Source organism: Salvia hispanica, chromosome 2 (genome assembly GCF_029641045.1).
Source record: "Salvia hispanica isolate PSC_SH4W2 chromosome 2, Shi_PSC_v1, whole genome shotgun sequence".
Taxonomy (NCBI): domain Eukaryota; kingdom Viridiplantae; phylum Streptophyta; class Magnoliopsida; order Lamiales; family Lamiaceae; genus Salvia; species Salvia hispanica.
The window spans coordinates 12,606,855-12,751,033 of record NC_142693.1 but is presented as its reverse complement, the minus strand read 5'-3'; the positions used below and the strand labels follow the sequence as shown (position 1 = coordinate 12,751,033).

The window sequence follows — 144,179 nt, the reverse complement described above, 5'->3', positions numbered from 1 at the left end:
TAGTTGTTGATATTTTAATACGAGTTGTTGACATTTGATATTGTGGCTATTGATATGTGAATTATAAGTGTTATTTTTTAGTTGTTGACATTTTAATACGAGTTGTTGACATTCGATATTCCGCCATTTTAGAAATGAAATGACGATAATACCCTTAGTTGGCATAATCATGTCAACTATACACATATAATGTCAACTATAAGTTGTTGACATTTGATGCAGCCACTCATTCATAATTTTCGTGCGATGTCAACAGCGTGTAGTTTATGTCAACTAGGGGTATTATCGTCAATAGCTTGCACATCAAATGTCAATAGCATGCATCAAACGTTAACAACTTATAGTGACATTATATGTGTATAGTTGACACGAATTGTATATATAGTTGACATTATATGTGTGTAGTTGATATGAATTGTATATGTAGTTGTCATGGATTGTACACATAGTTGACATTATATGTGTGTAGTTGACATGAATTGTAAATGTAGTTGACATTATATGTGTGTAGTTGACATTAATTGTATATGTAGTTAACATAGATTATATAGGTAGTTGACATGCACAGTTGATATTAAAAAAGGGAGATAACTAAATCTTAGCAACTAATTTTCAAATGAGAAATATTACCAAACAACCAGAGTGCAAAATATTTCATGCTTTAATTTGGAGAAATAAAAGAGAGAGACACGTAACATTTGCCTCAAAAGCAGAATTCTTTACGTATTTTCCGTTCCTTTCATACTTGATAAATCATCCAACAACAATAAAAAAGAAACAGAAATTTGTGGAAGAAAAAAAAAGTTAGGAAATTAGAGACGGCACAAAAACGACAAATATGAATTAATTTAATTTAAGAATCATAATACAACAGATTTCGCACACTCAAACCCGAACACAAACAACAATGATTAAGTATTAACCTACAAATTAATCACAATTAACAAACAACACTCAGATCAAAACAGAATCCCCAAAACAGCAACAGATCTGCTACATTGCCCTCAAAGCTGAATCGAAGCCAACACGAATTGGTAGAATTGCAAATCAACGACTGCAGTGGGTGATGGCGGAGCAGCAGCGAGAGTAGGGGTGAATCAGAGCGCGGCGGGAAAGGGATCATGTTAGCAGTTATACGCCTCCTCCTCCCCCTCTCCTCCTTCGCCGCATCGCCTCCACGTAGCTCCTGTGCGCGTAGTACGCCTCCGCCTCCACGATCCCCATCTCTGCATCGTCATGGGTCTGGATCTGAATCTAGATCGGGCGGCGCTCATAGTGGCCGCGCGAGATCCCCTTGAGGTCGTCCATCCCGGCGAGCGCGGCGGCGTAGAGCTCGCCGGAGACGCGGTGGCCATTTATGTGCTTCTTTTCTTATCTGTGGAAACCTCATCGATACTACTACACTTGCTCAGGATCATGTTAGCAGTTATACGCCTCCTCCTCCCCCTCTCCTCCTCCGCCGCATCGCCTCCACGTAGCTCCTGTGCGCGTAGTACGCCTCCGCCTCCACGATCCCCATCTCTGCATCGTCATGGGTCTGGATCTGAATCTAGATCGGGCGGCGCTCATAGTGGCCGCGCGAGATCCCCTTGAGGTCGTCCATCCCGGCGAGCGCGGCGGCGTAGAGCTCGCCGGAGACGCGGTGGCCATTTATGTGCTTCTTTTCTTATATGTGGAAACCTCATCGATACTACTACACTTGCTCAGGATTGAAGACGGTGGTGAAGATGAATCCCCAATCCCCAAACACAAGTTGAAAACCCTAATTAAAACCTATAATTACCATTCTACCCTTTCATAATAAATTAATCTAAAAATATTTTTTGTGTGGTAAAATCTTGACCACTCATTTAATAAAAATGAGTGGCTGATATTGCATCTCATTTCTCAATTAGCCTAAATAGTCTCAATTAGCCTAAATAATCTCATTTCTCAATTGAGATTGCATCTCATCTCATTTCTCAAAAATAATTAATATTGATAAGAATATCGAAAGTCACCAACTCGTATTAAAATGTCAACAACTCGTATTAAAATGTCAACAATTAACAAATAACACTTATAATTCACATATCAATATCGAGAATATCAAATGTCAACAACTCGTATTAAAATGTCAACAACTAACAAATAACACTTATAATTGACATATCAATACCGAAAATATCGAATGTCAACAACTCGTATTAAAATGTCAACAACTAAAAAAATAACACTTACAATTGACATATCAATACCGAGAATATCGAATGTCAACAACTAAAAAATAACACTTATAATTCACATATCAATAGCCAAAATATCAAATGAACTAAAACAAAGTTGAGATATCACAGTTAACAGGCAAGAAAAAGCAACAAAACTACCAGACATCCAATTCAATCATCAAATAAAAGTTCAATCACCAAATTGGTCAATCATTTGCGTCGGACTCACTACCAGAGGAACTCCCTGAATCAGAATCTGTAAAAAACAAACTCAAACGAATGAAAATCTGTTTCTGTTTCCGTTTTCCATACTTTCAACCCCAACACAATGTAGAAACGCAAGAAGAATCATATCAATACCACTCGAGGATGACGAATCGCTACTTGAGCTGCCAGAACTGCTTGAGCTACTGCTGGCATTGCCTCTACCATCATTCTCCTGTCCAACAACACCATCATTCTCCTGCCCAACAACACCTTCTCTCTCAATCTCAATCTCCACAGCAAGGAAGCTCGCTGCTGGCCTATCGTCATCAATATCTACATCTTCTTCATAATTTTCTTTCATCATCTTGCCACAATCATCATTCTTGTCGCTCAATGCGCCCTACACAACATTACCAACAACATGAATAAACAGTGAAAACACCACAAAAAAGACAAAAATCTTGATGCAAATTATACTTACCACATCAGCATCAGTAACAGGACTGGAGGGAATAGAAACTCCAGCAGCTGGATTGTTGTTCATCACCAACGCTTGCCGCTTTGTCTTGCTCACCATCTTCTTCCAATTGGTCACAAACCGATCAAGTTCCCACAACGTCTCCGTATCAAGAGCCTCAATATCAAGCTCAATTTCATCGCTATCCTGTGCCGAATGCTCATCCCTCTTCCTGATTATCTGTACAAGTTGAGGCATCTTCTCTTGGGGTAAATTCTGCAACCCAAATCCAAGTTTTGTTGACATCCAATTCCTGATAATACTTCCAATTCCATAAACAAATCAACAATTAAGCTTGCAAAAAGTTCAAATCCTATAACAAAAGCAAATATTGGAAAATCAATCTCTCAAATGAGTTCACATCCAATACAATTGAATCATCTACTGCAAAAATATGGTAATATGGTTGCAACAGAAGCAAAAATCTCATAAAAATGTTGATAGCAAAAACACAAGTTAATAGCAACTCATCAAATCGTGATCAAGGAAAAACAACTACTTAGTCTACAGTCATCACAGCAAGCTCTACAGGGCAAAAAAAAAAAAAAAAAAAAAAAACAGAGACGTATCAAAATGCCTCAATTTTACATAAATCAGTAAAATTTTACCTTAATTAAAATTCATAAAATCGGCAACAACAAGTTTTACAGAGGAAGAATTGCAAGCGAATTAGACTAGGAAGTAATTAAACCTAGTAATCGAGGCTTCTAGCAAATTCTGGACCAGCAATCGAATCACGTCATTCGCAAAGCATCAAATAGCTCTCTCTGTCGAATAGCATCAAATTCTGGATACATGCTCCTTCACACTGACGCCGGAGATGCGCTCCGACACATCCGCCGTGGAAGACGACCAGAGCTCGCGCACAGGATCTGAAGTTAGCGGCGGTGGAAGACAATTCATGATGTTCAGAGTGAGAGTTTTGACGGAAGGATCATGAATGAGCCCATGCAATTACCATTCTGCCCTTTCAAAATAAATTAATCTAAAAATATTTTTTGTGTGGTGAAATATGGACCACTCATTTAATAAAAATGAGTGGCTGATGTTGCATCTCATTTCTCAATTACCCTAAAAATCTCAATTGATCACAATCTTCTATATATATATATATATTCAAGTAAGATCATGGTATCATTGGACAGTAGAAATAAGGAAAAGTGTCAGGAGAGAGATTATTAAGATATCATGGTAAAAAGGGCATTTGCCAATAAATTCCTAATCTTTTGCCAGATGCTAGTTTTGTACTCCCTCCGTTCACCATTAGGAGTCTCATTCCTTCGTGACACGAGTTTTAAGAAATAGTATTAAGAAAAGTGAGAAAAAAAATTAATGGAATATGGGTCTCACTTATATATTAAGTTTAAATAAAATGTGAGTGGAATGAGTTAGAGCATCTCCAGTGGCAGACATCCGGTCGGACTTCTGCGACGGGTGACCGGGACGTCCGCCATTGGAACAAAATAAGTCGGACACGGACGTCCTGTGAGGACACCCGACGTCCTCGGATATCCAGGCGTGACCGCATTGCTGCACATATTCGGTTGTATCAGGACTACTTCGCTCCGCAGCCGCGTTTTGGGGATGCCTTATTCCGGCGACGTTTTAGGATGCATCGTCCGCTGTTTATGCATATCGTGGGTGCTTTAGAGAGAAGATACATGTATTTCAGGATCAGGGAGGATGCGGTTGGCAAACCCGGTCTCACGCCCTTACAGAAGTGCACTGTCGCAATCAGGCAATTGGCGTACGGAGGCGCGGCCGACATGTTTGATGAGTACCTTCACATTTGCAAGTCGACAGTCGTCGAGTGTCTGCAGAATTTTTGCGCGGGCGTTAGAGCGATATTCGGGGAGCGGTATCTTCGGCGTCCGAGCCCCGAAGACTGCCAGAGGCTGATAGATATGCATGGGTTGGTGCACGGGTTCCCTGGGATGTTGGGCAGCATAGATTGTATGCATTGGGAGTGGAAGAACTGCCCCGCCGCCTTGAAGGGGATGTACACTACCGGCTTCAAAGCCAAGCATCCCACGATGATCCTTGAAGCTGTAGCTGACTACCGGCTGTGGATATGACATGCTTATTTTGGAGTCGCCAGGTCGAACAACGACATCAACGTTTTCCAGTCGTCGCCCATGTTCAACGATCAGTGCAATGACGTTGGTCCCGCCATCGAATTCGTCGCCAAGGGCAACCGGCACAATATGGGATACTATTTGGTGGATGGGATATTCCCAAACTGGCCCATCTTTGTGAAGACGATCAAGCATCCGCTCGGATAAAAGAAGACATACTTTGCGAGCCATCAGGAGGCAGCGCGCAAGGATGTGGAGCGGACATTTGGTGTGCTCCAAAGTCGATGGGCGGTAGTGAAGGGTCCTTCACGGCAGTGGTATATTCCCAACATCGGCGATGTCATGTACGCATGTATCATAATGCACAAAATGATTGTTGAAAATGAAGCTGCGGAACTGACTCAGTGGACCAATGAAGATGATATGGGTGCCGGTCCAAGCCACAGCGTGGCCACCGCGAATGTGAATATGGGGGTACCTCATGGAGAGGTCGAGCGGATGCGCGCATTTAACCGACATGCGGCGAACAGATGCCCATGTTCGACTTTAGCAAGACTTACTTTCCGAATCATGTATGTTTTTTTTTAATGAAGTTGTTAATTTTTTCCGTTTGTATTCGTGTCGAAATTTTATTTCCATAAACGTAAATTGCTTTATTTGTGAATTTGTGAATTTTTTTATTGCGGGAAGTCCGCATGGGAAGGACGGATTGTGCAGGGGAAGTCCTAGTGACGTGGCAGGAGATGTTTTTGGGAAGTCCTAGTGGATGTCCGAATGGGACATCCGTGCACTGGAAATGCTCTTAGTGGAATGTGAGACCTATTACCATTTATGGTAAAAGTGAACCGGGACTCCTATTCAAAGACGGACTAAAATAAAAAAAAACGGAACTCATATTCACGGACATAGGGTGTATATCAGCTTTAAAATTTGTTTATAAATTACTATCAAACTATTAATTTCTTATGATATCGTAGCCAATCCAATTTTTATAACCAATCAAAAGTTTGACTCTAAGGTTAATATAAATACTAATTTTATTTAATTTAGTGTAATACTATGTTGTCTCACTGTCTAAAATATGATGGTATTTTGGTTTTCATCTAATAAAGGTATACAAGTAAGTTATCTAGATATGTTAATATTGAAATGTAGAAATTAGTTTTTCCAAATCAGAACAAATTAAATTTTGGTATATAAATAGATTTTAAAACTGATATGCAAAATCAGAAATTTAGAGAAAATTTAATAATTTAGAGACAAATAACCCTATGATAAAAATACTCCTACTTATTATAGAAATTTGTTATGTAGTCGGTTTATGTTGGTTGAGGATTTACTTATGAAACAAGAGTAAAATTCGTTGTTATTGAGATGAAAATGTGAGAGAGAGGTAACACAGAGTTAGACATATCCTATCGTACAAATTTTGGCTATTGATTATTGCATAACAAAGTGATTAAATTATTATGAGATCGTAATGTTACCCAATTCGATTGTTTTCAATAATCCACAAAAATCACGTAAGTTACAGACAACAATTTGTTCTGGAAATGTGTATAGATAGTTTTGTAGTACTACTATAACACAATCCAACCGCCGAAGGCCTGACCCAATATATTAAAATAAATTGGCAAATTCGCAAATCTATAGTCGTGAAATAGCAGCCCATATATATAAATGGGCTACCAAATGTAGCACAAGCGTAAAAATAAAAAACGAAAGAAACAAAAACTACACGTGTACACCATCAATCAAAGACTCTTTTTTTTAGTCAAAATATAATACGTTTATGCAACGAAAAGAGTAATAATCTTATTGCATAATCTGAGTCTTAAATAATAACTCGTCATATTATGGTCCTATTATAGTGCTTTTAGCACCTTAATCCAAAATCAAGACTAAATCTCCACCCTTAAATTTTAAAATGAGTGGATGAGATTAAAGCTCACAAAATCTTAAAAATAGTAGACAAAATATCAACAAAAGGGTAATATCGTCATTATGTTATCATATGATAATTTTCGTGAGTGTTTTTTTATATCAACATTGTGTATTACAAATATCAACAATATGACATTAGAATATCAACACAAGGACAAGAAAATATCAACACATTTTTATTGAGATTGGACATGCATAATATTGAGATTTTGCCTACAATATATTGAGATTTTTGGTTGCATTTGTTGAAAATAGCTGCTTATCAACATGTACGAAAATTGAAATATGATTTATCAAATTTCATCACCCGAACATCGTCGGAACATATGCAATTGAGATCTCGTTGGAATCCTTATTAAATTATCTTTAATGATATATTTTTTGCGAAAAAATAATTTAAATTGAGAGAGTTACGTAAATTTAAAAATTTGAGATGATTTTGAGGAGAGAGAAAGTAGTTAGTTATAATTACTACATCTAGGATTTGACATTAATACCCTTTTAATTTAATTAATAATTATTTAAATTTAAAATATATTACACGTGGTATTATATTAACCACAAGATCTTCTAATCTAATGATTGAAAATTGGTCTCAATTTGGGATTGATAATTAGTTAGCAATTGATTACATCCCCGTCGTATTATTCCACTACAATTTCTAAAATACTTGTAAGTTACATTTATCCCTTAAAAATATAAACTTTTGAAATGATACTAATTTTAGTTTTGCAATTGGTGAAGTAAAAAAAATATAGTAAAAAAAAGTTATTAATACATTATTAATAGAGAATGAGTCTCTAGAGAATTCTTGTTCTAAAACTACAAAGTTCATAATTCCGTACGAGGATAGAAATAGTTATCTATTCAAAATTTCCGAAAACAAAAGCAAAAGTCAAAAGGCTGTCTTCCTTAGATTTATGGAGTATAATATGTGAAAAGCTTTTAATTTCCCCCTAAAGAAGAAACTTTTAATTTTCTCATTATTTTACATAGCAATGCACTAATCATTCATTTAAATGTAAAGTAAAGTGGAATGTACTATTTCATTATTTCCAGACGTAACGCAATTTTAACCGGATATAATAACGGTGTAGTTATATAGTACTCTCTCCAATTGGCCCACTTTAATCCAGCTCAGATTTTAAAAAATGTAATGAAAAGTGAGTTGAAAAAAATACTCTTAATAGAATGTGAGTCACACTCCTACTTTTATATATTAGTTTTATAATAAAATGTGAGTATAAATGAGTTAGTGGAATATATGGTTCATTATCCAAAATGGTAAAAAGTGAAATGAGACAAACTTTATGGGATAGACAGAAATAGAAAAATGAGACACTTTCAGGTACGGAGGGAGTATATTTTTATTAAAAAATCTTCGTTTTACAAATGATATTTTTTTGAGATATTGGTCTCCAAAACTTTATACATTTGGTCAATTTTATTTTTTTATGAACTTTAAAATTATTTAAAAATATTACAAACTTTATACTATTAAGTATATGTGTTATAATTATAGTCTCTCTTGAAACTCATAGAGCTACGAGCCATAGAATTTATGGCCGAAAACGAGGAGGATATTCGCGATATGTTTATCACAGCCCTCAATATGATGGAATAAAATAATTAATATACATGCATGGTCAGAATTCATCGAACCACTTATTCTAAAATAAATTATTTTATTTGTAATTACGTTAGTCATAACTTACATAAGTAAATAATACTTAATACAAATTCAATCAGGAAGCCCAACAAATCAATATATCTCTATATAAATCTTTGGTCATTTTCATAGACCTAATCATCTTTTGTCATTTACATAAGATCTAATAATCTTTTCTCAATTTTCAGTACAATAAGTCGAACTCCAACATCATTAACCTACAATTTCTCGAAACATATTTATCATTCTTTGGGAAAGAAGAAAATGCCTTGTAACTTAATTATAGGAGTTAACATCACTACGAATTAATTGCACCTACCTAAATTTATTATGATATATTATATTAATCTATTGGATTTTACTATATTAGCCTGACTATGTACATTACTGATCGAATTTCGCAATCAAGTGTTGCTAAATAAATAATTAAAATTGTGCATGGCCAAATAAAATAAGCTTGGAAAATGATGAGAAGCTTCATGCATAAAGTTCATTTCAACGGACCTAGTAAATTCATTAAATCGAGTTAGGTGTTGGTCGCACGTGCATATATAATAACAATATCCATCTATGCATTAAGTTACGGAATACAAACTCCATACTGCCCTTGGTATTCTTTCATTTTCATTACTTACAATTTATAAATCACAAACCACTCACACATAACTTTTTTAAAATTTTCTTTTTTTTATCTCATTTCTTATTCAAAAATAACACCTACTATCCACATCCTTTTTTTCTTTTAACTATTGAAATATATCTCACTAATTTATTTCTTTATTTTAAAAATACAATTAAATTACTTTTTTAATAAACTGAAGATTACGTAACTAAAATTCTTACTCCCTCTATCCATAATAGAAACTCTTTTCATTTTCGTCCACCCCATAAAAAATAGCACACTTCTATTTTCGATAAATCATTTCTCTCAAATGAGGTTGCCCCGTTCTGCACTAACATTACTAGTTCAATTATTTTTCTTTTTATTACTCTTTTACTTTACTAATAGTGCATTTCAAAAAATTTATATATATATTTTTTGGAATAGATGAAGTATATAGTGAAAAATTCTAAAAAAATAATATATTAATTATATTAATTTATTACTAATAATTATATTCCACTAAATTGAAGTATATTAATTAAATATTAGAATATATATATTCTGAAGAATATTGAAGGGATAGATTTTGGTTAGATTCTATTAGAAAATACGGTCACGATCTCCCACTGACTCATGTGCTATAATATTGTCTTACATAAGAAAAATACAATTTTCTACTAGTATTTTGACTTTGAATACTCTCAACATTCCAATATTTTCTTGTGGCGGATTCAACAAAAATCTTTAAAATAATAATGCAAATATATGATGCCAGAATCAAGAATCGTGCTCACCTGTTAAATTCAATTAAAATGGTACTAATAAACATAACTTTACAATTAATTATTTTAAAAGGGGGGAATGAACTTAATTTATACTAACTTATAAGTGGAGTAATATTTATATTGTAATGTTTGTACAACAAGCGTCGTCAACCCCCGTCGGTCCCTCCCACCCCTCCACCCCCAACCCTGTCCCCCCACACACGCACACCGCGTATTTCAGTCCGTGTTTGGAATTATATTATATTGTATGGAATAAAATATAAGTCCACATTAAATTAACATAATTATTTTACTAACTAATTAAGATCGTAACACAGAATTAAAGATTTCAATGTTTAACCAATAAATGCTGAAATAAAAGCTCACGATACACCAAACCGGCCACCACAACCCTATGAACACGCTCAATTTAAATAATTTTTTATTTATTTATTGAATCACCAAAACAATACCATGAAATTTGGTCAAATCCCGGTCAAATTGCATCTTTAATGACCATTTATTTCATAATTTTAATACTTTTCTCAATTTTGTCTCATAGTTTATGATTCTCGAGAAATTATGTATGCTTTGGCAAACGAAAATTTACGCAAAAAAAATGTTCAGCTACTCAAGTAAGGTCGTTTAATACACTTAATCAATCATGTCTTTAGTTTTTACATATGTTATGTTACATTGATAAATTAAAAAAAAAAACATAGCATGATAAAATATTTTGCATGATATATTTGGCCAATTTTAAATTTATTAGATTAATTAAAATTTAATCAAACTTTAAGCGTCAAAATTTACCATTTTTAACCGGTGTCCAAATTAATGAAATAGAAAATAATATTAAATATTTTAGAATTGGGTATTAAATTGTACATCTGCATTTATTGTGAAAATGAATGACGCTTTAAAACATAGAAAGTCGGTCGCGTCGACCCTCTACGTTTGTCCGAAAACAAATTCCTCGAAATTAACTCGTTTCACATTATTCAACCTCAAAATTCAAAGCACACGACCAAAAACCCGCACGTGCGCTGTCTCCACCTATTGATTGAAATATATATATATACACACACACAATTCCCCAATATTTCCACAACCACACACAATTTCAATTTTCAATCAATCAAGATGGGTTGGTCCGAAGCCGAAATCATCTGCGCAAATCATCCAGACGAAATTCCACAGCCAGGAATCTGCCCCTCTTGTCTGAGAGAGAGGCTTTCTAGAATCATCGGTCAAATTTCCACCAATTACGACGGCTTTATTCCGTCTTCGGCTTCTCCGGCTTATTGCTACGCCTCTTCCTCCGCCGGATCTTCGCCGGGGAGGGGGCGCAGCCAGCGGCGGCACATGAGGGTGGCGTCGGATGTGATGGATTCGATTTACGTGGCGTTTGGAGGCGGCGGGGCCGGATTGAAGAAGAGTAGGTCGATGGTGAGTTATGCGGCGGCGAGAGACGGCGGCGTGAGCGTTAATGTTAATGTTAATGTTAATAAGAAGAAAAAGAAGAAAGGAGGGTTTTGGAATAAGCTGATGATGCGTTCAAGTGGAAAGAAATCTCTATTGTGGTGATTGATTTATTTTTATTTTCTTTTTTTTTTAATTGATGAATGGATTGGATGGAGCCGTTGAGCTCAATTTGTAGCATATATATAGTTTCCGTTCAATAATATTTTGCTAGGGTTTTTTGAGCTTTCTGTGGAAATGAAATCAAGAGTATAATGGAGTATATTGGTCTGTTTATTAGATGGAAAATAGTAACGATAAAAGTTGGGTAAAATTCTGTTTCTGTTGCGATTTTGTTTAATAAATAAATGAGATATGAATACGAAAAATAGAACAAATTAAAATATATTTTTATATCAAAATTAAGGTTAGGGTAGAGGATTAGATTATTTTATGCGACGGATTTATTAGATCTATCTTGTATACATATAGGTAAATTATGGAATCAACTTTTTCTAAGTATGGAATAGTCGACGCTGATGTGAATTTATTTTATTAATATTGTAGTGGAATATTATGAATTTGATACGTTAAGTTACCATGTTGTTAATTTTTTGGATCTTTAATATCAATGATAGATGTCAATCTTACAAAATCTCAAAAATTTTAAAAATATTTAAATTGTATACTTACTTTGGTCACTATATGTGATCGATTTCTTTTCGGCGATCGTTTTGGAAAAATAATAATGTATAGTTAAAATAGAGGTAAAGTAAGATAAAGTAAAGTTGATAGAAAGTAAAGTAAAAGAGAGAATAATGTAGAAAATAAGTAGTATATTTATTACTTCCTTCGTCTTATAAAAATAGGTCATTTAGAATTAACACGAGTTTTAATGCGTAATTGAAAAAGTATAAGAAAGAGAAAAAAATATTTGAAATTGTGTAGTGGATAGTGAGATCATAAATGATTAAGTAAAAGTGAAGAAGAAAAAGTTATTATAAATGGATATGGACTATTTCTATGGGATGGACGAAAAAAAAATGATCTATTTCTATGGGACAGAGGGAGTATCATTTCTCGATAACAAATTATATATCATATGGAGTACTCTATATTACTCTCTCCGTCGCATAATAGATGACATACTTGGAAAATGATAAGTAAAAGATTTCAGAAGATGTTATTTTGTGTATTAGGAAGGTGATCAATTGCTAACTACTACCTCCGTCTCCCAAAATTTGCTACACTTTGACCCGACACGGGTTTTAAGAAATGTAATGGAAAGTGAGTTGAAAAAGTTGGTGGGATGTGGGTCCTACTTTTAAAGTATTAGTTTTATAATAAAATGTGAGTAGGAATGAGTTAGTGGAATATGGGGCCCACTACCAAAAATGGTAAAAGTGAAGTGTATCAAATTTTCAGGGACGGACCGAAATGGTAATATGTATCAAATTTTCAGGGACGGACCGAAATGGTAATATGTATCAAATTTTCAGGGACAGAGGTAGTAATTAGCAATCCAAAATTGAGACCAATTTTTAACCATTAGATTAGAAGATCTTGTGGTTGATATAATGTCAAGTGTTATATATTTTAAATTTAAATATTATTAATTAAATTAAAAGGGTATTAATGTCAAATCCCATATGTAGTAATTATAACTAACTACTTTCTCTCTCCTTAAAATCATCTAAAATCTTTAAATTTACTTAACTCTCTCAATTTAAATTATTTTTTAGCAAAAAATATATCAAATTAAAGATAATTTAATAAGGATTCCAACGAGATCTCAATTGCACATGTTCCGACGATGTTCGGGTGATGAAATTTGATAAATTATATTTCAATTTTCGTACATGTTGATAATCAGCTTTTATCAACAAATGCAACAAAAAATCTCAATATATTGTAGACAAAATCTTAATATTATGCATGTTCAATCTCAATAAAAATGTGTTAGATATTTTCTTGTCCTTGTGTTGATATTCTAATGTCATATTGTTGATATTTGTAATACACAATGTTGATATAAAAAAACACCCACGAAAATTATCATATGATAACATAATGACGATATTACCCTTTTATTGATATTTTGTCTACTATTTATTGAGATTTGTGAGCTTTAATCTCACCCACTCATTTTAAAATCCAAGGGTGGAGATTTAGTCTTGATTTTGGATTAGGGTGCTATAAGCATTAGAATAGGACCCTTGTGTGTTAAGTTGAAAGAGAAAATAATATATTTATATTAATGTGAGAGATAATTTTTCTAAAAATGAAAATATGACATCTTTTGTCGGATAATTTTGTGAGAGCATCCACAATGGTAGGATGATAGTCGTCACATTAGCATTTCTTAGTCCAGCCTTTCCTTCTATAGTGGTTCAGCCCTAGTGTTCCACCCTATCAATTAAAATCTATTTTTCATTTAATTTTTAATGTTATTGTTTTTTATTTTTGTTTTCAGTTATTAAAATACCAAAGTATATTATATAAACACCACAAATTTAAAAAAAACACCTACGTAACTTAAATAAAAAATTACATTATACTTAATTTTTTTTTTAAAAAAAAACTACTTACATTGCTAAATTTTAAAAAACCTAAACTAGTTTCTAAATCTAACTCTCGCTCAAATTCTTGATCATCTTCTCAAGCATCCGCCGGGCGGTCAGATCGGTGGTATTCAGAAGGCTTGGTCGCGTCAAGTATAAACCTATACTCGTAACTCTCGCGAAATCCACCAAACTCCAGGATCGTTGAGGCCATAAGCTGAGTAGACGGAGCAGTTCCCCCGCGACCGATCCAGACGCGGCTGCCTTCTCTTTGGCCTGGGCTCTGGCAGTCTTGTTGCCAACGGAAGCCTAAAAGTAGATGTAGGCGTGCCGGAACTCCCTTCCGGCTCAGCATGGAGGTCCATAGGCGACGGGCCGCCGCTGCTCGTGTAACCGCCACTGGCGGTGTTCTTTGTTCGCTTCGGCGCTGAGGACGTGGCCGGTATCCTCCGTCAAACTTCGGCTTTTCCTTCAAGATCAGCCAAATATTTTAGAACTTGAACTGCCCGTACTTCGATAGGTACTCGGCCATTGCTTTCTAGATGACATCCTCCATGCCCTCACTGCTGCCCCTTCCGTCCCTCAACTTCGTGTAGTTATCCCTGAAGTTGTTGGCATGTAGCTTGATCCGATCCAAACAATTGTGGAGCTGCTCCTTATTCCGCTTGCACGCCCAACTCGGCTTCACCGAGTTGTATCTGGCCTCAATGCGATCCCACGTCCTGGCCGAAGTCTGCTGGTTGGCGTATATCGAATCCTCCGATATATCGACCCAATACTCAACCACCTTCATGTACTCCTCCATGGTGTAGTCTGTACGCCCCACGGCGTACTCGTTGTTTGGATCGTTGGATGGGAGTGGGACGGCTAGTGCCTTTTCCTTATGCGTCATCCTCTTTTTCCTCCTCGTCGCCTCAGGAGCGGAATATGCATCTAGTGACCTTAGGATACCGGGTGTAATTCCCATTGCTTGCGTTTTGCAATCTTAATATTTGAGTGGATTTTCACATTTCTAGTAGTAATTAATTCATTATTTAGTAGTTAATTGATTTTTGGATTTTCTCATAACTTATTTATTTTGTTAGTAATTAATTTATTGCATGATGTGTTCTCAATATTAATTCAATAGCTAGTAACTAATTCAATTATTTTTTTTTTCTTACAGTACAATTTCGTAATATTCGTTTATATTCTTATTTATATAAATATCATTATTTCAAAATCATAAATAATGCTTTTTATAATTTAAGAATAAAAATTAATTCTTTAGCCTTTTAAATATGTATATATATATATTACTAGAGTTGTGATCAATGTCGAACCAATTTTAAAGACCGAACTAGAGACCAAATTAGGGCTATTAGATCTAGTTTTTTTTTTATGAAATTCGCTGATGTGTAAATTATTCTGGTCTTCATTACAAAGCCAATTTACTGTATTCAAGCAGGTTTATTATTACATAATACCTTGAAACTACCTATGTTTTTACTATCTTTCAGTAGGTTTTGAAATAATTCAACACATGCTTCATTCGAATTCATTGAACTGGATTTTTATTTTATTCACTTGAATAAGTACAATTCATTCAACTAGGTTTATTATACTTCTTTCAAAAATGTTATTACTTCATTGGGACTTCAAATGTTTCTACGTATACTCCATTCAAATAGTTTATACATCATTCACTGTGCTTATTACACCATTCAATTAGGCTATCACTTCATTTTGTTGTCATAGCTGGAACTTTGGGACTATCATAGCATCGACGGGATGGTCTTGGCGTCTCCGTCCACGAAACAACATGTATGTACTGGAATAAAGAAATAATCCTATTTGAATGAAGTAAAAACCTACTGGAATGAAGTAATATATTATGGAATGAAGTTAAATCCTCGTAATATTTTATGACTTATTTGCCCTAAGCTGAAGTCAAATAGGTTCGTGATGAAAGCGAAAATAATTTTTACATTTGCGCATCTTATCCATAAAAAACTAAATAAAAACCCTAATTTAGTCTAATTCTACGGTTCGACAACAAAGAGTGGATTTGCATATAATGGGACTCTTACATAATACTAGTAACTTTAACAATAAAGTTATGCTCTTTATTTTAAAAACTATATTCTCTAATTACTTAGACATTACTTGGATGTTAGCACGGTCAAAGTATATACTTTTAATTTATATTGATACTTCTCAAATTATTATCTTTTTATTTCATCTCTCTTGCAGTGCCGGAATTGTTTCTACCATCGTTAATACTAAAAATATGAAACAATTGTTAACATTAATTTGGACCCTCGGTATCAAAATCCTGCGTCCGCAAAAAAGTATTCATTTGATTGAATAAGGTGCAAATTCTGATGATGAAATTCATTAAAGACAGTGAGAAATTTATGAGTGTTGTAACATTCTGAAATGCGAAAGTAACAGTTTCTATGGAGCTTCACGTATTGAATAATCTCTACTCACTAGACTAAGAATCTTGCGAAGAACTGTAAAAGTTAGACTAATTTCTCAATATTGACAACTAAGAATAATTTAACTTCAAAAGTATCTTTAAGTTCACTTATGAAATTATCTCTAATTAAACATGATAATATATGCAAGTTCCTCATCTATACATTTATCCAATTTTCATGTTAAAGTGGTAGTATTAAAAAGAGGCAAATATGTACTATACTGCATAATGAAATAGTGTACATACAAGCAATCCAATTTACGTATGAACACTAAAGCAATAGATTAAATACAGAATTCCAATAAATTATTCTATCAATTCAACATACTAATTAATGCTGATAAATTACACCAAACTGTAAGATTCATGTTGTTGGTTGTTGTTTTTCTCTAAAATGATGGAGCTTGGATGCTTGATCTTCTTCTCCTTTTTATTCTTGGGCGTTTTCTCTGGATTTCGTGGAGTATGGAATGCCAAAAACCACCTCTTTTCATTATTTAAATCTGAATTTCATGAAGATGTTTTGGACAGAGCACGACGTCCGACGCGTGCGTGTGGAGTCAACGTGGAATGTCTCTTGACGTTGCTTTCCGTTTCCGAATACATTCGGACTCCATTTTCAGCTCTGCCATCTACCTAGGAAGGAAAAATAGCACATTTTTAAGTTCAAAAACATCTAAAACATGTACAAAACCAGAGGGTTATAGATGGAAAACTTTTTTCTTAAGATATAGAGTTGCAACTTGGCAAATAGAGAGCCATCCCATTGCTTCAATAAATTATACAGCATGGGAAATTACATCATGGAAATGGAGAGGCCATCATCATCATCATCGATCATCGTAACCACTGATTTCCAGATTGGGTAGGCTGTGCCACTCCGAATCAATCTGTAGTTTCCAGGCAACCAATAGTTTCTATCGATTCTAATTTAGTGAGGCGCGCAGCCACAGAGGGCAGACACCTCAACCTGTAACAACAATGAAGTCTTAAGATCCTTAGAGATGAGAGGTTCCCCAACCACTGGGGCAATTCTTCTATCCCTATATTTTACAGTCTTTCAGAGTCAACTCCTCCAAAAAATTGAGGGTGTCCAAACTATCTGGTAATTCACTCAATGCAGGGCACATCTCAATCCTTAATGTTAATGTTGAGAGATTCTGATTGTTATAGAATAGTTATTTTGGCAGACACTTCATGTCAAATCCATCTAATATCAGAGACCTAAATTATTGAAGGAAGAGTTTATAAACCTCACCTTCTTTAATCCCACCAAATACAGAGATTTTAGATTAGGCAAGTGCTCCAGCGTTGGGATTTCCCCACATTCTGAGCACATGAGAAGTTTTATTGTCAAGTGGTACCCAAGAGCCTTGAAGCACATCCCATACGGTCATCTTCTCACACCATCTTGGAAACCTTTGCCTTCATATCCAGAAATCTCCAACATTTTCAAATTTGTATGAGGTTTGAGGCCTTCCAATACACTCTCATGATCATTTATTTCAGCACTTCTCTTGTAATCCCAATTAAACACCAATCCAGACAAGTTTGACTTCTCCAACATATTTGCTTTCATAGCTGATAAGGCTAATTTCATGCATTGGTTATAGAGATAAATTCTGTGATTTCCCGGGTCTAACAAATCTTTTTGAGCCAGGTGCGTAGAGAAAATTGCCAACCCCAGGAAGAAGACAGAGATCACCTGGTGGAGGAAGCCGGCAAGGGAAATAAGCTGAATAAGGAAGAGCGCTAGACAAAAAAACATTGAATCGAAGGGCAAAATGGGCACTACAAGAAAAACCTAGAAGCTCTATCCATTATAAAAAGGAACACGCAATCAACATGAACGAGGGGATCACTTTCAGCTCCTAGCTTAGTTTTCCATTTTTCTCTACACACTCACACACTTGGGGGAAATCGGAGGGGGTTCTCATTTCAGCAGAAGTTTATGGTGCAACACTGTCACGACCGCATTTTGCTAAGGATAGCGAAAGCGGGTAAATCGCGACTAATGGGGGATTAAAGAAGCGGGGAAAGAAGGGGGAAAGAACTTGTGAATATACTCGAAGGCCAAGTCGAACACTTCATAGAATAGAAGCCAAATGTACCATTTCATGGTCTTAGATCTAGAATGAATATTACATCAATAAATCAGAGTTCGAAGGTGAGATTCTAAGATGTCTCACTTCACAAAAGAGCAGCGGAATAAGTCCATACTAGACGACTTCGTGTATGAAGACACGAATCGTGAAAGATCCACTTGATTATTTAGTAGTATCGACTCCGATCATTTCTCCAACCTCTTGACGTTCAACCTGCACATTTATAAATACATGCAGGGCTGAGTACAGGAGTACTCAGTGGACACATGCCGAAAACAAAACATACAATATATAGTTGTCATCCATCCACAGTATCGCACGGGGGTTTTTGCTTAAAAGGCCCGAGCATACTAAATTCTCTGTGATCTTAAAAGTCTGACTGCAGTCTAAGTTCTTTTGGATCCTCGCCTTATCTGATAATCGTGTACCGTGAAGGTGGCCACCTTCAGCGGACACATCGCCGGCCAACAGCTGATGGCTCACGGCTCTCGTGCACATTATTCCGAACAGGATTTGCGGTCCTATTGGGAACAGAATTCTTTAAACTCGGGTTGGCATCGCCAAAACCCACGGGCTACAACCCCAACAGATAGGCCTCAAAACAAACAATTTATGGCATGACAACACTTTAAAACAATCACTGCTTCATTTTGAGAAAAGATGATTTTCATAACTTCAAAAGTATTTGCTTTATATCCACACTATAGTGCTGGATATTAAAAGAAAGCCCACCTGATATGCTTATGTCTCAACTCAATTACTCGCTTTGGCTTCACTCGCCCTTGAGCAATTTATCCCTTGAAAATAAATAGCGTAGCACGCTAATTAATACTTGAATTATTTCTCTCTAGAAAGAATGCATGCATCCTATTGGATAGCACCTACATCTCAGTCTCGGTCTATAGGATTCTTCTCAATCCTACCTCGGCTTTACTACTCTGCAGAGTGTATTTATTCTCTTTATTAACTTGGAGAAATTCTGTCTTCTCTAACTTAAATATTCGGGCACTTATTAACAAGAATAGAAATTCTTGGAAAGTCTCTTCTTAAATCCTTTTCTTCGGATTTTTCTTAAGGCCGCCCATGGCGTCGCGGGGCGACGCCGGTCGGCTTTCGCGTCTCCCACTTTACTACTTTATTTTTCCGGACTCTAAATAAATTATTTGAGAATTTATTCCTCGGCCTTCGAGCTCCAACTCTATTTTTTTCCATCTTTGGAATTAGTAAATTATCCGGGAATTGATTAATTGAGCTCCAACTCACTTCTTAAATTAAATTCCAACTTCTCATAATTAAATCCTTGGCCCAATCTACCAATTAAATGCTAGGGCCCAACACTCCCTACTAGCTTAGAATGGCCCACTTGCTTGATTTAATTATTTGAGCCCAACAAGATGGCCTCCTCATCTTCCATCGTCTCTTCTCTCTTCCCACATTTCAGAATTTTTCCCAATTGAACTCTCTCTAAAGGAGAAGAAGCAGCGGCGACAGCCACTCTTCCATCTCCGGCGAATCGCCATCTCCGGCGTCGCCGGAGCCCTCTCCTTCTTCCCTTAATTTCCAAAGCAATCCCCAAATCAAATTCAAAATCCCTAACTTCAAAATCCAAATCCCTAAATTCAGAATCGGAGGCGGCGCCTTCTCCGGCGAAATTGGCACTGCTCCGTGTCGCCGGAGTTTGTCCACTCCTCCGCTGACTCTCCTTCCTTCCTTTCTATCAGAACCAACTTAAATTCCCCAAATTGAAGAACACGGCGGCGTCTTCTTCTCGTGCTCGCCGCTGCTCCGGTCGGCGCCTCCTCTGCGTCGCCGGCAGCGCATAGCACGCACCGCCTCTGCTCCTTTCCTCTCGGCGGGAACGCGCCTCACCTGCGTCGCCGGCGAATTCGCCTCGGCTTTCTCCGACGAGCGCTCTCCGTCCAGCGCCGGCGTCCTCGGCGAACCTAGCGGCAGAGAGGAGGCATCGCCTCCTTCTCCCTCTCTCAGCCGCGACCTGCAGCTGCTCCGCGGAGGTTTTCGGAGTCCCGCCGTCGCCGGCTGCCTCGCCCCTGCTGCCGCCGTGATCCGCAGCTTCTCCGCGGAGGTTCTTCGGCTCCGTCGACGCTCGCCGTCGCCCGGTCACCCCTCCGCCTAAGCTAAGTCTTCTCCCCCATACCCCTTACTCTTTTTCTTTCGAGCTATGGCAGCAGCTTATTCTTGGAAAGGAAATTCTCTATTGGGGTCTTGTGTGGCTTATGGTGATATATTGCTCAAATTGAAACCTTGTTAAGCTCTTGCTTATGATATTATGCTACTGAATTCATATGGAGGGGGGGTTATCACGCGGCTATCTCTAATTTGCATAGCTCTAAGCTCTTGAGCTTCAACTTGGTGTTACATGGTTGTTATTGTTTTATCCTTGCTGCGAAGATCCTATGGAAATTCTAAGTTCTTGTTTCTAGCTATTCGTTGTTCTACATGATGCGATGGAGATGGGTGTTGAGGTTGTTTACCTCACTTGTTGAACTTGTATCGGTGGTGGCTGTCCTTGCCGTCACCACTCGCTGCCCTCTCCCTCCTCCCTCGCTGCTCTTCGCGTTTGGTGTTGCAGAATTTGTGGTGATGGAATGTGGTGGTGGAGGAGGTGAGGAGAGGTTGCTTATATGGTGCTAAGCTATTGAAAGCTAGGCTTGAGACTTGGAGTCAAAGACTCCTATTTTGGGCTTGTTAGCTCTCTTACTTTCGAGCTTGATGATTGTGAGATTCTTGCCATTTTGGTGATTGTGGCTGATTCCCTTGGCTGATTTCTCGGCCTCGATCGACGGGGAGATGAGAGTTTGTCTCATCCTCTATTTTTGGGCTTGTGTAGGAGCTCGCTCTCCAATGCCCCTTTGTCTCGACTCCCTTTTGATGTTAGAGGAGATGGTGATCAAGATTTTCTCACCTCATGCTATACTTTGTAGCTTACTTAGCTACATTGTCACTAAATGCTCCATCTCTTTATTTAGCTTGTGCTTCCCTCTCTCTTTACTTGTGAGTCATCTTCTAACCCCAATCTTGTGCTAATTTGCAGGTATCATAGCTGGAAATTTGGAGCCTTATGGGCTGAAAATCGAGAAGGAGATTGAGGGGAAAAGAAAGAAGATGCTCCTCTAGAGCTCCTTTGGCTCCATCACCAAAATAGCTAGCTTCCAACTTGCTTACTAGTGTAGGATAATGGTGTAGAAAAGATGTGTGTGTGTCACCCTCACATATGTAACATGTGCTAGATGTATCTCCAACATTCTTGTGTAATTTGTTCCTCAATTATTTATCTAATAAAAGCATAGCTTTACTTTTATCCTTGACACATAATTTCCTTGCACTTTATTCCTTCCCCGAAACATACTTAAATTACTCCAAAGTCGAATACAACGAGGAAGGTACGATTACACAACTTCTAAGAGAAATTAATTAAGCTAATAAATCCGATTTATCTCGAAAGAAAGGATCGAAATTTCCGGGGCGTCACATTCCACCCTCCTTATCAGAAATTTTGTCCCGAAATTTGTGCAGCTCTACTCGAAAAGTTCGGGGTAACGTTCCTTCATCTTATCCTCCAACTCCCACGTGGCTTCTTCTTGCCCGTGGTGCTCCCACAGTACTTTCACCGAAGTGATAGACTTATTCCTCAATTGTTGCACTTTTCTATCCAAAATTTTCTTTGGCTTTTCCTCATAGCTCAGATCCGGTTTTATTATCATCTCTTCTTGGTGAATCACGTGCTTTGGATAAAAAACATAATTTCTAAGCTGAGATACATGGAACACGTTGTGAACGTTTCCAAAGCTTGGCGGTAGCGCCAATCGATAAGCTACTGGTCCGACCGCTTCCAAAATCTCATACGGTCCTATATAGCGGGGTCGAAGTTTTCCCTTGACTCCAAATCTGGTGATCCCTTTCGAGGGCAATACTTTCAAGAAAACCTTATCTCCCACATTAAACTGCAAATCCGTCCGCCGAATATCTACATAGGACTTCTGTCTGTCCTGAACCTCTTTGATCCTCTCTCGGATTTTTCTGACAACTTCTATCATCTCTTCGACCGCATCTGGGCCCAGAATTTTCCTCTCACCAACCTCATCCCAATAGAGGGGCGACCTACACTTTCTTCCGTACAGAGCTTCGTACGGAGCCATATCAATCGTTGCCTGGTAGCTATTGTTATAGGCAAACTCTATTAGCGGCAGTACTTGTTCCCAATTGCTCCCTCTATCGAGCACTACTGCCCTTAGCATGTCCTCTAGTGTTTGAATCGTTCTCTCCGACTGCCCGTCGGTCTGCGGATGAAAAGCAGTGCTAAAATTCAGCTGCGTCCCTATCTCTTTCTGTAGGCTCTTCCAAAATCTGGACGTGAATTTAGCATCTCTGTCTGACGTAATCGTCGCTGGTATGCCGTGCAGGCGAACGATCTCCTTCACATACAACTGGGCTAGCTTCTCCGACCCGTATGTGATAGGTATCGGTACAAAATGGGCGCTCTTAGTGAGACGATCCACTATCACCCAGATTGCAGTATTTCCTTTTTGAGATTTTGGCAATCCCGTAACGAAATCCATAGCTATGTGTTCCCACTTCCACTCGGGAATTTCCAACGGCTGCAACTTTCCATAAGGTCGCTGGTGTAGTGCCTTCACTTGTTGACAGGCAAGACACCTCTCAACGAAAGATGCTATATCTCTCTTCATACCGTCCCACCAGAACTTCTTCTTCAAGTCCTGATACATCTTTGTACTCCCTGGGTGGGCGGTGTATGGAGTATCGTGCGCCTCGCTCATTATCTCGTTCCTGAGCTCTTCCTGGTTCGGCACACACAATCTCCCTTCGAATGTGAGGGCATTATCTGCCTCCTCCTGGTAGTCCTTTTGTTCGCCCGTTCTCACTTTTAGGCGCAACTTCTCTAGAGTTTCGTCCCGTCTCTGGGCCTCGATGATTCTGCCTCTCAAATCGGGAATAACTACTAGAGTAGAAACTATGCCTTCTACAGTTTCGGGTGCTCGCACCATCTCTAAATTCATTCTATTGAATTCTCGCAGCAATTCCTCTTCCTGAGTGAACAGGACTGCCACTTGGTGCTGAGTCTTCCGGCTCAACGCGTCTGCCACAACGTTGGCCTTGCCTGGGTGGTAATTTATGCCGTAGTCATAGTCTTTCACTAATTCGAGCCATCTCCTCTGTCGCATATTCAAATCCTTTTGCTCGAAGAAGTACTTGAGACTCTTGTGGTCCGTGAAAATTTCACACCTAACTCCATATAGGTGGTGTCTCCAAATTTTCAAGGCGTGGACCACTGCCGCCAGTTCTAGGTCGTGTGTTGGGTAGTTGAGCTCGTGTGGCCTGAGTTGCCGTGATGCATAAGCAATCACCTTCCCGTTCTGCATCAACACACATCCAAGTCCGCTCTTGGAGGCATCCGTATAGACAACGTAGTCCGTCCCTGGCTCTGGGACTGCTAGTACGGGTGCGCTGGTCAATTTCTCCTTTAACAGCTGAAAACTCGCCTCGCACTCAGGAGACCATGAGACCTTGGTTCCCTCTTGAGTTGCTGAGTCATCGGCCGTGCAATCTTCGAGAATCCTTCAATGAATCTTCTATAGTAGCCAGCCAGTCCTAAGAAACTTCGGATCTCGTTTGGCGTAGTTGGTACCTTCCAATTTCGTACCGCCTCTACTTTTGTAGGGTCCACTCGGATCCCTTCCGCTGTCACAATATGTCCAAGGAAATTCACCTCATTGAGCCAAAATTCACACTTGCTGAATTTGGCGTACAACTTCTCCGCCCGAAGCGTCCCTAGAGCAGTCCTTAAATGCTCATCATGTTCCTTCCTATTCTTAGAGTATATCAGCACATCGTCGATAAAGACTAGGACAAACTTGTCGAGGTAAGGATGAAAAACGCGGTTCATCAGGTCTATGAACACCGCCGGTGCATTCGTTAGTCCAAACGGCACCACCGTAAACTCATAGTGACCATATCTGGTTCGGAAGGCCGTCTTGGGCACATCCGCTGGTTTAATCTTCAGCTGATGGTATCCCGACTTCAGATCCATCTTAGAAAATACGCTAGCTCCTTTGAGCTGGTCAAACAAATCGTCGATTCTGGGTAAGGGATACTTGTTCTTGAGAGTCAGCTTGTTAAGCTCTCGGTAGTCCACACACATCCTCATGGTCCCGTCTTTCTTCTTGACGAACAATACAGGTGCTCCCCATGGCGAGACGCTGGGTCTGATGAATCCCAGGTCCAGGAGTTCTTGCAGCTGTACCTTCAGTTCATCTAGTTCCTTTGGGGCCATTCGGTATGGTGCCTTTGATACTGGAGCAGATCCTGGTTCTAGATCTATAGTGAACTCCACTTGCCTGTTTGGCGGCAAACCCGGTAGTGTGTCAGGAAACACATCCGGAAATTCGCGAGCGATGTCGACCTCTTCCAATTTCCTTTCGTCTTTCTCCTCTTTGTTCAAGTAGACAAGGTATGCGGGGCATCCTTTCCCCATCAGCTTGTTGGCTTGCAACATCGAGATTACAGATTTTCGCGTTCCTAAAGAAATTCCGTGAAAGCGGGTAGCTTCACCTTCGGGGTTTCCAAAAGAAATTTGCCTCTCTTTGCAAAGGATCGTGGCATGGTTTTCAGCCAGCCAGTCCATTCCTAGTATTATGTCCACATCCCACATGATCATAACACTCAAGTTGTTTGCTACAATCTTAAGTTCGCCCAGAGTGATCTCTAAGTTCGAGCAAGTACAAGAAATCTCTATACATCCTCCTACTGGGGAAACTACTTCCATTCTATGTTCTGACTCCTTAGTAGCGAGTTTCAAAGTAGTCACGCAATTTGCAGAAATAAACGAATGCGAAGCACCAGTATCAAACAGAAGCATAACAGGGGTATTGAAGAGCTTACCCATGCCTGCCAAGTTTCCCTGGTTCACCTCTGGCTGCTTCTGCCTCATTGCATAAGCTCGAGCCTGTGATGGGAGTTTTGGCCTCTGCTGCTGATTCCTCGGTGCCTGTCGTGGATTTGCCCCAGGTTGAACATTCATTGCCCGCAGTTGTGGGCGCTGAGCTGACGGGTGAGATTTTACTCCCGTCCCTGAAGTCCTGTTTGGGCAGTATTTAGCAAAGTGCCCAGTTCTCCCGCAGTTGAAACAACCATCAGTCCCTGACTTGCAGATGCCGCTGTGCAGTCTTATTGCATTTGGGGCACAAGTTGGACTTTGGGGTATTCCCCTTGAATGACCCAGGGGTAGTTTGATATCCGCCACCTTGTGGCTTGCTTGGTCCATATCCTCCCCGCTTAGGCTCAGATTGGGCCTGTGGTCCTTCCCATTTCCTCTTGTCCCTGGACGCTTGGGACTGAGCTGGGGGTGGAGCATGATTCACAGCTGACCCGGTTTTCTCTCCCGGCATAGCTGCCTCAATGTCCAGTGCTCGTCCTAGAGCTTCAGTGTAGGACAGTCCTTCATGACTGGCCAGAGTCATCATTATCTCGTACCTCAGACCGGTACAGAATTTCTCGGCCATCTTTTGGTCGGTGTCCACCTGATCTGGTGCGTACCGAGCCATCTCACAGAACATACGATCATAATCAGTCACTGACATCCGTCCTTGTTTCAGATGGTAGAATTCTACCTCCTTCTTCTTCCGGTAGCTCTTAGGGATGTACTTTCCATAGACCTCAGCTTTAAATTCCTCCCAAGTCATCTCCCTGAGTTGCTCCGGAGTCATAGTCTTCTTCCTTGCTTCCCACCAGAAGTCAGCAGGTCCAATCAGTTGAAAGGTCACGCAAGATAGACGCTCTCGGTCTGTGCAGTGCAAAAAGTTGAATATGCGCTCTAGTGCGCGTATCCAAGTTTCAGCAACAGTTGGGTCTCCTAACCCATTGAACACTGGTGGATTCTGTCTCAGAAACATCTCTTCGACCCTACGGTCCTGTGGCTGGGGTGGTGGTGGGGGTGGTGAAGGCGGTGGAACAGGTGATGGGGGTGGTGTTACTTCATACCAATCTCCTTGGACTTCCTCCTCCAAGATAGGGAGTTCCCTTCGGCCTCGACCTCGGCCTCTCCCACGTCCTCGGCCTCGTGGCCCATCAGCTCTTCTTGGAGGCATCCTAATAGTTCGTCCAATTACTCGTTAAGTACTATCCAAATTTGAGGGCAAAACATAACAACTGCATCATAGAAGCGATCACAACTTTTCCAAGATAACTAATTTTCCATAAAAACCATCAGATCAGTACATCGTCAAAGGGATAAAAGAGTCTGCCTCAAAAGGACTTTTTACAAAAGATGAATCCTAGAACGTACACCCAAGTACGTATTGTGAAGTCCCGATACTGCGGAACATCACTAAAGTACTTAGCCACTGCCCTCCTAACATCCCGGGCCTTATGTGCTAACAAAACGTGATCTACTGAAAGTCCTAAAAGAAAAGAACAACTACATCAGAACGCCATCATACTAGGACGTTTCTGATGGTACAACCTCTCTACTGCTCATCGTCTGATCCCTCCGAGCTCACTCCCGAGCTCCCCTCAAAGTCATCATTACTGTCCTCGACCAGAATGGGATCATCTGCCCCTGCTCCCGGTAGATCCTCGTGTGCAGGCTGGGGCACCTCTGGGAACAGAGCCTCATCTAGGTCCATCTCAACTCGGAGGGCTTGCAGCCAAGCCTCCCCCTCCTCTGACTGTCGCCGCAGCTCGGCGTGAAAGTCCTCATCCCAGACGTGGGCCCGTAGTGGCACGTGCACCTCTAGCCTCTGCCCCTCCCTCTCGGGGGCTCTCTCCTGTGCTACCACCGCACGGTCCATCCATGGCTCCCCTAGGTCCTCCTCCTCATCCATAGCAACCATCGGGGCCTTGCCCCGCCCCTCGGGGTCATACCCTGCGCCATCTAGCCGACGCATCACTGGCTCTCGGCTGGTACCTGGGGGTAGATCCGTAACAAGCTGCCGGGACGACCCTGCCTCGTGGTCATGAACTCCCCGTGTGCCGTCCTCGGGACGGATCGACGAGCGCCACTGAAGTGGGGGTGGCGGTAAGTCACCTTCCGCAATAGGCGGAACCTCTGGGTAGTGTACGGAATGTAGGAAAACGAAAGACACGAAGCCACGAAAATCCCCCACCTCCTCCCGGGTGTCGATCCTCCTATAGATATAGCTGCTGGACAGCCACTCGGCCCATGCTCCCCACTCCTCGGGGAGTACGGAGATCAGCTGGTGGATGCCATCGAGCTCAGTAGCGCCGCCGTACTGGTGGGTCCTCTCCCACAGCTGGTAAAACCTGCTCACGATCGGTACTATGCTCTCTCCTACGTACGGTCGATAAGCTCTGAACTCGCGGAGTGCATACTCTGCGCAACTCTCAAAAATACTCAACGGGGGTCTAGTGGGGTCACGTCCCTCAATCTACACAAAGGGTACGGCTCGAGTCAGAAGGAGGTACTCAAAGAAAAACGTAGCGTAAGAGCGATGCATAAGAGTCTAAGGCAAAGGAATCCTCAACTAGAGCCACTATACTGTGTGATCTAACGTCAACAACTAAGTTCACACCTCAAATCTAACGTTTCTAAAGGTTCTCGCGAAACGTGATGGAATCGATACTCTCTTTCAGGTCAAATCGAGTGGCATAGCCACCGCGAGGATCTATCTTGTGCTATTCCCTTATAGCATCGTTCCTCATTTTCCTTTTTAACATTTGCCCCTCTTGTGCTCTCGTGCACTGGGCGTCGGCTCTTCTCGCGCAAAAGTCGTGTCACCGCGGATCACGCTTTCGTGCCTAACTCTTTCTAGCATCATCTCAAAATTGTTGCTTAGGAAAGCAATTATAGGATTTATAGTTCATCCTTTGTAGTCTCATCTCGAGCTACATTCTTCAAGGAAACTCTTTTTCACACTATGTTCTTTCATTCTGGACTGGGATTATCTCTTGTGTCACACTTGCCTCGGTTATCTCAAAATTTCACCTCTTTACTTCCAACTTGGTTGAACGTCATGGAGATGATCGAGTCGATTTCTTGGAATGATCTAGTGAACAAGTCTAGATCTTGACTGAAGAAAGTTTGGATCTCAGAGCAAGAAAGAAACTGTGTGCTCTGATACCACTCTGTCACGACCGCATTTTGCTAAGGATAGCGAAAGCGGGTAAATCGCGACTAATGGGGGATTAAAGAAGCGGGGAAAGAAGGGGGAAAGAACTTGTGAATATACTCGAAGGCCAAGTCGAACACTTCATAGAATAGAAGCCAAATGTACCATTTCATGGTCTTAGATCTAGAATGAATATTACATCAATAAATCAGAGTTCGAAGGTGAGATTCTAAGATGTCTCACTTCACAAAAGAGCAGCGGAATAAGTCCATACTAGACGACTTCGTGTATGAAGACACGAATCGTGAAAGATCCACTTGATTATTTAGTAGCATCGACTCCGATCATTTCTCCAACCTCTTAACGTTCAACCTGCACATTTATAAATACATGCAGGGCTGAGTACAGGAGTACTCAGTGGACACATGCCGAAAACAAAACATACAATATATAGTTGTCATCCATCCACAGTATCGCACGGGGGTTTTTGCTTAAAAGGCCCGAGCATACTAAATTCTCTGTGATCTTAAAAGTCTGACTGCAGTCTAAGTTCTTTTGGATCCTCGCCTTATCTGATAATCGTGTACCGTGAAGGTGGCCACCTTCAGCGGACACATCGCCGGCCAACAGCTGATGGCTCACGGCTCTCGTGCACATTATTCCGAACAGGATTTGCGGTCCTATTGGGAACAGAATTCTTTAAACTCGGGCTGGCATCGCCAAAACCCACGGGCTACAACCCCAACAGATAGGCCTCAAAACAAACAATTTATGGCATGACAACACTTTAAAACAATCACTGCTTCATTTTGAGAAAAGATGATTTTCATAACTTCAAAAGTATTTGCTTTATATCCACACTATAGTGCTGGATATTAAAAGAAAGCCCACCTGATATGCTTATGTCTCAACTCAATTACTCGCTTTGGCTTCACTCGCCCTTGAGCAATTTATCCCTTGAAAATAAATAGCGTAGCACGCTAATTAATACTTGAATTATTTCTCTCTAGAAAGAATGCATGCATCCTATTGGATAGCACCTACATCTCAGTCTCGGTCTATAGGATTCTTCTCAATCCTACCTCGGCTTTACTACTCTGCAGAGTGTATTTATTCTCTTTATTAACTTGGAGAAATTCTGTCTTCTCTAACTTAAATATTCGGGCACTTATTAACAAGAATAGAAATTCTTGGAAAGTCTCTTCTTAAATCCTTTTCTTCGGATTTTTCTTAAGGCCGCCCATGGCGTCGCGGGGCGACGCCGGTCGGCTTTCGCGTCTCCCACTTTACTACTTTATTTTTCCGGACTCTAAATAAATTATTTGAGAATTTATTCCTCGGCCTTCGAGCTCCAACTCTATTTTTTTCCATCTTTGGAATTAGTAAATTATCCGGGAATTGATTAATTGAGCTCCAACTCACTTCTTAAATTAAATTCCAACTTCTCATAATTAAATCCTTGGCCCAATCTACCAATTAAATGCTAGGGCCCAACACTCCCTACTAGCTTAGAATGGCCCACTTGCTTGATTTAATTATTTGAGCCCAACAAGATGGCCTCCTCATCTTCCATCGTCTCTTCTCTCTTCCCACATTTCAGAATTTTTCCCAATTGAACTCTCTCTAAAGGAGAAGAAGCAGCGGCGACAGCCACTCTTCCATCTCCGGCGAATCGCCATCTCCGGCGTCGCCGGAGCCCTCTCCTTCTTCCCTTAATTTCCAAAGCAATCCCCAAATCAAATTCAAAATCCCTAACTTCAAAATCCAAATCCCTAAATTCAGAATCGGAGGCGGCGCCTTCTCCGGCGAAATTGGCACTGCTCCGTGTCGCCGGAGTTTGTCCACTCCTCCGCTGACTCTCCTTCCTTCCTTTCTATCAGAACCAACTTAAATTCCCCAAATTGAAGAACACGGCGGCGTCTTCTTCTCGTGCTCGCCGCTGCTCCGGTCGGCGCCTCCTCTGCGTCGCCGGCAGCGCATAGCACGCACCGCCTCTGCTCCTTTCCTCTCGGCGGGAACGCGCCTCACCTGCGTCGCCGGCGAATTCGCCTCGGCTTTCTCCGACGAGCGCTCTCCGTCCAGCGCCGGCGTCCTCGGCGAACCTAGCGGCAGAGAGGAGGCATCGCCTCCTTCTCCCTCTCTCAGCCGCGACCTGCAGCTGCTCCGCGGAGGTTTTCGGAGTCCCGCCGTCGCCGGCTGCCTCGCCCCTGCTGCCGCCGTGATCCGCAGCTTCTCCGCGGAGGTTCTTCGGCTCCGTCGACGCTCGCCGTCGCCCGGTCACCCCTCCGCCTAAGCTAAGTCTTCTCCCCCATACCCCTTACTCTTTTTCTTTCGAGCTATGGCAGCAGCTTATTCTTGGAAAGGAAATTCTCTATTGGGGTCTTGTGTGGCTTATGGTGATATATTGCTCAAATTGAAACCTTGTTAAGCTCTTGCTTATGATATTATGCTACTGAATTCATATGGAGGGGGGGTTATCACGCGGCTATCTCTAATTTGCATAGCTCTAAGCTCTTGAGCTTCAACTTGGTGTTACATGGTTGTTATTGTTTTATCCTTGCTGCGAAGATCCTATGGAAATTCTAAGTTCTTGTTTCTAGCTATTCGTTGTTCTACATGATGCGATGGAGATGGGTGTTGAGGTTGTTTACCTCACTTGTTGAACTTGTATCGGTGGTGGCTGTCCTTGCCGTCACCACTCGCTGCCCTCTCCCTCCTCCCTCGCTGCTCTTCGCGTTTGGTGTTGCAGAATTTGTGGTGATGGAATGTGGTGGTGGAGGAGGTGAGGAGAGGTTGCTTATATGGTGCTAAGCTATTGAAAGCTAGGCTTGAGACTTGGAGTCAAAGACTCCTATTTTGGGCTTGTTAGCTCTCTTACTTTCGAGCTTGATGATTGTGAGATTCTTGCCATTTTGGTGATTGTGGCTGATTCCCTTGGCTGATTTCTCGGCCTCGATCGACGGGGAGATGAGAGTTTGTCTCATCCTCTATTTTTGGGCTTGTGTAGGAGCTCGCTCTCCAATGCCCCTTTGTCTCGACTCCCTTTTGATGTTAGAGGAGATGGTGATCAAGATTTTCTCACCTCATGCTATACTTTGTAGCTTACTTAGCTACATTGTCACTAAATGCTCCATCTCTTTATTTAGCTTGTGCTTCCCTCTCTCTTTACTTGTGAGTCATCTTCTAACCCCAATCTTGTGCTAATTTGCAGGTATCATAGCTGGAAATTTGGAGCCTTATGGGCTGAAAATCGAGAAGGAGATTGAGGGGAAAAGAAAGAAGATGCTCCTCTAGAGCTCCTTTGGCTCCATCACCAAAATAGCTAGCTTCCAACTTGCTTACTAGTGTAGGATAATGGTGTAGAAAAGATGTGTGTGTGTCACCCTCACATATGTAACATGTGCTAGATGTATCTCCAACATTCTTGTGTAATTTGTTCCTCAATTATTTATCTAATAAAAGCATAGCTTTACTTTTATCCTTGACACATAATTTCCTTGCACTTTATTCCTTCCCCGAAACATACTTAAATTACTCCAAAGTCGAATACAACGAGGAAGGTACGATTACACAACTTCTAAGAGAAATTAATTAAGCTAATAAATCCGATTTATCTCGAAAGAAAGGATCGAAATTTCCGGGGCGTCACAAACACCGTCTCTAAGGAGGCGAAGAAACAATTGTCTTTTAATTTTCTGTCTACTTTTGGTACTCGCCGAGTCCTCGCTGTTCGAGGCTCGGCTTTGGTGTTGTTTCTATCGTTGGATATTTCGTATTTTGCAATGGATATGTTTGTTTATGTTTCGTTTATCTTATCGTGTTGTTTTGGGTTTGATTTGCTGATTATTGTTGAATGATCTGAGTTTGGAGTTGTTTTGTAAGGAATTATTTGTGATTGGTTGAATCTACGTAGACTTGTGAGGATCGGAGGTGGAAATGATGTTTGGTTGTTATGGATGGCTTGGATCCGGAGTGGATTAAGCGTCCCATGGTTGGATCTGCTTGTTTTCGTTTCATTTAGTTGTTTAAATTCTGCATTCTCGATTTGTCTCGTCAAGTAGTTGTAAATCTGCTTTAGTTTTAATTGTTCTTAATTTCTGTCGGTTTAATTTCGTTTACTTTGCTTCGATCTGCGTTCTTGCTCTGTTTTAACTTGTTGTTTCGTGATAAATGTTGGAGAAGATGATGTTGCTGTTAGTTAAGTCCTTTAGTTAGTTATTTTGCAGCTTTTCAATCGTACTCTACCTTTGCCAGAAAATGGTCCCCACGTTTAGCTTCTTTCCCAAGTCTAGGTTAATTTAGGAAACTGTTCGTTCGATCTAGCAATTGTCTCGCTCTATTTTCGATTAATATGCATGTTTTTATGTTTCTGTCTAGATCTAGCTGTTAGAGTAGAATATTTCAATTACCAAGTCTAGGAATTAAAGCTCAACCCCAAAATTGCGTGGCAGCAGCCAACAAAAAAATAGTTCCCGAGTCTTTGAACATGTTTACTTGCGCATTCATCTCTGTGGATTCGATCCCTACTTCCATGTACTAGTTTTCTTAGCTAAAGCGGGTTGAGGGTTTTTGAAGAGGGAGTTAAGGTAGCGATTGTGTGCCCAACGACAGGTAGCTTAAGGTTCACTGAGTTCCTAGACCCAGTGTCTAGCGGATTCCCTAGACCGAGGGTTTTCTTCATTAATTTTAGAACACTCTTTCGCTGACCATTATTAGCTCTTAATCACCACACACAACAGACAAGCTCTTCAATAGCCTCTTCCTTGTCACGCACCCTTTCGAGATGACAAATATATAGTGCTCCTTTGAGATTTTTCAAACTTTCTAGCTCTTCAATTTGATAGCCCTTCTCTTCCCCCACTTTTAAAAACTGAAGTGTTTGAAGACTAGTTAATCTCCCAATCTCTGCAGGTAACTCTGTTTCTGACAATTAATAAAGATGCCTTAAATTAGTCAAGTACTTCAACGTATTTGGTAGTTTGTTCGGCTCTCATATTTCTGATCTTAATATTTGCAAGTGATGGAGTTCACCAATCCACTCCGGAATGTTTGCAATTAATGTGTCAGAAATATTGAGATTTCTCAAATGTATCAACTCCAACGGGCAACTCTTTATAACCACGACCATAAAGAGTTAGATTATGCAGATATTTGAAGTCGGAGAATATGGTGCCAGAAGTTCCACCTCTCAAGAGTAATGCACGCAAATTCCTCGACACTTCTTCTGAGATACGACTTGATTCGTTTTCGTGAAACTTGTATCGAACTACAGTGTTGCCATCTGTATTAGTATATTAAGCAGAAGATGCAAGATCATGCACAAGATCGTGCATCACAAAGCATTCCCTTCCATAATATGTTTGTGTAGCTTGCAACAAAGAGTTCTGTATAAGCACATTGAAAAACTGTTGGAATATAGTATAAGATATATGTTGGAGGAGTAATTTAGTTTGGTAATAATATTTGAGAGGAGAATGGCTGGAATATATGGAAAATGGTTTATGAGAGGTTGGTGATGTGGGAAACTGAGAAGCTCTTTTATTTCTCAAACTTTCTCAACTTCTCAACTTAGGCAAAATGGTACAACTCTCGCATATTTATAGGCATTCCTAAGTCATTCTAGAATTCTTCACTTAATTCTTTTACTCCCTCCGTCCCATTCAAGATGACCAACTTTTATTTTTTGTTTGTCCCAATCAAGATGGTCACTTCCAATTTTGAAAATAACCTCATCTTTCGTCTCTCATCATTAAAGTATTCAACTATTTGTTTCCTTTATACTTTATTCCACCTAACAACACTTTCTAAAATCTCGTGTCACTCAAGAATGTGACCATCTTGAGTAGGATGGAGGGAGTATATTCTGAATATCTAGATTTTTCTCTATATAAATCTAGATATTTTCTTAAATAATAACTATAATCTAGAGAATTCTACAAAATATCTAGATATTTTAATACCTACTAAATCTAGAGAATTCTTCATAATATCTATAAATTATAAATGTTAATTCTACTACAAAAATCAAGTTTAATGAATTTTTATTCCAGCAAAAAACATGTTTCCGACAGACTCCATATCATCTCTTCCGATAGGTTGAAGAAACCCTTCTGCCGTCCAAAGTTCAATCAGCTCATCCTTCACAATTCTCTGACCTTTGGGGAAAATCGAACAATAAGCAAAGCACTTCTTGAGTAACAGCGACGACATGTGATCAAAGCTCAATTCTCAATATTATTGAGATATTTTTACCCCCTTTACCATCCGGAAGCCAATTTTGTTTTATGAAGCACCAATCTTGTTCGGATTTGCGGTAACGAAGCACACCCCCAGCCACATTCGCAGCCAATGGCAAATCCTGACATCTTTTGCAATCTCTTTCTCAATCTTCTCAAATACGGATGGAACTTGTGCATTCCCATCAAAAGTTTTTGTTTTGATTATGGACCAGCACTGTTCATCTGATAAGCCATTCACTCGATGTGTATGAAATGGATTAACAATTGAAACAACCTTTTTACTCCGGGTAGTGATTATAATGTCATTTCCCTCTGCAGAAGAAACTTCATTCATGTTATTCATAAATTCATCCCAACTCCGAACACCTTCATTCCAAACATTGTCAAGAACAAGATAAGTTTTATCCTGAGAGCTTGTCGAAGCTTGTTTAGGATAACTTCCTCGTTCAGTATAACTTCCTCATGCTCAACTCGCACTCTATAATTAGTAGTTGAAGCCAGTGTTGAACGGATTTTGTTGTAGAGACCAATTGGATCAAAAGTTTGAGAAACATGAACCGAAATATGTGATCCAAATGTCTTTAGCCTTTCGTGATTGAAGACATTCCGAGTCAACGTGGTCTTACCCATACCCCCATTCCGACAAGAGCAACGATGAAGATGGTCTTATTTTGACGGATACGGGTCAGCATGTCAACTACATTAGACACATCAACATCTCTTTCGACAAAGATTGGATCACTCTTGATAGAATTAGTCCCGATGGAAGTAGGAACAAAACAGCAAGTGCATATTGAACTATGCTTTGAAGACCAAGATCTGTTGCCATTTTGTTCATAGACTCAAAATCCGCATTGATTTTTGTATTGCATGAGCCATATTACGTCGACGCGAAATGTCGATTAGAAGCATGATAGAAGTTTAGCCACAAAACTGAGAACAACTCAAAAAGAAAAGAAAAATAAAGCAAGTAAAATCTAGATTAGTAATCTTAATTTTTATCACGATATTAGGCTATAGTAACACAAAATGTCCCCGACAACAGCGCCAAAAACTTGACTAAACTTATTTTAATCACAAATATACCTGCAAGTAGGGATGTCAAAATGGATATTGGATATTGGATACCCGATATTCAAACCCGAAACATCGGGTAATTGGATATCTAATATCCAATTTTTCGGGTTTCGGGATCGGGTTCGGATATAGGATTTTTGGAATATTGGGTATCGGGTAACCCGATATCCGATCGGGTATACCCAAATTACCCGAATTACACGATTTTCTAATTTTATTTTAAAATTTAATAAATTACTATTATTAATTCTATTATTTTAAAAATTAAATAATTAAATTTTAGTAGTTTTTTTCCTCTTAACTTTGAACTTCTTCATGTTTGTAACAAAATTTGAACTACTAGTTGTATTTCTAAAAGTTTGTAGTTAGTTTTCTTTAAAAAAAATTATTAAAAAAATAAAATAAAAACCCAAAATTGGGACTGGATACCCGACTCGGGTATCCGGGTACCCAAAATAATTTTCGGATCGGGTATCGGGTATTAGATTTGAGAAATTCGGGATCGGGTACCCGAAATTTTCGGATCGGGTATCCGCGGGTACCCGATTCGACAGGCCTACCTGCAAGTGTACAGAGCTACTGTAGCAAATAATAAGCAAAAGTATAATATCCACAAAGACACAATGTATCAACCTAATTACCACGAATCAATCTCAACTACTATCTAGATGAATGAAATGGTTTCGGAATTCTAATTCTACTGAAATCAAAAGCATAAACAATAATTGAAATAATTAAAGCAAATGGAAACAACTTGGACAAAATAAAAGCAAATAACAGATAAAGGATGAAGATCAAGAATTGGGAAGATAGAATCCTACGGGATCGATAACAACTATCCTATGTTCAACTAAACTCCAAACTATGCCAACAAAGAGTCCCAAGGGTTATTAATCTATCACTAAGGTAAAACTATATCTTCTCTTGAAGCATACAATTTGTAGATTGCTACCTAGAACCGAAGTCTCCTTTCTATAACTAAGGCAACAACTCTTAAAAGCTTCTATAAGATCAATTGTTTCACTCAAAGGCTCAAATCTCTCAATTATATTGGCAAAGACGTCAATTTCTCCTCTTTCAAATTAGACTACTCATCTCACGATTATTGTAGTAAAACCCACATGCATTTATAACGTGATCAGTCAAATAAATGAATAAGCACAAAAGAAATCAAAATAAACATATAGGCCAGGGCATAGAAAAAGAAAATCAATTAAATATAAAAATCATTGTATCTCCCCCATAAAACTCTACAGAGGATTTAGCTACGCATGTTCATCACAAAGGTAAAAATATTATTCAAGAAAATATTCAAAGACATTGTTCAAACAATGCAAAACTAAAGGTAGAAACTCCTAGAATTGGATTGAGCGGATTGGAGGTCTCGTCTTCAATCTTGCAATGAATACTCATCCTCTTCTCATTCTTCTCTTCTTCTTAGGTGGAAAACTGATATCTTGAGAGTGGGGGTGTCAAAAGATAGCTTGGGAGGCTTTTCCTAGGCATATAAATACCTAGGGTTCAATTCCAACGCGTAAAACAAGAAGACAGCATTCCCGGCGTGCACGTGAACCCAGTGGCTGACTCTGTTCGGCGTTTTTGCGTGCGTTACTGGCGGGTCGCTAGGTTCGTCTGCAGGCGAACTCGGCGGGTCGCCAACTTCGTCACTACTCCGCAGTCTTTGTAAAATGGTTGTAACTTTCTCTACCAAACTCCGATTGAGATGTTTAAGATACCCACGCGAAGATATTTTGAAGAAGATGAGAAAGGTATAAATTATGGACTAATTGGACTTCAAAATCTCCAGCAAAATTGTCTCAAACAAAGGTTGTTGCACATCCATGTATTTTGTACCTTTTTCTACACATTCTTTACAAAATGGTCAAAATACCAACATAATAGAGAAGTAGATATAAACACACCTAATAATAGATTAAATATGATTAGATTCATACAAAACTACCCTCTAAAACCATGCAAAATTCAAGTATATCAGTTATTCATTGGAAATCGAATTTGAGAAAATGAATATATCACGGTTATCTACTTTGAACGTAGATCGACGCTAAATTATTTAATTTCACAAAATTAGATGTTTCATCACATTTGCTCTTGGTTAAAAACATTTGATCGGACACACGATTCCAACAAAACATACATGGTACGTATAACAAAAAATATAATTATTATCACTAATAAATATAGATTTTTACGTTTACAATATTGTTTAAAATATATTTTAACCTAACAAAAATCATGTAAATGAAAATTGCCCACAGTTTTAAAATATATTTTAACCTAACAAAAATCATGTAAATGAAAATTGCCCACAGTTTTATCCTAATTCGGTGTGTTCTCTACTTCACTTCCAATAGATAAAAGTTATAATTGTACTACACAAATAACCATAAAAATAATAATATCATGTTGCTCGACTAAGGAAAGAAAATTAGAAAACCCCACCACCCGCTGGAAGACTTTCGACCTTAATCCGCAAGCCTGGTCGAGCAGGATTAATCCAATTCTGCCGAAGGTGGAGTCGAAACACCTGCTGTCAAACCAAAAAAAAAAAATAGAAAGAAGACAATATAAGATATGAATATACCTCGCAAACAAAAATATTGCCAAAGGTAGGAATGAGAGAGAGCTAAACTTTATTTCATGATTAAGACAGTCAAACCATAGGACCAGTATTACACTGTGAATTCTTCAAGTGAATTCTTACTCCAACAGAAGCATAAAATTGTGTTTTGCAATAAAATAAAGAGATCAAACATGAGATTCTATTAGTTGTTCTATTATTACACGAGGATTACACAATTTATAAAGAGCTGTCAACTATCCACTACTATGAAATGAAACTTGCTATCCTATCCACTACTACAAAATGGGAAAATGCAATGCGAATAACCAACTAAGAAATGGAAACGTGCTAATCAACTGAAAGATCATGCATGGAAGACTATGTCAAACACTAAACCAAATCAAATATGTGGGTCTTCGTGGGCTGCCTCAACTTGGGCTTGGTACTTGTAACAACCTGACACGTGTACAGTTTTGTTACACGAAACCTATCAATATAAATAATGGACCATACGGATTAATTGAGTAACACTCCCTATTAATTACATTTTATGTATATTAATCATGTTGTTGAAATGCAAAGATTAATGGATTGAAGCTATGCGAAGTTCCTGGAATTGTGATGTTGCAAAACTGCCTATCAAATACTTAGGCATCCCTCTTGGGGCGAATGTACAAAAATTGAAAAGGTTGAGTAGATACTTCCATTATGGAAGGTGAGGAGCCTCTTGAGAGCTGGGAGATTGGTTCTTATTTAAGCAGTTCTCCGTAACCTTCCATTGTACTCCCTTCTGTCTCATGAAAAATGAAATATTTTTCATTTATGGGTTCCTAAAATGGAACAAAATCATCTCTCCTTTTTATCACTCTTACTTTATTCTCTTCTCTTTAACTTACAAAACAATACTACATAAAATCTTGTACTGAAAAATAAATGTTTCATTTCTAATGGGGCGGAGGAAGTACTATCTAAGCATATTTTGTAGCCTAAGAAAGTGGGACAATGCATTTTACAACTACAACAAAGTTTTTCTAGGAGAAAAATGACGGCGACAAAGGAGGCAACCTGATTTCTTGGGAAGTTATTCAATAACCCTTGGACCAAGGAGGCCTATTTTCATAAAATATGCATCTCTACTCTTCAAGTAGTGGTGGAAGTTCGCGGATTTGCAAAAACCGTTATGGAAGGAAATCATCAACTCAAATCTTGATCATAACTACAGTGGGAGGCTCCAAACTACAAGCCACACGAGGATGAGCAGTCTTTTGGTGTCAAATCGCTAACTTTGAGAATTTTACCAAAGAGACACAAGAAGTCGCGAGCAAGGAAAGGGATCCGAGTAAAGGTGGGATCGGGGTACAAGCAAGGTTCTGGAAGGACCTTTTCTTGGGTTACAAGCAAGGTTCTGGACGGACCTTTTCTTGGGTTACATTGTTTTTTTGTTTTTTAACTAGTTTTTTCTCTAGCCATTTGTTTGTTTGCTTTGTCTTTTTTTTAAATGGTCACTCTATCAATTTCTGGCTTAGCATTATTTTATTCTTGAGCATTTTTATTTATAAGAAAATATAAGTAAATTTTAAATAGAGCTAACAACACAGCCCCACACGTGCCCGGTGGCCTGAATCATAAACTCTCTCAGTACAAAATTAATATGTGAATTTCTGTATGTGGATGTGACTGTTTTGTTATTAATTTGTTACCACCGTTCTATTCAGTTTATATTCATCACAGTTTGATAGTGGCATATCACATGCAGAGTGGGCTATAACAATTTGGATATCTGTCATTTTGAGCTACATAAATAGACCTTCACTGCTGAGTTCTCATACATACAATGATACAAATATGTAGCATCACCACATATGAGAGTTTTTTTTTTAATATTTTTTTCATTTCAGGACCAAAATGGCCCCAAACCTCTTATGAGTATTTCAGACTTTATTATTTCATGAACTAAACTAATACTAGAATAAAAAATTACTATATATATAAAACAAAATAAGCCCTCTGATTGGGTACAATCAAATGTAGGGTTGATCCTTGTTTTCGAAATTATATAATCTAGTCAAAGTTCACCAATTTTCAATTAGTAACGTATTAATACTGCAATTAGTACGTATTAATTTTTAATTATATGTAATTAAGTATCTCTAACTGAGATGATAAAATGTTCCGTGTGAAAACATTGCAACATATCACATTTTACAACGTTGATCTTTTGAATTAATAAAATAAGAGAACTTGATTATGACTTTGTCAAATTCCGAAACTTCGTTTTTTCATGATAATGATTTTGCTTGAAAATTCAATTGTATATCTTCCCTCTTTTGACTCTTGAAATAAATTAACCAACTTTAGTAGATTCCCGAATGCAAATAGGCTGCTAAAAGCTCTTCCACTTAATCCGTCGACCCCATCCACTTTTTATTTGACAATAAATGTGCAAGCCACACTTTTCCCTAAACACCATTTTGCCTCCCAAAAATAAATATTTTCTCTCATAATTTTTTCCTAGAAGTTGCTTCTTTTATTTTGTCTTAATAGAGTGCTTTTTTAAAGTCATGAATGATCCCCTTAACATGGAAATGGAATCTCATCATTTGGTTAGCTTTTGTTAAAAAAAAGTCTATTACTACTATTTACTTCGGGGAAATCTATCGTATAGAGTATAATCTCATCATAATTTTTTCGTATGAATATTAAGTGACTTTTTATATATTATTCCTCACTCTTTGTTGATATTATTAAATTATATATTTAATTCGTTCTTTATATAAGTATATAACTATATTTAGAATTTCGCGAGTGATATTACATATTTTGATCAATAGTTAATCTTTTTTTCTCGATGCTGCAAGTAAATCACGCTGAAGGAAGTGATTTTCATTAATTCACATTCCATAAAAGAAATAAGTAAATAATTGTCAACTCATTGACATACAAGTTAACCTTACACTTTATTGGAGCAAATGCTTTTTTCTAGTAGTTTTTTCTTTTTGTTTTGGGGATGGTGGAGCACTTTAACATTAGTTATTTGCGCGTATTTTTATTTATTTATAATAATTTCATTACTCACTAATTTGCGGGTCTCCTGTAGAATATAACGTGCAAATTTTAGAAGAAAAAAAAAATTGTCGAAGTTCAAGTTAAAGGAAAGAGATAAGTGGACACAATTTTCACCTAATAAAGCAAAAGAAATTAAGAAAATGACTTCCACTGAAATTTGGGAAAGCAAAGAAAGACACAAATCTCACGTTAAAGTCAAGATTTACATTCCTTACCCTTGCCACGATATGCCAGAATTTCATTTAAGTTTCAAGTAAAATTACGAGAAAAATCGACTATTTCGTCGCAATAAAGTTGTAACGCACATTAAAAAAAATTATTTAACATAATATCTTTATAGCATATGCATATCAATAAGTCATATATTTTTTAAGTTGATGTTATTGTATCCGACTTTAGTTTTTCTCATTGTTTTTATTTTATGTCTGGACTAATATGTCTTTATGTTTTTTTAGACATAGATAATCAATTAACAACCAATCCTAGAATTATGAAAAATCAATCATATCTATATAAATGTCGATATAAACCAAACCTACATAGTTGATTTTTTTTTTTTTTTTGGTATTATATCATGGAGTATCGGGATTTAATGAGTCCATCACCTCAAGGTGGCAGGGTTTGAACCTTAAGGTCACCACAAGTTTTAACGAAAGTTTTGGACTAAAATATATTGTTTGAGATCCTAATAAAGAAAAAAGAAAATAATATTATATGTCTATTAATTTTCTTTAATTATTTAAAGAAATAATTTTGAACATAATATTTTGTCTATAACTGAGCTTAATTAGTAATTTTGTACTATTTCTATTTTTAGTTAATTTCAAAACTGATAGCAAGTTGTGTGTGGACTTTTTTGGCCTCTATCTACTTTAAGTTAAAGATTATAAATTAAATTTGAATTTTAAATTAGAAAAAAAAAACAAATCTAAGTGATCTATTTTACAATTAATTTAGCTAATCATCCAATAATTCTTAAAAAGTACTATTTAAATTTTTATAATTATTTAATATTTTAATAATATGCGTTCTAATTAATTTTAATCTTATATTACTTTGAAGCTATTTAATACTATAATATAATTCAATATATATTCACTGATTCAGGATTAATTCATTTATATAAAATTCAATTCGACGTATATTCAATTAATTATTGATATAAGTAAAAATAATCGACATTTCAAGCTACATTTCAATTTATTTGACATTGATTCATTCATATAAAGAAAATGGGGGCATTTGATATGTAAAATTTAAATTTCAATAAACAAATGTATAATCCGTTAAATTTTTTCTTTTTCTTTATTTGTATTCGAAGGATCATGTAATAACGTCCTCAGTGTGATGTATTTTGGACATATCTTAACTTATTTTGGGAGGGATGAAATATTATTTTTATTTTATTCTTTGACTCGTATCTGTGTATAGAAACATTTGTAGGACGTACGTAAATATAACTCCAAACTGAATAGGAAATTGCACAAAAATGCCATACCAAAATTACAAATAAAATAAATAAAATTGTAATACAAGCTGAATCGAGGAATACCTATTGATCTGAATCTCCATGCTTAGATCCATAGTTATGTTTGTCTAAGACTTTTCCTATGTCCAACTATCAACCAATGAATATATTTTAACTTACAAAAAGTTATATTTTAGAAAAAAGAAGAGAAGAAAAGGAATTAAGAAGTGAATAAAGTAAGAGACATATATGACCTATATGGACTCTCAAAGATGAAGATAGTTCAAGACAACATTCACCAATAAAATCACTTTACATTGGTTCCACAAGATAGCATTTCTAAATCAAGTTGCATATATGTACCTAAGTAATTGGAAATTGAGTTAAACAATCATAAAAATGTAAATGATTAGAGACTTTCTTCCTTGACCGTGGATAGAAAACAGGGCTTAGTATTAATCAAGTGTTAGCTAAAGTAATCATCATATGTCTAATTAAACTTAAAAGGGAAATAAAGAATAAAAGAGACAAAAGTTGGGCTTAAAACACTAAAACTCGTGATTCTACATGACACGACCTGATCGAGTGGCTAGTGGACACCGAGTCACTCGGCTAGCCGGCTAGGTATAACTCTGTGCCGTTCCCTTGCATGTACACGCCACTCGATCGGGTGGCTAAATGCATGTTTGCCACCCGGTCGGGTAAAACCTTCTTTTCCCGGACATCTTTCCCCTGATCGGGTGGTCAAGTCCTAGACTCCCACCTCTAGCTTGGATTTCATGGTTGATTCCTTCTCCCGTGATCTCACTCAGCCCCCATGTTGTAGTTGCATCCGTTCCATCCTTGGCCTCCAATTGATTTGTGGGAACTGGAGTCGGTGTGGCACTCGATGTCAAACGGGCTGGGATCCTCTGCTGTGGAGGGATGCACAGCACGGGTCCCGTGCTGTTCCTCACAATCATTATTTTATTAAAAATAAATAAATTTTATTAAATGAATAAAATATTCAATATGAGGGACAACACCCCAAGCACACGAGTTCGCATTATCATTTTTTTAAGGATTTGAGCTCAAATCACGCAAGCAAAAGACGATAAAATTTTATGTCCAATAACATACACCTTATGGATTAGTACACTAATTCCGCTTCTAGATTCCTTTTAACCATCTGCAGTCTAGATCTAGCGACCCAGATGCGGTCTTAGATAGCATATAAGGGGTTTTTTTCAGTAAAACACAACACTATAAATATAAGTAAAATTTTTACATTTATTTACTACCTAAGTTTATTAAAAAGAGTTTTGATACTGGGTCTCATAAATTTTAATGCAAAATTGATAAATTTAATAGAGATAGAAAGAAAAAGTTATTAAAAATTTTTCGTAAGTATATATAGAATCTAATTTTTGTGGACGAACCAAAATAAATAAATAAATAAACTATTTTTTTATAGATGGAAATGATTTACTATCAAATTTTGATGGGTGATCCAGTAAAAAATAGATGGAAGTGATTTATCATATTTTAAAAGTGAACCCTATTTAAAATTCTAAATACTAAATAAAGAAACCAGAGATATAGTCACGATACATGTTTGAAATTCATTTAAGATTATATGAAAAGGAACAGAAATATCTAATTACGGCCATGCATGATGCATATATTCCAAATAAAAAATTACAAAAAATAAAATCGTGGAACCATCGAAAAGTTGAGAATTATTGTGCCAAGTGACACGGGTGTAATTCTGAATAATCAAATGGATGGAGACTTGACATCTATATCCCACTAATATACCAATCTTCATTATTTTACTCTAAAAGTCAACCATCGAAAATATTGTGTCTTGGCATCTTATAATAGTAGTGAGAAGGTATTCTATGTTAAATTATTTGGTTTTGATTCCTCAATTACTATTCATTTTATATTCTCCTATGGTTTCAACATAATTCTGAAAATGACCTTAATTAGTAATTTTTTTCTTTCAATATATTAAAATATAAAGTAAAAGAATCAGTTAACCAAATTATAGAAAAATTGACATGTCAAACTTGAAATTCAGAAATCTCGATTTCTACCAATAATTTATTCTGACTTAACCATCGATATAGGCCATGTTTGGTAGGGATGATAACTCATCTAAGGATGGAAATCCATGAACAAAAATGACATTTTTAGTATATATCTAATATGGGTGTGTATTAACAATAAAAGAGTATGGTATGGTGAAGGTGACTCGGTCATGTGTGGTCATTATGTAATTATCCTGTAATTTTAGTGCATTGATTCTCTTTACTATAACAAATACTTTCTGGTCTTTGAAATTTTATCACATTTAAATGGATATAAATTTTAAAAAATTGTAATGAATTGAAAAAGTTAGTGCAATGTGTGTCATGTTTTTAAATAGAGTATTAGTTTTATAAAAAATGTAAATGAGAGTAAGTTAGTGGAATATGAGTTCCACTATAAAAAATGGTAACAAGTGAAATGTGATAAATTTTATGGGACGAACTAAAACGAAAAAACGTGACAAACTTTTGGGATGGAAGGAGTAAGTAAATAATACTCCAGAGTGTTGTACTTACTACTTATAATTAAAATTTAATCTCAAATAATTAAAATGTAATATCTAAATATAAATGTTAGATTATTAGTAAAACTTGTTCCTTAAGAAATGGTTTGTTCGGAGTTGGACACCCAAGGTTATTTAAGCAAGCCACTACGAAAAACAAACTTTGCTTAATTATATTATATCCAATATTTGCCCAAGAAAGGGGGCAATCTTGTTCTGATGACAAACAGTGATAGCTGTAATCCTCATGCATATATGCGACGTAATACCTAAATGCCAAAAACAATGAATTAAACATATATTCGCATTTGGTTTTAATTTGTTTCCCCATAAATCTAAATTTAATACTATAATTAAATGACCATCAGAACCCGGAAATCACTGGAAAATGGAAATGAGAGTAAATTGCACCATAATGTTATTCACTATTCCAACTAATTATATACTACTGCTACTAGTCTAAAAAGTACTAATTGAGATGTTAATGTCATAGTTGAATGAATGCGTGACAATATATTGATCAATATATTATACTAGTAATATTTTATGGTTTATATTTGATGTTGGTTGTGTAAACGGACAAACGCAGTGGTAATGTAGGAGGCAGGTAACCATTTTAATTATTTAATGTCATAATAATTGTATCTTAATCAAGAGGTCTGTTACATTCCCTTTACAGATATACTATAGTGTTATAGGTAGCCACCTATATGTCCCATAATTGAACAAAATAGTTGGCAATCAATCTGAAATTTTAAATGAAATGATTCAAATTATTTTGAGTAATGACATATTTATACAAGTATTATTACTATATATTTATATAACGGAAATATTGTAAGATATTGATATAAAAAATTTGGTATATAAGCATTGACATATTATTCAAATATTATTACTATATATTTATAATATAATAGAAATATTGTAAGATATTTATATTGAAATTGGTCATACTGTGACATACCCCAAGTTTTGGTAAGTAGAGGTATGGATTTACTGATATCAGAATTTTAGTACGGTATACGCTATGACATTTCAGGTACGATATACTGTACTGACCTATCCCTATCCATAAGGAACAAATTAAAACTTCAGATGATGACATTGATATAGGTGAGGCCATTGATATTGTTATTCGATTCGCACGTGCCAAAGAATGTAAAGACTCTCTATAATGTTTGGCACCAACTTCAGAGATGATGGTCAGATATTGAACCTTGTAGCCGCCAGTGTAAGCGACTCTCTATGCAGTTGGACAAATCTTTATTGCTTAGTGGATACAATCAACACCACTTACATACAATGACAGTCATGAATCTTCTTATTCAAATTCACGAAGGACCAATTGTGTATGGATGTGGTACGTGAGGGAGCATATAAGGTAAAATTATTCTAAAAAACTGAAAAAACTAATTAGAAACATGGACTAATTGGAAAAAAATTAATTATTAAATTAAATTAAATTATTATGAAAAGAAAATAGAAATGCGACAACCGGTAACATGGAAATAAGGCCAAATTTCAGTAACGAAATTGTTGTGCCACCCCGCCTTATGTTGTGCTAGTGGCCAACAGTGAAAGGGGTGGCCCTATTGCGAACGATCAAAAGTTGGAACCCGAGTTCAATCTCGAAGCCTCTAATAGCATTGAACTAGTTGCACCAATGCTTCTTACACACTCTATTCAAATATAAATATCACATGTAATGACTCGACTCCCAAACTGAGAGGAGTCTTTGCATATCAACATATGTCTTCCCACCATGCTTTGTCCACACTCACACGCCTCATATACATCAGTTTCCCATAGGTTCACCCATCTCACAATTTCCCAAACTAAGCACGCTTAACTTTGGAATTCTTATGCGATGGGCGTCATAAAAGAAGATGCATCTTGTTGATATGAGTAGCACTTATCAAATATGTTAAATACTCCTTGAATGTGTAGTCTCATACTACATATCCTTGAAATCCCTCTCTTTCGGGTGTGCTTAGGTTCACTCATGGCCCCCTCCGCTTCAGATGTAGGAGCCGCACCTTGTCCATGTCTCGACATTGACATCACTCTCTACTCTTGCCCCATGTGTTACATATCATATCTATTAAAATCATCCGGTATCAAGTATTCGATTCCCACAAAATTGGATATCGAGTTCAAGATAGTTTACTCTTTTTTAACTAAGAGCATTAGCAATGGGGGGCGATCTCCCGAGGCCATGATCGGCCTCGAGATCAGCCCCCATTTGGAAAAGGGGCCTATCATTGGCCCATCTCAACTCACCCCAATGGGCCGTCCAACGGCATGGCTGATCTCCATAGGGCCATGATCGGTCCATCATTGCAGCGATAGGGCCGATCTAAACTCTAATAATCAGTCCTATCAAAATAATTTTTAAGTTATTTTAAACCTCCTATATATACTTCCATATCCCTCCCTTCATTCTAACTCTATACTTCTCTTTTATCTTTCTATTGTCAATGCTATAATGGGTATCGAGTATAACTCAACTAACGGATTGAACTTACATACCCAATTTGAATAATTTAGTTAGATTTTCATTCCATTTTCCAATTTCATTTATAAGAAAGCCTAAAATGAAAAGATAACAAAATCAATGTAGCAATGGGGCGTGGATGCTCTTAAATTTTAAATATAATAAAATCAACTAACGCCTTAAATTTGCATCTCTCTCTCTCTCACACACACACACACATAACATTCATACACAAAAGACAGTCCTGACTCCTCTCACCGTCACACCAGTAAACAACTGTCCACCTAGATTCCTCCACCACCACTCACCACCATCCCCTTGCGGCATAATCCTATCTAATCTCATTATTCCGCCACCGCACCGGAGCTAATCTTAACAAAATTCAGATCAAAAACGAGAGACACAGCAACAATTAGAAAAGGGGGAAAAAAGGAGGAAAAACAGAAACCGAATATTTTGACCCGACCTGACTGCCTGACTCCTCCATTTACCAGCTCACTCTCTTCTCTCTCTCTCTCTACAATTTCTATATTTCCACGTAGGCATATGTTTCTCCAATTTTCCTCCAGTTGACTCGAACGCAACCAGCTCAGTAGAGAGAGAAAAATGGTGAAGCTCGTCGCACAAAATCAAGCGAATTGAGGAATTTCTTTCTAACTCGGATGTCGAGAGAGGAAGACGCACCGAAGACATTCCGCGTTCTCGTCGAGAACGCGGAGCGGAAGTTCGCGCGCGTGCGCGACGCGCCGCTGCATCCCTACGGCGGGAGCGGACCGCAGTACGGCCACTTCTTCCACAAGGTTTTCAAGGCGTATATGCGGCTGTGGAAGTACCAGCAGGAAAATAGGGCTAAATTGACGGAATCGGGCCTCCAGCGGTGGGAGATTGGGGAGATCGCTTCGCGAATCGGCCAACTCTATTTCAACCAATATTTGAGGACTAGCGAGGCTCGGTTTCTTCTCGAAGCCTACATATTCTACGAGGCGATTTTCAATCGGAGGTATTTCGAGGGTTCGACCAAGGATCGAGGGGTTAGGTTTAAGGAATTGAGGTTCTACGCCAGGTTCCTGATGGTCTCCTTGATTATGAATCATGTCGAGATGGTGAAGCTCCTTGTTCAGAGGTTTAAGGATCTCGTCGATGACAGTAGAGTTAATTTTCGGGTAATTATTTGGTACTCTTTCCTTTTGAGATTCGAGTTTCTCTGAATTTGTGATACAATTGGTCTCTGAGTATCTCTTTCAGACGTGTTGCGCTTTCTACCATCAATTGTTTTCCATAGGATAATCTTTTCCTTGCTTGATTGGAAATTGTGATTTTCTTCTGTGTGTGGGGCTAGTTCATCATTAATTCTTCCATAGTACTGTAATTAGCTAATATTTTATTTTTCACCTGGCTATTACCGGGATATTTTTGTGCAAATCGTGATGCTATGTTTTTCTGGTGAAGTCAATGGATTAGTTTGTCTTGAGTTGTGGACATATATGGTTAACTGTTGAAAGCCTAGAAAATTTGGGGTATATCTGCTTACAAGTTACATCTATATATAGTGGCAAGGATGAAAATAACCTTATCTATTTGTTAAGAGCATGTACAGATATATCTACAATGCCTTAATAAGTACTCCTACATAATTGTGGTTAAAATCTTTTGTATAATTCGTATAACTAGTCCACTTTGTTCTCCTTCGACGCTCTAAATACATAATTTGTAAGTAAACAATATTCCTTTCGCAGAATAAAGTCTAACTGTATAAAGGCAATGGTGGTGCATAAATGTTCTAGTTACAGTGGGAAAGAAATTATTAAATAGGCATGCACTCTCGAAGGTCTTTGGCTCTCCAGTAACAATTGGCCTTAGTAAATTCAAAGTTTATGTTCATATTATTAAATTCGTTTCCTCAAGGTCTCAGTCTTATGTCGGTCTCAGGTAATTTATTTGCCATGATAACAAGTTTGGTTTTACTCATGCCATTTGTCCATTTTATTTCATTCTTTAATCAGCTCTCTAGCAAATCATACACAATTTGATATCCATATATACCATTCAAAGTTCTGCATGCATATCTAATCTATGGTATTGCTTTTCATGTGAACATTGATAAACTATGCTGCATAACTGTGTAACCAACAGTATAGTTTCTCGTATAGGGTACCAACTTCAAAGAATGGAGGTTGGTGGTCCAAGAAATCTTGCGGTTTGCAGAAGCTGATTCAGGTAGCACCAGTTCTAGGCCATTGCGCTATACTGTCATGTTTGATTCATATCCAGCCTCACTTCCGTATGTGGCCCGATTTCACGCAAAGAGACTTTTGAAGTTTAGAGATGCACTGCTGACCAGTTATCACAAAAATGAGGTAATACATTTTTTTTTTTTCAGATTTTTGGCTGTTACATTCGTGAAGTTGAAACCATATAACACTTTGAGCAATGCACTATATGGCATGTCAGGTTAAATTTGCAGAACTCACTTTAGATACTTTTAGAATGCTGCAATCTTTGGAATGGGAACCTAGTGGATCTTTCTATCAGAAGCACCCTGTTGAACCGAGGGAGAATGGTGGACCAGCTGATCATTCAGTTACCTCAGGATTGATAGATGTAAATTTGATGGCAGAAATGACAGATCCCAATCTACCTCCAAATCCTAAAAAAGCTGTTCTCTACCGTCCATCTGTGACTCAGTTGATAGCTGTGAGTGATATAATCCTGGCCTAATGATTTACCTTTTTTTGTGTTATAGCTTGTGCATGAAATTAGATCTTGACTGAAAGTTTGAACTCAAACTGTAACCCTTTAAAAGCCATAAGTTTCAGCTTATATGAGCACATTTCACCTCAAATTCTGACTGTGGCCTTTTTCCAGGTGATTGCAGCAATTTGTGAGGAACTTCCAACCGATAGTGTTATGCTCTTATACTTGTCTGCTGCAGGTTACGTATCACTAAATTACTGATTGCTTATCTGAGCTTGATATAATCATGCCTGCTGATATCATCTTCCATATCAGGGAATTCTGGTCATTCTAGTACTTCACAAGTGGAAAATAATGAGATTACAAGAAAATCTTCTCTGCCCAGTGCCTCTGCCAGCAACCATCGTGAACAGAGGAATGGTTTTTATGAAAATCATATTACTACAAAGGGGCATTCAAATCTATATTATGAGGATTATTTAGTGTTAGGTCCAAGCAGAAATGGAAGTATGTTTTCAAAAATTGCTTATTTTTGTTCTTCTTCACATTATGATATTATAACCAATGAAAATAGTTTAATTATGTTTTATGTTCTTATCTTATGACCTTGTGTTTGTGATACAGGTTCAAATATCCTCTTCCCTGGTGATCTGATTCCTTTTACTAGAAGGCCTCTTTTCCTGATAATAGATAGTAATAACAGCCATGCATTCAAGGCAGGTTTGTTAGAACTTTGTAGTGTGACTTTAATTGAAGTATTTACTTACCAATGAACTGTATATCTCAGAGAAGTTTTAATGCTCCAGAACTGTTGGTATGTTGATATTCAGCAATATCAGCTTACCATTTCTCTTATCATTTTTTTGTAGATTTTACACAAACTTGTGCTCGTGGAATTTCCAGAGAAAAATCTTTTTACTTAATCTGTTGTTAATGTATACTATGTTTGTAGCTCCAATATAAGTAATGTCATCTGTTAAACATCATGTAGAACGAACAGGACCAAAATGTTTGGCACAAAAACTGAAATTTTAAGTAAATGATCTCGTGTTTGCAAGTCCCTGCAAGCCAATTACGTGCATTAAAATTTTAGTATGATACACTGTCGATTTCCCTATGCCTCTTTTGGCTGAGGTTCTAGGCCTGCCTGTCTCTGCTTAGCCCAGAGGCAGTTTCCAGTAGTTGTGGTTTAGTACATCCTTTAACATTTACCAAACTAAACTAATTGCTACGAATATAAATGAAGCATGTTCTTCATACCTTCACTGGTGATTCTGAAAATTGGTTTGGAAGTACCAATTTTGCTGTTAGGCGCTGACATGCAAAATGGTAATCAGGTTTTACGTGGAGCAGAAAGGGGTGAACCGGTTGCTTTGTTTCTTTCTCCTTTGAGTCCATCATTCAAGAATTCGAGTGGTATTGACTCAGCACACCATGGAAGTCAGTTCACGTTCTTTCTGACTGCTCCTTTACTGGCTTTCTGCCAACTAGTTGATTTTAACTTAACAGAAGATGACAAGGTCAGGGAACTTTTGATCAGTAATTCTCTTCAGAATTTGGCTCCTTTACTATCTAGCTGATTCTGGTAAATGATCTTTTTTTCAGAATATGTCCAGCACAGAAAGCATCCTCTCCGCTGCTTTCTCCAAATGGGAGCAAATTCTCTGTACTTCAACTGATCTGGACCTTGTCTGGGCTCAACTTTTGTCTGATCCATTTCTTCGCCGGCTTATTCTGAGGTACGTAGTTTCTGTCTCCAACCATCCATGTGATCAACTTAGTTTATTCTGATAATAGTTTTAATTGTGTCAGTGACAAGTTACAATAAGAGGCCTTGGCAAGTGAACTAATTTATTCTAATAGTTTTCAGTTCCTTTTGAACCCATTACTTTAGTCATCATTAACAATGGTGCCATCTACGAACTAGTACCAAGTCTCTCTAGTGGCTTCGAAACTGAACTATGATAATTATATATCTTCAACCATATGCCTTGACTGAATTAATAACATTTTCTAGGCATTATCTCCGAGGTACGTGCAAAGTTCAGAATATTTAGCAATTCTTTGAAACATGCCCCCTTTAGAACATGTTATGGAAGCCTTCGAACTTTGTTATCTCGAACTTGATTATTTGCTTCTTGAGGCATCCAAGACATCGTTTTTTTATCTAAAACATTTTTTTCTTGGACTACTTTATACAACAGCGTAACTTGGTGATTGTACTGTTCTTTCATTTCTCCAGATTCATATTCTGCCGCGCTGTTCTTACTCTGTTTTGCAAAAGAGAGGAGGGCGACCAATATTTGCCTATTTGTATACCTGAACTTCCGAGTTCAGTATCTGCCAACTCCAAAGCTGTGCAACCTGCAATCACCCAACTCGCAAATCACCTCAAGGTCACAGACTGCTTTAGATCCCTTTAACTACTTATAAAAGGGACTAGTAAACTGTATATTGGAGTATGATAGAATCGTATAATCTGCCACTTCCTGGGAGAAATACTTTGAATACCTACAATCAAGTTACGCGAGCAGTATGTAATGGTGATCGATAGTCTCGGGCCATTGGTTTCTTCGAGGCAACGAACAGTGCCAAATGATTGTGAATGCAGTTGTTCAAAGTCATGCATAGTGTCGGTGTGGCTGAGTTGATGGTTTATTAGCCAGTTGGGGTTTCTGAGTTTTATAGTTTGTTAAATTATCACAAAAATTAGGAGTAATTTGTTCATAACTTTTGTAAAACAGAATGAAGTAGGTGTTGAGGTTTTCCATTTTTGTATATCCATTTGTTTTATCCTGTCTCGCCATGACTTGGGTTCTAATAACTGGTGTGTATTTGAGCATTTGGTGCATAGTTGATGGAACTTATGTAAGATTACCAATGTGAACTGAAATATTCATGATTCATTATACATTTTCAAATTGTGGTTATTGCTCTCTTTTTTTTGTAGTTTTTCATTTATAACTGAAACAGGACTCGTTCATTTCTAATGGTATAATATTTGACGAATTGAATTGTCAACATGCATTATAAAATTCTACAACATAAGCTTGCGATACTTCCCCAATCATGAATCAGCACACAAACTAACTGAACTTGTGCATCTATCGATTTTTAGTTATCTAACCTTATATGTTACCATCCGTGCCTTATATGTGATCGACGTCTTTCCCTTGCACTTGGGCGCCTTTTGACCCGTTGGGCGGCTTCTACTCGGCGCAATGCTCACACTTGCATCCTCATTCTTGATCTTCAACTTGTTGTGTAATATCAGTTCCTAGCGATTTGTTCTCGTCTATCCGTCATGGCCCGATCCTCCGTTGCCGACTACTTCTTGTAGTTGTACACCTTCTCCCAAGTCTGAAGGTACTTGAAGACCTACTTGTTCTCGATATTATGTCCCCGTCTGATTAAATCCGTCTCACCCCAGTTGTTCTTCCATTGCAACCACACATGGTTGTAGATGGTGCATACTTTATGTACTTCTAGTTTGTACCACACTGTATATATATCAACTGCTTAATTTTTATCAAAAAGTCCATACCATCTTACCAGGCTGTATATATCAATTGCTTTTTACCTAAATGTCAACACTATTTTTGGAGTCAACAACATGATCTTCGTTAATGTTAACATAGCACGTGAAAATCCTTTTAGTTTTGTCTGCTGAGTATGCAATGTAATAATGTGTTCGAGAGTTGGATCATGTAACCATGGTTCTATGATTTCAGATCATCTAGATCAAGATCTAATGACTCTGGTTGGGTAGAGCATCCACAATGGATGCCCTAGTGCATGTCCCAGTGAGAGCCCTAGCGGTTGCTACGTCTGCATGCCCCATCTTTCTGCAATGGTGGAGCCCTAGTGTATGCCCTATCTATTATCCATTTCTCATTTCAATTTTAATTTTAATTTTTTTTATGTTTACCAATTATAAATAGCAAAATTAGACTTCTAAATTAAAGAACTAGCAAAAAACATACATTACTTAATTTTTTTTAAAAAAAGTTACAATAAAGAGGTACAATTTCAACGACCACTACGTGTCCAAACTTCTTCAATCATGTTGTTCATGAGATCAATATGAGCTTGTTGGTTGCGCATGCTCTCTTGAGCTTGTAATCTCTCGCTGAGTCCATAGGGTAAACCTCGAACGACCGGCGGGGCTGCATGACCTGCGTTCGGAGCGGCTTCATCGTCGGACCACTGGCTAGCTGCACGACCTTCATCGTGAATAATCATGTTGTGCAAGATGATGCACGCGTACATGACATTGGCGATATGATGCCTGTACCAGGAACGAGCCGGGCCTTTCACTATTCCCCAACGCGCTTGAAGCACACCGAATCCTCGCTCCACGTCCTTCCGTGCAGCCTCCTGCTTTGCCGCAAAAAACTCTCTCCTCGCACCCGTTGGACAGGAGATCGTCTTCAAGAAAACTGGCCATCTTGGGTAAATGCCGTCGGCTAAGTAGTACCCCATATGATGTTGTCGTCTGTTGGCAGTGAAGCTGATAACCGGACCGTTGCCATTGCATTGCTCGGTGAAGAGACTGGACGAGTTCAGCACATTGATGTCGTTGTTGGACCCCGCCACGCCAAAGTGAGCATGCCAAATCCAAAGACTGTGGTCAACGATTGCTTCAAGGATCATCGTCGGGTGGGTACCCTTATACCCACTGGTGAATTGGCCTCTCCACGCTGCAGGACAATTCTTCCACTCCCAGTGCATACAATCAATACTCCCTAACATTCCAGGAAAGTCGTGCACCGTATCGTGCATCCGCAGCAGGTCCTGGTAGTCTTGGGCATTCGGCTTGCACAAATATGTGGCGCCGAAGGCGTCAATAACGCCCGCACAAAAATTTACCAGACACTCCCGGCCAGTTGTATCCCCGACATGAAGATACTCGTCGAACATGTCCGCCGTAGTGCCGTATGCCAACTGACGAAGCGCAACAGTGCACTTCGTCAGCGGGGATGGACCCTTTCTATGGGCCGCATCTTCCCGCCACTGGAAGTACTCGTCGCGCGCCTCCAACGCGTGAACAATCTGGAGAAACAACTCTCGCCGCATCCTAAACCGTCGGCGAAAAACCGGCGCTCCCCACTGGGGATGTTCGGCGAAGTAGTCCTCGAACAGACGTTGATGAGCTAGGACATGCTCTCGACGAACGGATGTCCGTCGGCGGATGGGCCTCGGGACCTGCTCTTGGGCCTGCTGTTCGGCTTGCTCTTGCTCATGTATTGCACGAATACCGGCGAGAATCTGGTTCCCGAAAGCAAACATTGCGCGTTCCATAGACCGACCAATATCTTCCCCGGGAAACATTTTGGAAAAGTGAGTGAAAGAGATATTGTAATGGAGAGAGAGTTGAGAGAGATGTGTGAGAGTTGTGTGAAAAATGAGTGAAATTAAGGTATATTTATAGAATTGAAAAAGGAAAAAAAAAAAAAAAATTCAAAAACGCGTGATCGGGCGCGCCTCTGCAATGGGCGCCCGATCTTACGCCTGATCGATCGGGCTCGGGATCGGTCGCGCTCGGGCGTGACCGAGGGCTGCAATGGATGCCCGACCACGCCCGAGCCCGATCTCGGCCGATCGGGCGCGCGATCGGGCATCCATTGTGGATGCTCTTATATGTTACTTTCTTTGTCCTTGAAAAATAGGCCTTATTAGTGAACAACATGAGATTTAATGAGAAATTGGTAAAATATGATAAACAAAGAGAAAATGCGGGTAAAGCACGAAAGAGAGGAGAAAACGTAAGAAACTGAGGAAAAGTAAATAAAGTAAAAACACAATTTCCAATTTTAAAATTGACGTGAATATCTAAAAATAGCAAAATAAAATTAATTTTTTTTTAGACAAGTGAGTTAATAATATGGAGTAGAGGGACATAGTTCTCTTCTCTCCTATCCAGATCAAGATATTTCGGTTCGATAAAATCCAAATTGGGTAGCCCAATTAATTTTATGCAAATGATGGGCCTATACTTTTATTGTTGGGCCAATCAACAGTTATTTTCGGGTGCATATATATAAGAGGTCCCAAAATTTCACCCAGTTTTCGAAACCCTAGTGTTGGAGAAGAGAGGGCCGTAGTGATTCTCACATCCTCTTGCGCCAATGAAGGTTTAATCTCTCTCTCTCGCACAGCACACACACAAGAGCTCAGTTGTTACTCATCTCTTAATGTGGATTTATGATTTATTTTTCATTTGATAGTTCAACATAGCCAATCCGACGACTGGATGCCAGAAGAAGCTGGAAATCGACGATGACCTTAAGCTGTATATATTCTTTCCTCGTTTGCTTAATCTCCTATTTGATCATACCTTTCATATTATTGTTGAATCTGGATACTTCGTTTTTCATAGGCATTCGTTTATGTTATTTTAGCTTTAGATATGCTTGAATTAGCTCCTGTATATTTTATATTTTGAGTTTTTAGCTCCGTCGAAAATTTCATTTACTATGTATAAGAATTAACATGATCAAGTCTTCAAAATATTGAAGCCGAGAATTACAGCCAGTTTTGTCTGTTTAAACTGCGATTGTTTGGTGCATTTCGGTCTTAGCAAATTAGCTTCGAATTTTAGCTACAGATGTGATCTCATATTATGATTGATATAGGCGAATTTTCGGGAGATCTCTTAACCGTGATGCTCTTTAATGTCAGCCATGTTAATTTTTGTCTTCCTTGCTGTATTTTTAAATTAGTAGCTTGCCTGATTTCATTGTTGCATCCCTTTTTTCACTGAATTTCTTGAGCAGTCTTGTTGCTATTGCTGATTGTACTATTGCCTCTTCCATTGTTCTTCATATCTTAGTTTTTTGTACAGTTTATATCTTGAATAGATAGAACTATGAAAAGTTTAAAATTAAATGGCTTGCTTAGGTTGTTACTTTTTTTGTATGTCACCATGGAGGGTTTATGATGCTTACTAATTATAATTGGACTAGTTGTGTGGCATATGAGCTGTGCTGTATACACCAAGTTGTTATTTATGTGCCTGATCCTAGTTTGTTCTGTTAATTGCAGCCGGGTTTTTTGGGACAAGAGGATATCTCAAGAAGTCAGTGGAGATGCGCTTGGAGATGTATGCTGTTATTTGTTGATTAATTGGTCCTGATTGATACAAAATCTTTTTTTGGCTTATGTTAATTCTAACATGTTGACCCAAACAATCAGGAGTTCAAAGGGTATGTTTTCAAGATTATGGGTGGTTGTGACAAGCAGGGCTTCCCGATGAAGCAGGGTGTCCTGACCCCTGGTCGTGTGAGACTCCTGCTGCACCGTGGTACGTGTGATGCCTTAAATTAGGCTCCCCTATTGAATAATAATCTGTGGAACATAAATTCTAATTGAGATACACTTATTTGAACAGGAACCGCATGCTTCCGTGGTTATGGTAGGAGAAATGGTGAGCGCAGAAGGAAGTCTGTCCGTGGCTGCATTGTGAGCCCTGATCTCTCTGTCCTTAACTTGGTTATTGTGAAAAAGGGGGACAATGATCTTCCTGGTCTCACTGATACTGAGAAACCAAGGATGAGAGGTCCAAAGAGGGCTTCAAAGATCCGCAAGCTCTTCAACCTTAACAAGGAAGATGATGTTAGGAAGTATGTTAACACATACCGTCGTGAATTCACCACCAAAGCTGGTGAGTTTTAGCATTTCCATGTTATATCCTTCGAATGACTTTTGATGCATATGGATTTCATTTGACATCTAATTTATGAACTCAGGGAAGAAAGTCAGCAAAGCTCCTAAGATTCAAAGGTTGGTCACTCCACTCACCCTCCAGAGGAAGAGAGGCAGAATTGCTGAGAAAAAGAAGAGAATCGCCAAGGCAAAATCAGAAGCTGCTGATTACCAAAAGCTCCTTGCTCAAAGGTTGAAGGAGCAAAGGGAAAGACGCAGTGAGAGCTTGGCTAAGAGGAGGTCTAAACTCTCTACAGCCTCGAAGCCATCTATTGCTGCTTGATTGTCTTCTAGGACCTCATATCCGTCGTGTATGTCAGTGCCATTTTTGGCTTGGTGTTTTGCTGGTCTTAGCTTAAGTATGTATTTTCTGCTACTTGCTACTTTACTTCTCTGAAGAATTTCGAAGCTTGTGTTGTTTAATATACTCTAGTTTAATATATTTTTATACGTTTCTAGCATTTTTTATTGGTATTAACTTTAATATGACCTCTTAAGTTTCTGGGACCTTATCTAAGGCATGCTAGTTTTGAATTCTTGACTATTGGTTTAGCGTGTGATATCTCATATTTTCCCTACAAGGAAGTTTGTTTTTTAATATGTAATCCCTCCTTCATAATCTAAGTGAGACGTATTCCTTTTTGGTACGTCCCAATCTAAGTGAGACGTTTCCTTTTTTTGGCAATAATCAACCTCTCTTATCTACTACTTTATCCTCTTATCTCCTCTATTTATATTCACTTACTTTATTCTCTCTTTCTCCTTCTTACTTTATCATTTCTCTTATTTTACTATTAATAATTAAATTCGCTAAACACCACTACGGAGGGAGTAGTAATCTATAGCTTCAATAAAATCCAAAGCTTACGCTACATTTGTCTGACATCAAATATCACAAGTTGACTGGACTTGTAATGTAAAAAAAAGTGAAAAAAAAGATAAATTTAAGAATTGAAATTTGGACTTCATAATCAAAAATTAATTATCACAAGTTTAGTGGACTTGGAATGTAAAGAAAAGTGAAAAAGGGATAAAATTGGATGACTAGGAATTAAATCTACTTTTTGAATGGATAGCTAGGATTTAAATCTACTTTTACGATGAGTGGATACGATTGAAAGCACGCGGATTGTGCTTTTTTTATTTCCGAATTTTGAATGGATGGCTAGGATTTAAATCTACTTTTGCGATGAGTGGCTACGACTGAAAGCACGCGGATTGTGCTTTTTTTTTTTCTGGATTTTGAATGGATGGCTAGGATTTAAATCTACTTTTGCGGTGAGTGACTACGATTGAAAGCACGCGGATTGTGTTTTTTTTTTTTTTTTTTTTGTTTATGGAGTTTGAATGGATGGCTAGGATTTAAATATATATTCCAATGTGTGGCTACGATTAAAAGCACGCAGATTGTACATTTGTAAAATCATTATAAATTGAAGGCATGTTTTGATCATTTATCATTATAAATTGAAGGCATATTAATCAATCACTCAACTTCATCTTTTCTTCACAATGAATCCCAATTTTATGTCTAGCTCCTCATCTTCTTATGAAGATGGTGAAAATTCTCATATGATATACACTTACAACCAATTTATGCAGGATATGCAACGTAGAAGTGACAACAACAACATGTTGATTCAATACCTTCATGACCATCAAAGTCCACAAATATATCGTGGATCAGTTCCAGGGCATATTGTCATCAACCGTGACCGAGAGGGTGCTCACGCTAGATTGTACAACGGTTTTTTTGGTAATAATCCATTGTATAATAAACCATGTTTCGTAGGAGATTCTGGATGTCTCGTCCATTGTTCCTTCGTATTGTGGATGCAGTTAAGGAACACAATGACTACTTCATGCAATGACCAAATGGAACCGGAAGGCTTGGACTGATATTCGTATATTGGCATACGGTGTACCAGCTGATGCTTGTGATGAGTATGTTAAAATAAGTGAGAGCAGTGCGATCAAAAGTCTAAAATGTTTTTGCCGTGCAATAATAGAAATTTTTTCAACGCAATATTTGAGAAGTCTGACAACTAATGATATTGCTAGACTTTTATATATTGATGAGCAACGTGAATTTCCAGGAATGCTACGTAGTTTAGATTGCATGTATTGGAAATGGAAAAAATGTCCTACAGGGTGGAGCGATTCATATTTAGGTCGTAGTGGAAGCCCTACAATTATCCTTGAAGCTGGGGCAGGTTATGATCTTTGGATATGACATGCTTATTTTGGATTGCCCGGCAGCAACAACGACATCAATATGTTAGATTCCTCTCATCTTTTCTATAATCTCACTCAAGGTATTGCTCCTCCTGCTCATTATGTTATTCAAGGCAAATAATACAATATGGGTTATTACCTAGCTAATGAAATATACCCAAAATGGTCTACTATTGTGCAAACAATTCAAGAGCCTTGTACCCCAAAGACAAAATATTTTGCTTTGAGGCAAGAGACATGTAGAAAAGATGTAGAACGTGCATTTGGTGTTCTCCAATCACGTTTCTCCATTGTAGCAGGACCAATGCGGTATTGGGATAAAGAAGTGTTGAGTTACATAATGATTACATTTACTATAATTTTGCATAACATGATAGTTGAAGATGAGTGTGACCTGAGTTATCCAATCGAAGTTGCTAAACACACACCAATACCATAACCAGAAGTTGAGATGACGACAAATGAAGATGTTCGATTTCAAGAGTACTTGACTCGGTATGCCGCAATAAGAAATAAAAATGCACATCTAGAACTTCGAAATGCATTAGTTGATCATTTGTGAAAAATGATAATTCTACTCCAACCATTTACACCAAACTCAAAACCCAAAAGAATATTCCTAATAATTTATAATATAATTCAAATAGTCAATAAAGATATATAGAGAAATACAAATAATTAAGGAAACAAATTCTTTAGTGGCATAAAAGACCCTAAATAACCCCACTTATTATCAATCTCATTAATTGAGAACAAAGCGTTAATGAAACTGGAAAAAAATGTTGCTTGTTTGTCCTTTTCGAATTCTTTTATTATATCCATAGTTGATTAGCTATGATCATTAGATCTTGTATTCAGGCATACATAACTTAAAATATATAGTAATACACTAATAATAAATAGATATGTGAATTTTATTTAAGAATAAAAAAAATTAAATTCCAAGTTTTATATTTCCTCAGTCCACGATTAATTGACACTAATTTTCTTTTGCGTCCGTCTATAATTAATTTACATCCTTAGTTTTTACTATTTTGGTAATAGACCACATATTCCACTAACTTATAACACTTACATTTTTTTGATATAACTAATACTCACTCTATCCCATTAGAAATGAAACGTTTTCCTTTTTGGATTATCCTAATTAAAATGAAACATTTCTAAAAAGAGAAATAACTCTATCTCTATTTTTTCATTTCTCTTATTTTACACTCTCTTCATTTACTCACAAAACAACACTGCATAAAATTTCGTGACGATTCCCAAATATTGCATATTTAATGGGACAGAGAGAGTATATAAAAATAGAACACACATTCTGCTAATTTTTTCAACGCACTTTCCACTATAATTCTTAAAACCCGTGTTAAGTTAAATGGAATCATTTAATTATGAATGGAGGGAGTAATACATCTCCTATTACACAATAGTACATAAAAGGAACAAACTCCAACTTTTCCGAATTTCATTACTGTTTAAATTAAATACAATAATTTATCAATCAAATTACATCTTTAAAATAAATTATCTGCAATCAATCAATCGTAAATTTATCAATGTGCATTGTGCCTCATTGAGTATTTAAACAAAGAGGGAACATCTTTTTTGGTCCACAAACTTTGTCAAAGTATCATTTTAGGTCCATGAACTTTGAAAATATCATTTGAGGTCTACCAACTATGGGTTAATATCAATTGAAGTACTTTTTTACTATTTTCAAGTTTTTCTGGATGAAAATACCCTCAATATTTTTAAGGGTATATATTTTTAATAAACTTATCATATACTCATATTTTTTATAAATATCTTTACTATATATTTTTGATGAATTTTCTAAATATAATTTGACCTTCAATATTACCACTTAATTTTGTAACATGCAAGAAAAGATCCTTATTCAATTTTTTAATATTAAAGAAAAGTTCTTTATTCAATTTTAAAATTCTTTCATATAAAAAATTGAAGAAGCAATTTGACTTGCATATCACAAAATTAAGTGATAATATTGAAAATCAAATTATATTTAGAAAATTCATCAAAAATATATTGTAAAGATATTTATAATAAATATTAGTATATGATAAGGTTATTAAAAATTATACCCTTTAAGATATTAGGGGTATTTTTGTCCAGAAAAACTTGAAATTAGTAAAAAAGTACTTTAAATGATATTAATCCATAGTTGATGGACCTCAAATAATACTTTGGCAAAGTTAGTGGATTTGATGTTCCCTCCACTATAAAACACCATTATTAATTGAGTGAACTACAAGAATAGTCCCTGGACTATGGGTTTATCTCGCCCATAGTCCCTGGACTTTAAAAATATCGCCAGTAGTCCCTGGACTAAGGGTTTATCTCGAAATTGGTCCTTTTGGCTTTTTTTGGTACGAAAATACCCTTTGATATTATTTTGGGGGGTTTGGGCAATTTGGTCTTTTTACACTTTTAACATTTTAAATCTGATATTATTTCAGCTATGTACTAACTTTGATATTATTTCAAATTTATCATCCTTTTTCCCTTTTGTCACCCTTCACTTTGTTTCTTTATTTCAATATTAGATTTAATTTTATAAAATTTTAAATTTTAATTTTTAAATATCAATAAATTTTTTTAATTTAAAAATTATTAAATAGCAAAAATTAATATTGATAATCAATATTTGATAGTGTATAGTACTATGTAATCAATAAGGTATGACAACACTTTAGTTTTAATCAATATTTAATACAGTAGCTTTAATCATAAATAGATTATATAACACAATTTATTCTGAAATAAATATGCATCTAATGTAAGACTAATATAATTTTCGTTTATTAATTTGAAAACAATCAAAATTTACTAGAAAATTTCAACAAAAATACTCCTATATAAAAATTTTAGTAGGATCAAATTTTTAGTCAACTTCATAATATTTAATCACAAGCAATTATAACAACCGAACGAAGGCTAAATAGAATAACTCTTATTTTTCCATCATGATTAATATTATTTTTCTGTACTTCTTCAATTCAATTGAATATTATATTAAAGAGGGAACATCTTTTTTAGTCTACGAACTTTGTCAAAGTATCATTTTAAGTCCGTGAACTTTGAAAATATCATTTCAGGTCCATCAACTATGGGTTAACATCATTTGAAGTACTTTTTTACTACTTCCAAGTTTTATAGGACGAAAATACCCTCGATAACTTAAAGGATATATATTTTTAATAAACTTATCATATACTCATATTTTTTATAAATATCTTTACAATATATTTTTGATGAATTTTCTAAATATATTTTGACCTTCAATATTATCATTTAATTATGTGACATGCAAGTAAAATTTCTTTTCTTCAATTTTGTATATTAAAGAATTTTAAAATAGAATAAAGAACTTTTCTTCAATAATAAAAAATTGAATAAGGATCTTTTCTTGCATGTCACAAAATTAAGTGATAATATTGAAGGTCAAATTATATTTAGAAAATTCATCAAAAATATATAGTAAAGACATTTATAAAAAAATATGAGTATAGGATAAGTTTATTAAAAATATATACCCTTTAAGGTATCAAGGATATTTTTGTCCAAAAAAACTTGGAAATAGTAAAAAAGTACTTCAAATGATATTAACTCATAGTTGATGGACCTGAAATGATATTTTCAAAGTTCACGGACCTAAAATGATACTTTGGCAAAGTTCGTGGACCAAAAAAGATGTTCCCTCTTAAACAAAAGATCTACAGATTTATTACTGTCAACATGATCCATTTTATTCTTTCATATTAGTTAATTTTATATTCTAATTAATCAAACCGAGGCGAGAAAGAATAATAATAAGTACATGATAATTTTTCAAATGAAAATGGTTTATAATAATAATAATAATAATAATAATAATAATAATAATAATAATAATAATAATAATAATAATAATAATAATAATAATACTTTATTACACATCTAAAAATATAAAATAAAATAAGCTGAAATTAAATTTGCCTAACACAAGATATGTTAATTAAAAATAGAAATTCTTTCCTTTTTTATTTGTTTTCTAAAAATAGAAGATTTTCATTTTATGATATTGATTTTACAATCTAATAACACTAATTCCTCTACTTTTTCACTTCTTCTCTCTTACTTTATCTATTTTTTTCCTTCGTCTCTCTTACTTTACCAATTTTAATTAAAATCTCAGTCGTTTCTAAATTTCTCATTTTTAGAAAATAAAGAGAGCATATATTTAAATTATAAAATCAAAATAATATTCTGAAAACCCAAATATTCTATTTTCATTGATGTTGAATGTCTAATATATAGAGTGAACTACATAAACGGTACCTGATATTTCACTTTCGCACATAAACGGTACCTGATCTTTATTTTATATCGTTTTTGGTACCTATTAATCACATTTTTGGTACCTGATGCAATTTTCACCACAAAATACCCTCTAAACAAATTCATTTTTCCATTTGTGTCATAAAGGGTATTTTGGGCATTGACAAAACTAGTACCAACAATGATATTATAATACCTTCTCTCATTCTCCCCACTCTTTATACTATTATTATTAATCAATATTAATATTATTATTTTAATGTTATAAATTAATAATTAATTTATTTTTTAATATCATTTAAATATTTTTAATCATAATTATAGTTACAATTATGTTTAAATATTATTATAATAATAATATTGTTATAATAGTAATAACTAGTAGTAAATAATAAATAATAATAATTATTTTATATTAAATTAATAACTAATCAATATAGTTTTAATTAAAATTTAAAATTGTGAATTGTATACGTAATGATAAAGAGTTGAGCATTTTTAGTTAGGTGTTTCAACCTTAAAATGAGTATAAATAATTAATTAAAAATATTCAATTGATTTAATTATTTTAAATAATTAATTTAATTTGGAGTTTTGTTATTGATTTATATTATCAATGCAATTAGATGAATGTATAAAACACTAAAAAAAAGAAGGAAAAAAAAGATAAAAGAAAAAAGAGGAAACATAAACTAAGGAAAAAAAAAAGAAGAAGAAAAGAAGATAAAATACTAAAAAGAAAGAAGAAAATGAAAAAAAGAAAGAAGAATAAACTAAATAAGAAAAACAGAAATAAGAAAGGAAGAAAAAAAAATCACATATTTGGTTCTATTTAATTGAAATTCCAAAAATATTCTCCATAACAAAAAAATCACATGTTTGGTACCTAATGTTATTTTTGTCACGGGGTACCCAAAACGATATAAAATAAAGATTGGGTACCATTTATGTGCGAAAGTGAAAGATCAGGTACCATTTATGCAGTTCACTCTAATATATATCACAAAAGTACGGTATCACATAGCAAAATGAAGTATGGTATTAGTATTGAAATTCGTTATACTGAAAATTAGGTATACCAAATATTTTGATAAGGTAAATGTCTGAATATTTCTTATACCTAATTTTTGATAAGGTATACGGTATGGTGATTTCGATAAGGTATACTACACCAATTTATTCATAAGAGCATCTCCAAGGAAAGAGAAATTGAGATTATATATTTCTTAATTGCCTTCTCAAAAAGGTAATTATATCTTCTTAAAAAGTAATGGTCTCCAAGGAAAGAAAGTGAATTAAACGGCAAACAAAAATAACTAACTCTTTACCTTTTGTATCAAGAAGAGGTAAAAATACTTTTTCTAAATGAAAAAAAGGTATAATACCTCCTCAACTACACTTTCTATTAGAGCATGAAATTTTATGAAAAAAGGTACATCCCATAGTTATTTTTCTTCATCTCTCCATTTACTATTTTCCTCTTTACTTCTCCATTTACCATTTCGCTTGGAGATGGTGGAAGCCAAATTGGTCCGACCGATTAAAATGTGAACTAATAGCAGTAACAAAACACTGAATTAATCCAATTTGGGTAGCCCAATTAATTTTCGTCGAATGATGGGCTTATATCCCATATTATTGGGCCAATCAATATATATTTTGAACGCAGCTGCATATATATTATTTTCGAAAAAATTCACCCCTCTTTCGAAACCCTAGTGTTGAAGAAGAGAGGGCCGTATTGATTCTCACATCCTCTTGCGCCAATGAAGGTTCAATCTCTCTCTCTTGCACAGCACACACACAAGAGCTCAGTTGTTGCTCATCTCTTAATGTGGATTTATGATTTATTTTTCATTTGATAGTTCAACATAGCCAATCCGACGACTGGATGCCAGAAGAAGCTGGAAATCGACGATGACCTTAAGCTGTATACCTTCTTTCCTCGCTTGCTTAATCTCCTATTTGATCATACCTTTCGTATTATTGTTGAATCTGGATACTTCGTTTTTCATAGGCATTCGTTTATGTTATTGTAGCTTTAGATATGCTTCACTATTTTTCACTGACTGCTTTGGGCAGTCTTTTTGCTATTGCTGATTGCCTCTTGCATTGTTCTTCATGTCTTTGTTTTATGTACAATTTGTATTTTGAATAGATAGAATTTTGAAATATTTAAAATAAATGTCTAGCTTTGATTGTTTATTTTTTGTATTTTATCATCATTGAGGCCATATGTTAAGTAGTCATTATAATTAGACTTGTTGTGTGGCATGTGTGCTATTCTGTATGCACTCTGAACCCCAAATTGCTAGTATCATTCTTAGAGCATTTCCAAGGGTAAGGTGAATGGAGAGTTAAAGAGAAATAACTACCATATTTACCTTTTCAAATGAATTCATTTTCCAAGGAAAAGGTATTTGAAAAGGTGATATACATTTTTTAATTTTGAAGAGGTATCTTTATCTCTTCTTCACAAAAAATGTAAAAAGTTAGTTGTTTTTGTTTGCCTTTTTAAATTTACCTACTACTATTGGAGTTCACTACATTTTAAGAAGTATATCACCTTTTGAGAAGGTAAATGAGAAATATACCTTCTCAATTTACCTATTCCATTTAAGAAGTTATATTTTTCATTTATCTTCTCAAAAAAGGTAACTATACCTTCTTAATGGGTAATCAGCTACAAGAAAAGAAAGTAAAATTGAAAGGTAAACAAAAATAACTAACTTTTTACCTTTTGTGTGAAGAGAAGGTAAAGATACCTTTTAAAATTTAAAGAAGGTACAATACCTTCTCAAATACCCCCTTTCCTTAGAGAATGAATTTATATGAAGAAGAGGTAAATTTGGTAGTTCAATCTCTTTACCTCTCCATTCACCTCTTCCCTTGGAGATGCTCTTAGGTTGCTAATTTTAGTCTTTATTTGGTTTTGGCTTGACCAAGTTGTGATCTATGTAGCTGACCCGATTTTGTCCTGTCAATTGCAGCCGGGTTTTTTGGGACAAGAGGATATCTCAAGAAGTCAGTGGAGATGCACTTGGAGATGTATGCTATTATTTGTTGATTTAGTCACCCTAATTGATACAAAACATTTACTTGCTTATGTTAATTCTAACATGTTGACCCAATTATTTCAGGAGTTCAAAGGGTATGTTTTCAAGATTATGGGTGGTTGTGACAAGCAGGGCTTCCCAATGAAGCAGGGTGTCCTGACCCCTGGTCGTGTGAGACTCCTTTTGCACCGTGGTACGTGAGATGCCTTAAATCAGGCTCCCCTATTGAATAATTTTCTATGGAACATGAAATTTATAATTGAGATACACTTATTTGAACAGGAACCCCATGCTTCCGTGGTTATGGTAGGAGAAACGGTGAGCGCAGAAGGAAGTCTGTCCGTGGCTGCATTGTGAGCCCTGATCTCTCTGTCCTTAACTTGGTTATTGTGAAAAAGGGTGACAATGATCTTCCTGGTCTCACTGACACTGAGAAACCAAGGATGAGAGGTCCAAAGAGGGCTTCAAAGATCCGCAAGCTCTTCAACCTTAACAAGGAAGATGATGTTAGGAAGTATGTCAACACATACCGTCGTGAATTCACCACCAAAGCTGGTGAGTTTTAGCATTTCCATGTTATATCCTTCGAATGACTTTTGATGCATATGGATTTCATTTGACATCTAATTTATGAACACAGGGAAGAAAGTCAGCAAAGCTCCTAAGATTCAAAGGTTGGTCACTCCCCTCACCCTACAGAGGAAGAGAGGCAGAATTGCTGAGAAAAAGAAGAGAATCGCCAAGGCAAAATCGGAAGCTGCTGATTACCAAAAGCTCCTTGCTCAGAGGTTGAAGGAGCAAAGGGAAAGACGCAGTGAGAGCTTGGCTAAGAGAAGGTCTAAACTCTCTACAGCCTCAAAGCCATCTATTGCTGCTTGATTGTTTTCTAGGATCTATATATACCTTCCTGTACGTCAGTGCCATTTTTGGCTTGGTGTGCACATCTTAGCTCAAGGGGTTTTTATGTATTTTCTGCTACTTTGCTTCTATGAAGATTTTCGAAGCTTGTGTTGTTTGATACTCTAGTTTAATATTTTTATACGTTTCTGGCATTTGTAATGGTATTAGCTCTGGTGTCTACTATGTTTGTTTCTATGAGTCTGGTACCTTTTCAATTTTAGTAAAAAAAACATAAGGAATGCTAGACTTGTAGAAAGAAAAATGTATTGGATTGTTTTTAGAGAATAGCTTTGGATTTTGGAAAAAACTATTTAAAAGTGCAGTGCACTTTGGTCGAATTCTGGTATATTTTCAATTGTGAAAAGACTAAAGTCTCTTTTTGGTCTTTAAAATATGCTGATTTTTTTATTTTGGTACATAATTATCTTTTGAATTATTTGGTCCTTAACAATTAAAAATCAGTCACATTTGGTCCGAAATAGACGGAACCGTTAAAAATTAACGGTCAACGAATTTTAAATCAATTTTGACCGGATTAAAAGTTTTAATTATGTTTAATTAATGTCTAATATATAATTAATCAAAATCTGAAAAATTACAAAATTTTAAGTAAATAATAATAAGTATAACAAAATTAAATTAAAGAAAATGAAATCGCAAATCTCTCGATCTCTCTCAATTGAGAAATTGCGTCGATCTCCTGATCTCTCTCACTTTGCACACCTAGTTTTCGCCGGCGAATCGAAGTGAGGTTCTCGCCGGTGGAATCTCCACCGTAGTTCGCGGCGGCGATTTACATGCAAATCAATTGTGGATTCAACCCTAGATCTACTTTTTCTCAAAAGCCATGACAACTCTACAAGGGGAAGCTCTACTTTGTTTGTGAGAGAAAAGATTGCACCATTTCAAGTGGTGCGAACCAATTGACCCCATCGACGAAGACGACGGCGGCGGCCGCACTTCTCCGCCGTCGCTGGGCGAGAGACCGAAAGTGACAGTTTTGGCTTGATTTTGGCATCAATCGATGAAAAAATTAGATTAGTGTTGTGAAGTTTTGATTTTGTTTCTTTGTTATTGTAATGTTTGTTTATATGTTGAAGTTGAAGTAATGAAGTTTGAGATGATGAAAAATCTGGACTGGTGAACAATCAGCTTAATTGTAGTGCTCGTTGTGAACAATCTGGAATGACGAACAATTTGTGTTTTCTTTGGAATGGTGAGAGCAAGAAGAAGTGTGTACAAACTTGGTTGCACACCATGTTTGATAAAACACCCTCCAAAATTCAAAATAAATTTACTAAATCTTCTCCAATTATAGGGAGAGATGATTGAATTTTGGTTTTAGATTCTGAAATGTTAAGTTATGGTGTTTTGTTTTGAAATAAATTTTGTGTTTTGTAATTTTTAAGTTAATAAAAATAATTTCAGAAAAAAATAGAATTCATTTGAAAAAGAAAAAAAAATCTAATTTTTAAAACTCTTAATCCAGTCATAATTGATTTAAAATTCTTTGACCGTTAATTTTTAACGGTTCCGTCTATTTCGGACCAAATGTGACTGATTTTTAATTGTTAAGGACCAAATAATTCAAAAGATGATGTTATGGACCAAAATCAAAAAATCGCCATATGTTAAGGACTAAAAAGAGACTTTAGTCTTGTGAAAATGATCATTTTAACATAATTTTTGATAATTCCCAATTGTCATATAGCATAAAATTTCGTCATGTTACGTTTTTTATTTTAGGGATATTGGCATCTAATATCATGAAATTTTCAAAAAGTTGGGTTTTTTCCACGAACTTTAAAATTGGCAAATAATATCACGAAATTTATCACATGTTTGTTTTTTTCCACGAATGAAAAATTCATGTTATTTTAATAGATTGAAGAACAATTTTTGAGGGTGTGCTTTAAGAAAAACTATCTTCAAATATTGAAAAACTTGAAACTTTCGAAATTGTTGTCGAGAAATTACGAAAAAAAATTGGTATCATAGTATTATTTGTGGGATTTTTTTCATTCATGGGAAAAAACAAACACGTGGTAAAGTTCGTGATATTATTTGTCAATTTTAAAGTTCGTGATATTTGAGCTAATATCCCTTTATTTTATCGATGTAAATGGTACATCTTTAAAATAGAAAGCATAATTGATTAAATACATTAAAATCATCTTGATTTCACAGGATTAATGGATTTTTTTGCCATCTATACAAAATAAAAATAGAGTAATTTTGTAAGACGGACTAAAATGAAAAGAGAGATTATTGCTTGGAGATTTATGGAGAACTAAAAAAGCAAAAAAATGAAAGGAAATTTCTTGGTGTCTTCTGCAACTTGTACAATTCAGCCATGGACCCAACCTGTTTCACCTGCGGGAGAAGTGGAACTGCTTGGCCGAATGATGATAGGAGAAAAAGGCAGAGATCGGCGAGCACGAACAGATCAAGAAAGAACTGAAAGAAAATAATCCTCACTGATCTTGAGGAGTCTTTAACTCATTTTTTATATAGGAAAATATAATGAATCCTACTGTTATCCTAATCCTAATAAATTAATTAACCTTAAAAAATATAAAATTAAATCAAACCTTAAGTAAATAAGTGGAATATAAGTGGAATACAATGTCCATAATTAAGGATTTAAATGAAACATTGTGGTAGAAGATGGATACTGACATGAGAAGAAAGAAAAACTTTGTTTAGTTGAATCTCGAGTGTTTAAAACTATATCATATACTCCTAATTCACAAACATGTCCCCAATAATAAAAAAGCAAGAATTAACTAATATATACCGATTTGCAAAATTACACAAAAACTAGAAGAACAAGAGGATTTTCATTTCAAGGCAATGGACTCACTTTTCTTCTTATAATAACAAGCTTTAATTAAGAAGATACGACTACACGTCTACACCTATTTGCAGTTACCATTAATTTAATTTCAGAACCATTTAAACGTAATCAATTGAAGCCAACAAAAGAAGATTGGTAACTGAAATCAATCATCAAGAAATATTAATAGAACTGACAGTTACAATTAATTGTAGTCATGTCTTCGAGTTATATTTTAAAAGAAAGAATTAGTTCATTTACCTGGAAAGATAAAATAAGTGTTAAAAGTTAATATCAATCATAATTGCTAAGAATTTTATGGTTATGAAACAAATCACAAATAATTTCTATAAATGAGGTTCAAATAACAAATGACTATTTATGAAAGAGAAAAAACAAATTATCCAAACAAAGTTCAAATCTTGTGTGCTCTGATCTCATAACAAATGACCATTTTACCCACCCACACTAACATTGTAAAAGTAACACAAACAATTCCCGACTACCTCAAAAAATAATTAATTCCAGACAAGAAATATCAAACTAAGAAATCATGATCTACAACACATCCTATTACTTTCTGGGATTACTTGAGCTGGCCCAGGAATGAGGATCTTCTTACCGGCTAACGACCCTGGATTGCTGTTCGCTTCATCATCACCGGCAACGAGACTCTTTTTGTTAACAATGTTGAAAATCTCTGTCAAAACCGTCACAAACGCCTCCTCCACGTTGGTTGCTTCCAGTGCTGAGGTTTCTAAGAAAAATAAGCCTTCTTTTTCAGCAAATTCCTTAGCATCCTCTGTCGGAACTGCTCTCTGGTCTTCAAGATCACTCTTGTTTCCAATCAGGATTATTACAATGTTTTTGTCTGCATGAGCACGCAACTCTTCTAACCAACGGGGAATGTGTTCGAATGTTGGCCTCTTAGTTATGTCGTAAACCAGCATAGCCCCCACCGCACCCCTGTAGTAAGCACTTGTGACAGCTCTGTATCTGTGGATATTAGAATCACAGTGACATCAGACAACAATTATCTCAGCTAATATTATCGTGTTTCTAATGTTATCTACCAAACAACAATAATATATAAAACAAGTACTAATTTAATCTTGCTTTTTTATCTCAGCTTTTATTTTGACATACTACAGCTACCAAACGAGCCCTAAAAGGAGTAAGAAAAATTGCATTTACCATACATCATAATATTAGGTGTTGGCCAAGTTTCTTAGATAAGGTTAGCGAGGCTTATCATGTGAGTGCCCATGGATACCACAATAAAGTTCATACATAGGCAGCTATGCAACATAGGAGGGAGCCTGTAATTTAGGTTCAATCATGCTGCTCAATTTTACCCCTCAACCTGACGAGCCCAACTACACGACAATGTTATACTACCTCCGCTCCTTGTTAATAGAGGCGCTTCTTTTCGGTACAGAGTTTAAGAATAGTGCGTTAAAAAGTAAGAGAGATGAAGAGAGAATAAAGTAAGAGGGATGGTTACTTTTTGCCAAAAATAGAAATGACTCAATTAACTTAGACCTTCCCAAAATAGTAAAATGACTCAATTAACATGGAATGGAGGGAGTAACCTATAAGCCCCCATCAAATCCTCTTTGTACATATGCAAGTAAGGGTATGTCTGATTGTCTTGAAAGACTCTAATTCCACGTACTTGAAAATGGGGCTTTGATGATTTTTGTGATTGTGTTAGCAAACACAATATCGTGTTTGATTGTAAAAGGAGGCCCATGAAAGTACCTTATTTTGTATGAGGTTTGACCAGGCTTTTGGTACAACAAAGCTGTGAAATGAAAGAAGTACTTAACTTTCTCCACTATACCATCCTCCAGGTGGGTTAGAGTTATACTATTTGGTGTGTTACCTAAAATGATTTCCAACCGGGTCATGTGTTTTCTCCCGGGTCCATGTGTTAGTTTTCAAAGCAATAAAACAAAGATTAGTTAAATGAACAGTGTTATTTTCAAGGATTTTCAAGACAATCAAACATATCCTAAAGATTTGGTCAATGTAGCATGTTAGGCCAATCAAAAGGGACAGACAAGTGCTACTTTGGGGAGAATAGAACTTTTCCCTGCCTAAACGACTATAGGAAGACGGTGTCGAGGCCACAACTACCACTAAAATTGCTATGTGAGACCAAAAACTACCTTCTAAAACCTGCCCTCAAATCAAGAATGCCATCCAAAAGAATTGAGTCCCAAATTGAACCCCTCATAGCCTACAAACCAGGTGATTAGAAGGCACTTCATCCTCATTCCTCATACATTATTCAAACTAAAAAACAGTAGCTAGGCATCCTATCCCCATTCTTATAGCCACAAAATGACTATAATTAAATGTTGTTGAGCGACTGAGAATATTCCCAAACTCAATCCATCACTTAACATACATAACACAAGCAACTCAATCACAACAGCAATTAACAAAAAACACAGATCGCCTTCCCAAACAAACAAATCAAACAGCTCCACAGCTAACAATCAAAGCTACGAACTCAGCCATTCCGAAATTGCAAACGATCCGCTAAAAACTAAAACATTAAACTTAAAAACCTAATCGACCAGCTCAATTCCATTTCCATGCATCTAGCTAGAACAAATCCTAAATCAATGAAACTCGGAATAATCAAATCGATCTACAGAGAGAGAAATCTACCTCTCCTGGCCAGCGGTGTCCCAGATCTGAGCTTTGACGGACTTGTGCTGTATAACCATGGTGCGAGTCTGGAACTCGACGCCGATAGTTGCCTTTGAATCCAAGCTGAACTCGTTGCGTGAGAAACGCGACAGAATTTGAGATTTCCCGACGGCGGAGTCTCCGATCAACACCACCTTGAACACGTAGTCGGTTTTTTGGTTGGAGCTTCCATATCCACCACCACTAGCCATTTTTTCCGATTGCCAGTGAGAGAGAGAGGAAGATTTTTTGGACACTGACCGAAATTAATGGGGTTTAAATGTTTAATCTTTACTCTCTTTGGGATTTTATTGTTAATTTATTCTTCATCTTTTATATCCATTTTTGTTTTCTTTTAATATTCTCTCTTTCCATTAAAGTATTTATATAATTTACGTTTGGAGATATGTGTATGTAGTTTTTAAGATACACAATATAAAAGAAAAATAGATAAATTATACTTTTTCAGTAATAAAAAAATGTGAGTTAAATATGTATCCAATTTTTATATTTTAATTTTGTAATAAAATGTGAGTGAATGCAATAGTGTAATATGAGATCTATTTATAAAATATAGTACAAATAAAATTAGACATTTAACGAAGAAAAAATTTACTAATCAAGGAATAATATATTGACAATCTTATGTAGAGTGTCCTAGCAATAAATATTCGACAGGTGCAGATGTATGAAATATCATTTCCAACCAGATGCATAATTATGAAAACATACCAACTATAACAATACACTAAACATTCATTTTTAAATCTCGCTCAAAAAAGAAATGGCCCGATTATAAAAACACAGAGAGAGAGTATTAAATAGGTGGCGCAATATGATTATTTTTAATATACATATATTATGTGCATATATAGTGAATCTATTATACACAGAAGGTGCAAAAAATCATATACTCCATATGGTTCAATTTGAGTATTTTCATAATTTATGTATCTAGTTGTAAATGAGATTTTATATATTTTCATTTAGGGTGTGTTTGGTAGCTTTTATGGGCTTTTATTAAGTTCCCACATAATGACTTTTTTTCGAGAATTTTAAATAGGTAATCCCACTTCTAATGGTGTTTGGTTGGAATTTTGTTGAAGTTAATACAATATTTGGTAGCGATTAGCCTGTATACTAGAAAATGATATTAAACATTGTGTGGACAAATATGCCCTTTCTTTTTCACATGAAATGTCTCCCCTACCCTCTGTCATCCTACCTTTCTTATCAAATTGGCGCCATCCTCTTCCCCTTCCCACCATACAAACAGCTGCGCGCTCCATCTTACTTGGGAAGCTGCAGCAACTCCCTCATTGGATCATTTCCCACCTCATATCAAGGTTCTCACATTGTCATTGACGTTTCTGTCCGAAGACCCCATGCCAATTCCTGGACAGCTCCCTGATTTTAATAGTTTTGAGGCTGCTCGGTAGCGTTCAAGAGCCATGAGGTGCTGAAACTATGGGTGCTCAAAGGTCTCGAGAAATGGGAAGTGGATGACGGAGCAATAAAGAAACTCAAAGAGGTCAACATCAGAAGGTGTCCCAATCTGGCAAACTTCCCAACACTCTTGCTGCAGCAGAAAACCTTCCAAGATTTGATCTTGAACAACATGCCCCCTGCATTCAAGGATAAAATTGATGATTTACTCTATTTCAGCACTCCTCATATTTCGATCCTTTGCATACACTCCCTATATGATTTACTTTTTTTCAGATTACCATGGTTGTTTGATTGTCTGATCACGCCATAGATGTTCTCACTTTGGCCCTCCATCGCAGATAGTGTTTTGCCCTCCATTGTAGGTGGAAAAGTGGAAGGGCAAATTAGGTATAAAGCTTGGTCTCAGATTGTATGAGAAGTAGAGAAAAGCTTATACCACCAATTTTCCCGGATAGTGTTTTGCTAGAAACGCCGATTCTAACCCAAATTTCTGATAGATCCGGCTATTTTCTTCCGGGTTCTCTGATAAAATGGAGTTGTACCAAATGAGGGAGAAGGAGGTAAAAGGAGGAAAAAGAGGACCATTTATGGCTTTTTATGGGCTTTTACGACCTACCAAACAAACCCTTATCAAAGATTTATTGATAAAGACATACTCCCTTCACTTTACAAGAGTATGCTTATCCGTCCTACAAAAGTTTGCACTTTCTAAGTTTGGAAACTTTTTTCTCGCTATTGAGGTGGGACCCTTCATCTCTACCAACAATATTTTAATTACTTTTTCTTTCTATTTCACTTATCTAACCTATTGTATATTAAAACCGTATCCAACCAAAAATGCATACTATTGTGAAATGGAGGGAGTACCATATATAATTGCGACTTTGGTATACCTTGAGTAGAGATTTTTTCTTTCATTTAATGAAGATGAAAAAAAATACCGAACAAACAAAGTAGTGTCCTAATATCTAAACCTATAAAAAAAATTGATTGGGCCCTAGAATTCCAAATAACTTTTTTTCCTATTCTCCCACACCTTATCTTCATATGTCAAAGTCCAATCGAATATGCGCACATCTTCAACTTCACTAATGATACGGCGATGAACATGCCCATGAACATTGCAAAATAGGGATTAATTGATGTGAATCTTCATAGATAGACCCATAATTGTGTTTTGCCAAGACTTGCTCTTGTGCCCAACTCAAATTAACACCAAAAGGCTACAAAAACTTAGATAAAATAGAATTAGATAGAAGAGAAGAGATGAAGAAGGTTTATGAGGTAGGAGACCTCCTTAGGACCATTGGACCTTTTCCTAATAGAAAGAAAATACCAAGACAACTTTCACTACAACGACCACCTACATTGGTTCCACAATTTTAGCTATACTCAATCTAGATTATACTACTACTGTATATCTTTACCTATTGGAATTGGATAATTGAAATTAGCAAAAATTCAATAAATGGAATTTGTTAGAGATATATTTCTTCCTTGAAAGGATGGAGAAAACATAGTACAAAATGATTTTTTATTAGAATGAGCCAAAATCTCATTTGCATAATTATGCTCTGACTTATGTCAATGGCGATTTAAAAAAGCTTATAAATACGCTCGGCTCATTGCAATAAGTAAATTACATACTCTCTCCGTTCCATTTAGGAGTCTCATTTAACTATGACATGAGTTTTAAGAAATGTAGAGAAAAGCTGATGAAAAAAGATAGTGAAATGTGGATCCTACTTTTATATAATAGTTTTATAATAAAATGTGTGTGGGAAAATGTTAATGGGATGTGGGGCCTATTTGTAAACGTTGCTATCCTCAATCATGGTATCAGAGCCTAGGTTTCGTACCTAGGCTTTGACCTCTTTTCCCTTTCTTTTTTTTAAACCCTTAAAATGACAGAAAGCGACAGTTCGAGTTTCACGCAACTCACACCTGAAAATCAGATTCCTTCTATTCCGATTTTGCCCCAAAACCACCCTATTTCCACAAAATTATCTGAACAAAACTATTTAATATGGAGGCAGCAAATTTTTAGCTACTGTTCGAGGATACGGTCTGGAGCCGTACCTCATGGGTGAACAAGAAGTTCCACCGCAGATGATTGCTGTTACCGGATCAACAACAATGGTACCCAATCCCAGCTTTCTCGATTGGTATCGTCAAGACCAACGCTTAGCGGCTTGGCTACAGTCATCCCTCGCTGATAGTGCAATGGTTATAGTGGTTGGATTAACTACAAGCACAGAGATATGGTCAGCTCTTGAGACAAATATTGCAAGCCAGTCCAAGGCGAAAATCATGAACTACAAGCTTCAACTCCAGACAACGAAAAAGGATTCCCTCACTATGAGTGAATACCTGAATAAAATCAAAACTCTATGTGACATGCTTGGTTCAGCAGGATGTCGAGTCTTGGAAGTTGATCACATTCTTCACATCTTGAGTGGTCTTGGTGCCGAATACAACCTAGTCATGGTGGTCATAACTTCTAAAGGTGAAACTTGGTCTGTTCAGGATGTTGCAGCTCTTCTTCTGAACTTCGAATCGAGACTCGAGGCAACCAAAAGTTCCATCATCAACATGGATGGCTCTCAACCATCTGCCCATCTCTCTCATGCTCCAGCTGAGAAACAGGAAATTCATCCCAACCGTAATGGAAGCAACTACAATCGAGGGGAAGGTAACAGAGGAGGTGGCCATTTTCGAGGTCGTGGTGGCCGTGGAGGATACAAAGGTCGTGGAAATAGAGTGACCTGCCAGCTCTGTCAGAAACCTGGTCACATGACGGATAAATGCTGGTACAGGTATCAACAAAACTTTTTGCCGGCTATTTCGCAGCCTCGTCAGCCAAACTTTAATGATCACTATGGAAACTCCTCTGCGCCTCCTTCGGCAAATATGGCACAAAGTCGGGGCAATCAGAACATTTATTCTCAGTCTAACTATGGTGGTGATGCCATGTCGTCTTCCTCTTGGTATCCTGATTCTGGAGCGACCAACCATGTGACCAATGACTTTGCAAATTTGACCACTGCCTCGGAATATAATGGAGGTAATAATCTTCTTCTTGGTGACGGACATGGGGTTCCCATTTCTCATGTAGGACAATTTGTTGCTAAAGCTTCTCCCTCATCCACTAGAGCTCTTCATTTGAATAATCTTCTTCATGTTCCAGAAGTATCTAAGAATCTTTTTAGTGTCTCCCATTTTGCCAAGGATAATAATGTGTTTTTTGAATTCCATCCTTTTCATTGTTTTGTGAAGGACCAGGCCACCAAAGCCATCCTCCTCAAGGGCTCTCTTGAAAATGGTCTCTACAAGTTTAATCTTCACAAGCATGTGGCAGTTTCACCAGTTCCTCCTCCATCATTGCTCAAACATGCTCCTGCCTCCTACTCAAGTTCTACTGCTTTCCCCAAGTCTACTTCTAGCTTAGACCTTTGGCACAAGAGGCTTGGCCACTGTGCATTTAATATTGTTGAAAAGGCTTTGCTAAGTTGTAACATTCCCTACTTGCCAATAAAATCAAATTCTCTTTGTCATCCTTGTTGTGTTTCTAAGAGTCATCGTCTTCTTTATATTTCTTCATCCTCTTATTACACAGCTCCACTTCAAATGGTGCATAGTGATGTTTGGGGTCCTGCACCCTTATCCTCAAGGAATGGTTTCAAATACAATGTTAATTTCATTGATCAGTTCAGTCGATACACATGGCTTTATCTCCTAAAATCAAAATCTGATGTTATTACTGCATTCAAACATTTCATGGCTTTAGCAGAAAATCAATTCAATACCAAAATAAAAGGCCTCCAAACTGACGGGGGAGGTGAGTACAAGGGGCTAGTCCCTCTCCTTCAGTCTTGTGGAATCCAACATCGTGTCTCCTGCCCATACACTCCCCAACAAAACGGAATGGCCGAACGTAAGCATCGCGATATCACCGAAATGGGCTTAACCCTTCTTGCTCAGTCCGGACATTCGACATCTTTTTGGGATGATGCTTTCTCCACTGCCGTCCATATAATCAACTGCCTACCCTCATCCACTCTAAATTTCCTTTTCCCTTATGAGAAAATTCATCGCAAGAAACCTGACTACACGTCTCTTAAAGCCTTCGGTTGCCTGTGTTACCCGCACATCCGTCCACCAATCACCACAAGCTTGAATTTCGCTCAGAAGCTGCTATCTTTCTTGGTTACAGCCCATTCCACAAAGGCTATAAAGCTCTTCTTCCAAGTGGGAAAGTAGTCATCACTAGAGACATTCTCTTTGACGAAAACACTTTTCCCCGTAAGCTCTCCGGTTCATACTCAAGTTCCTCTTCATTTCCTTCCCTAGTGCCAATTTATCATCCCCACCCATTATTTCATCATCACCTCCACCTTTTCCTTCTCTGCCACCTACTCCTCAGCTCTCACCCATCCCAACATGTTCTTCCTATCCGAGTACTCCTTCTCCAGCAGATCTCTCCCCTGCCGATGCTCACGTCGATCCCACTCCTGCTGCAGATACTTCCTCATCCACTCCTACTGCATATACTTCCCTGCCATCTTCATCTCATTCTCCAAATTCTCTGCCATCTACTACTGATCTATACCCTCCTCCCCTCGTAGCAAAGTCAACTTCTTCTCATCACATGGTGACTAGATCTAAGGCTGGAGTTTTCAAACCAAAAGCTCTCTGTTTCATTATCTATCACTATTACCATTTATGGAATATCTCAACTGAGACTCCTAAAATGAGACATCCAAAAATGGTAAACTGGAACTCCTAAAATAGGACGGAGAGAGTAGTAATTATAAGATAACCAATCAGACGCAATCTAGAAATAGGGTCGAGGCTTGTTGCTTTTGCAGAAGATGCAGGAGGCGAAGGAGGCGATTGTGCAGTTGGGCTTGGGCTAGGGCTTGGTGTTGGACTGTATCGATAAATTGAAATCATTATTTGAGAAAGATTTTCAGTCCTCTATCAAATTACGAGATCCCCGGTGGGCTTATAATATTCAAAATTTAAGAAAATACACACGTGAAACATTCCTACACAGTTGTAAACTGTAGTCAACGGCTACATTATTGACATAACGTTAAAAATATTCTTGTTGAGCTTTTAGCATTGAAAAAATATGTCTAAATAATGTATATCTACCGCTGTATTTAATTTGTCCTGTTGGGCGATTAGTAACAGAACTCAATTATATCACGCATGTGTTTGGTCAAATGTAAGTAATACTTGCTACTATTTGTTATAAATGAGTACACAATATAATGACAGTGATATTATTGGAAGGACAAACTACTCCTTAAATTAGGATAACTCATAGCATGCTTAAGAGCGTTTCCGGTGGCGCCCTTCCCACTAGGACTTTCCATATAAACTTTCTGCCACGTCATCACTAGGACTTCCCATTCCACTATCACATCACTAAGACTTCCCACTAGGACTTTCCGCAATTAAATTCACAATTATTCAATTTACAGAATTAAATGAAGTTCAACGAGCCGTATTTATAGAGTTTTAAAAAAAATAAAAATTGTCGGACGTCCGACCTTACGCACAGTGGCAGACGTCCGCCCGCCCGTCGAGAGGATATCCGAGCCCATCCGACGGGCGCACGGGACGTCCGTGTCCTACCATTTTCCTCACTACGGCGGACGTCCTACCGCGACGTCCGCCGTTGGAGATGCTCTAAGAATGATAAAAAGTTGGATAAAAAAATTAGTGAAATATAAGATCCACTTATCGTTTAACATATTCTTCTTCTTCTAAAAATTTTTCCAAGATTAGGGTGGCAATTGTTACGTTTTCTATCGACCGTAAGAAAAATTTGGGTTATTCTTGCTCTTTAAGCGGCTAGATTATATAGATTATACTTCATTCATCCCATAAAAATATGGACTTTTTTTTTCATTTTGGGCTGACCCATAAAATATGCCCTTCTATCTTTGGTAACTTTTTTCTTCCTAATAAGGTAAATCCCTGTTCTCCACTAGTATTACAGTAATTACTTTTTCTTTTGATCTCTCATATTTAGTTGTGTAATAAAATTCATATTGTCCTAAATGTCTATATTTTTATGTAATATAGAGAGTATATATTACTCTTCATAAAAACGTAGTACTATATGAATTATGCAAGGTTTGGAATTATGATTGATGTTACTCAATAACATACCCACAATATTTATCTGACATTATTTTCTAATAAAAACTGAATTCAGCATTGAGTCCTAGTATATGTTTATTTTCTAAGATATTGTCGTAAATAATATAAATACCGTATATTAGTAATTAGATTATAGACATTACTCTATTGATTCAGTAAACTATATTGGTCGATCTTATCGTTGATAAAATTTTCAATATTATTGTTTGATCTTTTTCAGATTATTATGAGTTAAAAGGAGGAATTGTTGAGATCATCGCTTATATATGTCATCCATACATATTCGAAAATTATCTTATGAGTATTTGTCAAAACTCACTCATTATTAAAAAAATACTCTTTCCTTGTAGCCCATTTATAGATGATTAGCATTTTCTTTGTGCTCCCATTTTACTTGAGTCATACTTTTTCATCAAAAGAACAATTCACGTCTCTAGCTTGACTACTTTATTCTTTGTTAATTTATCTACTCTATTTATTCTTTTATTTTATTCTCTACATGCTTAAGTTACTAAACATCATTTCTATAAATCTCATACCAAAAAAAAAAAATACTTCAACTATATATAATAGGTTATGTATTTGATCAATGATTTTGGTATCATTAATAATAATGATTATCACGCTCATAGAATAAGTATTTATGTAATTATATACATACAATAATATAGTATATTCGTATAAATGTACTTACACTACAAAAAAAATTACTCCATCCGTCATTCAAGATGTCCACATTTTTTAGTGGTAAGAGATTTTAGGAGGAGTTGTAAGGTAAAATAAGTAGAGAGAAAAATGTAGTTTAAATATTTTAATGAGGAGAGAGGAGAGAAAGATTTATTTCTAAATAGAGAAAATTAAATGAAAATTTCGAGCGGGACAAACTAAAAAGGAATATCTTTTAATAATGCAAAAATTGAAACGGAATTATTAGCGTGTGAACATTTTTAAAAGAACCATAATTTAGGACGTAAAAAAGTGTCCCTAAATTGAGGACAATTTATTTTAATCTCTTATTTTTTTAGAACACTTTTATTTGTACTCCCTCCGTCCCCGATTAAGAGTCACACTTGCATTTTTGCACTCGTTTTGTAAAAATGATAATAAATAGTTTAAGTGGAAAAATGGTAAAGTAAGAGAGGGAATAATGTAAAGAAGACTCTTCTCTACCTTATTCTCTATCTTATTTTACTATTTATCGACTTTAACTATTTATTATTATTTTTACAAAACGAGTGCAGAAATGCAAGTGTGACTCTTAATCGGGGACGGATGGAGTATCTTTTAATTAGGATACCAACAACAAAAAAAACTTTATGAAGCGTTGGTGGTATAATTAGTCACACAAATTAGCGTTTTTAATAACATTAAAGAATATCTTTAATCATTTTTTTATACTGTTATGTAGTACATGCAACGGTATAGCATATTCTCATATAAGGACCATTTATATTTTTCTAGTACAGGTCAATTCATATTTTGAAAGAGTAATGATAAACAACCAAATTTTATACAACCAAAATAAGATTATATTAATAATTTTGATGTTTTAATTAAATATTAAAATAATAAATATAGTTAGTTAACAAATTAAAAACACTTTATTAGTTTTTGGCCTCATTTTCAATTTTTATTTTTATATTTGAATTATTTCTCTATTATTTTTCAAATTTGAATTAAAATATGCATTAATTATATTTTATGATTCAAAAAAATTTAAAAATTATACACAAATACTATAATATTATGAACGTTCCCTATACTATATATATGTCTATACTTTTTAATTAAATGCATAAATAAATTACATTTTTTTTAAATAAATCAATTTTTGGCTGTACAAAATTTGGTTGCATAACTTTATTGATTTTGAGTGAAAACATGTTTTCCACTAAAATTATTGATTTTGAGTGAAAACATGTTTTCCACTAAAATTATTGATTTTGAGTAAAAACATGTTTTCCACTAAAATTACTATGCTTTGACATAATTGCAGAGTAATTGAGTGGTTGAAATTTCAGTTCTATTGTATGACACTCATTTCTCATATTTGTTGGATGATACAATATGTACAAACAGATAATATTGTTAAAATAATTCACAATAATAACGTCGAAATTTGGATCTATTAATTAAAAAAGAAATGTTTTTTAAACTTCAACATATTCCACATTATCATTGTTGAGTGGTTGAGATTTAATTTTAATTATTACTATAACACGCACTTCTCACACTGGTGGGATGATGTATTGATGTTATTTAGTAGTGGTAGTACCAAACTTAGATTATTGTTGAAATAACTAACAAATCCTTCGCTTAAGATGTATATTTATACTACCTTCTTCTTACCTTCTTTTTATAAAAATATACGCACTTTCTATTTTTGTTCCTCTCAAAAAAATATAGACATTTTTATTTATGAAAAATAATCCCCAACTTATTAATCATAACATTGATTTATTTACAACTTATACCATTATGACAGAATTATCCTATGCAGTTTGAGGAAATATACTTGATAAAGTAAAAGAATGATAGAAAGAAAAAATGATTATGATATTATTAGTGAAGAATTGACCCACCTCATTAGAGAAAAATAATTTAGTGAACGAAATTACTTTATTATTTTAAAAAATAATAATGTGTCATACTGTAGTCCCATGCTATTCGCCACATTTATTTTGGACACTCCCAAATTTTAACTACGTCTACGGTCACGTTCACATATGAAATTCAACTATAATAATTAAGCCACACCATTCTACTTTTATAATTAAATCATTTTTAACAATTTACAATTGAATAGATTTATTTAAATTATTATGAAATATATATACATATATATAGGGGGAGTCTCATTATTGACAAATCCACTTCTTAATGACGAACTATAGACCAAATTAGGACCATTAGATCTTGTTTTTGATGGATTAGATGAGCTGATGTTGTGTTATTTTTCGCATTCATTACGTACCGAATTTACTTTAAATGAGAGATAATTATCTCCTCACACGTTATGAAGTAACAAACTAATAGAATGAAGTAATAGAATGACTGAATGAAGTAATAAGTTTATTACTACTGCTTGACATTTAATACAATTAACATTGTATTTCAATAAAATATCATATTTACTTCATTAGTAACGTTCATTTGGTTCATTATTTATCAAATATAGTTCATTACTATCGCTTAACGTGATTGTAAGTACTCTTATTATTGTTATGTTTTAAATCACCAAAACTCGTCCAACTCTTGCTCGAATTATGCCTACTAATGATGCTCGACTTCACCTCCTCCGGCAAAATCAGCGTATACTTTTCCTCCCCTTCCCTATTCCTCTTTATCGAGTGCCCCGTCGAGTGCGATGTCGAGAACTTCTCTCTCTTCGTCTCCGTCTCTTGATTCCTCCGCTCCTCGTCTTCCTCTTTGATGGTGATGTTGCAGCTGTCTAAGTCTTGGCGGGTCCCCTCGTCCTCCTCGTTGACCGACACCCTCGGCAACTTGACCGGCGACTACAACAGCGAGTTGAGGTCATGGCGGCAGACCGGGCATGTCTTGTAGGACTCGAGCCAGAGGTCGATGCACTCGCGGTGGAACACGTGGTAGCAGGCGGAGGACGTCGCTGCTCCCGATTCCACCAAGCAGATGGCGCACTCTTGTGGATGAATTAATATGACCACAAGCTTATAAAATTGGTGGATGAGATTTGGTTTCGGTTTGGTTTTTAAAATTTGTTCGACATTGATCACAACTCTATATATATATATATATGTAAATAAAAGAACTTTCAACATTTTTTTTCATTTTTTCTCAAATTTTATTTTTTTTAAAATAAAATACTACATAAGTTTGAGATTTTCTAATTTCTCCTTCAACAAAAGATTTCGATCAGATTAAAATTAATGTGGATATATTATCATCTCTATGTCAAAAACTGGCAAAATAATTTTTATGTTATTTACTTGTAGTTATATGAACTTTTGAAATATGAATTTTCACCTAAGCTTACATTTTTTTTAAATTTAAATGTATGAACTTTGAGTTTTTCTTGCTTAATGAATCCAATCAAATTAATATTTTTGTATCGCTCCGATTTGGCTCTTTCTAATTGTACTATGGTTTAATATTTTTTTGCACAACTTTTTGTTAATTATATAGGGTTATGGACCGTCGAATATCTTGAACGACCCATAGATTTATGAGATATTGTGCATTTAGGAAACATCTAATATATATTTGGAAAAAACCATAAAATCTTAAAAGTTTGAGAAAATTCTAGAAAATTTCAAAATTATTGGGAGAAATTTCTTTTTTAAAAGTTTTTTGTGTTTACGTACCAATTACCCTCTTCCTATTCAAAATGACATTACTTTAATGATGGTTGTTTTTGCCACATTAACATTTTCGACGGACAAGTCATCTTGAATTTGGAGGAAAAATCAGAAGATGTAAAGTACATCTATTTAAATTAGGAAGATAAAGTTCGTGAAAAAGATTAAAAGAATCCACAAATGTTGAAAGTCCGTGTATTTATTACTCTCTTTATTCTGCAGTAGTGGAGTAATTTTGTCATTTTAATACTTTCTATAATAATAAAGTCATTTCATTTTCGAGCAAAAGTCAACACATTTCTTCTCTCTTACTTTATTTTTGTTTTACTTTATTATTTCTTCATATGTCAACACTTTTCATTTCTTACTTTATTACTAGTATTTTTTTTGCTTAACTCATTTAACACAATTTTATTAAATGCGTGTCGAAAAAAATGCTTCCCCTACTGCGGAACTGAGGAAATGGTAGATAACTCAATTATGAATATCAAAATATACAAATTCTTGCTAAATGCATATAAGAAAAAAAGACACAATGAGAGTGAATGAAAAATCTAAAGAAAATACAAAATAAAATTGACAAGGTCTTCAGCTTCACCGCAACCGTCGCACCCCAGCCCCTGCAGGCTGCAATCGCAGTGGAACACCTGCCTTGCCACAAAAGCAACATCATTAACTTGCGAGTGCTTTTAGTTAGAGGTAATGTTAGTTATAATAAATAGATGTATTTTGAGTATAGAAATTGATGAATCATGATAAAGTTCATGGTAATTATCATAATTTTTCTAAAAATTTATAATTATAAAGATCAATATATTTAAATAAATTGATATATCGAGTATAATATATTGCTAACTTTTTAAATTGCTAATTTTGTTAACTCATCAACGCAGCGTATTAAAAACGTCAACACCATGACATTAAAATGTCAACACATAATGTGAATACAATATGAAATGACAATAAAATTATGTGTTGACATATTAATGTCTGCGTTGATGAGATAATATAGTTAGGAATTTAAGAAAGTTAGCAATTGATCACACCCCTTCCCTTGAGTATAATATATTGTTAAATGGATATATAGTGTTTGTAAGATAGTAGTCTCTATGAATAAAAAGACAACAAATTTTTTGTGTACATACTAAATGCTAAAAATGATAGTAGTACTCGGAGTAGATATCTGTAATCTGTTCACACTTCACAACAATGAGAAATACAATATGAATATCATTTCTCAATCCTAGTACATATTCTTGACTTTTAAGTATTACACAATGGTCTACCATATTTATTTCTTCAACTGTCTAACAGTCACTTGCTTCATATATCTGTGTATATATAGGTCTAAAACTGCAACCCATTATACCCTTAGTTCACATATACCAATTCCAAAATAAAAATACTCCTAAAAAATGAGAACTACTATAGAGAATAGCCCAGGGCCTCTTGATACATCATCTCCAATTCCATTTCTAAATACAAGAGGATCTCTTTCATCCACTCCCGGCATTCACTTAACTTGGCAGGACCTCTGGGTGACCGTGCCGGATAAGGCTGGCAGGCGGCGACCCATCCTCCGTGGCCTCACCGGCTATGTCCAGCCGGCTGAGGTCTTAGCCATCATGGGCCCCTCCGGGTGCGGCAAGTCCACCCTCCTCGATGCATTAGCAGGTTCACCTATATATATAATAAATATTGCATTAATATATAAGTTAAAGTGCTCGTTTCGATTAAATGTTTGTATTATTAATACAGAGAGGCTCCATTTCAACACTAGACAGAAGGGAGACATCCTTGTCAATGGCCGCAAGCAGCGGCTTCCATTTGGAACTTCGGTAAGAATAATATAATAAAATAACGTTTAAATTATCTTCAAATTGTTAGTACTTACTTTATCCGTTCCATAGTAATAGAGTCATTTTGCCATTTTAGTACGTTTCATAGTAATATAATCATTTTCCTTTTTAGTAAAAAACACATTTTTTCACACCTACTTTACTCTCTCTTACTTTTTTCTCTCTTCATGTCTTTGTCTTTTTTATTTTCCTCTTTATTCTCTCTTTACTTAACTCACCCAACAAAATTTTTCTTAATGTGCCAAAAAGAAACACCTCCATTAGAACGCAGGGAGTACTAAGTTTATATTTACCAAGAACAATTTTAGTTAAGCATGTGCATTTGACGTTTAAGTAACATCAGTCGATTTGGCTATACAGAATTCTCAGCGACTATGCCAACATTAAATTTTGCATGGTCGCCGTAGTAATTACTCACTTATTACTCAGGCGACCCAATGCTTAATTTAATGCTAACATAGTTGCCAGAGAGAAAGTTCTGTATATCGGCCAAATCGACATTTAAATTAATTTATACTACCTCCGTCCCTGAAAATTTGATACAGTTTACTATTTTGATCCGTCTCTGAAAATTTGATACACTTCACTTTTACCATTTTTGGTAGTGGACCCCATATTCCACTAACTCATTCCTACTCACATTTTATTATAAAACTAATACTTTAAAAGTAGGACCCACATCCCACCAACTTTTTCAACTCACTTTCCATTACATTTCTTAAAACCCGTGTCGGGTCAAAGTGTAGCAAATTTTGGGGGACGGAGGTAGTAAAATTCATTAGTTTAATTTACTCTAAATGTTTTCCTCTGTTCGCAAGGCGTACGTGGCCCAGGACGACGTCCTAGTGACGACACTGACCGTGAGGGAAGCCGTGTACTACTCGGCTCTCCTCCAGCTTCCGGATTCCATGCTAGAATCCGAGAAAAGGGAGAGAGCCGAGGCCACCATCAAAGAGATGGGGCTGAGCGATGCGATCGACACGAGGATTGGTGGGTGGAACGTGAAGGGGCTGAGCGGGGGCCAGAAGAGAAGGGTCAGCATCTGCATCGAGCTGCTGCGGAGGCCGAGGCTGCTGTTCCTGGACGAGCCCACGAGCGGCCTAGACAGCGCCGCTTCGTACCACGTGATGAAACGCATCGTTGGACTCGCCCAACACGAGAGGATAAGCGTGGTTGCATCAATTCATCAACCAAGTTCTGAGGTTTTCGAGCTTTTTCATAACCTTTGCCTTCTCTCTTGTGGCCAGACTGTCTATTTTGGATCCACTTCATTAGCAAATCAGGTAAGGCAACGAATTTTTACCTATTTATGTTTTTTTTTTTTTACAATATTTTTTTTTACTTTTTTTGTGGAAGCAGTTTTTTGAAACAAATGGATTCATATGTCCACCTAAGAGGAATCCTTCTGATCATTATTTGAGAACAATTAATCAAGACTTTGATTTGGTGAGTACATAATTAGTCCTTTTTATTATAATTTGTTCATAGTATTAATTATTTACTACTCCATGTTTAGGATATCGAACAAGGGTTTACAAAGGAAGCTATTAATGTTTTAGTTGAAGCCTACGGGACTTCAGATACATTCAGAGAAGTGAAACAATTTGTGGATGAAATAAAACTACAGGTATTGATGTGGAATTGCCACGTACAAATTCTCTCACATGTCTCTCTCCGACATAAGCTTTCTGTCGTAAGTGAGCGAAAACAATGTGTGTGGATGAAAATGGGAAGTAGTAGGATATTTGTCGACAGTAATTAGATTAGAGATAATGCACAAAGAATTAATTTAATACATCGACAGCAATTAGATTAGACTTTAGAGATAATGCACCTAAGAATTAATTTAATATGTCGACAATGACTTTGTCAATACTCTCTGATTGGAATGAGCTATAGTTAAAGTAGTCAGCTAGTGACAATTTTCAACGCGAAATAAAAACTCAATATGAATAAGCATAAAATTAATGGATTTAGATCCAGATTTATTGGGATAGATTTAGATTGTTATCAAGTTAATCGGTTAGAAACCCAGTAATTCCTGATTGAGTTCATAATGTGTTGGAATGGGTTTAGATAACCAGTAAAAAAGAAATACTCCTACATATTAATCATATTATTTTCATTTCCTTTTTGAACAAAATTATAGTACTTTAATTTTATTCTATAAATTCTTGAAAATCAGGTTTAAATCATTTATATGCGTGTTTTTTTATCATGTAAATCAAATTTATAAACTAGTTTTAGTTGGATAATATCAAATTACAATCGTACAAAACAGGTTTGTTTAATTATGTAAATAAGTTCGTGTTGTGTTACACGGTATCACTAATAGGTAGTATGTGTTTGGTGGGGGTTATGTTCAAGTTTAAAATTTCCTTAACATGTCAACTTTATTGGGTTAGATCATTATCATATTAACACGATAATGACCCAATCCGCACGATTTGTCACCCTTAACTACCTTCCCATGATTATATAAATGAAAATATGTACATTAAGCAATCTAGCGCGTGACATGCATATAGCTAGAGCGTTACATTGATTACAAATAAATTATTTCGATTAAAATAAAAAATGTAAATATTCAATTTTTTTGATGCTGTAGAAGAATGGATTGCTGGAGAGGAAAGGGAAGCAAGCTGGATTGATTAGACAATGTGCAGTATTAACAAGAAGATCATGTTTGAACATGTTTCGTGACGTGGGATATTACTGGTTTCGCTTTGGAATATATGTTGCTTTGTGCTTATGCGTCGGAACAGTTTTCCATAATATTGGCTCTACATATAGTTCCATACAGGTACTTAAATTTATTTGTGTTAAATATTGATTAAACGTTACATATATATTTTCTATAAACACTAAACATTAATCTATGAATCCAATATATATAGAATGTCATACTAGAAGACAATATATAATATTAACAAAAATATTAGAAATAAAAGTTTGTAAATTATTGATTTTCGATCAATAATTTGTTTAATACCCAGATCGATTTATTCCAATTACGCTAATTATTTTGACAGGCGAGGGCTTCAGTGTTGGTTTTTATTTCATCTTTCATGACATTTATGGCAATTGGAGGCTTCCCTTCGTTTGTGGAGGATATGAAAGTAAGTACTCTGTAGTAGTACTACTTTTTAGCATTTACTACACCTTATTTATAGGTGCATTCCAACAACTCAGTCATAAAATGACATGATATTTTAAAACTATAAATGAGAAATGATATGCTACATACTTTATATCTAATTAATATTGTATATCTAATTAATTAATATTTTATATCTAATTTCACAAAATTCATGAAATCAAAACCAACTTGTTCGTTTTAAATTTTGACAGATATTCACGCGCGAACGTCTCAACGGGCACTACAGTGTGGCGGCATTCATGGTAGGAAACACCATCTCCTCCTTCCCATACCTTCTCCTCGTAACGGTCATTCCCGGGGCGATGGCGTACTACCTCGTGGGCCTCCAGCGAGACGCCAGCCACTTTGCTTATTTCGTGCTACTCCTCCTGAGCTGCATGATGCTGGTGGAGAGCATGATGATGGCGGTGGCGACCATCGTGCCCAACTTCCTCGTCGGGATCATTGCCGGGGCCGGAATCCAGGGCATCATGATCCTTAACGACGGCTTCTTCCGGCTGCCCAACGACATTCCGAAGGTCTTCTGGAAGTTTCCGGTTTACTACATCTCCTTCCAAAGGTACGCCAACGAAGGCTTCTACAAGAATGAGTTCGAGGGGTTGATGCTGCCCGATGGGCATTCCGGGCAGATCAGTGGGGAGGAGATTTTGGGGCGTTTTTGGCAGATGGAAATGGGGCGGTCAAAGTGGGTGGATTTGGGTGTGGTTATTGGGATGGTGGTGGTTTATAGGTTGCTGTTTTGGGGGATTGTAACGGCGACGGAGGTTATTAAGCCTATGAGTAGAGCGATTCTGGCGCGATTAGCCTCACAAAATAGAAAAACTAATGTGGAAGATTAGATTCGCAAGAAGAAGAAGTCATCAATGATCAAGTTGTTCATGCGTATTATATATGATTGTAGCTAAGATATGTTTATATTGCACCTTTATATGTGCGCTGAATATCAATGAAGTTATTTTCCTTCCATGTCTATTGCATCGTGTCACACTAGCTAGCTTGCTATTACAGTATCAAAAACCTAAGATCATGGAGTACTTAACTTGGCAAAGACCATGTTTTCATTAACTCACCTATAAAATGTTAGAATATAGAGGAAAAATGGTAGTTTCTAGGAGTATACTATTTATGATGTCATGAGTCCCAAGTATGGAGAGTTCATATGCTCATTTATCGTGTAAGTTCAAGAGTCTCCTCCACCCCTATAAATACATGGGTGTAGGATATTGATAAATCTCATTCTAGGCCTTGGTAACTGGTCAGGATAACGTGCTTAATTGGATAATATATGTAAAAAGTTGCTAAAGTGTGCAGGATGAGGTACTACTCAGGAGGAAAGGGTCGGAAGAAGAAATTCAGATGAAAAAGAAAGCAGAAAGGGTGCAATACTGATCAAGATGCACGCCATGAAGCTTGAGCGCAAAATGGAGTGGATTGCTACAAAGGATCATCTATCTAGAAGGGGCAGAATCGTCAACTCAAGAGAAGGAGCAGCCCTAGGGATTGAGGTAGGCTGCCCTATAAATAGAATATCAACATTGAAGAAACACGTCCACGCTTAGAACATTTTCTTCCGGCAGGTGGTTGGAAAGTTCAAGTGACAACTAACTAATTAAAGCTATCTATGAGAGTAAAGTGGATCTATTCTCCAAAATGGTCTAAGCATGGACATGTTTCTTCAATATTGATCTTCTATTTAAAGGTGCGGCCTGCCCCAATCCCTAAGGCTGTTCCTTCTCTTGAATCGACGATTTTGCCCCTTCTAGATAGATGATCATTTGTAACAATCCACTCCCTCTCGTACTCAAGCTTCATGGCGTGCATCCTGATCAGTATTGCACCCTATGTTCTTTTCACCTGAATTTCTCCAGACCCTGTCATCCTGACTTGTATCTCACCCTGCACACTTTGACAACTATTTTTGTAACAGCCCGGATTTCTAGGGTGTAATAAATACGGCGACTGCTACTTAGGCGAACTTAAAGGCAACAAGAACGTAGACTAGGGTTTCATTTAAAGAGATTTGACCAAGTGTTTAATGAACTATCAAGGCAATAAGTCAACGACTAAATCACGAAAATCAAGATTTTATAGATAACAAAGGCTAAGCTCAAAAGTCAAGGGTTTATTGTAAATCCAACAAAACGCCATATTTCACCATATCCCAAATCAAAGAAATAAGTTCGAATCAACCAAAGATAATAAGTTCCCAAATATTCAACCGAAGCAATCCAAGAGAAAACGAAGCCATGTATGACTACACTTAAAGTTCCAAACATCCATTTTATTCGATTCAACTGTCTCAGCACCACCGACCGCCCGTCGCCGCTCAACCTGCACATAGGAAAAACACATGCAGGGCTGAGTATTTTAAACATACTCAGTGGACTCATGCCAAAACGTTTTAATAGTTATGCCACCCTTACCATAGTGAACTCGAGGTTTAGCATTTAATTTAAAAGATAGCATCGAGTATCACAAAATATTTCATGGACTGGCCAGTCAAACAATACCTCCCATTTTCTCATCAATCAACAATATCATGGTGCGACGAAATGTGGCCACACTTTCGCCCACGAGACCGACCGACTAGCAAGGACGACTCCTGATCTCCCGTGTACACTAGCCTGATAGGGTTTGCGGCCCTACTGTCACGACCGCATTTTTGCTAAGGATAGCGAAAGCGGGTAAACCACGACTAATGGGAGGGATTAAAGAAGCGGGGGAAAGAAAAGGGCTGGAACTTGAGAATTCGCACAAAGACCAAGTCAATTGATATCATAGAAGCCGAGTATTTCATTACATGGTCTTGAAAACAGAATGAACGTCTCCTCAAATAAATCAGAGTTGATGGTGAGATTCTACAATTCTCACATTACAAAGACACAGCGGAATAAGTCCTTACTGAACGACTTCGTGTATGAAGACACGGACCGTTGGGAGATCAACTTGATTGTTTAACAACATCGACTCCAATCATCACTCCATCCTCCTGACGTTCAACCTGCACATTTATAAATACATGCAGGGCTGAGTACTTGGTGTACTCAGTGGACACGTGCCGAAAACAAAACATACATTATATAGTTGTCAAGCCATCACAGTAACACACGGGGGTTTTTCTTAAAAGGCCCGAGCTTACTAAGTTCTTTTGTGAGCTAAAAGTTCGACTACAGACTAGGTTCTTTCATCATTCATCATTCATTCATAAATCCATTCCATTCATTCATCATTCATCATTCATCGTTCATCGTTCATCGTTCATCGTTCATCGTTCATCATTCATTGAAAATCCATGACAACCCATTCCATGACAATCCGTGAGAATCCATAACAATCCATTCCGTGACAATCCATGAGAATCCATGACAATCATCAAAACAAAACATTTTATGGCATGACGACAATTTAAAAAGAATCATAGCTCCATTTTGAGAAAAGATGATTTTTCATAACTTCAAATGTATTTGCTTTATATCCACACTATAGTGCTGGATATTAAAAGAAAGCCCACCTGGTATGCTTATTCGTCAATTCAATTATTCGCTTTGACCTCACTTTCCCTTGAGCAATTTATCCTTTGAAAATAAATAGCGTAACACGCTAATTAGTACTTGAACTATTTCACCTTAGAAGAATGCATGCATCCTATTGGGTAGCACTTATATCTTTGTCTCGACTTATAGGATTTTCTAAATCCCACCTCGGCTTCATTACTTTGTAGAATTTATTTATTCACTAAGTTCGGAGAAATTCCATTATCTTTAAAATAATTACTTGAGCATTTAATATGGATTCTTGGAAAATCCTTTCTTAAATCTTTTCTTTGAATTTCTCTTAAGGCCGCCCATGGTGTCGCGGGGCGACGCCGGTCGGCCCATTCGCTTCTCCAACTTTAATATTTTCCGTCTTCGAAATTTTAATAAACTATTCGGGAATTAATTCATCATGCTCCAAATCAAATCTTAAATTAATCCCAGCTTCTCATAATTAAGTCTTGGCCCAACAATAATCTCCACTTATTTCTTTCATTCATAAAAATCAGCCCACCTTCTATTTTAATTCAAATATACTCAAGTAGCCCACTTAGCCAATTAAATGGCCCATACAAAAATTAAAAGAGGCAGCCCAAATCCTTTATCCTTCACCTCAATCCATCGGCACTTCTCACTCCTAATTCACCTTCATTCTCAAAACCCCTTCTTCACAGAATATCAAAGCAGCGGCGCTTACGCCCTTCTTCCTTGCCACCTCTCCGGCGAATCGCCATCTTCGGCGTCGCCGGAGCTCTCTCTTCCTTCCCCTGCAACCTTTTCTCTTTTCATCACTTAATCCCAAAACAAAATCCCTAAATTAAAATCACATCGAAGAACCCGGCGGCTTCTCCTTCTCGTGCTCGCCGCTGTTCCGGTCGGCGCCTCCTCTGCGTCGCCGGCAGCGCATAGCACGCACCGCCGCTGCTCCATCGTCCTCTCTCTCCGTCCCTTCTCTTCCTTGGCGGAATCGCGCCTCACCTGCGTCGCCGGCGAACTCGCCTCAGCGTTCTCCGACGAGCGCTCTCCGTCCAGCGCCGGCGTCCTCGGCGAACCCAGCAATAGAGAGGATGCATCGCCTCCTTTTCTCTCTCTCAGCCACGGCCTGCAGCTGCTCCGTGGAAATTTTCGGACTTCGCCGACGCTCGCTCGTCGCCCGGCAGCCCCTCCGCCTAAGCTAAGCTTCCTCCCCTTCCCCTTCTACTCAAATTCTAACAATAAAAACGAAAGCTTTGGGGCTCTCTAGTGCTTATTGATTCGAAACTTGGCTGTACTTAATCACTGGAAGGAGCTTGCCATTGTTTTTGGTACACTTAGTCTTGTTTCTATGATTGTCATACTTGTGGTTTACTGATTTAGGAGTATCCCATACTTGACTAAGCATTGGTACCATCTGTTGATGTTCGGTTCTTTATGCTTGCTACTGTTATGACTATTCTATTGAGCTTCTATGAATCTAAGTTATTGGCTATCTATTGTGGTTGATCTACATGATGCGATGAAGATGGTTGTTGAGGTTGTTACCTTACTTTGATTATTCCTCTTGGAAGGAACTGATGTCCTGCCTCAAACTCTCCTCCTTGCTCCTCCTCCCTTCCTTGCTATTCTCTTGAATATTTGGTGAAATTATAGTGTTGAGAATGAGGGGGTGAGAAGGAGATTGGGGTTGTTTATATAGTGCTAAGCTATTGGAATCTATGTTTGAGACTTGGAGGCAAAGGCTCCTATTTTGGGATTGCTAGCTCTTTCTCTTTCGAGCTTGATGATTGTGAGATTCTTGCCGTTTTGGTGATTGTGGCTGATCTTCTTGGCTGATTTCTCGGCCTTGATCGACGGGGAGGTGAGAGTTTTACTCATCTTCTACTTTGGGCTTGTGTAGGAGCTCTTTCTCCTATGCCTTCTTTGTCTTGAATCTCTTTTGATGTTAGATGAAGTGGTGACAAAAATTGGCTTACCTCATGCTCTATCTTGTAGCTCTTCTAGCTGCACTATTCACCTACTTGCTCCATCTCTTATTTAGCTTGTGCTTCCCTCCTTCTTTACTTGTGTGTAACTTTCTAACCCCCAATTTGGTGTAAACTTTGTAGGTACACGGAGGCATTCTTGGAGCTTGTGGAGGGGAGCAAAATCGAGAATAAGAATGAGAGGGAAAGAAAGAAGATGCTCCTCTTGAGCTCATTTGGTTCTATCCCCAATTTAGTTTGCTTCCAAACTTGAGAACTAAAGAAGTAGGATAGATAGTGTAGAATAGGTGCATGTTGATTTTATCACACTTGCCGGCATGTACTATTTCCATCATCCATGTATTTTATTCCTCAAAAACTATCTAATACAAGCATAGTTTTTACTTTTATCCTTGAACTTTATCTCTTCCAATCGTCCTTTCGTCAATTTTTTTTTACTCTAAAACTAGCGCACGAAAACTCGGGATGTTACATTCTATCCACCTTAACAAAAATTTCGTCCCGAAATTTGCGTTGCTCTACTCGAAAAGCCCGGGGTAACGCTCCTTCATCTTATCTTTCAACTCCGAAGTGGCTTCTTCTTGCCCATGGGGCTTTCTCAGTACTTTCACCGAAGTGATAAACTTATTCTTTAACTGTTGCACTTTTTGTCCATGATTAATTTTGGCCTTTTCTCGTAGCTCCCTTACTTCTATTCGTTATACGCGTATCCATCGATCAACTATTCTTATCTAATCCGTGTGGCATGATCGAGGTCGTTGGGTGGATCATATTTACTCATGTCTGTCCATCATGACTTATTTCTGAAAGCTATGTGAAAAGGATCAAGGCTTCGCCTTCGTTGAGAGTTTCGCATTAGGAATTTAGTCAAACAGTCTTAACTTGGATGATACTGAATTTAGATTGATGAATTACTGAAAAGAAATCCTTGTCTTGGAAGAGTACTCAAATTACTCAAGGTGGCAAGAATAACATCTCTGGTGTGACTCTGTGAATTAAAATTGCCAACTCGCAATGATTGGTTTACAAGGAAACTGAGACTAAGTTCAACTGAACTCATCACGTCCCTTCGGAGGATTACATGGGTTAAGAGGTTTCAGCTAAACCACAGAGCTCGAAAATTTCCTGAAAGAAATCAAACATGTCTTGGAACGAATTTAACTTTAAATTCTCATAATAGGCGTCAAATGAAATGGTCAATTCGACCGTTCTGATTCGAAAAGATCTTGATAACAATGAATTATGGCTCAGCCACGTTAAGGTCTAGAAGAATCGGGCATAGAAATGTAGGCAACTGCCATGAAATCGTGCTGACTTTTCTCCAATAATGTCAAAGCTAGCAAAGATGGAATCATATTGGAGAATTCTCAAGTTTTCCAAAAGAAATTTCCCAGACGGAACAATCATATAGTGGAATTGAACAGGAGAAAATTTTATTCTTGCAAGAAAGAACTTGCCACACATGTGTTTGCAAAACAACCAGAGTTGACGGAAGTTCCAAGAAGAATGCGTCACTCGTTAAGGTTCTGAAGACAAACAACTTTAGAATACAATGCGATTGGGCTTGCGAAGTCAAAATATCGCTCGTACTGAGTAACAAAAGTTGTCGCCAACCGGCATGCCTGAAAAATATAAGAGCAAAGCTCGTGCTCGTGGAAACTGAAAGTGAATAGCGATCTGATGTACCCAAGATAAGAAATGACACATTGATTTGCGATACAAGTAGCTCAGGGTATCTGAAAGAAAATTTCTAACTATGATCTTTGAATCGAAATTGAGTCAAAATTTTCATAGAAAGAGGGGAGTTTTTTTTGGCACCTTGCTTTTAAAGAAAACGCAGGTCGATCAAGAGTGTTAAACAAACAAGAAGACACTTCTATCAAGGACGTTCAAAGAAAGAGATTTTCTGGTAATCCAAGTAAGTACTGCTGATTAAAATCGTTTATTCCATTCACGCGGTGGAGACATCTATAGTTCATCGAAGGTACTCGAAAGGAAACGAATCGATGTATGAAAATCCATATTAGGGAAGTCATCAACTATAGCCACTATACTGTGCGATCTAACGTCCTCAAGCTACGTTTACATCTCAAATCTATCGTTCTATAAGGTCTCGTGAAACGTGATGTGATCAACAGTCTCTTTTGGATTTATTCGAGTGGCTTAGCCACAATGAAGATCTATCTTGTTCTCATTTCTTAGAGCATCACTCCTCATCTTCCTTTCCAACTTTTGCTCCTCTTGAGCCCTTATACACTAGGCGTCGGCTCTTCTTGTGTGAAAAGTCGTATCGCTGCGAATCACGTTTTCGTGCTTAACCTTGTCTATCCTCGTTCCAAAATTTGTTGCTCAGGAAAGCAATTACAGGATTTATGGTTCATCCTTCATAGTCCCAACTTAAACTACATTCTTTAGGGAAGTACGTATTTCCTCTAGGTTCCTTCGTTTCATTGACTAGAAAATATTGTCACACTTTGTCTCAGCTATATTAAAATTCCATGTCTTCAACTTTCAACTTGGTTGGTTGAACGTCTTGGAGTGTTGATCGAGTCGATGACTTGGAATGATCTAGTGAACAAGTCTAGATCTTGACTGAAGGAAAGTTTGGATCTTAGTGCAGGAATGAAACTGTGGCTCTGATACCACTCTGTCACGACCGCATTTTTGCTAAGGATAGCGAAAGCGGGTAAACCGCGACTAATGGGAGGGATTAAAGAAGCGGTGGAAAGAAAAGGGCTGGAACTTGAGAATTCGCACAAAGAACAAGTCAATTGATATCATAGAAGCCGAGTATTTCATTACATGGTCTTGAAAACAGAATGAACGTCTCCTCAAATAAATCAGAGTTGATGGTGAGATTCTACAATTCTCACATTACAAAGACACAGCGGAATAAGTCCTTACTAAACGACTTCATGTATGAAGACACGAACCGTTGGGAGATCAACTTGATTGTTTAACAACATCGACTCCGATCATCACTCCATCCTCCTGACGTTCAACCTGCACATTTATAAATACATGCAGGGCTGAGTACTTGGTGTACTCAGTGGACACGTGCCGAAAACAAAACATACATTATATAGTTGTCAAGCCATCACAGTAACACACGGGGGTTTTTCTTAAAAGGCCCGAGCTTACTAAATTCTTTTGTGAGCTAAAAGTTCGACTACAGACTAGGGAGAAAAGATGTGCTGCATAACCAAGTTAAGCGCCTGTGAGCGCCTCCTGCCCACGTAAGCCATATTCCTTATTTATAAGCATATCTTTTTTCAACCAGGCCAGCACATATTTATTCTTTTCTGTTTATTATTTTCCTTAAATATATATAATCTTTTATTCAATTCTCCCTAGGTTTTACAAAATTTTGTGCCGCTCTGTACCTCTCTTTTTCATTATTCGTTATCTGCATATTGCTTTGTTGAAATTTGCATCCCTAATAGCCAGGTAATATCTTTATTCCTCTAATCCTATAATGTCATTGCTAACTGATTATGTGATAATATGACTTTTTATGCAATGGTTCTATTACCTATGTTAATTTAAAACGATTGGCATGCTCCCTATATCTTGTTGAGGAATTTAGATGATAGATGTTGCATTATTATATATTTGAGTATTAATTTTTTCTAATCACTATTTTTAGATGTTGTAGTAGTAGATGGAATAATATAATTGCAAACGTTTCAGTTAGTTCATGGTCTTAATAATAGTATTGGCTAATTATTTCTATCGTTTTATTTACACACATTATTTGTTTGAATTTATTTTCTTAGTTTAATGGGTGAAAATATGAACGATCAACTATATATTCCTCAAATTGCAAACGATCGAAAGCCAGAGATTGGAATGAAATTTACGTCAATAGATGATGCGTTTGAATTCTACAATCAATATGCACGTGAAGCTGGATTTAGTGCAAGAATAAGCAATAGCAAAAGGAATAAGATAACAAAAGAAGTTGTTTGGAAACAATTTGTTTGTTTTAAGGCTGGCCAAACTGATGAAGCCCGTTCCAAAAACCGACCATCCAGTGGTTGTCCGACTACGATAAGAGCTCGTGGTGAAGTTAGAACTGATTGTAAGGCAAAGATTTCAATTGTTAGGCAACAAAATGGACCTGGCTGGTGTGTTAGTGTCTTCACTGAGGGTCATAATCATGGACTTTCTACTCCTTCAAAGGTGCATTTACTCCGATCACATCGTAGTGTTTCTGCCGCAAAGAAAGTGTTGACTCAACATCTTTCAGAAGCTAACATACCAACTTGTCAGCAAATGCAACTATTGGAAATAGAGAGCGGTGGGCTTGAAAGTGTAGGTTGCACTGAAAGAGATATTAGAAATTTTGAGAAAAAATTAAGGGATGAACAAAAGGGGATTGATGCTGAAACTCTGATAGAATTCTTTACATCTGAGAAAGAGAAGAATTCAGCATTTTTCTTTGACTATGAGACGTATTCAGATTCAGATAATACGTTCAAAAGATGTTTTTGGGCGGATTATAAATCAAGAAGGGCTTATAGTGTATTTGGTGATGTCGTAGTATTCGATTCAACTTATAACACTAACAAGTAAGGAATGATTTTTACACCTTTCGTAGGGGTTAATCATCATCATCAAACGATAGTTTTTGGTTGTGGATTTCTAAGTGATGAGAAGACTGAATCATATGTTTGGTTGCTTAATAGGTTTATGGAAGCTATGCCAACAGGTGCACCAAAATCAATTATTACTGATCAAGATCCTGCTATGACGAAAGCACTTGCACAAGTTTTGCCTGAAACAGTGCACCGTTATTGTTTGTGGCATATATTGAACAAATTTCCTGAGAAGATTTCCCCAGTGACTTTTCGAGATCACTATCAGAGCATAAAGAATGTTATAAAAAATTCTACATCTCCAGAGGAATTTGAGCATGACTGGAAAGATGTTATTAGATGTGCTAACTTGGAGGAAAATAGTTGGATAGTGTTGATGTATGAGTTAAGGCATAAGTGGGTTCCGACATATTTCAGTAACGTATTTTTTGCTGGGATGTCGAGTAGTCAAAAATCCGAGAGTTCACATTCATTTTTTAAAAAGTATGTCTCCCATAAAAACTCATTGATGCCAAAGGCATAATGAGTTAGTTGCAGACCATATTGATATGAATGAGCATCCCAAAATAAAAACAAATTGGCCGATGGAAACTCAAATGGTTAAAGTGTACACGAAAAAAAAATGGATAGAGTTTCTAGATGAAATGAGTCGAAGTCATGGTTACTCTGTGCAACAAGCCTCCATAAGAGATGATATTGTGATTTACAATGTGACGACTTTCCAAGGTTGTTCATCCTCAAAGCCAAGACTACTCATGCATGATAGACGGAGAGACTATATATCATGTAATTGTAGAAAATTCGAGTTTGATGGTATTCCGTGTAGACACATGCTAGCTTTCTTTCGCATTAGCCAAATATTTGAACTTCCTGACAAGTATATACTCAAGCGATGGACACGAGAAGCAAAGATTGGCATTGTTTGTTCAATGGAGGATGAAAACGCCAATGATGATCCAACACGTTTTTTGATGTCACGGCGCTCCAAGTTATCATATAAGGCATCAACATTGATTGATTATGCATCTTTGACGGATGAGAGGACGAACTTTTTGGATAAAGAACTTGATTACATATATGGCAAAATCAAAGAGATGAGTATTAGTCCAATGACTGCACAAGAAAGTCAAACTAGGAAGAGCTTGGTTGGAACCAGAAATATTGGTGATCCTAATGAGATAAGAACAAAGGGATGTGGTAAGCGAATGTTATCATCAAAAGAGAAGCCAACTTTGAAGCCTAGGGCATGTCGTGGGTGTGGTGGAGTATCTCATGACAAACGTAATTGTCCAAAATTGCATGATGAGTATGTGAATAATTGATGATTTTATCATTTAGATTTATAATTATTTTAGCAACCAATGCATTTAAATTCACTATATTTTCTCTATTTTTATTTTCAGATCAGTTGCAAGATGATCATCATGACAACAGTCAATAATACAAATGGCAAGGACTGATATTCATAGCTAGTGGAAGTATCTTAGACATTGTTTTTGAATTGTTCGTAGTATTTTATCCTAATCTTTTGATGGTTCTACTTTATTGAAATTGATTTTATTAGAGTACATTGAATTTCATATTTTTAAAGCTGCATCTAAAATTTCTACAGTTAAGTTCCTTGGGATTTTTTTCCTTCAATTTTTTTGTATAATATTATCATTTTATATTTCATTCCAATGTGGCTGGAGGGGAATTCAACCGAGGCTGTTGCATAAAGGATGATTGTATTTGGGCAGGTAGAGACACTGTCATCTATTAATCCTTTCGTAGTATTGACAACATGCTATTTGATGTTCTTGCAATTCAGCCTTCAGTTTATGATACTGCGTGGTAATACCTTTGGCTTTTCTTTTCCGGTTGAAATAGTGCAAATGATGTACGAAAGCATTGGTCAAGATGAGGCTTGAGGGTGCTTACGCAACTCTTGATGCTTATTTTAACTTCGTATTCAACCTCTTTGATTCATTTCATTGTGTATTTTAACTAGTGAAACAATGCCTCATCAGTCTTCTTTCATTTTGCAAGATATGCTCCTGAGAAATTACACAAACACAAATACACTGCCTCCTTCCTTTCCATCAATTTCTGGAACTCCCCTCATTATTTCGTGCAAAATATTTAATTTTATATTGCCGAAATCCTACAAGTACAAATGATTGTCGAAGCCAAAAGATCATCTTAATCGAAAAAACTAGAATTTATGCATAACATCAAAAAGAAAATCACACTAAAATAAATTATATAAAATAAGAAATCAAACCTCACAATTCCACAATTACATTCTAAGTTGCACAGTCGATGCAATTCTGATCCAATCATCTCTATCGGGATCATGCCTACCAGATCTGCAACACCACCATCACATCGAAAGAGAAAAGATAAAAAACATGAAGAACGACCGTCGATCGCCGTACGCAGTGTCCTTTCTCCAGTCACTTAGACGAAGACGGTGAAGAGGGAGAGAGGTAGAGAGAGGAGATTGGAGAAACTCATCTCATCTGCTAGATGTGCAAATTATGAAACCATAATTAAATCGTATTGGTGAGGATTTGAGGGGGGAGAGAGTGTGTGTGTTGGGGGGGGGGGGGGGGAAGAGCCATTTGTGAGGGCTAAAGAAAGAGAGAGAGAGTTTGAGAGAGGGATGATAAGAATAAGAGACGATAAAGTCAGCATTAATTAAAGGAAATTAGTCATATTAAAAAATAAATAAAGAGAGAGCTGCTGACGTGTTATAGGCGCTCATAATTGTCGCTCTATAACGACGCCCAGCATAACAATTCTGACAAACTAGGTTCTTTCATCATTCATCATTCATTCATAAATCCATTCCATTCATTCATCATTCATCATTCATCGTTCATCGTTCATCGTTCATCGTTCATCATTCATCATTCATTGAAAATCCATGACAACCCATTCCATGACAATCCGTGAGAATCCATAACAATCCATTCCGTGACAATCCATGAGAATCCATGACAATCATCAAAACAAAACATTTTATGGCATGACGACAATTTAAAAAGAATCATAGCTCCATTTTGAGAAAAGATGATTTTTCATAACTTCAAATGTATTTGCTTTATATCCACACTATAGTGCTGGATATTAAAAGAAAGCCCACCTGGTATGCTTATTCGTCAATTCAATTATTTGCTTTGACCTCACTTTCCCTTGAGCAATTTATCCTTTGAAAATAAATAGCGTAACACGCTAATTAGTACTTGAACTATTTCACCTTAGAAGAATGCATGCATCCTATTAGGTAGCACTTATATCTTTGTCTCGACTTATAGGATTTTCTAAATCCCACCTCGGCTTCATTACTTTGTAGAATTTATTTATTCACTAAGTTCGGAGAAATTCCATTATCTTTAAAATAATTACTTGAGCATTTAATATGGATTCTTGGAAAATCCTTTCATAAATCTTTTCTTTGAATTTCTCTTAAGGCCGCCCATGGTGTCGCGGGGCGACGCCGGTCGGCCCATTCGCTTCTCCAACTTTAATATTTTCCGTCTTCGAAATTTTAATAAACTATTCGGGAATTAATTCATCATGCTCCAAATCAAATCTTAAATTAATCCCAGCTTCTCATAATTAAGTCTTGGCCCAACAATAATCTCCACTTATTTCTTTCATTCATAAAAATCAGCCCACCTTCTATTTTAATTCAAATATACTCAAGTAGCCCACTTAGCCAATTAAATGGCCCATACAAAAATTAAAAGAGGCAGCCCAAATCCTTTATCCTTCACCTCAATCCATCGGCACTTCTCACTCCTAATTCACCTTCATTCTCAAAACCCCTTCTTCACAGAATATCAAAGCAGCGGCGCTTACGCCCTTCTTCCTTGCCACCTCTCCGGCGAATCGCCATCTTCGGCGTCGCCGGAGCTCTCTCTTCCTTCCTCTGCAACCTTTTCTCTTTTCATCACTTAATCCCAAAACAAAATCCCTAAATTAAAATCACATCGAAGAACCCGGCGGCTTCTCCTTCTCGTGCTCGCCGCTGTTCCGGTCGGCGCCTCCTCTGCGTCGCCGGCAGCGCATAGCACGCACCGCCGCTGCTCCATCGTCCTCTCTCTCCGTCCCTTCTCTTCCTCGGCGGAATCGCGCCTCACCTGCGTCGCCGGCGAACTCGCCTCAGCGTTCTCCGACGAGCGCTCTCCGTCCAGCGCCGGCGTCCTCGGCGAACCCAGCAATAGAGAGGATGCATCGCCTCCTTTTCTCTCTCTCAGCCACGGCCTGCAGCTGCTCCGTGGAAATTTTCGAACTTCGCCGACGCTAGCTCGTCGCCTGGCAGCCCCTCCGCCTAAGCTAAGCTTCCTCCCCTTCCCCTTCTACTCAAATTCTAACAATAAAAACGAAAGCTTTGGGGCTCTCTAGTGCTTATTGATTCGAAACTTGGCTGTACTTAATCACTGGAAGGAGCTTGCCATTGTTTTTGGTACACTTAGTCTTGTTTCTATGATTGTCATACTTGTGGTTTACTGATTTAGGAGTATCCCATACTTGACTAAGCATTGGTACCATCTGTTGATGTTCGGTTCTTTATGCTTGCTACTGTTATGACTATTCTATTGAGCTTCTATGAATCTAAGTTATTGGCTATCTATTGTGGTTGATCTACATGATGCGATGAAGATGGTTGTTGAGGTTGTTACCTCACTTTGATTATTCCTCTTGGAAGGAACTGATGTCCTGCCTCAAACTCTCCTCCTTGCTCCTCCTCCCTTCCTTGCTATTCTCTTGAATATTTGGTGAAATTATAGTGTTGAGAATGAGGGGGTGAGAAGGAGATTGGGGCTGTTTATATAGTGCTAAGCTATTGGAATCTATGTTTGAGACTTGGAGGCAAAGGCTCCTATTTTGGGGTTGCTAGCTCTTTCTCTTTCGAGCTTGATGATTGTGAGATTCTTGCCGTTTTGGTGATTGTGGCTGATCTTCTTGGCTGATTTCTCGGCCTTGATCGACGGGGAGGTGAGAGTTTGACTCATCTTCTACTTTGGGCTTGTGTAGGAGCTCTTTCTCCTATGCCTTCTTTGTCTTGAATCTCTTTTGATGTTAGATGAAGTGGTGACAAAAATTGGCTTACCTCATGCTCTATCTTGTAGCTCTTCTAGCTGCACTATTCACCTACTTGCTCCATCTCTTATTTAGCTTGTGCTTCCCTCCTTCTTTACTTGTGTGTAACTTTCTAACCCCCAATTTGGTGTAAACTTTGTAGGTACACGGAGGCATTCTTGGAGCTTGTGGAGGGGAGCAAAATCGAGAATAAGAATGAGAGGGAAAGAAAGAAGATGCTCCTCTTGAGCTCATTTGGTTCTATCCCCAATTTAGTTTGCTTCCAAACTTGAGAATTAAAGAAGTAGGATAGATAGTGTAGAATAGGTGCATGTTGATTTTATCACACTTGCAGGCATGTACTATTTCCATCATCCATGTATTTTATTCCTCAAAAACTATCTAATACAAGCATAGTTTTTACTTTTATCCTTGAACTTTATCTCTTCCAATCGTCCTTTCGTCAATTTATTTTTACTCTAAAACTAGCGCACGAAAACTCGGGATGTTACACCTACTCAGACCCGAATTCGTTTATATAGCTATATAGCCTAATGGAGCGTACTCGCAAACTAGACATCAGGCACACACAATAACCAAAATGATCACAGGCATGGCATAACAGTTTAATCCACCCTTATCGCTCCACTTTCATATATTTGCAACATAAGAGAGAGTTTAAGAATAAAGCCCACCTCGATTCCTAGATTTCAAGCACGTTCTTCTTCTTGTTATCACACCGAGAACGCGAGCTATCACCTTTAATTTATGCTTATCGCAAGTAAGTCTCAATCATTGATCAAAATCATGCATGTTCTCACGTTTCCCTTCTTCCCATCGATTATTTTCAATATCGTCATTCAAAATCAAATTTCAATTATCATCTCGTTTTTATTCGCACAACAACTCCAGATTTATCATCAAATCGTGTCACGCATGAGTGTTTCCCACACACAACACACGCACAACACATGTGCACGCATATCGAGGCATGCACACACACACATGCACGGTCACACACACACATATGCATCCCAAATTCATCGATTGTTTTCCCCTTCACTCAATCTAAATGCATGTGGACTCAAGAACACCGATTGATCGGTAGAAGAAGAGAAGATCAAAATAAAAATACATTTTCAATAGAACAATCGGTAGGAAACAAGTAGGATCTTGATTCTTCAACAAATTCTTGAATTTCAGCTTCAATTCTTCACACAAGATGAAGAAATAATGGAGAATGTAGAAGAACAATTTGAGAGAGTGGGGGAAGTGGGAGGCGTGATTTTCAAGAGAGGGAGTAGGCGTGTATTTTGATTTTTAGGGTTAGGGTTTCTCATGTATTTATAGAGTGCAAGGCATAATATCTTTAATTAAATAAATTAAAGATTTGAGAAGATTTGGTGGGGAGAAGTGGCGTTAGTTTTGGGAGAAAAATAAGGGAAATTCGAATTCTAGGCTATTTATTTAGCCTATGATTTTATTTGGATATTTTACGGAGTAGAATAAAATATCACGGAACAGAAAAATAATTATTCTCCCAATAAATAGTAGAAAGTGGCGTGAATTTCACTTCCCTCCACAAGGAATTAATTAAAATCCTAATTTAATTAGGATATGGCAAGATCTTCTTAGATATGGCAAGATATGCTAGGATATTTGAATTTATTTATGGAAGAGAATAAACAAGGGATCAAGTAATAGAATAAAATAATCCCTTCTCCCATAATATAGGAGATTTCGAAAATCTCCTTTAGAAACAACATAAGAGCCGAAAATTTCATGGAACAATTAAGGAATAATCGGACTTTGGATTTAATTTGGATAATTATCCCAAGCAATAATTAAATCCAAGAAAAATAGGATTTCTTTCCAATAAATAGGAGGGGTCGAAAATTCCACTTAATTAAATAATGCTCCTATTAAATTCTCACTCATCCCTTAGGAAAATAATTCACCACAATATTATTTTCCCCGCATCAAAATATTCACATATTCGAATTCCACCTCCACTACACATTTTCCAACGACTTTGACCATTCCACGGCCACATCATATTTTCCACAATATTGACTATTCAATAGCCACGTCACATATTCAACAAGTTTGACTATTCAACTCAAACTCAACTCCATATCGCAATGAGGTCACAAAGAATATTGCAATAAATCACTCATCATTTAATCCGCAAATATCATAGCATTAAAAGCATTTAATGCCAAAAATTTTCACGTCTCAAAAATTAGGGTTCGAAAAAGTGGGATGTTACAATTTTTGCAGATAATATCCAATTAAGCACGTTATCCTGGCCACTTACCAAGGCCTAAAATGAGAATTATCAACATCTCAATAACATTTATGGCAGATGCGTGCTTCAGATTAAAAAAATCTCCTGGAGTTGTTGGTTGACGTCCATTCCCCCATTCACTAAGATAATACCGCTGACCTCTAAAGGAGCAAGAAAGCCTTTACTGTTCGTGTAGGCCGCATCAACTAAATAGTACTCCCTCTGTTCCATAGTAATGGAGTCATTTTGCCATTTTGGTATGTTTCATAGTAGTAGAATCATTTTCCTTTTCAGTAAAAGTCAACACATTTTTTCTCACTTACCTTACTCTCGCTTACTTTATCTTCTCTTTCTCTCTCTATCTTTTTCATTTCCTACTTTATTCTTTCTTTACTTAACACACTTAATATATTTTTTCTTAATCTCCGCGCCGTAAAGAAATGTCACCACTACTATGGAACGGAGGGAGTAGTAACCTAATTTTTGAAAATTTATTATGTTATTCATGTCAATTAAACGGAATTATTAAAATCATATAGTTTATGTACCATCTTGTATTAGTAATTCATTTCTTCTATTTAAAGCATCTCGCACTCTACCATCTGCCGTAGAGCTTCCCAACCTGCAAGCAGGGGCGGAGGCACGATGGGACCAGGGGGGGCCCTGGGCCCCTCACCCATTTCAATAACTACTATATATAATATATGTAATTATCATTTACCACAAGAAGTGTTAGTGCAGATTGATTGATATTTGGTCACTTGACTGGGAGCTACCAAGTTCGAATCCTACCTGATGCTTCTGTTTCATTTTTGTCTTTTTTTCTTCTATTTGTTTATGTCTAATGGGTTTTTTCACAATAGTAACTTTTATTGATTCTTTCACTAGTAATTTTGTAAATATATCATTTTATTTTATAATCATAAAAGAATGGTTTCTGATTCATTTTTGTCTTTTTTTTCTTCTATTTGTTTATGTCTTTTTTTCTTCTATTTGTTTATGTCTTATGGATTTTTTCACATTAGTAACTTTTATTGATTTTTTCACTAGTAATTTTGTAAATATATCATTTTATTTTATAATCATAAAAGAATGGTTTTTATAATTCAAGAAGATAAAATAATTCTTTGATTTCATAAATATTGTTAAATAATACTCTATCCGTCCCACAAAATATGCACTTTCCAATTTTAGAAACTCTTTTCTCTATAATGTGGTATGACATATTTCCCACTAACAATACTTTAATTACTTTTTCTCTTTACCTCTCTCTTACTTTACCAATTTTGCATTAAAACTCGTGTCGTGTCCAAAGTCCATATTCTTTGGGGACGGAAGGAATATGATATTAATAAAATCAATTTTAATTTGATGCTCTTTAATAAAAAATATTATAGTTAATAACTCTTTAATCTAATTATAAATACTATTAAAATATGTCATAAAATATTAGTAGTAAAATATGTGCTATGTTCTAAAAAATCTATTCACTAATTAGTTTTCTCATCATTCATTTCTCACCCGCGGTTTTTTATATTTTTTATGTTCGAGTTGTTTCCATTTCGTTAGCACTGAACACACTCAATAAATTTTAATGGTAATTTGGACCCCCCACCGTTAAAATTCTGGCTCTGCCACTGCCTGCAAGTATATATATATATAAGTTGCATATCTTGTAAACATACTCCTAAAACATTTGTAAGAGTATAACCTTTTCTATTTTTATATCTAGGTTTATTAACCTCAGATACTTTCACTTAATGTGGGTACCATCCGGAGCTTCTATGCGATTCTACAATTTTAATTCGATCAATATTCAAGATTTATGTATATAAAACAACACAAAATATATAAAAAATAAAAAACTAATACAAGGTGTTTTTATGCTACAATAAAATATTTTCATTTTACATCAGAGAAATTCTCGGTTACAAGGGAATGAGCTTTTAGTAAATGATCATGAAGGCTAAGAACTGCATTTAGTACGAGCTTGAAATAACTACTAATTGTTTCTCCTAACTGCATGAAATTAGTTTTTATTGTACTATTCTTTTGATAATGTGCTAGAATGTACAAGAAAATAACAATTTGCTCATCAACAGTTAGATTACTAGTAGCCCTTAGTATACAAATATAATGGTGCAATTTTTTGGACTGCCACGTGGCACTGTTTTGGCAGGAAAATAAAGCTGTTTTTTTTTTTTTTAAATTTTTGTTGTGACATCCCTAATCCAAAACATGCATCATTTTGCATATTGATATATTTTTTTTCTTTATCATTGCATATTTATATTATTAGTTGTATAATAAATATTATATATGTGATATTTATACATTTATATATGTTACATAAATATTAAAAAGGTATAAAAGTGTGCATGGGAATATATGTAGTTGAGCTTTAAGAAAAATAAAATATAGTATGATAATATGTTAATGTGTACGTATGGAATAGGAATATAAATATTGTTCCTATTATTAATTACTACACCACTACAGTGATTATGTAAATACATATGCATACATTAAAAGAAAATAAAATTAGAGGAAAGGTGTCAACTATATAGGCTTCTTTTACATAAAAGGAAAGGTGTCAAATATATAGGCATATAACGTGTAACTTTTAGATAAAAGAAATGACAAGTGTTCTTAATATCATTTTGGAAACCACATTATATTAAGGGTTTTTGGCTTTTTAAATCAAAACCTTTTCCCGAATTCTGGTTTTTCCCATGAACTATGAGATTTATTTTTAAAACCACGAACTTTCATTTCGTTAGGATTTTTCCTCGGCGGATCAACGACGAAACCCGGGTTGTCTATATGTCAGTTTTAATCCTATTTGTCACTAAATTGATTACTTGGATCCTATTTGGCACAGTAATACATACAGTCACAATTATTACATAACAAATGACAACTTTTGAATAAACAATACACAACTTTAACATTTTGAATTATGCTATTCGGGTCGGAAATGTGCTATTCGGATCGGGTTGAGAAAATCCTAACGAAATGAAAGTTCGTGATTTTTAAAATAAATTTCATAGTTAATGGAAAAAACCGGAATTCGGAGAAGGTTTTGGTTTAAAAAGCCAAAAACCCTTATATTAATTGGCTGGCCGACTATAAAAAGAGGGAAAAGAAAACAGAGAGTTAGATATTAATTAGAAAGTTCACCGAGAGCATGTAGGTTGAAAAGAGCAAAGATCGAGAGTTATAGAGAAGGAGACGAAATTAAGAACATGATTAAATAGTAGCATGTCGTAATCAGGTGTGTATAAATCACACTTTTAATTTTACATATTTTATGTGATTAATTGCTATGTGTTAAATTAGAGTGAATATTTGAATTATATGATGTGAGATTAAAATGGTAATGTGTTATTTGATATTGATGGTGGAATATAATATGGATATGTGATTGTTGCAAGAGATATGTGAGTGGTGCTTTTGATATGTTTTTATATGGAATTAGAATTACTTGAATCATGGGATTAAAGAAAATATGTGACAGCCTTGCCTTGGGTTCTACGGGTCAAAGAAAATATGCAAAGAGGGGCCTTCGTGGAAAGGTCAAAATGCAAAGAGGGGCCTTCGTGGAAAGGTCAAATAATGAAAAGGGACCTTCGGGTCGTATACAATGGAAATCCCGGGCAGATATCAGGCTTGATTTGTCACAGAATAATGAAAAGAACGGAGAGGCATATGCATATGAATGTGAAATTGTTTATGATATTTATTACTTCTAGTGATATATGTTGGTGAAAGAATGTGTTTGATATTTGTGTGTGAAATTAAAGGTAAGGTTTATATATACTGAGTTGTGGCTCATATAAACCACTAATATTTTTCAGGAATAAGATATCAATGATGCGTGGGTTGATGTGAGTTACAGTTATTATAAGGGTCGGCGGCTGGCGCATTTTGACAACTTCTCTTCCTCATCATTTTTGTATGTAGATAAATGTATAGTATATAGAGTAGTGAGAGGGTCCCACTACGGTTTATAATGTTTTGAAATATGTACTTGATAAATGTTGATTTTTTAAATTGTATAATGTGTGTTTTTGAATATTTGAATTTATTTATAGTAAGTACATATGTCATAAGGGTTGAGGTGTGACATTTATAGCCTTTTATGTTACACATTGTAGATGCTTTACATTTTAGCTGCTTTTGGCCATGTTCGAAAATTGTGGCGTGCATGATGCAGCCTATTTGTCTTAGGCTGGATAGGTTTTATAAAACAATATTACTCCTATTCTATTCCAATAGATAAATCTATTCTATTAAATAATATTACTCCTATTCTATTCCAATACATAAATCTATTATATTATTCCAAATATCAGATTCTATCTTTTAGGTGTTTCTATTTCAGTTAATACCTTAACATTAAAAATAATATAAAGGTGAGTAGAAATCACAATTTTACAAGATTAAAAACAAGAGATATAGGAGAATGAGAGAGAGAGAACGAGAGAGACTACTGAGAGAGGGGGACAGAGAAATTCATATTTTATGCAGTTTCCAACAGATAGAGAGAGATTCATATTTGATGTTGTTTCCAATGCAATTAATACCTGAACAAAGATCAATAATATATTAGTATTCATATGTAAAACCTATAATGTATAATATATATTTGAAATTATTAATTTTGTAAGTACCGAGAGAGAGAGGGACAACTAATTAAATACAAAAATCACTCCTGCAAATCAATAGAAATTAATCTCTCAATAATGCAAGGTCTAATTGAACAAAGTTAAATAATGAGTTAGTATTTATAATTAAAATCTACTATGTAGTATATGTTTGAAGTTATTTACGAAGCAGCATTATGAAATCAGTAGTATAAAAAAAAATATGGTCACAAATATAGAATATCTAAGCTACGAGAGAGAGAAAATAATGTGGAACCATAAGCCATCCATAAGAGTTTAGATATAATAATGAGTAACCATGAGTAGAGGTGGCCACGGTTCGAAAACTGCCGGTTCCGGTTTGGAACCGGCGGTTCCGGTTCGTCGAAAGCTTGAACCGTAACCGGCCCGGATACCGGTTATCCGGTTCCGGTTTAACCGCCGGTTCCGGTTCCGGTTAATAACCACCGGTTTTTCACCGGTTCCGGCGGTTCCGGTTCGGTTCCGGTTCTTTTTTTTTTTTTTTTTTAAATCTTAGAGTTATAACTTTTATTGCAATTCTATAGTAAAATCCAAAGAGAATTGATAACGATAACGATAAAGAATTGCAATTTTATTGATTTGAAACTTTGAATGTAAATTTCTACAATACAATTAAAAGTTACAAAATACAACAATACAAGTACAACTTAAGTAAACAAGTAGAGAGTAAATTGAGAGAATGAGGTAGAAAATAGAGAATTGGAGATTGAGAGAGAAATACTTGTTAACACAAGAATGGGAAGAGTAGAAGTGATGAAGAAAGGAGTATTTATAGATAAAATATGGGAGAAAAATATGATATTAAAAAAAAAAAAAAAAGAATTGAATTTCAAATTTGAAAATGGTCGAAAACCGCCGGTTTGTGTCAGAAAACCGGCGGTTTCCGACACCTTTTCAGACCCTACGCTGCAACCCTAGACGCCTACGCCTGAACCTAGCCCTGAATCGTCGGGAACCGGCGGTTTTGTGTCAGAAACCGCCGGTTTTCCGACACAAACCGACGGTTTTCCGGCCTTTTTCAGCCCTACGCCTGCAACCCTAGGAACCTACCGGCGACAGCTACATATTCCCGGTTAACCGCTTAACCGCTTAACCGCCGGTTTCGAACCGACGGTTAACCTCCGGTTCCAGTTTCGTATTTTTGGAACCGTAACCGAACCGTTATAACCGTGAAACCGGATTTCGAACCGGAACCGTCGTTCGGTTCCGGTTCCGATTCCGACCCGCCGGTTGGGAACCGGCAGTTAACCGACGGTCCGGTTTGGTTTGGCTACCTCTAACCATGAGGCATACATAAGAGTTTCATACGTTTTGTTTTTATCTTGGCATATTGTTTATTTGATGTATTGCGTCTGTTTGTGTTATCTATGGTGTACTTCTTTTTCTTTTTCTGTAGAGAGAAGGTTGAGAGAGGCGGCTCCTTTGTTTTAGGGTTTCATTTTTCATCATACAATTCCCCTATAAGTAACACATAAATAAGTTAATAAATGCAATAATGTAATGAGCCTTAAATAAATGCAGAATCTTATGCAATATGTCATTAGTATTAATATTAGTATAATATAAGTGGTAGTATTAATATTTCACATGCTATCTTTTAGATTATTTTCGGCTAAATATTCTGTTCTACTAATTATAAAAGATTTTTTAGTGTATTTATTGTTATTTAATACTTTCTAATATTTTTGGAGTATGTTTTTATGGGGAAGTTGCAACTTTTTAACATGCATGCTAAAGATGGGAGTCCAATAAATACCTCCTCTCTTAACACTCCTACAGTCACTTATTTTCTCTCTCAACCGAGATCAGTAAAGGAATCCTCAGACTAATATTTCAGTTTCTTATTTCTACCCTAATTCATGCTCTGCATACTCTCTCTCTCTCTCTCTCTCTTAGTATCTGTTCTTTATCTGTTTTGTTATGCTTCTTCACTCTCCATTCTTAATATATTTGTTTCTCTTTTCATTATGCTTCTTCAATCTCCATTCTTAATATATTTGTTTCTCTTTTCATTTCTGTTTTTGGCTGCTTTTAGTACTTGGAATACAGTTAATGTAGTCTTCTAACCTTGAATCTTTCATTCCAACATTGAATGGTCTCACCTCACTATTTGAGATTCTGTATTTACGTCCCTACATAGAGCAGAAATGAGCAAAACTTTTTTGGTGCCTGTATTGCTTGCATTTCTTTTAGTTCTATTTTAGTTTGTATGCATTCTTACTTTTATCTATTTGTTTCTTCTTATACATACTCATTGCACAATTAATATATTGTTCTAACCTTGAATCTGTCATTGCATCCTTTTTTCATAACCTTGAAACCGTGAATGCCTCCTCTATTTGAGATTTTTTTGCACAGTTTGTCCCTGCAGATAAAATGTGGAATTATTTGTTACTGTTTCTGTATTTATCTTCATGACTATTCAATATGATTTTGAATTTTCAGTTCCTGTAAATATTCACTGGCCTCATTTTTTAGTTTGTATGCAATCTTTTGTTCTTTTTATGTCTCTTCTACTTGCAATCCATTAAGATGATTCCCTGCAATAAAAATTCTAGGTTAGCATTGAAAGCAATAACTTAGTCAATAGTTCTATGAAAGTTGTTTTTTCCTTTTTTGGCAGCAATGTTACTTGCTGATTCATACCATCAACTGCACACAAATGAAAACATTACTTGCTTCAAATACTGTATATACATTAAATAAATGAGTGATTTTGAATATATCTTTTTTTGGCAGATTGCACCAACTGAAGTAATGGCACCTTTCGTTACCAGGATCGTATGGTACATTTACTAATTTCAGTACATTCTAAAACTGAATTTATAAACAAATAATAAACAATCTAAATGAAACAGGAGGCATTAAAAGATCAGTTTTATATATAACAGATGTATTCATTCTCAAAAGTTTTTTTGTTTTTTGTTTATAGGGCACCAAGTTCTAAGTATCAACTCCAAAGAATTCATGCTAGAAAGTTGGTTCTCTACTTAGGGAAGGAAGGATTCTCTTCATTAGGATTTTTGTGAGGGCAAACAATCTCATAAATAAGACTACCAGTTACCAATATAGGCTTACCATATTGCTAAAACAGAGTTTTTAAGTGATTGACTGTAATTTCCAAGTCGTGAAGGATTGAGCAACTTTATGTTGCTAAAACAGAGTTTTTAGTGATTGACTATAAATTCAAATGTACTAAATATTTGAAAAAACCAGTCTTCAGTCATGAGCAACTTCATGTTGCTATATCTGGAATTACAAGTCGTGAAGGATTGAAGATTTTAGTTTGTGGCGATGAGATTGATAGTAGAAGTGATTCTACTCGTACGTTGTATACAAAGAAGTCTTTCAAAATGTATGAATTACTTGTGTTAGAGAGATGTTTGTAACGTTTTTGTTAAGAAGATATTTGAATTCTGTATTTTGTTGTTCGAATTTATAATGAACTTTTAAAATTTTCAAACTGTTTTAATTATTTACTTTAGTATTTAGTATTTCTCAATCTTTTGTTTGTATATCTTATTTTGTTTGTATTTCTTTCCCTCATGTCTTTCCGTTATCGTGGATTGATAGACTGATAGATGTATAAGTAAAAGTATGTTTTTAAAATGTTAATAATCAATTTTTACAAAATATTCAATAGTTCTGTTTATTGAATTCAATAATTGTTTACTTTTTTTCTCTATTTTAGTTATTCTTGAATGTTTGTATTTCTTTTCCTCATGTCTTTCCATTATAGTGGATCGATAGATTGGTATATGTAAAAGTAAAAGTATATTTTTTGAAATGTTAATAATCATATTTATGCAATATTTCAATAGTTTTTATTCTTGAATTGCAAAAAATTCAACAATATTATACTCCGTATTTAAAAAAAAATATTTTTATTTTTTTCTAAAGATAATTTGGCCCGTGCATAGCACGGGTGGTAAAACTAGTTCTTCATAACATATGACATCACTCTCATTGATCAATCTATGAATGTAGCGTGATCGGTCAATCTCATTCACAGAACGTGGGGCCATTAAATACTCCCTCCGTCCCATGATAAGAGAGACGCTTCTTTTTAGCACTCGTTTTGGAAAAATGATTCTCCCTCCGTTACATAAAAATATGTGCATATTCTTTTTTTTTTTTACTATTTAGCAAAAGAAGTTTTTTCAAATTTTATTTTGTTTTTGTCATCTTCTAAGATATCCCGAGAAAGTAAAAGTAAATATAATAGACTTCTCAAGCATAATCTAACTTAAGAGAAATCAAGATATAAGAGCATTCACTATGGAATGGAATGGGTCCTTTTTATCAAAAGGGTCCTTTTTATCAAGCATAATAGACTCCCAAAGGGTCCTTTTTTTATTATTTCAATATCAACATTTTATTCCATTTATTCTTAAGGGTCTATCTCCTTGGAATGGAATGGCCTATCAAGGGCATCCCACTTTCCATTTCGTTTCCACATCATCAAAATTTTATTATAATTTTTTAAAACTTCTATATTTAATTGATCCCAAATATGTGACAATATTAAATGAAAACCTAAATTAGGCCGTCTCCAATCTATAGTCCATTTATTTAATAACATTATTGGCCCTCTTATAAGCCCAATAAAATTAATTAAAATTAGTTCAAATACAAATTAGGGCTCCATTTTCTCTTCTTTCTCAACCAGCTGCCTCTTCTTCCTCCTCCTCCTCAAGCGTTTTTCTTCCTCATATCTCTCTTTCTCTTTCAGCAAAAAAAAAAAATTGATCATAGGGTCAATCGTCAGCCCTATCACCATAATGGAGGACCGATCGAAGGCCCTATGGGATCGGTCAAGACCGATACAACGGCTCAAATGGGGGAGGTGGAATGGGGCTATGGTCGGCCTCTTCCACAATGAGAGGCCGATCATAGGCTCGATTGATCGGCCAGCCCCTATTGCGAATGCTCTAAAAGCTTAGAATAAAAAAATAAGAAGCTTGATCAATATACGCACGCTAATAAATCTGTAAATAATGTCATTTAAATCTGGAAGACTGTAAGTACTTGGCAATTAATATTGATCAATGTGGAACACCAAAATATGGAACTTCTTATCCCAAAAGAAGACCAAATGGAATGAACTGCATTCAATTTATAACGATATCACGATGAAATACTCCTAACAACTAAATGCAGAATGAACCAGCCAATTACAGGCAATTATACGTAATCACACAAACATTTTCTTGGTGATAATATACGCACACAAACATGTGGGTGTGTGTGCTTTTCTTTTGAGTTTGAGATAGTATCAATTATAGGAAATTAAACAAACAGATCATATACAATGGACAAATTATATGCAGGCAATTACAAGAACATATCACATACACGAAATTCATGACTAAAAAAAATAGAAAAAAAATATAGGAGAACTTACCTGATAATGATAATTGAAATATCTAAAGGGAGATGATAACTAGGTAGAAGTGAGAAATCAACAGAGACAGAGTAGAAATCGCATAGATGAGATACGTAGAAGAAAAATCGGCATAATTAAATACTCCATCCATTCCCTCATAATTGGGGCAAAATTTTTCAGCACAAAGTTTAAGAAATACTCCCTCCGTCCCGGATAATTCGGATCACTTTGACCGGGCACGAGTTTTAAGAATTGTAATGAAAAGTGAGTTGAAAAAGTTAGTGGAATGTGGGTCCTACCTTTATATATTAGTTTTATAATAAAATGTGAGTAAAAATGAGTCAGTGGAATATGAGGTCCACTATCAAAAATGGTAAAAGTGAAGTGGGACAAATTATGTGGGACAGACCGAAATGGAAAATTGAAACGAATTATCTGGGACGGAGGGAGTAGATGTTTAGTGTGCTAAGTAAATAGATAAAAATAAATAAAGAAACATAGTATAAAATGAATAAAATTAAAAGAATAAAGTAAGAGTGAATAAAAGTGTTACGGTACCATACATAGAAATGACTCAACAATGAGGAAACTTCTCAAAATAGAAAATTAACACAAGTATGATGGAACAGAGAGAGTAGAAGATAGAGAGAACAATATATTTTGTTCCGTATCTTTGAAAAATCCTCAAATCCAGGAAAAAGAATATTCTCTCCATTCCGCCATTAGAGGTCTCGGTCACTTTTGCGCACTCGTTTTATAAAAATGATACTCTCTTCGTCCCATAATAGATGTCACACACTTTTCCTTTTAGTTTGTCCCACAAAAGATATCACATTTCCTTTTGTGGGAAAAACTCTCTCACATTAATATAAATATATTATTTTCTTTCTCCACCTAACACAAAAAATAACATCTCCTAAATTCTCATGTCATTCTCCAATTATGCCATTGATACACTTTTTATTAGCACTAAAAATATCTACAAGTATACAGAGTATAAATAGTATAGCTAAAGGTCAGTACTGGAATATCGAAAACAAGGAATATATGTAACAGCCCGGCATTTCTAGGGTATAATAAATACGGCGACTGTTAACTAGGCGAACTTAAGGCGACAAGAATGTAGACTAGGGTTTCATTTAAAGAGATTTGACCAAGTGTTTAATGAAGATCAAGGCAATAAGTCAACGGCTTTAAATACGAAAAACAAGATTTAATAGCTAACATAGGCTAAACTCAAAAGTCAAGGGTTTATTGTAACTCCCACAAAACGCAATATCTCACAATATTCTAATTCAAAGAAATAAGTTTGAATCAACCAAAGATAAATAAGTTTCAAAATATTCAACGGAAGCATTCCAAGAGAAAGCGAAACCATGTATGAGGACACGACTGCACTCAAAATCCCAACCATCCATATTATTCGATTCAACTGTCTCAACACCACCGACCGCCCATCGCCGCTCAACCTGCACATAGGGAAAACACATGCAGGGCTGAGTATTTTAAGCATACTCAGTGGACTCATGCCAAAACATCTTATAGTTAGGCCACCCTTACCATAGTGAACTCGAGGTTTAGCATTTAATTTAAAAGATAGCATTGAGTATCACAAAAATATTTCATGGACTGGCCAGTCAAACAATACCTCCCATTTTCTCATCAATCAACAATTCATATGGTGCGACGAAGTGTGGCCACACTTTCGCCCACAAGATCGGCCGACTAGCAAGGACGGCTCCCGATCTCCCGTGTACACTAGCCTGATAGGGTTTGCGGCCCTACTCAGACCCGAATTCGTTTATATAGCCCCATAGCCTAATGGTGCGCACTCGCAATCTAGGCATCATGCACACACAATATTCAAAGCAATCACAGGCATGGCATAACAGTTTAATCCACCCTTATTTCTCCAATATCATAAATTTGCAACATAGAAAAGTTTAAGAATAAAGCTCACCTCGATTTCCTTCGATTTCAAGTACATACTTCTTCTTATTATCACACCGAGAACGCAAGCTATCACCTTTAGTTCATGTATTTCAAATAAGTCTCAATCATGGATCAAAATCATGCATGTTCTCACGTTTCCCTTTTTCCCATCGATTATTTTCAATATTCCATTCAAAATCAAAGTACGATTATCATATCGTTTTTATTCACACAACAACTCTAGATTTATCATCAAATCGTGTCACGCATGAGTGTTTCCCACACACAACACATGCACACACACACAACACACGTGTACACGCTTACCGAGGCGTGCACACACACATACACGGTCACACACACACATGCATCCAAAATCATCGATTAATTTCCCCCTTCACTCGATCTAAATGCATGTGGACTCAAGAACACCGATTGATCGGTAGAAGAAGAGAAGATCAAAATAAAAATACCTTTTCAATAGAACAATCGGTAGGAAACAAGTAGGATCTTGATTCTTCAACAAATTCTCGAATTGCAGCTTCAATTCTTCTCCAAAAGATGAAGAATTAATGGAGAAAGTAGAAGAAAAATTTGAGAGAGATGGAGAGAGGAGAGAACGACGAGAGAGTGTGGGGGCGATTTATGTTGTGCTAGGGTTTAGGTCTTCTCTCTTATTTATAGAGTGCAAGATATAATATCTTTAATTAAATAAATTAAAGATTTGGAAAGATTTAGGGAGTGATTGGCGTTATTTCTAGTGAGAAATAAGGGGGAATTCGAAATTTAGGCTATATTAATTAGCCTATGATTTAATTTGAATATTTCACGGAGTAGAATAAAATATCATGGAGCAAGAATAAAAATAATAATTCTCCCCAATTAAAAAAAAGGAACTAGGCGTGTATTTTCATTCCTCCACCAAGAATTTAATTAAAATCCTAATTTAAATAGGATATGAAAAGATCTTCTTAGATTTGGCAAGATATGCTAGGATATTTGAATTTATTTATGGAATAGAATAAATAAGGGATCAAATAATATAACAATAATATCCCTTCTCCCATAAAACAAGGGGATTTTCTAAAATCCCCCTAGAAACAACATAGGGGTCGAAAACTTAATCAAATAAATAAGGAATAATCGGACTTTGGATTTAATTTGGATAATTATCCCAAGCAATAATTAAATCCAAGAAAAATAGAATTTCTTCTCCATTAAATAGGAGGGGTCGAAAATTCCACTTAAATAAAAAAAAATGCTCCTATTAAATTCTCACTCGTCCCTTAGGAAAATAATTCACCACAATATTATTTTCCCCCGCATCAAAATATTCACAAATTCGAATTTCACCTCCACTTCACATTTTACAACGACTTTGACCATTCCACGGCCACGTCATATTTTCCACAATATTGACTATTCAATAGCCACGTCACATATTCAACAAGTTTGACTATTCAACTCAAACTCAATCCCATATCGCAATTAGGTCACAAAGAATATTGCAATAAATCATTCATCATTTAATTCCACATAATCATAGCATTAAAAATATTTAATGCAAAAATTTTCACGTCTCAAAAATTAGGGTTCGAATAAGTGGGATGTTACAATATAATTGCAAGAGGCTATCACGTACTAAGCGTCATATACTTTCTAGAGTAAAAAAACTTTTGGTTTAACTAAGCAAAAACAAATTAAAAATAAAGCAAATAAGATAGAATTAGGCAAATATAAGAATTTCAAGGATAATGATTTCACTAATTCTTTAGTTATTCTAATTAGTTCTACATTCATCCGACTCAAGTTTTACCATGATTTCTCCTAATCATGCATCAATAGTCATGTCACAATTATTGTATGAACATATAAGATAAACCAATCAAAGCTATCACCGATAAAAGATTGGCAATAATCAAGATAACGACCAATTAGTCGAACAAAAGCTGAAGAAAAATCAAGTGGAACGAGTTTTGAACATTAAATATAGAAAAAATTACATAAAAAAATCAATTACTATCAAACCTAAAAATTATATTGTTTAGCAATCCATACACAAATGAACTAAAACAATAATTAAAGTACAAGACATGAAATAAACATACAAAATCCAAAGTTGAATCTTAAAGTCTACATGCTCCTCTTGCCTTGCTTCAATATCCAAGAATGATTGAAGAATTAGGTTAAGGAGTGGAGAGGGAGGAGCCTGGAGGCTCCCCTTTTTGGGGGCTATGAAAAGGTGAATATTATGAAAGGTTATGGGGTATTTATAGGCTTGAAAAAATTTAAACTTGGTAAACGTCTCCTCCGAGTAATAGTACATATGGTATTTTCGTGCCCCATAGGCCAAGGAAAAGATTTGGCTTGACAAGGTAATGTCTTCTTTCCTTACTTGAATTTCTGCCTAAATTCTACACTTGACAGTTTTGCGCGACTTTGATAAAAATTCTCTCTCACATTAATATAAATATATTATTTTCTCTCTCCACCTAACACAAAAAATAACATCTCCTAAATTCCCGTGTCATTCTCCAACTATGCCATTGATGCACTTTTTATTCGCACTAAAAATATCTGCAAGTATACAGAGTATAAATAGTACTCCCTCCGTCCCACAAAAGATGTTGCACTTGTGGGCGGCACGGGATTTTAGGAGGTTTTGTTTTGTATGTTAAATGGAGAGAGAAAATATAATTTTTATATTCATGTGAGAGAGAACTTTTTCCAAAAAGGGAAATGTGACATCTTTTGTAGGACAAACTAAAAAGGAAAGTATGACATCTTTTGTGGGACGGAGGGAGTATAGCTAAAGGTCAGTACCGGAATATCGAACACAAGGAATATAATTGCAAGAGGCTATCATGTACTAAGCGTCATGTACTAGAGAAACAAAAGTTTTGGTTTAACTAAGCAAAAACAAATTAAAAAAAAAAAAGCAAATAAGATAGAATTAGGCAAATATAAGAATTTCAAGGATAATGATTTCACTAATTCTTTAGTTATTCTAATTAGATTTACGTTTATCCGACTCAAGTTTTACCATGATTTCTCCCTACCATGCATCAATACCCATGTCACAATTATTGTATGAACATATAAGATAAACCAATCAAAGCTATCACCGATCAAAGATTGACAATAATCAAGATAACGACCAATTAGTCGAACAAAAGTTGAAGAAAAATCAAGTGGAACGAGTTTTGAACATTAAACATAGAAAAAACTACATAGAAAATCAATTACTATCAAACCAAATATTATATTGTTTTAGCAATCTATGGACAAATGAACTAAAACATTAATTAAAGTACAAGACATGTAATAAACAAACAAAATCCAAAGTTGAATCTTAAAGTCTTCATGCTCCTCTTGTCTTGCTTCAATCTCCAAGAATGATTGAAGAATTAGATTAAGGAGTGGAGAGGGAGGAGCCTGGAGGCTCCTCTTTTGGGGGGCTATGGAAGGGTGAATATTATGAATTAGGTTATGGGGTATTTATAGGCTTGAAAATGATTTAAACTTGATAAAAGTCTCCTCCAAGTAATAGTAAATATGGTATTTTCGTGCCCCATAGGTTAAGGAATAAATTTGGCTTGACAAAGTAATGTCTTCTTTCTTTACTTGAATTTCTGCCTAAATTCTGCACTTGACAGTTTTGCGCGACTTTGGTAGAACTGCCATAACTATCTCTACAGAACTCCGATTGAGAATGGTATGTAGAACAGATTGAGTTTGAACAGAGGCTGTCGTGCGCGACCAGGCCCAGTGGGCCATTGGACAGCTCCAGAACTCTCTGTACTTGTTGTAGCGACCGCTAGCATGGGTCCAACGGGCCGCTGGGTTGTACTTCAGTTCCAACTTCCAGATTTGACGTTTTTATGCCTTTTTCAGCTATATTTTGTACATTTCTCACAAAACACGTCAAAATACCAAAATGGATAAAATATGAAAATAAAGGGCATGTAATGAAACTTTGACACTCAAACGGACCAAAAAATAGCCTTAAAATAATGCAAAATCTGTGCGTATCAGCCATCTACTATGGGACGGATGGAGTAATAAATAGTTAAAGTGGAGAAATGGTAAAGTTAGAGAGAGAATAGTGTTAAGAAAACTCTTCACAAAATTATTCTCTCTCTTACTTACCATTTCTCCACTTTAACTATTTATTGTCAATTTTGTAAAACGAGTGTGCAAAAGTGAGCGAGACTCCTAAGGACGACGAAAGTAACAACTTTAGGGTGAGGAATTATAATCCGCGTTTTTCACTAACTTTTCCTGATATTAGGAATCAGACTATTTTCCACGTTTTCTTATTATGGAAATAAACGCTGGATTTTAAAATTTCTGGAATCATATTACTTTCCTGGTTAAATTCCTAACAAACAACTTCTCACTTGGGCTTACAATAAATTCCTAACAAACAACTTCTAACTTGGGCTTACAATAAACACAGCCCAATCTAAATGGTCCACAAATATTCAATACCACTAATTTGGACAGTCTTTGGGACCATTGCCACGTTATAAGTTGCAATGTACACTAATTTGGACAGTCTTTGGGACCATTGCCACGTTATAAGTTGCAATGCACTGTAGAAAACAACGACTTATATATAGGTCAATTTCATATTTTTAAAACATAGGACCATTTTTTATTTTTTCCAGTAAAGGTCAGTTTCAATTTTAAAAACGTGTTTTCCATGACACGGCTAACTTACACAATTGCCGTGTAATTAGATTCAATGGATGAATAACTAGAAAATAAAGAAAAAAAAATTACTCCCTCCATCACATAATAGATGGCACACTCAGAAAATGACATGAGATATAAGGAGATGTTGTTTTGTGTGTTAGATGGAGAGAGAAAATAGTATATTTATATTAATGTGAGAGACAGCTTTTTCCAATAAATGAAATGTAACATCTTTTGTGGAAAAAATTAAAAAGGAAAGTGTGACATCTATTATGAGACAGAGGGAGTATTAAAACTTTTGAGTGTTTATAAGCAAATAACTCAATTATTAATATCAAAATACATAGTTTCTTGTTAAATGCGTATATGAATAATCGAAAATTACAAGTTTCACCAAAATATAACTATCCGTTTACCAAAAAATGTACGAGATGATATGTACGTGGGTTGGTCAAGCAGTTGAGTGATTAATGATTGAAGTCAAAGGGTCTCAGGTTCGAGTTATTCTGGTGCGACCTTTAAATTTAAAGGTATTTACCCATAAAAAAAACACAGTATGAGATAATGTGAGTAAAGTAGGAGAGAACAAAGAAAAGTGGATAAAGTAGTAGCAGATATTTTTTATATTTTAAAATTGTAAAATTAAACTCGATAAAATTTCAGTTCGATTAGGCCATAATCCGAATAGGGTAGCCCGAAACTCACTGGGCTGACCCGATTGACATCCCTACCCGCGCGGGTAGCAGGTATATTCGTTGACAGGAAAACTCTAAAACACACTACTCAATCCTGCCCCATTTCCAGTTATCGACGGGTAGAGGGTACCCGATATTCTACGGGTATCGAATCAAGATGAGAATTACCCGTTACCCGCTACCCATTTTTCCACCCCTAGCCCTAGCCACACCCAACTCTACAATAGGAGAAAACATTCTATAGTCAGTGACATGTGGTATGCCCCATCAATATTATTTTTTCAAATAGAAATATATGACAAGGCCAAATAATTATAATGACATAATATATATTTTAATATTATTTTTTCAAATAGAAATATATGACAAGGCCAAATAATTATAATGACATAATATATATTTTAATAAAATTTTTACAATTCCCATACACAGAGTATATACAACCATACAAACATCTGGTATGCCCCACCAATATTATTTTTCCAAATAGAAATATATGATAAGGCCAAATAATTATAATGGCATATTATAATATTTTAATAAAATTTTTACAATTCCCATGAGTATATACAACCATACAATGTCTATATGCAAGCTCTATCTTTTTTTATGTTTAGTCGTGTAAATATGTTTTTGATTATATTTATAGATATTGGTTATAGCTTTATACTATTTGTTTAAGTTTTATATTCGTTATTTTATAATTGCTTTTTTATAATAAGTAATTATGATAGACTACATAATTGTGTCTAATAAAGTTTTATCTTCTTAATTTTATAGTTGATTTTATAGTTGACGTTAAACTATATAATCTCAATTTAATTGCATAAAATAAGATTGTAATCTTTAGATTGAATACCGCAATAAGTAGTACTAGTAGTATTTTAATTTCTTGAAATTCATATTGAATTTTATACTCCCTCCGTCCCATAAAAGTTGAGACAAGTCCCATAAAAGTTGAGACAAAACTTTTGGGCACGAAGATTAAGAATTTATATTAAATAAATAGGAGAGATGAAAAAAGTAAGAAAGATAAGAGAGAGTAAAGTAAATGATGGAATAAAATAAGAGTGATTAGATATTTTGTTTTTTGTTAAAAAAGGAAATGATTCAACTTTGTTAGGACGAACTAAAATGAATACGACTCAACTTTTATGAGACGGAGGGAGTACTACATATATATTTTTTATATTGTATAAATTTCACCAGACCATCTTACTATTATTAGCTATTTTAATTAATATTTTAACATTACACATAATCATTATATAGTTATTATAGTTAATGCGTGATGATAAAAAAAAAACATTAAAAATAGTAAATCTATTGTGTGCCTGACAAATTTTAAATCATGTACACATCAATAAAAAAAGAAAAATAATTCCATTAAATAAATAAATTGAATTTATGGATATAGGGTCTTGTTAGGTTGAGATTATTTAGCTAAATTGAGAAATGAGATGCAATATGGGCCACTTATTCAGAATATTTGTGAAATGTCAACAGCATGTAGTTTATGTCAACAGAGGGGCCTAATTGTAATTTTTTTAATTTTTTTTAATTTTTTTAATTTTTTTTTACTTTTTTTTTATTTTTTTTTTCAACTAAATATACAATTCATGTCAACTACACATCAAATGTCAAAAACTTTATTCAATAAATACTATTTGACATGAATTGTACATGTAGTTGACATTATATTGTGTAGTTAACATGAATTGTATATATAGTTGACATGGATTGTACACATAGTTGACATTATATGTGTGTAGTTGACATGAATTGTATATGTAGTTGAAAAATAAAAATTAAAAAATTAAAAAAATTTAAAAAAATTTAAAAAAATTAAAAATAATTTAAAGAATTAATAAAAAATTAAAATTAAAAATTAAAAAAAATATTTATTGAATAAAATTTACCATGATATTACCATTCTGCCCTTTCATAATTAATTAATCTAAAGATATTTTCCATGTGGAAAAATCTGGACCACTCATTTAATAAAAATGAATGGCGATATTGCATCTCATTTCTCAATTAGCATAAAAAATCTCAATCGATCACAATCCTATGTATATATCTCAATATTCAAGAAAAGTATAAACTAATAAATCGGTGGTGTAATTTGATAGTAGTAATATCATAATTATTATTCATTTTAGACTTAGTATACACGTAAAAAGAAAATGCATTTTATTAGGGATAGTTTCCATGATAAAACGAGAATGCATTTTTCATTCCATAACTTTTTTGCTTCCAGCTAGAAATAGAGGCCTTGTATATTTCCATTTGGCCAAATAATAGTTGATGGGGCATACTGCATCACATTAACTCAACTTAATTAAGGAGGAGGGAGTATCCAATGATCGACCATTTTTATTTATTTAACCATCGATCATAGTTATTGGTATATACCCCCACTACATTTTGCTAGAATATGCTAGAATCATGAAATATAATAGGAGGATATCAAGGGATTTCTATCCTTTTAGAACGTGTATATTACTAGGTGTATATTTTGTATTTCTTGCTCACTTCTCCATCCTATCTATAAAGGGTAATATCTCTAGAACATAATACTACTACAATATCATTCTCTCATATACCAGTCCAAACACAAAAAATAAGAAATGGGAAGTGCCGGCATTCACTTAACTTGGCAGGACCTATGGGTGACGGTGCCGGATAAGGCGGGCAAGCGGAGACCCATCCTCCGCGGCCTCACCGGCTATGTTCAGCCGGCCGAGGTCCTAGCCATCATGGGCCCCTCCGGGTGCGGCAAGTCCACCCTCCTCGACGCATTAGCAGGTTCACCTATCTATATTATAAATATTGCATTATTATATATGTTAAAATGCTTCCATTTAATGTTTGGATTATTAATACAGAGAGACTCCATTTCAACACCAGACAGAAGGGAGACATCCTCATCAACGGCCGCAAGCAGCGGCTGCCATTTGGCACTTCAGTAAGAATTAGTACTACATAATAGGAGTACTAAGTTTAAATTACTTCTTTCGGACAAAAAACAAAATAAATACTACTCCCTCCGTCCTACCTTAGAAGTCCCGATTTATTATAAAACTAATATATATAAGTAGGACTCACATTCCACTATTTTTTTCATCAACTTTTCTTTATATTTCTTAAAACTCGTGGCGAACTCAACCGGGCCTCCTAAAGTGGGACGGAGGGAGTATATCTTTGATAGTTACTCCCTTCGTCCATCATTAGGAGTCTCATTTCTTGGCGGTATGAATTTTAAAAAGTATTAAGAAAAGTGGGTGGAAAAAAATTAGTGGAATAAGAATCCCACTTGTATATACTGCATTAGTTTTAAATGAAATGTGAGTGGAATGAGTTAGTGGAAGGTGAAACTCTATTACCATTTATGGTAAAAGTGAACCGGGATTCCTATTCGTAGATGAACTAAAATGGAAAAACGGGACTCCTATTCGTGGACGGAGGGAATACTATTTCCAATTTTATATGTTATGTTCGTATTTTATTTTAGCTAATCATGTGAAATATGTCTTTGAAGGAAATAGCATCCGCCGACTTTGGAAACTTATATGTTATGTTGTTGTATTTAAATTTAGCTAATCATGTGAAATTTGTCTTTGAAGGAAATAGTATCCGCCGATTTTGCCATATACAGAAATCACATTTGACATAGTCACTTGCATTAAACTATTTACTTAGCTAACTGTGCCAAATTTAACGCTGGCATCGTCGTTGAGTTCATAGAAATATATGGGTTCCATTCTAAAATTAATTGGTGATAGGAGGAGGGCCTATAAAACTTATATACTAGTTTCAGTTTTTTCTTGACATTGATGTGGGACAGTCATATGTTATATTTTTAGTTTCAATTGTCAACACCCTCCCTCAAACCCTTTAAGATGAACCTTGGAGAGGTTGGACTTTTTCTAATCGATTGGACAATCGGTCCAATTATTTTTTCGATCGGTTGGACCACTTGGCCCAAATTTTTAAGTCCAGATATACTGCTGGATCAGTCATTTTTTTGGTTTCGGCCCAGATATATTCCTGGGTCAGTTAAATTTGACCCACAGTCGGCGACCCGCTCTGATACCATGATAGAAATCCATGGGTTCCATCCTAAAACCAATTGGTGATAGGAGGATGGCCCATGAGACTTATATACTAGTTTCAGTTTTTTCTTGACATCGATGTGAGACAGTCATATGTTATATTTTTAGTTTCAATTGCCAACACTATATATATATGGCCAAATTAACCTTTAAATTAATTTATAAAATACTCTAAAAGCTCTCCTTGGTTCACAAGGCGTACATGGCACAGGACGATGCCCTAGTTACGATACATAGAGGGGTTGTTCAGTTTGCAAGATTGTATCTCGAGATTAAATATGTAGATGATGTTCGGTTTCGTAGATATAATAATACTAAGATAATCTAGGATTGAGTTGTGAGATTATTTTAGTCATAGGGGTTAGCCATGACTAATTATCCCATGATTATTCATCTAGGATTGAGTTGTGGAATTGAATCTCATGAATTAAACACACTAGATATTTTATCCCAGGATACAATCTTGCAAACCGAACACCCCGTAGTGTCTTTGGTTCATGAGATTGAATTTCTCAACTCAATCCTAGATGGATAATCATGAGATAATTAGTCATATCTAACCCCCTCCAACTAAAATAGTCTTACAACTCAATAATAAATTATATCTTGGTACTATTTTATCTGGGAAACCGAACACCACCAGAGTGTATAAAATATTAAGTAATGAGTGACATCCGTCGATTTGGCAATATTAACTCTTGGGTGACTATGCCAGCATTAAATTTAATGCTCGACTATTGCCAAATATATTGTTGGCTTAGTCGCCATAGTAATTACTTAATGCTGACATAGTCGTCGCCTGTGAGAGTTGTATATCGCCAAATCGACCTTTAAATTAATATAGACTCAATAAAATTCATTAAACAGTTTCCTGGGTTTGCAAGGCGTACGTGGCCCAGGACGATGCCCTAGTGACGACACTCACCGTGAGGGAAGCCGTGTGCTACTCGGCTCTCCTCCAGCTTCCGGATTCCATGCCAGAATCTGAGAAAAGGGAGAGAGCCGAGGCCACCATCAAAGAGATGGGGCTGAGCGACGCGATCGACACGAGGATCGGTGGGTGGAACGTGAAGGGGCTGAGCGGGGGCCAGAAGAGAAGGGTCAGCATCTGCATAGTGCTGCTGCGGAGGCCGAGGCTGCTGTTCCTTGACGAGCCCACGAGCGGCCTCGACAGTGCTGCCTCGTACCACGTAATGAAACGCATCGTTGGACTCGCCCAACACGAGAGGATAAGCGTGGTTGCATCAATTCACCAACCAAGTTCGGAGGTTTTCGAGCTTTTCCATAATCTTTGCCTTCTCTCTTGTGGCCAGACTGTTTATTTTGGCTCCATTTCAGCAGCAAATGAGGTAATTTTTTAATAGTAACAAATTTTCATATACTTATGTTTTTTTTTACGTTGTCATAATTTGATTTTATTTTGTTGTGGAAACAGTTTTTTGAAACAAATGGATTCATATGTCCACCAAAGAGGAATCCTTCTGATCATTATTTGAGAACAATTAATCAAGACTTTGATTTGGTGAGCACATACATGATTAGTCCTTTTTATTACATATTGTTCACATTTATTGTTAATATGGAGAATTATTTAATGTGATGTTTAGGATATCGAACAAGGGTTTGCAAGGGAAGCTATTAACGTTTTGGTTGAAGCCTACGAGTCATCTCATATTTTCACACAAGTGAAACAATTTGTGGATGAAATAAAACAACAGGTAACGATAGAATTAAGTGAGATGCCAAGTACAATAAATACCTCTTACAACTAAGCGAGATGCCAAGTATAATAAATACGTCTGACAGTACTAGTTAATATGTGTGGATAAAAAAAAAAAGAGCAGGAAGAACATCCCCCAACCCCGAGACAGGCGACAACTCTCACAATCCTACAGGTCCCATTGGGGCCACAAACATTAATTTGCACTATTCACAACTTCAAACTATTTTACTCTATACATTGAAATTGTTGAACAATTATATTTCAGAAATTAAATATTACAAACCCTAGTAATTAAAAATAAATACACAACCTATAAATAAAAAATTACAAGTTTTAAAAATTTAAAAATTACAATTCCTAAAAATTGAAAAGTATGAACAATTATATTTCAAAAAATTCATAGAAATAATGTCAGGAATGAAAATGTTGCTGGGTCCGGCCCGAATGCCCTACAACGCCGGGTCGAACCGCACACAAGCACGGCCTCAGGCGGCTCTTGCCCCGTCCCAGTCGCCCCACAATGCACCAGGCCCGAACTGGACCTCAGTTGCGGCTCAGCCTGGCAGTGTTGGGGATGCTCTATGATATAGTATGTTGATAATGCACCTAAGAATGAAATTATAATGCGTGTCGATTATATATGGCAAGTACTAAGATATTTGTCGGTAGCAATTAGATTTGAAATAACTCACCTAAGAATTAAAGTAATATCGACAATGACTTTGTCAAATATCTTTTGAAATCATTGTGTTTTACGTACGTAGATAGGTGTATGGATACAATTAACGTGTATCAGTTAAATGGTGATTCTGACTTTTCTAAACTGTCATTTAAAAGGGGACCAGTGACCTATTTTAATATTGTGATCTGACTTATTCAAGTGAGCGAGCTAAAATTAAACAAAGTAGTCAGCTATCATCCCATGATTATTAAAAATGAAAGAATATACGTACATGATACTTTACTTATGCACTTCATCGCGTGACATGCATATAGAGCGTAACACTGATTACAAATAAATTATTTCGATTATATAAAACATGTAAATTAAATATTCATTTTTTTGTTGTTGCAGAAGAATGGATGGTTGGAGAAGAAAGGAAAACAAGCAGGGTTGATAAGTCAATGTGCAGTTTTAACAAGAAGATCATATTTGAACATGTTTCGTGACGTGGGATATTACTGGTTTCGCTTTGGAATATATGTTGTTTTATGCTTATGCATGGGAACCGTTTTTCATAATATTGGCTCTACTTATCGTTCCATTCAGGTACTTAAATTTACGTTTGTTCAATCTTTTTATTAATCATAATTTTGTGATCAGATTGATTTATTCTAGTTACTTGGTTCACTTGTTTAATTATTATGACAGGGGAGGGCTTCATTGTTGGTTTTTGTTTCATCATTCATGACATTTATGTCAATTGGAGGCTTCCCTTCTTTTGTGGAGGATATGAAAGTAAGTATAGCTTCATTTCAAATAATTCGATTTTAAAATGACATGTTAATTTTTTACGAGTAATTCCTCCTTCTAAGGAAGATGACCACTTCCTGAGACAGGACAAGATTTTATGCATTCTTATTCGAAGGAGTTTGAGTAGAGAGAAAGAACGTTATTGATAGTTTTAAAATAGGAAAAATGAACAAAGTAAGACAAAGAAAACTCGTCGTCTAGTTTTAAATTGTTAGACCATCTCCAAGGGTAGACTAAAACTTAAAATAGGATAGGTATTTAGCTTCAATAGTACTCAAAAACCAATCCCATTTTTGGTTTTTGAGAAAAAAATATCTATCTTTAGGTTTACACTAAACTTAAACATAAAAGTTTTTCAAATTTTGTGAGTAAAAAGTGCATAATATAGAGAATATTCTTTTAAGTTTAAGTTTAGTGTAAATGATTGAAGTAAAATCATATTTGATGTGACATTTACACTAAAAATGAGTTTGATTATAGTGTAAATGGTTGGAGATGCTCTTAGTCGGTTCTCTCTGCAGATATTCACGTGCGAGCGTCTCAACGGGCACTACAGTGTGGCTGCATTCGTGGTCGGAAACACCATCTCCTCCTTCCCATACCTTCTCCTCGTAACGGTCATTCCCGGGGCGATGGTGTACTACCTCGTCGGCCTCCAGCAAGGCGCCAGCCACTTCGCTTATTTCGTGATCCTTCTCCTGAGCTGCTTAATGTTGGTGGAGAGCCTAATGATGACGGTGGCGACCCTAGTGCCTAACTTCCTTGTCGGGATCATTGCCGGGGCCGGAATCCAGGGCATCATGATCCTTAACGACGGCTTCTTCCGGCTGCCCGACGACATACCGAAGGTTATTTGGAAGTTTCCGGTTTACTACATCTCCTTCCAAAGGTACGCCAATGAAGGCTTCTACAAGAATGAGTTCGAGGGGCTGATGCTGCCCGACGGGCAGTTTGGGCAGATAAGGGGGGAGGAGATTTTAGAGCGTGTTTGGCAGATAGAAATGGGGCGGTCAAAGTGGGTGGATATGGGCATTGTTATTGGGATGGTGGTGGTTTATAGGTTGTTGTTTTGGGGTATTGTGATGGCGGCAGATGTTTTAAAGCCTATGGGTAGAGCCATTTTGGCGCGATTAGCCTCACTAAGGTCTAATGTGGAAGATGAGTTTTAGAGGAGTTTATTACTCCCTCCGTCCCACATGAGTCACATTTGGTGTGGGTACGGGTTTTAAGAAACGTAAAGAATAGTGAGTTGGAGAAATACCACTTTTTTATATTGATTTTTTTATAGTAATAAAATGTGAGTCAGGTGAGTTAGTTGAATGTGAGACCTATATACTATTTGTGGTAAAAGTAAAATGTAACTTTATTGTGGGTCAGAGAGTTCGTATTTTTAATAATACTGGGTGATTTTACTAATATTTGCTAATGTATCCATGCTGAATGACTAACAGAATTCAAATAGAAAAATAAAAGAAACTAGCATGTGCCGCAGTGCAAGAATGCCCAAATCAGTTAGTGCTATTGAGTTTCTTGTTATATTTGCTTATAGCTAAGGTATGTTTAGGCTTGATGGTGTTTTAGGTCATTTTGTTGTGCATATCATAGTATTAATGAAATTACTATTTTCGTCCGGTTTTCATTTTCGTTCATTCCTTATTATTTGTTTCATTATACTCACATTTTAATTTTAATATAGTGACCATTTCTTATTATTATTTGAGTGCATAGTATTAGTGTTATTATTCGTTCATTTCGTCCAGTCACGGTAGCCTATTTTCTATTAACAAATTTTACTCACATTTTATTATAACTAGTATCACGCCTGTACTATGCACAGATTATGAGATTATAAATGAATATAATAAAATTATAATCAACATTATTATATTAAAATTATAAATAAAAAATATGTAATAACAATGAAAATAAATAAGTAACAAAACTTTAGCTAATATGAGAATTAAAAATATATACTACAATGCATTGAAACATAATCAATTTGAAATAAATTATATAATATAATAAAAAACACATTCCAAGCTGCCCACATAGATTTGTCTCCAAATTCATGAAGGAATGCGAATCACATGGTTTCAATATCTTCATTCATTTGGTAAGAATTATGATCAAAATATTAGTAACATAATAATCACTCAAAAAAAAGTGTGTAAAATAAATGAATATAAATGTACTTGTAACACCCGCCTTTTTCGAACCCTAATTTTCGAGACATAAAATTTTTGCATTAAATGCTTTTAATGCTATGAAGTATGTGGATTAAATGATGAGTAATTTATTGCATGATTCTTTGTGACCTAAGTGCGTTTTGGAGTTGAGTTTGAGTTGAATAGTCAAACTTGTTGATTATATAACGTGGCTATTGAATAGTCAATATTGTGGAAAATATGACGTGGCCGTTGAAAGGTCAATGTGTTGTGAATATGAGGTGGAATTAAAAAATGGTGGATTTTGTGATGCGATTGTGTAAATATTTTGATACGGGGTAGAATTTATCGTGGCGAATTATTTCCTAAGGGATGAGTGAGATTAAATAGGAGCATCATTATTTAATTGGAATTTTCGACCACTTCTATTTATTGGAAAGGAATTCTATTTTTTGTGGATTTAATTATTTGTTTGGGATATTTATCCAAATTAAATCCAATGTCCGATTATTCCTTATTTCATCCATGAAATTTTCGACCCCTATGCCTACACATGGAGATTTTCGAAAATCTCCTATTTATGGGAGAATGGATTATTTTATTATATTATTTGATCCCTTATTTATTCTTTTCCATGAATAAACTCAAATATCCTAGCATATCTTACCATATCTAAGGAGATCTTGCCATATCCTATTTTAATTAATATTTGAAATTGATTCCTTATGGAGGAATCAATAGTTTACGCTACTTTCCTAATTATTTGGGGAGGATTATTATTTTTATTCTGCTCCGTGATATTTTATTCTACTCCGTGAAATACCAAATTAAATCATATGCTAATTAAATAGCATATAAAATTCGAAACCCCCTTATTTCTCACCAATATTAACGCCACTTTCTACCACCATATCTTTCCAAATCTTTATTTATTTAATTATGGGATTATATCTTGCACTCTATAAATAAGAGACAAAACCCTAACCCTAGATCACAAATACACGCCTCCCACTCCCCCAAATACACGTCTCCCCTCTCTCCCACTCTCTCTCAATTTTCTTCTACTTTTCTCCAAGATTTCTTCATCTTGTGAGAAGAATTCAAGTTGAAACTCAAGAATTTTTGAAGAATCAAGGCTACTACTTTGTTCTACCGTTCGTTCTATCGAGAAAAGGTATTTTTGCATTAATCTTTCTCATCTAACCGATAAATCGGTGTTCTTGAACCCTCATGCATATAGATTGAGTGAAACGGGGAAACAATTGATGAATATGGGGTGATGTGCGTGTGTGCGCGCGTCGGTATGTGTGTGTGCGTGTGTGTTCGTGGGTGTGCGTGTGGATGTGTTGAGGAACACTCATGCGTGACATGTTTTAATGATGGATCAGGAGTTGTGGTGCAAATAGAAAGTGATGTGATAATCATGCCTTGATTTTTGAGTGATAATATAAAACGAATCGAGGGGGAAAAAAGGGAAACGTTGGGAACATGCATAAATTGGAGTAGATGATTGAGACTTACTTGTGTTACGCATAAATTAAAGGTGATAACTCGCGCTCTCGGTGAGATAGCAAGAGGAAGAACGTACTTGTGATCTAAGGAATCGAGGTGGGCTTTATTCACTAAACTCTTTTATTACCAAAATAATGATGATGGTGTTATAAGGGTGGTTTAAAACGTTATGCCATGCCTATGATTGTTTTGATTATGTCGTGTGCCTGATGCCTAGTTTGTGAGTCCGCTCCATTAGGCTATAGGGCTATAAAAACGAATTCGGGTCTGAGTAGGGCCGCAAACTCTATCAGGCTAGTGTACACAGTTGGGATCGGGAGCCGTCCTTGCTAGTCGACCGGTCTCGTGGGCGAATAGTGTGGCCACACTTTCGTCGCACTGTGGAATTGTTGATTGTTGAGAAAATGGGAAGAATTGTTTGACTGGCCAGTCTATGAAATTATTTTGTAATACTCGATGATATTCTTTTATAAATGCAAACTCGAGTTCACTATGGTAAGGGTGACATATCTATTAAAATGTTTTAGCATGGGTCCACTGAGTATGTTTAAAATACTCAACCCTGCATGTGTTTTCCCTATGTGCAGGTTGAGCAGCAACGAGCGATTGGCGATGTTGAGCAAATAAATTGAATGATAATATGATCGTTTTGAAACATTGAGTGGGGTTGTGTCTTCATACATGACTTCACTTTTCTCTTGGTTGCTTCTGCTGAAAACATGAACTTCTTTCCGTTTGTTTGAATTGAACTATTTCATTATTGTTTAGAATATCGAGACATGATGCGTTTTGGAATTCATCAAACCATTGTCATTTTGAGCATTAATTGTGGTATTCTATCCTTCATTGATTTTCTTGATTAAGCCGTTGACTTATTGCTTTAATAGTTCATTAAATATCTTGGTCAAATCCCTTTATCTGAAACCCTAGCCTATGTTCTTGTCGCTTTTAAGTCCGCTTAGATAGCAATCACCGTATTTATTATACCCTAGAATGTCGGGCTGTTACAGTACTATTATTATAAGTAAATAGTAAAAACCATGCTTTTTATAAAAAAATTCAGTGATGCAACCTGAGAAGATAATAAGGAAGCGAGTTATATGCTAAAAAAGATACTACTAATTCTAATTTCTTTGAAGGTGTGGAATGGTTCCATGGCATCAAGTTTTCTTCCTATGACAAGAGCAAAAACGGTTTGCTTGAGTTCTATAAGGTAATAAGTAGGTATATGTAGATACCGAGTCACTAAATGAGCGTGTTGATGATTATGGATTCGCTGATTTGCAGCGCGAAGCCGGTGTTGAACACAATGCCTGGCCACACTGTGAACAATAAGAAATTAAACCACAATCGGTGCAAAACTTTGGAAATGCAGAGGGATATCAAGAAATGCACATGATCAAAGTTTACTTCAATTCATGAATATCCCGATCCATTTACAAATTTTTTTAAAAAAGAATGAAACTTATCTGTTACTATATCAAGTGGTAAATTTGCTAAATCAAAGTAATTGACTGGAATTTGGTGTGATTTAACTCAACCTTACCAGCTTTAAAGGAATTAGAGAGAATAAGGAATAGAATATGGAAGTAGAGCTTTCCCATTGCTACCGTGACAAGTGTGTTAAAATTGGCTAATTAAACAAAAAATGAAATGTAAAACCTCCCACTCTCCCACTCACTCCATATAGGCTTGCAAAAATTAGTGGGGCAGCGATTACTAAAATGGTCGTCTATAATTTGCACACAATTCAATAAAAAAAATAATTTTATTTAAATAATAATATTTATTTTAAAAGGGCATTTTCCAAATATCCTCAAATTTTAAAAGGTAATTTCCTTAAATACCCTCAAAAATTTCCTTTTATATATTGTATAGATGATGCACTTTTTATTAGCACTAAAAATACCTGCAAGTATACAGGGTAGATCTAGTATAGCTAAAGGTCAGTACCGGATATCGAACACGGGGAATATAGTTGCAACTGGCTATTATGTACTAAGCGTCAAATACTATCTAGAGAAACAAGAGAAGTTTTGGGTTTTTGAAAGTAAAAACAATTAAAAGCAATCAAACAACTAAATACAATTAAATTACAAAGATAAAATATGAGAGATAAGAGAATTCCATGGATGTGCGTTCACAGTTATGGTTATACAAATTCCAACTACAATACCCTAGCACAGTTATTACTTTGCTAGAACGAGTCACCTAGCTTATGCTCATGCGATGCAAACGTTGATTACAAAATTAGGGTTGTCAATCCTAACACGTAACTCCATAAATCTCCTAAGACCCTTGAAAAGTCCTCACTCTCAATTAACAGTGTCGTTTTAAGGGAAGCTAACTGTAGCGTCTACTAAGTGGATCTAACTCGCTAGAACTCTGTCACAGTTATGAAGCAAGTTATATTTAATCATACACGATTGTGTCACTCAATCATGAAGCATCAAGATTAACTTAGGGAAGAAATAAAGTAAAAACAAAACGGATATTAAATAGAAAACGGAATTGTATAAACCAATAAAAGTTACTAACACATCCAAAGAATCCTATGAATTTAGTTAGACATAATTGAATAAGCTAAAAACATAGATTGGAGTGAAAACAATTGGAACATAAAACTAAAGCAAATAAAACTCGTAGGTTGAATCCTTGTCGTTCTTGATGTTCTTGCTTCTTTCTCCAACCCCTTGCACAATGAAGAACTCTCAAATTTATGCTATGGAAGTAATTGGCAAAAAGATGATGAAAGATTAGGGTTGGAGGAGGAGCTATGAAAGATTAGGCTTTAGAAGGATTTAAATTTGGTAATAAGTGTCCTCCAAGCATTAGGAAATATGTAATTTTCGTTCTCCATAGTAGAAGGAAAATATTTGGCTTCACAAGGTAATATCTTTTTTCCTTCTTCAAATTCCCGCATAGACTGCAGATGGCAGCTTTGCGCGACTTTGGTAGAACGGCCATAACTCTCTCCACAGAACTCCGATTGAGTTAATTCTTGAACCATATTGAAGATCTTTTCAAGAAGAAGAGAATGGTGTGTAGAACGCTCCAATCGGCCTTCAGAATCGCTGGAAAATTGAGTTTTAAGACAGCTGTCGCGCGCCGCGTTTCTGTGGCGGGCCGCCGCACCTTGGCCGGCGGTCGCCGCGCGTATTCCAGTAGCTTCTGACTCCTTGTGGCGGTCGCCACGCACTTTCCGGCGGTCGCCGGGCGTGTCTTTGTCTCCGCTAAGTGCCGGCAGTCGCCGGAGAAGCTCCAGATTCCCTACTTCGCGTTTTAACTCCTTTTTTTGGTTCAAATATGCACATTTCTCACAAAACATGTCAAAATACCAAAATAGATAAAATATGCAAATAATGGACATGTAATGCAACTTTGACCTTAAAAACGAGTCAAATAATGGCCTTAAAACCGTGCAAAATCTGAGCGTATCAATAGATTATAGAATGTACCCATTAAGAGAATTACACGTGAAGCAATTATTGGTCAGACAACAACCATAGTTACCATTATGACCTTCATGAGATTATAAGTTCATAAGAATAAATCTTCCAATTTGTAGAATTATAACATTCAGTAATAGGAAAGTGATCAATTGCTAACTAATTAGCAATCTCAAACTAAGACTAAATCTTAGCCATTAGATTAGAAGATCTAGTGGTTGAAATAATGTCACATGGATTACATTTTTAATTAAGAAAATTAATAAATAAAATTAGAGGGTATTAATGTCAATTCCCTCTCATTAAAATCATCTTAAAACTTTAAATTTACGTAACTCTCTCGATTTTTTAAATTATTTTTTCGCAAAAAATATATCAAATTAAAGATAATTTTATAAGGATTCTAACGAGATTTCAATTGCATATGTTCCGACGACGTTCAGATGATGAAATTTGATATTTTTTTATTTTAGTTTTCATAAATATTGATAACCAGATTTTTATCAACAAATACATCAAAAAATCTCAATAAAACCATGTAAAAATCTCAATAAATATGTGTTGATATTTTCTTGTACTAGTGTTGATATTCTTATGTCATATTGTTGATATTTGTAATACACTATGTTGATATAAAAAAAACATTCACGAAAATTATCATATAATAACATAATGACGATATTACCCTTTTGTTGATATTTTGTCTACTATTTATTGAGATTCGTAAGATTAATTTCATCCACTTATTTTAAAATCTAAGAATGGGAATTTAATCTTGATTTTGGATTAGAGTGCTATAAGCATTAGAATATGACCCTTCACTGATATATGTTTATTAATGTGAAGTACTAATATTCTTAGCATTAATTTTATGGTACCATCTTCAGCGTAATTAGATACACATGGCACCCAAGTGATCCAAATGTGTGTTGTATTTCCAACCTTGGTGCAGATTAAATTTTCATTTTAAACTTTTTACAACTATTTGGGCTCATTATATCGCCCATCTAATTGGACACTTCTCATAAGGCCCATTTCAATTCATTACTAATAATACCAAATCGCCCATTTCTTTTGAGCTGGTACTGAATCATGTTTTAGTCATTTATATATTTTTATCCTAACTCACATATGTAATTTTATGCAATCTTTAACTATTTTATATGTAAACTATATAAAGTTATAAAAAAGTATTCATAAAACATAAAGAATGATGCATTTCATATTTTGATATGATATGATCACCTTTCGTCTTAGTGACAAAATTGATTATACTCTATGATTTAATTTAGTTCAACCAATTAATATTTTATTATTATCTTGATTGATTTGGTATACTGATTTTAAATTATTTTATCTTAATACAACTTTCGTCTTAGTGACAAAATTGATTATACTCTATGATTTAATTTAGTTCAACCAATTAATATTTTATTATTATCTTGATTGATTTGGTATACTGATTTTAAATTATTTTATCTTAATAGTATTAGTTATTGTTTAAATTATTTTTTTCCAAAACCTTTAAGTGAAGGAGAAACATCTTACAAATTAATATGGATTTAATGCTTTATTAATTTTTTTTATATTCCTTTTGTTCAATAAAAATAGTCTTCAAATTTCATTTTAGTTCATCTCACAAAATTATTCCACTTTCATTTTTGGCAAGTTTTATTAGTATATTCTTAGGAGGCAGGCTCCATTCTCCACCAATAACATTTCAATCACTTTTTTATTTCTCTTATTTTCTCAAAATTCTTATTTTTATAGGACAAAGAAAGTAATATTAATACTACTGGCCATTTAGAGTCGTGTCCTATTTATTGTTTACTTACGTACATATTTCATTGATTCAGTCAAGTTGGACTCTTGAATTGGTACGGATGAATTATAATTTTTTCCAAGCTTTATTCCTATATAAAATTGTACTATTAAACATTTAAATGATGGATTGACGATCTCGCTACATACGTTTATTTTTCGCATAAATTATTACATTATCCCTATCGATATTACAAAATTAAATAGTACTACTTCCTTTAGTCTCATTCCAAAAGATCTCAAACTCGGGAAACATATCTCAAGCTCTATCTCTTATTATTTGACTTGTTTCTGTTAAATAGGTATGAGATTAATATATATAATAATTAAGCAAAAAAGTTGAGAGATGATATAGTAAGCGAAAGAAGAAAGATTAAAATAGAATAGATTAATAATTTCTTTATATAACACGTGATAGTCTGAAATGGATACTCTACTTAATATGATAGTAGTAACTAAAGACAGAATAATTTTGTTGATGGTATACTTGTCAAAAAAAATACTCTGAGAAAGAACGATTAGTTCTAATTAATTAATAGACGAAGTAATTGAGCTACATGCGATAGTTGACATGTATTGAATTTTCATTTTGAACAAAATATAATTAATCAAATAGGACCGACAATGACCTAAAAAATCAGTATTTACATAATGTAACTAATTCGACATGCAAAAACCGTTGAATTAAAGCACAAAAGTGGTGTGTAAAAAGTGAGTGGAATTGAATACAAATGATGGAAGTTTGCATGAAAAAATTGACATATTAAAACAGAGGCACCCATGTGAGTTCTCCTCTGGCAACTGCAAACCTTGACCCATTTCATTTTACTCACACTCACTCACTTTGTGTATGTATTTCTCTGTATATATCTTATTTATATGAGATGTGTAATAAAGTCTAGAACTAGAGAGATATGTGCATGAGAATGAACATGAAGTACTCCCTACAAATATAATGTTGATGCAGTCTATCTATATATAGAGCTCAGCAGCTGAGATAATCCTAGGCGGTCTTATTGTATAGCTACCCGGTGTAGAAATTGTCTCGGTAAATTATACGTACTCCGGCTTAAATGAGACATTTCTGTTTTAACACAAACTTTAGATAGTGTTTTTTAATGAATTAAATTAATAAAGTACAAGAAAAAAATAAAATAGGAGAGTTCATAGATTGGATCATAAAATTGGATAGCGAAATTTTTGCAAAAATAAAAATAAAGAAATGATACGAAAATGTAAAACATAGACACACAGTCAGTGAAGCATATAGTGAGATCTTCCATGTGAAGTGGTGTTGACGTTTTCCGAAGAAAGAAGAGAATCTGACTCAACTGCCCATACCTTAAACCATTTTTGGATTATCTATAGCATCTACAACTTGATGTAATATAAGTGCTTCTGTTTGCATTGGTGTGATTGTGTAGTAGAGTCTAATGTCGTGGTGTT

At 35.9% G+C, this 144,179-nt stretch overlaps 8 protein-coding genes, 2 long non-coding RNA genes and 1 pseudogene across 12 annotated transcripts; 9 read left to right on the top strand and 2 right to left on the bottom strand.

The window, feature by feature from the left end:
* Positions 1-48,392: 48,392 nt before the first annotated feature.
* Positions 48,393-53,808, top strand: LOC148931599 (signal transducer, putative (DUF3550/UPF0682)). The gene is made up of 9 exons (XM_089065623.1): positions 48,393-49,347; positions 50,335-50,541; positions 50,636-50,878; positions 51,050-51,116; positions 51,194-51,385; positions 51,503-51,594; positions 52,216-52,398; positions 52,484-52,617; positions 53,121-53,808. Exons 1-9 carry the CDS (start codon positions 48,847-48,849, stop codon positions 53,299-53,301), a joined length of 1,800 nt encoding a protein of 599 aa, XP_088921749.1. The 5' UTR covers positions 48,393-48,846; the 3' UTR covers positions 53,302-53,808.
* Positions 53,809-54,907: 1,099 nt separating this feature from the next.
* On the bottom strand, positions 54,908-56,209 carry LOC125189719 (uncharacterized). The gene is made up of 2 exons (XM_089064839.1): positions 55,612-56,209; positions 54,908-55,518 (listed from the first exon to the last, which is right to left on the bottom strand). The coding sequence occupies exons 1-2, from the start codon at positions 56,207-56,209 to the stop codon at positions 54,908-54,910; spliced, it is 1,209 nt and encodes a 402-aa protein (XP_088920965.1).
* A 674-nt stretch (positions 56,210-56,883) lies between these two features.
* Positions 56,884-59,043, top strand: LOC148931598 (small ribosomal subunit protein eS6-like). Its single transcript, XM_089063476.1, has 6 exons — positions 56,884-57,012; positions 57,106-57,170; positions 57,923-57,980; positions 58,073-58,181; positions 58,269-58,541; positions 58,627-59,043. Exons 1-6 carry the CDS (start codon positions 57,007-57,009, stop codon positions 58,863-58,865), a joined length of 750 nt encoding a protein of 249 aa, XP_088919602.1. The 5' UTR covers positions 56,884-57,006; the 3' UTR covers positions 58,866-59,043.
* Positions 59,044-60,074: 1,031 nt separating this feature from the next.
* On the top strand, positions 60,075-61,379 carry LOC125201080 (uncharacterized; annotated as a pseudogene).
* A 5,447-nt stretch (positions 61,380-66,826) lies between these two features.
* On the top strand, positions 66,827-69,312 carry LOC148931597 (small ribosomal subunit protein eS6). Its single transcript, XM_089063473.1, has 6 exons — positions 66,827-66,930; positions 67,024-67,088; positions 68,149-68,206; positions 68,299-68,407; positions 68,497-68,769; positions 68,855-69,312. The coding sequence occupies exons 1-6, from the start codon at positions 66,925-66,927 to the stop codon at positions 69,091-69,093; spliced, it is 750 nt and encodes a 249-aa protein (XP_088919599.1). The 5' UTR covers positions 66,827-66,924; the 3' UTR covers positions 69,094-69,312.
* Positions 69,313-72,304: 2,992 nt separating this feature from the next.
* LOC148931596 (ras-related protein RABA4a) lies at positions 72,305-74,945 on the bottom strand. The gene is made up of 2 exons (XM_089065565.1): positions 74,630-74,945; positions 72,305-72,946 (listed from the first exon to the last, which is right to left on the bottom strand). Exons 1-2 carry the CDS (start codon positions 74,860-74,862, stop codon positions 72,502-72,504), a joined length of 678 nt encoding a protein of 225 aa, XP_088921691.1. The 5' UTR covers positions 74,863-74,945; the 3' UTR covers positions 72,305-72,501.
* Positions 74,946-87,895: 12,950 nt separating this feature from the next.
* LOC148931595 (ABC transporter G family member 1-like) lies at positions 87,896-92,598 on the top strand. The gene is made up of 8 exons (XM_089065854.1): positions 87,896-88,281; positions 88,366-88,445; positions 89,285-89,749; positions 89,826-89,912; positions 89,983-90,093; positions 91,075-91,269; positions 91,499-91,585; positions 91,818-92,598. Exons 1-8 carry the CDS (start codon positions 88,023-88,025, stop codon positions 92,463-92,465), a joined length of 1,932 nt encoding a protein of 643 aa, XP_088921980.1. The 5' UTR covers positions 87,896-88,022; the 3' UTR covers positions 92,466-92,598.
* A 3,202-nt stretch (positions 92,599-95,800) lies between these two features.
* LOC125201265 (uncharacterized) lies at positions 95,801-97,509 on the top strand. The gene is made up of 2 exons (XR_007172857.2): positions 95,801-96,996; positions 97,244-97,509. It is a non-coding gene; the product is annotated as an uncharacterized LOC125201265 (long non-coding RNA).
* A 2,994-nt stretch (positions 97,510-100,503) lies between these two features.
* On the top strand, positions 100,504-103,295 carry LOC148931594 (protein FAR1-RELATED SEQUENCE 5-like). 2 transcript variants are annotated; one of them, XR_016134860.1, is made up of 2 exons: positions 100,504-100,567; positions 103,122-103,295. XR_016134860.1 is itself a non-coding variant. In XM_089063412.1 (2 exons), exons 1-2 carry the CDS (start codon positions 102,267-102,269, stop codon positions 103,135-103,137), a joined length of 774 nt encoding a protein of 257 aa, XP_088919538.1. In that variant the 5' UTR covers positions 102,252-102,266; the 3' UTR covers positions 103,138-103,295. The 2 variants fall into 2 exon arrangements, 1 of the variants encoding a protein (XP_088919538.1); XM_089063412.1 differs by lacking the exon at positions 100,504-100,567 and adding an exon at positions 102,252-103,024.
* Positions 103,296-105,506: 2,211 nt separating this feature from the next.
* On the top strand, positions 105,507-107,217 carry LOC125201266 (uncharacterized). Its single transcript, XR_007172858.2, has 2 exons — positions 105,507-106,704; positions 106,952-107,217. It is a non-coding gene; the product is annotated as an uncharacterized LOC125201266 (long non-coding RNA).
* A 21,685-nt stretch (positions 107,218-128,902) lies between these two features.
* Positions 128,903-135,162, top strand: LOC125217920 (ABC transporter G family member 1-like). Of its 2 annotated transcripts, XM_048119498.2 has the most exons (8): positions 128,905-129,282; positions 129,363-129,442; positions 131,474-131,938; positions 132,025-132,111; positions 132,197-132,307; positions 133,388-133,582; positions 133,685-133,771; positions 134,308-135,162. In XM_048119498.2, the coding sequence occupies exons 1-8, from the start codon at positions 129,105-129,107 to the stop codon at positions 134,953-134,955; spliced, it is 1,851 nt and encodes a 616-aa protein (XP_047975455.1). In that variant the 5' UTR covers positions 128,905-129,104; the 3' UTR covers positions 134,956-135,162. The 2 variants fall into 2 exon arrangements, with proteins under 2 accessions (XP_088919921.1, XP_047975455.1); XM_089063795.1 differs by lacking the exon at positions 132,197-132,307 and having other exon boundaries at positions 128,903-129,282.
* Positions 135,163-144,179: the final 9,017 nt, after the last annotated feature.

Excerpts from the sequence above, each read along its gene's own strand:
- LOC125189719 (XM_089064839.1), bottom strand. The coding sequence starts at position 56,209 with ATGTTTCCCGGGGAAGATATTGGTCGGTCTATGGAACGCGCAATGTTT. Across the intron at positions 55,519-55,611 it reads AATGTTAGGGAGTATTGATT|CAATCGTTGACCACAGTCTT; the intron begins GTATGCACTGGG and ends TGATCCTTGAAG.
- LOC148931596 (XM_089065565.1), bottom strand. The coding sequence starts at position 74,862 with ATGGCTAGTGGTGGTGGATATGGAAGCTCCAACCAAAAAACCGACTAC. Across the intron at positions 72,947-74,629 it reads GACACCGCTGGCCAGGAGAG|ATACAGAGCTGTCACAAGTG; the intron begins GTAGATTTCTCT and ends TAATATCCACAG.
- LOC148931599 (XM_089065623.1), top strand. The coding sequence starts at position 48,847 with ATGTCGAGAGAGGAAGACGCACCGAAGACATTCCGCGTTCTCGTCGAG. Across the intron at positions 50,879-51,049 it reads CTGTGACTCAGTTGATAGCT|GTGATTGCAGCAATTTGTGA; the intron begins GTGAGTGATATA and ends GCCTTTTTCCAG. Across the intron at positions 51,386-51,502 it reads AGGTCCAAGCAGAAATGGAA|GTTCAAATATCCTCTTCCCT; the intron begins GTATGTTTTCAA and ends TTTGTGATACAG.
- LOC148931594 (XM_089063412.1), top strand. The coding sequence starts at position 102,267 with ATGAATGAGCATCCCAAAATAAAAACAAATTGGCCGATGGAAACTCAA.
- LOC148931598 (XM_089063476.1), top strand. Across the intron at positions 57,171-57,922 it reads ATCGACGATGACCTTAAGCT|CCGGGTTTTTTGGGACAAGA; the intron begins GTATATATTCTT and ends TGTTAATTGCAG. Across the intron at positions 57,981-58,072 it reads GTGGAGATGCGCTTGGAGAT|GAGTTCAAAGGGTATGTTTT; the intron begins GTATGCTGTTAT and ends CCAAACAATCAG.
- LOC125217920 (XM_048119498.2), top strand. The coding sequence starts at position 129,105 with ATGGGAAGTGCCGGCATTCACTTAACTTGGCAGGACCTATGGGTGACG. Across the intron at positions 129,443-131,473 it reads GGCTGCCATTTGGCACTTCA|GCGTACGTGGCCCAGGACGA; the intron begins GTAAGAATTAGT and ends TGGGTTTGCAAG. Across the intron at positions 133,772-134,307 it reads CTTTTGTGGAGGATATGAAA|ATATTCACGTGCGAGCGTCT; the intron begins GTAAGTATAGCT and ends TTCTCTCTGCAG.
- LOC148931597 (XM_089063473.1), top strand. Across the intron at positions 68,408-68,496 it reads GAGACTCCTTTTGCACCGTG|GAACCCCATGCTTCCGTGGT; the intron begins GTACGTGAGATG and ends TTATTTGAACAG. Across the intron at positions 68,770-68,854 it reads TGAATTCACCACCAAAGCTG|GGAAGAAAGTCAGCAAAGCT; the intron begins GTGAGTTTTAGC and ends TTATGAACACAG.
- LOC148931595 (XM_089065854.1), top strand. The coding sequence starts at position 88,023 with ATGAGAACTACTATAGAGAATAGCCCAGGGCCTCTTGATACATCATCT. Across the intron at positions 89,750-89,825 it reads CCACTTCATTAGCAAATCAG|TTTTTTGAAACAAATGGATT; the intron begins GTAAGGCAACGA and ends TTGTGGAAGCAG. Across the intron at positions 91,270-91,498 it reads CTACATATAGTTCCATACAG|GCGAGGGCTTCAGTGTTGGT; the intron begins GTACTTAAATTT and ends TTATTTTGACAG.